Here is a 125587-nt window from a genome sequence, read left to right on the forward strand (position 1 = left end):
ACATTTATTGAATATCTTTAGTGACTTGGCACATTTTGATTAATAGTATGAAATATAATCAACACCTACATTTGACTTTAGTTGCACCTGAAGTACATTCACAATTGACCCCAAAAAGTAATTTAATACTTTATGATTTAATAGTATTTTTGTCTTTGGTACTTGGGAGTATATTTTGATGCTAATACTTTTTGACTTTTAGTTGAGCGAAATTTTAAATGCAGGACTTTTACTTGTAAGAAAGTATTCCTATACTCTGGTAGTTCTACTTTTACTAAAGTACAACATCCGAGTACTTCTCCCACATCTGCACACATCAGTTTGTATTACAGCATAGAAACATTTTCTAAGGCTTTGGACAAATACAATAAAACGCTGTGTATTCAGCTGGGTGCAGCTCATTTCTGCGCCACCGCAGACAAATCAATCTAGTACTGCTGGCCTGTTTATCTATTCCTCTTTACCCTTTTCGTCTGTTGTAGTTGGTTTGAAACTCATTAAACAAATAGAATATTAAATGAATCGACCACTACCTCGTTCCATTGCAGAAAAGAAAAAAACATTCAGGTGTTTTTAAAATATGAAAAAAAAGACATTGGATCAACGTGGTATTTGTTATTAAAAATGGCACATTTATTGCTACATTACTGTTATATACACAACAGTTCTCTATATCTACTTTATATATAAAAAATAGGAAACTGGAGGCACTTTGAGGACATAGCCTACATAGATGTTGTCCCCAAACATGAGTGAAGACAGAGAGATTTGTAGCAGGTCATCTGTTGTGGAGGACAGAAAGGGTCTGTTAACGAAGAATATCAGGTGCATGTTTTGATCCTCGGATACTGCAGACCTATCTTTCATGTAAAGAAATAAAAGTACAAGTCTTCAATAGAGATTTTTCATATCACAACAACACCACATTTTTTCTTCAGAAAGGTTAGAGTAACTGACAAAGAAAATAATGTTTGGGGCTAGTCCGTGGGGGTAAGATTTCTGATAAAATGACAGGTACAAAAAACCAAATACTGTTACATATAAGTATCAGCTTACAATGATAAAGCTGACATATCATACAGCTGTACATACATATCAATGCACATGCCAGTCAAGGACAAAATTATATTTAACAAAATCAGTACATAAAAGATGAAGCATTTTAAGTAGTTTTCAGCGTCTAATTTGAAGACCTTTCATTATTAGTCATCTTACGTTTAATAACACAGCGACACTGAGGCGGTCAGCGTCCACTAGTGTGCTTCTTCATTTAGATGTTCCGAGACACTGTCAGATGTAACTGAAGTATATATGTTTTTATACATCTGTATTATAAAAAGGTACAACCTATAAATCCTCAAATGCAACGTCGTCCACCATGTAGCAGAGAAGTATTCAGGCACTGGTGAGTAACCATTATCAAAACTCCCAAAGTCAGGAAAATGACTAAGGCCACCCTTTTGATTCATTTTATGCTTCATTTCATAATGAAACAGTGAATTATGTTGCAGATTGTGCAGACCGCCCCTACTGCCCCTTCCTCAAACTCATCAACAAGCTCTTCAGAGAGCTGGACATCAGGGAGAGGAGAGGGGGGTGTGCTGAAGAAAATATTGTTTCATTAAAGAAAAACTGTCGCAAACACCAGAACAATCCAATTACAACTGGCCTGACAGGGTTGTGTCACATGCATTTTTCTATTCTTTTTTTTTTTTTTTTTTTTAAAGAGAGCAATATCACAACATGTGATGTTACAGCCAGATAGGTTTGTCATTTCTAACGTTTCTAAGCACCTGGCACAAAAGAAAACACCTCACTTTGTTCCTGGAATCTAAATTGAGAGTCGTCTTACATTTAAACAATGTAAACAAAAAAAGAAAGAGCATTCCAAAAGGATAAAAACAAAACTCATACAACTATCTTACAAAGTAAAAAATAAAACGATAAAAAAACAATGATAAATCAGTTCTACAAAAAAGGAAGATCCTTACAACAGGCTTTGCAATTGTTCAAAAAGGGGAAAAAACAAAACACCAAATGCTCAACACACAGCAAAACAATTCCATAAATGGTGAGTAAATTCTCGACAGGGTAGCAGGAACACTCACGATCCCTCTCAATACTCAATGATCTCCGTCTTGAAGCAACATGTGATTTACCATAATAAAAGTTGCTCCTAGACTTAAGTTTAGTAAGTTCACCATGCTGGAACAGAGTCTTCAGGCATGATTGACCGGGGCAGGCAGAGAATGACTGACTTCATGATGGTTGGTGATCTGAGCCGGGAGGAGGACATCTGTACCCGCAGCGCACAATAGATTCATCCTCTTAGTCGTTCCTGGATTTGTATCTCGAGTCTTTGCTCGTGTCTGTGTCGGTGGACGGTGTCTCTCCGGCAGTCTTTCTGCTCCACTTGCATGGCAGTGACCGTAACAGATGTACAGGACTTTAAGAGATCAAACTCAGGGATCCACAGTTGAAATCAATCAAAAAATGGCTGTGGCACTCTTTTGAGCCTAAGCAAGAAAGAAAAAACATCCAGATAAAAAGGGATGAGTCAGGCTTCTGATTGCCCGGTTATTCGCTGGATGTCTTCAAACCTGCCTGTGTAGTTCAGTCATCACATGACAAGATAATTTTGATGGCCATTTTATCTTAATCATACACTACGCATTAGGACTCTCTTGGGCACGTTTCTACAGGTTTCGTTGAATCATAAGATTTAAACCCGGGTGTCCCTCTTTGCCGGTGAAGAATGTAAGACCTGCTTTTCAGATGGGAATGCCAATAATCATCCAACAATACAAACCCTAACTCTGATCACAGAAGCAGTTGATCCAAAAAGTTTCATTTGATCCAAACAAGTTTTGCTCCCAACATGTAAAGCAATATTTCAAAATGTCTTACAAAAACATGATCATAAGAAAGTCCTTATGTCCAATTTCCACTGTCTCCAAACCGGTGTCCTCGGTTCAAAGTGATGTCGTGTTAAGATTAATACATTTCCCTCCTGTAAGAGTGTGCTTGTTACTTTTGAATTCATAGTCAGGAATGTGGCCACCTGCTTTGTCAGTAATGAGGTGTGTGTGCGTGTGTGCTTTCCAAAAGTTGATTAACACACACTGAGATGCATGACAATGATAGATTAAGGCCACGTGTTCTAAGGGCTGCACAATCAACAGGAACTGGAAGAGAAAGGAGAAACACAAATTAATATATTGCAACAAAACAAAACATTTAAAATGATATTATCTTGAAGGCAATATAAATGCTACTCTAGATGCTCGGTGCACTGACCTAGGAATTACATATGTCCGTCTCCCATATGACCCCCACCAAGCTGCATGGAGGGGTCCACGCCTGAAACTTTTTCCTCCTCTCTCCTCTTGAGGCAGGCAGCCTTTGGGTTCAAATTACGCTCTTTGAAAAAAAAGGAGCAACACTTAGATTAAAAACAGGAAGCGGAAGTATGGGACTTCTAGTGAACATCTCATTATGCTTCCTCAGAAATCTTTTAAGAGATTAAAGCAGAGTTTTAAACAAACAAAAAAGGTCAAAAGTTGACACGGGGGAACAAAAAGGAGAAAAGCAAGATAGGAAAATGAAAAGTAAGATGAGAATCAGACGCAGGCATTTGGCAGAGGGCAGGGATATACTTCCTCAAAGATTCTCCCTTTCTTCTCCCTTTTTCAGAGTTAAGAGTAAAGAGAACGGCAAAGGAAATGCCACACAGTCAGTGAGAATAAACTTTAACAAAGATATTTTCCTACGGGTGAATGACTGGCAGCTAATCCAGCTACAATCAGAGATGGTTGTCGTCTGTGTGGATCAGACCTTCCTGTATCGGCTGACCTACCTCGAACCTGCTTCTCCAGGCCCATAATGACCTGCACAGCCTGCTGCAGGATGATAAGCTTGGTCTGGGCCTTGTCGGTCTGCGTGTGGACCGAAACCATCCTGCCCAGCTCTCTGAAGGCTTCGTTAATGTCGCGCACGCGCACCCTCTCCCTAGTGTTGTTAGCGTGGCGACGCTCCTTCTCCCTCGCCTCCTTCTCCTCCGCAGTCAGGTTCTCATCGTTCACCGAGACAACGCTGCAGCCAGGAGGAGAAGTGGGGATGGGAGGGGCCGGTTAACAAACCCAAATCACAGCTCTTACTAAATCAGGACTACATGTTCTCACAAAAACGACACGTATACAGTTTTCAACCTATGACGCAGCTTTAAGCTTTATATTTGTCTTCCTTTAGAATATGTATTCTGTTATTAGGAAACGTTTTATATCTTAAATGCATGTTTATATTTCAAGCTCTTCACCCAATACGTTGAGACGAGGAGTTGCTGAAGAGGATCCCAGTGGAGGGGCTGTTTTGCAGTAGAGAGAACGGAGGGTAGGTATAACTCTTCCCGTGGATCTACAGCACGCAAATGATGTCACAACCAAATGATTTCTAACGAGTAACCGATCATTTGGGAATCACGATACCAGGTGTAACTAATCTGTCCTGAAGTCTAACCAACCACAGTTTATTTAGGTCATTTGGGTCCAGGGTGGAAGTTCAGGGGATATAGTGACTGTCCAGCAGAATGACAAAGAAGTTATGAGGAGAGAGAGAGAGAGAAAGGGAGAGAGAGGAAGCAACACCCTCTGCCAACATAGAAAGAGCCACAGAGAAAAGCCAAGAGGAGAGACTGAGGGCATTAAATACATCAGCAGTAGATGTATTTATCTGAATGTGAGGAAGAGGAGGTCACTGCTGATATCTGTAAAAAGAAAATGACAGAGGACGAGGGAGTGGATGGGGAAATGGAAAGGATTGTCTCTCGAAAACAGGGTGGCAAACTAAAGAGTTAATGCTTGAAAGGCTGGACATGCAGCACAGAGACACTGCAACACAGCTGAAGGCCGGTTTAACACCACACCACAGTCCTGCTTTCATGCCAACCAAAGGGGAGCAGACGGGGGCATTATGAAAAAATGTATAAAAAGAAACACTGAAATAATTAAATTAAAGAAGATGACTGTAGTTTAGTTTAAAGCTTAATGAGGCATCAGTGAAAAAAAGCAAATAAGCATACAGAAAGATGTTAATACAGGGAGAAGCAGAGAGACACTTAAGCACTTCACAGGGGAAACAGACAGGCCATTATAAGACAACACATACTGCATCAGGACATCGAGCAGTGCTGTATGTGTTGCCAGAAAACCTTAGAGGATGAACTGGAGAATGGGCATGTCTTCAAAACAACCACACAGCTTCATTTCCTTACTTTGTTGATCCTTTCTTTTTAAGATCGAATGCAAAAAAGTGACATTGCTGATCGAGTTAACCACAACATGTGGAGTCAAATGGATTACCAGAATGAGTTTGAAAAGTATTTGAAATAACTAGCTGGGAAGTGAAGCCGTGTGGGAGTTTCAGTTTGTAAAGAGGCCCTTCCCCTCCTCTCCCTTCCTCCCTGGACACCCACTGACCTCGGACTTGCTGCTCCAGGTTGAGTATAACGTTAACGGCCTGTTGCAGTACGATCAATTTGGTCTGCGGTTTCTCGTGGCTCATATGGAGCTGACACATGCGTCCCAGCTCCTTAAAAGCCTCGTTGATGTCCCGCACACGTAGCCGCTCACGGGTGTTGTTTGCCATCCTCCTCACTTTCTCCCGCTCAGCCTTAACCTCCACTGGAAGATCTTCATCGTCTTCCTCATCATCCAAACTAGCGAAGCGCCATTGGCAGATGAGGAGGGAATAAAACAACAGTATGGGTACAGTTCATCACTTCTGATAATAACTTCCCGATTATGGTCTTAGTCATGTCCAAACCAGATGGAGCGGGATACCCTTTCAGAGCAACTCAATGACAAACACCGCTACTGTGTATAGCTGCTACAGTAGCGGTGTATAGCTGCTACAGTAGCGGTGTATAGCTGCTACAGTAGCTACAGTAGCGGTGTATAGCTGCTACAGTAGCTACAGTAGCGGTGTATAGCCGCTACAGTAGCGGTGTATAGCTGCTACAGTAGCGGTGTATAGCTGCTACAGTAGCTACATTAGCGGTGTATAGCTGCTACAGTAGCAGCGTTTTGGCTTTGAGTTGCAAGTTAAAGGTCCCATTTGTTTAAAGCCTTTCACTTCATTGAACTCCAAAAACTGACTTTTTATTTTCTTCTAATAATTGTCATGAAGGTATCCTTTGTCTCTACTTTTGCTACATAAGAATATTTAATGTTAATTTCTGGTAATTTACCTTTATATTTGATACATATGTTGACACCCCTGTAAGGTTGTCAGATTTAGAAAAGGAGATAGTTACCCAGCTATTACTGTTCATGGATGTTGATTTAGATTTGTGATCTCTTGGTAATGCAGTCCTCCAACTACTAAGGTCATCCCACTCAACATAACAGATTAGGAAACTTTTAACATATGCAGTAATGCTTTAGAACAAAAGAATTAATTACTAATCAAATCCATTAAAAAGTGAAATATAACGTGTTGTCATTTCATAGAGCCCTATAGTATACATGCATGAGAAATGATTGACTATAAACAATCATATCTCAAAGGTTATAAGACCATTTCCAGACACATATTATATACTTAAATCACAGCAGCATGTTTTGCCCTGAAATCTCATGCAGTGATAAAAGAGTATAAACTTTGTGCTAAAAAAAGGTTTTAGACACCTCGTTCCAAGCCGGGCTTTCACGTCTTTTTTCTCGTCCTCTGACCTGTCGGTAATTGAGCAGTTTTCATCGTCCTCCTTGTCCTCTCGTTTTATATCAGACCCACTGGAGCGATTGAGGCTCCCGGACAGGCCTGCACAGGCATTCAATAACAAAGATACTGAATAAGAGGAATAGAACCAGTTAATGTTAAATTACATTCAATGGTGGGAAGTATTATCCCACGCTGTGACATCAATGTGAACAAAAGATCATCAAAAGTCTCACCGGTGAAGCCTTCAGGCTGAGAGCCAGGCGGGCCTGACGCGGGGCCGTGGTGACCCCCGTGCATCAGGCCTCCACTAGAGGGCAGACCAGCAGAGTCCTCATGGAGGCTGGACATCTTCAGGACAATAATGAAACCGGGTTTAAATGATCATGTAAGACGTGTTTATAAAGGGCTCTCACTGTTACTTTTTCTTTCATTTGACATATCAAACTTCATTTAGTCACTGGCGCACAGATTTCCTTGGCTGCTATTTGTTTGTCTCACCAGTCCAGGCAGGCGGCTGGCCAATCCGAGTGCTGCGCTGGTGAAGGCAGGAGGTAACCCTAAGCCTGACGCCAGCAGACTGTGCATCTCAGCCAGGCCTGGCCCTCCTTGTCCGCTGGCGTGACGCTGAAGAACATTGAGGGCTTCGTCCAGACGGTCCTCCATTTTATTGGGCTACAGAGAATGAAGGATAAGGCAGACTGAGATGGCAGAAGGTGATGCAAGCATAACCGTATAGCATCCTGTGTTTTCCTCTGTCATTTACTTCAACCATCTTTTGTTGTATCTCTTACGTAAAAAAAAGAAAGGGGTTGTTGTGTTTGTAAATGAATGAAGGTGGGTTTTTTGCACGAACGTTCTTGCAGTAATTGTGAATCTGCACTTGTTTAGTAGTACATAACTGTATGATTTAACTTGTAAATGTTATTTAACGAGTATGAATGCAAATGCAAATAGATACATTTATAGTTTTAGGATGTACATTCATATATAGATATATTAACATTTGTTTTTTTGATTTACATTCTGCATCTATTCAGTACCTGTGGGCATAAACGCTTATGAACTCAAACGTATGCCGACTCACCATGGACTGAAGTCCACTGTCAAAGTTGGGTGAAGGTGTGGCCTGGCCAGAGGACCGAGTCCACTGGGATGCAGAGCCTAGAAGAGAGATTACAAGGTTCAGTTCAGTTGCCCTCATGTACTACATCAGCTGATCTCCTGCTTTAAACTGAGCAAGTCCACTATTTTAAAACAAGGCCTCTCTTTATTGGTTCATGATCATCATCTTCCTCCCTCTTTTGTTCTCCTTCACCGTGTGCCAGCAGCAACAGCAGCATGGTGTGATGAGCTCACTCCTGGACTCAGTGCACAGACAAATGGGGAAGTGACCCCAACCCACTTTCTACTGTATTTTCCCCATTAGTTCCCCATAGTTATATTTGGATGGCGTGCACGCGTGTGTGTGTTATAAAGATCAAGTGACGGTTAAGCTGGGTGGTGGACCATGCGTTACATGTTTAGTATAAACAGATAGATGTACTATGTCTGCTATTTTATAAATTACCCATTTAAAAAAAAAAAACACGTATTTGTGAATATTGGTACGATTTAAGTGAGGACCTTTCTTAAAAATCTGAAATGTTTTCACTTTAAATCGGTACTTAAAATATTAACTAACCGTATCATATATTTGAAGTGTGACATTATCGATGAATATTAAGATGGAAGTTTGCACATTAGAAAGTATGGATCCCTCAATACACAAAAAGAACTTGCACCGCTAACCCAATAGATGGAGCTACTTGTCACTAAGAACCATTCAGGCTTAGTCAGAGGGACAACAATGTATTTTAAAAGATTATATAATTCCATTATATGACAGGAAAGACCCCTTGTTGCACCAACAAACCTACCTAACAGCCGGCTCACTTTGAGACCTCTGGGAACAAAAGACTAGAGATATTCCCTCACCTGATACAGCCTGGGGAGAGCCAGCGGGAGTGGACGGAGACGGAGGGTAGGTGTTACTGTGTGGATCGGAGGGATAGATCTGGAAAGAGGAAGAAATTGTTTCTAATTAAATAACATGCCAACGTATTCCTTTACATGACTTTTGGTCTAGGAACACGGCTTTGCCATGAGTACATCTTTTATTATAACTTACAGATGCTAGGGCTTTTCCAATCTCATCCCCTGAACTTCCTGGTACTGTTCCTCGATTTGCTTTTGGGGAAGGAAAAAAGTATTGAAATGAGATCCTATGCTCAACAAATACTAAGCAATGTGACAATAGTGGAGGAAAACATGAAGCACTTTTCACACAAAAAGGTTTACCCATAATGGGGTCAGCCATAGGGGGGGTGTGGCTGGGGACCCCGAAGCTGCTGGGGCCTGAGTGGAAGCCCGCAGGATGAGCCCCGTTCACCTCCCCGCCATGCATGGGGTAGTTCTGGGGAGAGAGGGGCAGTGGCTGCCGTTTCTGAAAAACAAAGACACCCAATCATTTAAAAGCGTGAGCAAACAGAAGCCCTCAATGATGCATTAGTCAACACGTGTCAAAGACCTCATAATGCCTTCAAAGAAAAACTAAAAGTATGAACCAAAGTATGAAGGCACAACTTACCAGTCTGTCTTGGGGGTTGATGGCAGTGAAGGGAGCATGCTGGCTCAGATGGGGGGGGTTGCCCAGCATGGTAGTATATCCAGGCTGAACCATCGACCTGGCAGTGCCCCATGGATCAGAGGGCGGGTGAAGGCCTTCTGTCGGGGGGCATCCAGCGGAGGAAAGGGGGGGGCAAGAAGGGCGAGGGATAACCAGCCACAGGAGAGGAGAGGACAATGAAGGCCACATATGAGACATGTCACATTACTGTGATGACTTCATTCAACTGTGATGCACTATTCAGCACCCAGGCACCCCCGGTGTTCACTGGCATACGGCTACCGCACCTACGGTCACCCGAACATCCAGAAGGATATCACGGGGAGCTCATTTTACAACCATACCGGCTTTAAAAAAGGAATATTCCAGGTCAATATTGCTTTTATAGATTTTCTATACATTTCCCCACATTGACAACAAGTGTCTAGGTCAGAATTAACTTCTCAAACTACAACAATGAACAAGAGGAGGCTCTCAAAGCAAATGTTGTTTAGACTGACCTTGCATGTAGAATGGTGGTGGGTAGACATTTCCTGGCTTCGGGGCTGGGTAGCCAGCGTTGTCCCTGGTAAACTCCTCTCCTGAGGCCGATGCATAAACCTACAAAGGATAAACAATAGAGAAAAATGTAACTCTTTAGTTCAGAGCTTTGAATTGTGTCATAAATCACTTTATGCAAACAATATAATGTATATACATCTTTCGGTTCAGTAGATACTATATATGGCATATTTATTTTGAGATACTCATAACAAAGTTCAGTGGGAGCTTCCTTGTGCTTAGGATGGAGACCACGGATTAGTTTTCTCATAAAAATAGTATCTGGTGTTACATTTTCAAAATTATAAAAGAATATGTTTGCATTAAATCCCTGATCAAACAGCTCCTAAAAGTATGTGTTCCTTACTAGGCCGGAATCTATTTTTACAATCAGGTTTTACTACTTAATTAGATAAACAGGCGATTGCAACATGGCTGCAGACTGAGCATAATGTATCAAATGTGCTGTGTCAGTGATTTTATTGGGCTCTGTCTCCAATCTCTTAGGGCCTTTTTACATTTGATCCTATTAAACAGAAACACACTGAGATAATTACAGATATACAATGCACACTTTCTAACCCAGGATGATGTGATCACACAATGGGAGATGCAGTCGGATTTAGTACATGGTATAATGGATATTAAGAAGCCAATGTTCTGAACCACCATAGCATTCTTAATCAAGATTATTCTAGACGCACAGCAAGTATCAAACTGTGTCTGCAGAACTCACATCCAAAATGGACTGAAGTTTTCTTCTGTAATTTGATTAAACAGAGAAAAAGGAGAGGGAAAAGAAGGGAGAGGAGAAGAGGGAACGGAGAGATGCACTCCTAATTACTGAACCATCTGCCGAATCCTGGATGGCAGCCAACTCCACTGGCAGCTGGGATAGAGGGATGGGGGAGGGAGAGAGAGAAAGGGGAGGGAGGCGGCGGGAAGGAGAGGGAGGGAGCTGTGGGGTAAGAGAGGAGGGGGAGGGGGAAAGGAAGAAACAGAGAAGAGGAGGAAATAGGGTGCCCAGAGAGCGAGGGAGAGGGAAAAAATGAGGTGGAGTACGAGCCATCAAACCCCGGCATGAATTCCCCTCAGTGATCTAACGGGTTGGCTTGGCAGAGACCAAGAAATGTGGCCATAACGCAAAGGGCCTACAAATACAACACACTATAAATACAAGCTGCAAATGAGTGACTGGGTGAATGAGTGGCTCCTCACTCCCCCACCCCTTTTTTTCTTCTTTATTTTTTACTTCGGTGGTGCAGATACACAGCTGTAAGAGCTGGATGTCCTGTGTTGCAGCTATTCTCCTACTTTGCGAGCCAAGGAGAGGCTTAAGATGCAGAATGGAATGTGAAAAGGGGGCGTAAAACATGACAACATGAGCTCCCATGGACTGACTGCAAGGGCTGAGATATAGTTCAGGACTCCAACGTTTCTGGATGCTAGTACTCACCGAGGAGGGCAGGCCAGGGGGCACCTTCCTGATCTTTTTTGGCTGTGTGCCTGAAGGGAAGAAGACCGAGGGAAATCACATAAGCATGCACACATGCACAAAGATCTTAACTTATTGCAGCAGAGATTTTACAACCACCAATGTAGGGATTCAGTCATGCAAACAGAATCTATCCATCTGTCTTGTGACCACTCATAAAGGCCTAATCAAAAGGTATGTCGACTCTGATGTTATTCAGTGACTTTCCTCATTGAGCACTCAGGGATTTCACTTTCTTTAACCAAGCAGAAGTGAACATTTATTTTTCAAACCGCAACTAGAGAAGTGATGACAAACATGGTCTTAAATATAAATCAGAACAAAGAAAATATTTTTTGTAAGGAATGACCATGACTGTATTGTTGTAGATACTAGGCTTCACAAACTTACCAATGGGCTCCTGTGAGGGTCTCCTACGAGAGTTGCTTCCCTCATATGAGGAATAAAACTGGGAGTTGGACTTCATGCCAGACGGGGAGAGGGCATCAGGACTGGGCATGGGCATTTCACTGGGCATAAAGCCCGGCTAAAGATGGTAAAAAAAACACAAGCTCATGTAGTGTAAAAGTAATAAATGATGGCAGTAAATTCAGATGGATTTATGGTAGGAAATATGTCGCAGAGACAATTATTTCCTAAAAGAGCATCAGGAGAGAAGGGGCGATGATCCTAACTGATTTACCTGTGGTGCAAATGATGAGTAAGGTCCTCGCTCAGGCTTTCCTGTTCGGAGAAAGGAATATAAAACCAGGTCATGATTGTGAAAATTGGGCTTTTATGTCAATATTAAATCACAATCTGGACGTTCCCCTTTCTCCATTTGGGTGCCTCCCATCTGCTGTGTGAGTGTATATGATAATGTGTGGTATTTATGGCTGTGGACAGCAAAACAACAACAAATTGGCCCATTATAAATGGTTCAGGGGCAATTGTGCCAAACCTCTGTCCCCTCCCCTGACAGTTAAACAGAAGAGAGCTATAGGCTACTGGAGTCCCAAGGGAGAGCCTTGTTTGTGCATGGGTGCCCTTTACACCCCACCACCCCCTCTTGCCCTGAACACACAAACTGCAACAACAACACATGAAAACTCCCCTCCTCCACATCCTCCCTGATTACCCTGCTCCCTTCATCCATTGCCACCTAAGCATAAATATGGCTTGCCCTAAAGTGGCACATTGGTGTCTAACCTATGAGTGACTGCTCTCTCAAACAAACACCTCATTGTGTAGGTTCAGTCACACAGTTCATTTATTTAAACTTCTACATTCCAGTCAGCATGTTCTTCTATCATTAAGTCCTGATATCAAAAACACTGGCCCCAAATGTCCATGGATCTCTTTAATAAGAAAACGAAATGCAATGTAAAAGGTGTCTTTGCTTCAACTGCTTAGTTCAAGTCAAAGCTTCTTACCAACAATCCCTGATCCATACATGGGGGCGGGCGCAATGCCCTCCTGCTCACTGTAGAGGCCTTGTTCTCCATAACCCTGAGAGAAAAAGACAGTATGATAGAAAATAGGGCGATACAAAAAAATATATAAGAACGTAGCCCATTATTAGTACACCTTTCACACCAAAGCAGTTCAACTCTTGTGTGTTCATGTGAAAACTCACATTAGCAAACTTGGCTCTGAGGTGTGTTTATGGTTCTTGGATGAAAAGGTGCTTATAAGATTCTTCAGCAGCTACTATAATATCGCATATATCCATTTGTTCAACCTGTGATAACTACAGTTATACTTAATGTCTATCAAAATGTTCTAGTAATGTGCATACATGTGTACAAATAAATCATTGTATACAAGCCCAGTGGGATCCAAACCATCCATAAGTTGACAGACAATCTTTATAAAAGTTTGTAATGTGTGACTCACTGTTCTTTTATCATCAAGTCTGAGTATGTTTATGCTGATGTTCATGGATCATGAGTCCAATGTTTCCTTAAGAGTGAAATCAAACTCAAATGTAAGTAAACTTGGCAAATCTGAGCCTTTGAATCAGTCTAGTGTATAAAAGTAATGGTGTGGAACCAGGTGATATCTTAATATTTCACCACGAGGGTCTGAGGCTGCATCAGTGGGAAAATTCCATCTGAGACATTGGGTTTGTGTGTGAAAGCGGTATAGGTTACATGAGCACCCAAACTTGTGTTGTCTTCAAGACCAGATTCTATCTAGTAAGTAAGGATAAACCGTACCCTTCCTTGGTTGAAAGATGGACTGTTCTGTTCTCCGGGCCCCCAGGGACCGGATCCACTCCTCTCATCTATACCTGTAAAACAAAGAACTGGGTTAGGCCTGTTAACCACAAAAAGGCAGACACATTCGTAACAAGGACTTACACTAAAGCTTTGCATAAGAGAATGATAAAGTTGACCTGCTTTGATACAAGTTTGTTTTCAGGCTTCTCAAAGTAACCTCAATTGAAGAGCTTCAGTTCCCAGCTCACAGAGAGACCGCATAGTGACAGTGCTGTCACATAGCGTGGATATGAGCTGTAGGAAGTTTGAATAATTAACACCCAGTATGAGGCACCCAGAATCATCCTCGACATTTTTCATTCTCCCACTCCAATCCTTTACATTTTCCATGGCAACAGTCATCCATTACCCATCTATTCTCTCACATTTGGCCTACACCTTCGCCCTAACAGAGACACATGCTGAAGTGCCGAAGGTCTCAATCTTACATAGTTAACGCACATTATCCCTGACCGGTGCACTCCAGCTTTCAGAGAGGTGAATGTGTTTGAAAGGAGCGATTTTAAAGCTTGGTGAAGCAGAGATTCCTGCCCGTCCCCTTTCTCTCAATCTCCTCTCGTACGGCAACACAGCATCTCTGGGGGAAAGCTGAAGCTTAATTGCATACTGATTTGCATAATTGTGCATATTAATGAAGCTGAGCGCTATGAATATTCATATTTTTGTTTTGTTGTCTAATTAAAAAGCGGAGAGGGGAGAGGGGAGGGGGGTAGAGGCGGGCTAGAATCATGACAGGATCAGCAGTAGAACAGACTGATGGGTCCACAGCGCTGAGAGCTGCTAGATTGCCGTGACAACTGTGATCTATACGCACGACACCAGCAGAATAAGAGATGAAGGAGACAATGTCTTGTCCCCTCTCTATGGCTGACTGTCACTCTCCACGTCAATCAACGATGATAAAGAAAATATATGAACCATTTGCTTCCTTGGTAAGTCATCAGAACCATAGCCTTACACGAGGAAAAAGGCTTCAAATCATGTTTTGAGTCGAGGACTGCATTTGACTTTTCTGACAGTTTTATTATCAATACTTAAATTTAAGTAAGCCAATCGCAGTGTCAAAAAACAAATGTTTTGGGGCTGCGTTTTGTCTGCCTCTCACCTACATTATGACCAAGTATTCAGAAGCATGAAGCATATCAAACAGTCAGGGATCAAATACGAAGCTAGTTAGCCAGACACGAACATGTGTTATTTTTACCCTCTTTAGAAGAACTGAGGATTGGAAGGCTACTAGAAAAAGAAACATGAACTGTCACCTTTCATTCCACAAATAGCAGGGTGCTTTTTGCACTTTGCAGAAAAATAACACACATCCCCTCTCATATAGAAATACCTTTTTCAAGGTAATCAAAAGTGGGATTAGCAAGTATTTTGAGATTACATTTAATGCAATGAATTGTATGGAATAATGATTAATAAGTAAGTCTATTATTTCAACAAAAGGAGTAAAGCATAGAAATAACAACTGGATCTACTTGGTAGAACTATAGTGTAGGTTTACATCAGTGATGATAAATATTCTCTTGAAATAAACAATATTCTCCAGATGTAATGTGACACCACTCCTCCATTGCCGACCTAACAACTGTGTTGTTGTTTTAGTGACTTTAAAGACCCCATTGAAACCGTTATCTAAAAAAAAAGAGACAAGCAATGTAGCTGGCTGTGGCTAAGCTATATCACGTGATCAATACAGGGGACACCACCAGCTAGGTTTACACAGGTGTCTATAAAAGTACTCATGTGGGAAAATATATGAAAAGGCCATGGTTTACTGGTTTTGGTAATTTAGTATGTGTTATAAAGGTTTCCCCCAAAAAAAAGAAGCAGGGAAGGGGTTTTCTTGAGCCTTGCTTTTAAATCTGTGTGGATGGGTAAATATGTTTACATACTCTGCTTAAAGATCGAATACTATACTACCAATAGTATCAACATCTCTATCTTGGGTCTTAATCAAATCTAATCTAAGACTAGAATAAAAAAAGCTTGAACACATCTACCCTTTTTGCTTCAACGTTGACATTTGTTTTTAAAATATGATTTTTGTCACAACTGGGGTTGGATACGTTTGTTTCCTGTTCCCCACTTTCTTTAGGAAAGTTTCCTTGATTCAGAAAAATGCCGTTTCATTTATGCTTTTATATATATTTTTTACAGTTTGTAACATGTTGCTTTTTTCCCCCTGAGATTCCTGTGACATTTTATGATTTCCATTAGCGACACCATAAGTCCCTGAACAATGAGAAAACCATGAGTAGTGCACTACTCAGACAGCCTACCAGGACTGGAGAGAGAAAACCATAGAAAAGTGTGAGTAACATCAGACAAATTCTCTGGTGAACCCCAATGCACTTCTCCTCCCAGCATGCAACGCCCCTTTTAGCATGGCTAGTCTATAATTACACAGGAAGAGATACTGGAAACAGACTGCCAGCCTGAGTCATAAGCTTCATGAGCAAAACTCCGGCTCATACATTGACCAAACTTGCAGACAAGTCTTGGCTTTTTAACGAACACTGCCCCAGGCACCTATAACTGAGTGTGCCGTTTTGTCTACACCTTCTTCCTTCCCTTGGAAAAGTGAGTCACGCAGACACAAAGCATGATGTCAGGTCAAATCTCAAGAGAGTGAACAATGTTAACGAAATACTGAACAATGTACAATAACACAGGCCTAGCTGTTTTAACCTGTGAGTCACCAGAAACTTCTCAAACTGTGTGCATTAACTCACTTGAAGTTTATAAATGAAACTTATATTTCAAAGTCCTAATTCTGACACACTATGAAATGATATACATTTCAATGGTCATACGTTCAAGAAGTTCCGATTGGAAATCTACTTATGAATGAAACATCCTTCAGTTCTTGTTCTTCACCAACACATCTGTTGGAACATTTCATGCAAATTCTAAACTCTTCCCCTTCTGCATTTGAGCCCATACCTAGGTTTAAAAATACATTGAAGGATTCTCAGTTTCCAGAGAGCAAAAAATGAAAGTGCGCTGAATTTACTTTAACTTACAAGTGAAAGGGATTGAGCAGGGAGCAGTGCAGAGATATTATCACTGAGGCTCAGAAAGGGAGGTTCCTCATAGCCACACATGTTAAACCTCAACATATCCCAAACCTAAACCATACTGGTGGAAAAAGGCATCTAACAGACTCTGTAAGGAAAACACGTGGCAGCTGCTCCACAGAAAAAAACAGGGATACAGTTTGACCAAGTCAGGTTCTTTGAGACTAATGATATGATAGCACATGTTTGAGTAACCAGAAGAAACCTACTGTAATACTTATAGACAGGCATGGATTGTACACGAGATGCATTTTCCTTTCATTTATTATTTTTGCCAATTATGCGACATGAATATCCCGCAGCAGTGCGCTGACCTTTCCCTGTGCCAAAGCTCCTGTTTTGTAAAGAGCTTAAACAGGATAACACTAAATTGAATACGTCATCTATAGACATGTTGGCGTAATTTTTTACTTTTTGGGGGGGAAATCGCCAAGCTAGCCGTTAACCCTGCTTCAGACCTTTGTGATAAGCTAATTGTTTCGTGGCCCCAGCTTTTTGGCTAATATTGTAAGCTACAGAGGGTGGCTAACGTTTCCATGGTCCTTCTATAGAACTTGTTTAATGCCGTGAACTTGTCTCTATGCAAATCCTCTGTAAATTACATATATCTTAGCGGACCACAGTAGGCGCAAACTACATTTTTTTTACAAAAAACTAACAACGGTGAATGTTTGATACTAAGAAAGATATATTTTGTGTGGATTACATTTATAAGGCAGAGGGAGAATGCCACGAGCAGCCGTTTGGGTTGATAACATCACAGCTCTCTTTTGTAAGCACACACCTTGCTAAAAAACAAAAGGAACATGTAAGTGGCCCTCAAGTGAATAGAAGAAACAGAGCCCCCTTTACCCCTCCCAGCCTCTGCTTGTCTTGTCTTTCATCTCAGCTTCAATATCCGGTTTCATTTGTTTTGCCAGCCGTAAGACCTACTGCACTTCCAGAGATTCGAAGATGACAGAAAGTTTCATGTAGGGCAAGTGGATCTGCTACAGTGGGAATTAAGATGGAAAGGTAGGCCTTTTTTAAATTAATAAAACCCCTTATTGTGTATGAGAGCAATACAAAAAAGTAAAATGCTGTGAATGTCTCGAAGCTGACTTAAGGTCTAGGTTGATTATATGTATGGATAATGGCTGTAGGTAAAAATAAGTTATATGAAAAGAAAGACATAGGGTGAAAGATTGCAGGATCAGGGAAACACTTTAGGTCACGGAATTAGCAGAGGAGATTAATTGGGCTATCCCTATCAACCCCCACCCTCTGCCTTTGTCATTAAGTGATTGAATGGCAACAGCTGAGAAGGTGAGGGAAGGGACACCTGCAAGGCGAGGATGAGGCGAGGATGAGGAAGTGTTGAGGAGATGACGCCTGATCTACATAACATAAAATAACCTGGCAATCTTTCCTGTGGGTGCTGCCAATAATCCGTGATCTCAAACAGATGATTTCAACAAGTGGAGAACAGGAACTATCTCCTTTTCTATTACCATTCAAAACACCATGAATGAATGTGAGAGGGAGAAGTGAAATTACAATAGTTGTACTAGAGAAACAATAAGAAACATCTCGAGCATTTAGTGTGCAAAATTAAGAGAAAGAAAGAAAATATAATACTACATTTCAATGTGTTTAACATGAAAATACAATAAAGCATCTTGTCTTATTTCTACTTGTCTGTCATAACATTTACTGACATTTCTTTCTTTTTTAATCAAGAGGAGAAAATCCAGAAGAATAAACCATTTCATTTATTTGGGAGGAAAACAAATAAAGTAAGTCAGAAAGAAAAAATGAACAAAAACCAGGAAATAATAATTTGTTTTCTTACCTGAACCTCCAAACTGACTGCTGGCGAGAGTAGTTGGACGGTTCTTCCCGTTTGATACTGGAGGCTCAAACATCTGAAAAGAGAGACATTAAACTGTAAGCTGTAGTCCATCTATGACTTTGCTGAGTTGTTTCCTCTCCACATGTGCAAAAGGTTGATTAGGTGCTAATTCAAATGACCCTATACTTTTCATCCAGCTACAATGGTCATGAATACATCTACACATTCCAGCTTTGAGTGACTGCTAACATGTAAGTGACACAAAAACAACATGAGTAACATATACACTGCCAAGCTTCAAACAGTGACCAACCGGCCCATTCGTTGAGTTCCTGACACTCAGTCACATATCAACATTCTACATTTAAAGTAGTGTGTCTTTAAGCAGAGAATAAACTGTAAAGGATGCACATTAAAGCCAAGCAATCTTCAGATAGATCTTACCGCGCTAAAATCCAGCAAGTCGTTGAGCTCCTTGTCTGTTTCCACTGCAGCCATTCTCTGCCGCTGTTCACTTGGCCGTTTCAGTCTCAGCAAGCAACTACAAGCAGACCGAAGGAGAATATTAGTATATTTTGCCCGTCTGTAAGATGATTTATATTCCTGCAGAAGTAAAGCTAGATATTACCAAAGTCAAATATTACCACAATATTGTGACTACTGGAGCTTTCTCCAAAATATAATCTATAAAAAAGGAAGGGGGATATAGGTTTGGAAAAAAATGTGGCTGTATATCCAAGCAGTTTGATGGATTCACTGTTTTCCCACTTACCTGGAACAATCCACTAAAGGTATAAGAAACTGAAATACTTGCTGATATTTTTCAATTTGTTTTACAAATTGGGTCTTGTTTTCATTGTTTTGTTCCTGTGTTAATGATAGAGGTGGTTACATAATGCCATGGGCAACTGGACATTAGAGGTGTCATCCTTTTCACTTAAAAGTAAGTGGTTCAGAAAATATAGTTAAACTGGAGACTTGTTTTAACATGTCTGAGTGCCTGAGTTTTTGCCTTTTACATTTTAAAAAGTGTTGTATAGTGGTGCTGTTGTGTTCCCATATCTCAAAAATAGAACCCTGGTAATTAAAATGTTGTCACAACTAATCTTACTTTAGATAACATTAATTACAACTAAAAAAAAAGTCTAGACTTGCATACCAATGTCTTTGTTATATTTCCCCCACCATTACAAAGAGGATGATGATTCAGGCCGATGACTCAAAAGCATTTACTCTGGTCGAAAGGAAATATCACTTAAATGACATTATGGGAGGGCTGACATTCATAACAAAATAAATAAACATTGTTCAGCCTTCAGTAAACATGCCTACAATGTAAAATTTAGTTCATATTAGCATGTTACCCTGGACCATCAATCTACTGACAAGTCAATACTAGAATTTCCCTGCAGACCACAGATAGGTGAACATGGTTCAGCCGCACTGGATGTTAGTCAGGCCCTGGACTTCACTTACATCAAAAACCAAACTGTTCCAACACTTATTTTGAAACACAGAGTAAGCTAATACACAACCAAAGACTCACATAGGATATGTGCTGTATAAACAACCTGTATCAATAGCCAATTCTGCCCATTTGTGTAAAACATCTAAATGAGTTGCTTTCATTTCAGCATGAGGTGGGCAAACCAGCAGAGACAATTTGCAAAACAAAAGCTCTGCAGTAAATACCAGCTGTGGGAAATCATAATGTTGTGATTTTATTTGTACTTAGAGGTGTTGATTCAATTCAGAGTTCACTTTTGTGGCAGCACAGTCTCTGAAGCTGTCAAGCAAAAATACAATAAAGTTGATCTCAGTTAATGTTGGCCACTGATACTCTAAGCTAATGCAGGTTTGTTGCAATTGTTTTTGCTTTGTCATTTTACAGTGTTTATATCAAAAGATACTAAAATGTTTAAGTGACTTTAAAAAAGAAAGGGAACAAAAGCCAAAATAACAAATACACCTACAAGCAGTAATTATTGTAAAAACAAAGTGGGAGATTAAGATGTTTTGAGTCATGACCAAAAATCAGCTGTAATCTGAGACAATTTCACTTCTAACACTTGAATAACTCAGTATCGTTTTCACTGCATGACTAAAGATTCACTTTTAGTCTAAAATAGCACAACTGGAAACAGAAAAAGTGATTAGTTTTCAGTAATTTGAGCTGTTCATAGCAACTACTTACCCATCACATTAAAGTGTATCCAACTTCAATGTTGTAAGCATAGTCAGTAAAGACACAACTTTGTTTACAGAGAGTGATACCGTGACAACACCAAAAGTCAACCATTTGTTGAAACTACATCTGCATGGGATTCTGAAGGCATTAAAGGATGCAACCACCAGATTAACTGGGGGAAACATAAGAACAAAGCAATGTAATTAATGTTGCAAATAACCAATGTTTTAAAGAGTGACTACCGAAAAATATGTTTTTACACCAGATAATAAGCCAAAAAACTTCAGCACCACTTAATCTAGTCGTTTCTGCCTCTCACTGAGCTGAGGTCAAAATGGGGGATAAGTGTTTAGCCCCTCCTAACAAATGGAAGTTGCATACGCTTGTCTTGAGCACCCCCACCTCCGGCCTTCCCATTTGGAGAAAAGTTTAAGGCACAAATACCCACACAACACCTCATACCTGGCGACAAATAAAAGATGGTCTGCTATCTACAACATATTGTTGCATGGCTCAGTGTAGGGTTTAAAACCCTGCGGGACGTTTAAAAAGGGCCTTGAAAACCTGTTGCCTGCTCCTCACGTCGAGCAGGAGAATGGGGCACTAATGAACACAAAGACTCGGGCCACCAAAGTTTCAGTAAAACGGTCAAAACGCAACAAAATTTGTATAAACGTCAAAAGTGCCCTGAAATAACTGACCGAAACGTGTTTTGTATTACTCAAGATAAAATAAAAAAAGTGTAAAGCCTCATTCGGTGGTAACAAATAATAGTTATACTTTTAACAAAAATTGTATTTTAATTCTACAATCTAGTGTTGTACGTTTATGATTACAGTGCTATACTTGTGAAACAGGCACACATCTTGATACCAGGTGGAAGAGATAGCCATTTTAGCTTCAACCAGGAATGTTGTACCGTTAGCTTAAACCGATCAACGTCTACTTTTACGGCTAACGCTCGTGCGTTTGTTTCTAGAAAACCGACATACGGGTACCAAACACAGTAAAATCATAGGGGGCTAGCTAACTCGGTCAAGCAATATGCTAAAGTGCTGTAACATTATGACCCACTGAAGTGAACAAAGAAATCCATCACACACACAGGCTAATACTCGTTATAGTAATAACAGCTCACTAAGGCCGGAGGGACGAAAATCCAAGACCCCGCTCTTCCCGGCTGTGCCACTCGGTTACAACTTAAACGATGCGCTTAAAACTTGATTATTACTCCGGTAACAACGTGACACACGACTACTGTTTGACGTGCATATGTTTGTTGTGAATGTGTATGTGTCGATGTATTTACCTGGACAGTTATATGGCATCCAACAGGGAGAAATCGACGGCCGCAGTAGAGAGAAAAACAAAGTTAGGGATAGGATCCTTCCCCCCGTGGTCCGGACTGTGGGCTTGATGAAAATGAAGAAAGACAATATGAACCACTCCTCCGTCGCCTCGTCTGGTTGACGTCTTCGTCACGAAACTAAAAACACGTTTTTAACACGAACCATAACTCTTAAACGGCTCCGTTTCCTTATTGTAAGAGCAAATGTAACCATTTCATTTTCCAAGTAGACATTTTAACAGCCTCCACATTGTCGGTTCCAATGAAGTGAATATCACTCCGCAGCACAGCCTACGGGGGGACATGGACGCTGAAACATCAGCGATGTCGAATCTTGGTTAAAATGAAGCAGGTTTCGAGAACCTGTGTAAAGACGCGTTGATTTTGTTCAAAATGCAAAATGTCACTGTTGTATGGCTGTAAACACGACGCAAAAGCATCAGAGTATCAATTCGCGGGATCTATATTGACTGGCGGATGAAGACAGCGGAAAGCCAAACAGCCTAGACTAGTGGAAGATGGAATGATAATATGAGAGGGAGGGCCAATTGGATACAACGAAAAAATGATTGGCAAGTTAGAGGCCCACATATATTCCATCGTCGACCTTTAGGGCTGTCTTATTTAGCTTACGGATTTCTTTCTTTTTTTAAATTGTGTTCCCAAGCTCTGCGCTACAAATATTGTGTTCGTGAGAGATGAGTGTATACGCTGCTTCACTATACTGGATAAAATCGTAATAAAGTTTTTCATTGGGTGGATTGTAATTGGATATCTTTTCTTAATTCATGTCCAAAAACATTAGATTATGGGATGACCTTGGTATACATAAATGCCACAACTGAATATGCTATACATTATAATATGAATTATCTTGAAACATAAACCATCACGATGTAATTTAATTTCCTTTTTTTGTTAAATAGTACAAATGTAGTCCTGTGATTGAGGAGACACTCTGTGAAGTTACTTAATGTTATGAATAGACTACATTCCTGACAAGTATTTTTAGCCATCACAGTGGCCAATAATGTATTCATAACAATATTAGGAATGCTTCAATATATAATTACATAGTGAAAATGTGTCCATTATATTGAACTTTGATTAAGTTTAAAACCTAGGGGGGAAACAAAAAAATGTGCAGTCAAAAAAGGAATGCAACATGTGGGAACCCATGAGTGTGTCTTTTTGCAAGAGAGAAAGTGGCAGAAAAAAGTAATTGTCCAGCCACTTCCTTTTGTTGAGCTGTAATCAAAAGAGTTTACATGAACCAGCATCTAACTCACAAGATGGCCTGGCTGCTGTTTTTCTCATGAGTTCTACCTTTGTGGTTATGTAAACAACGCTGTAGTTAATGTCAGCGGTTGTTTTGAGACTTTCTAAAGAAAACCTCAACTGGTTTGAGGGGAAACAACCTAAATAACATCTGTGCCGGCCTTTACGAGAAAACTCAGCCATCCACTTTGTGGTCCGTCCGCACACACACACACACACACACACACACACACACACACACACACACACACACACACACACACACACACACACACACACACACACACACACACACACACACACACACACACACACACACACACACACACACACACACACACACACACACACACACACACACACACACACACACACACACACACACACACCTCAAGCACACACCTGTATGTCATTAAAAGTGGGACTAACGACTGGTTACTAACTTATTCTTTTAGCCCTGAAAAACGTTTAAAAATGTACAACAGTATATTTTACTTAGGAACAAGCACAAGCAATGCATGCTTAGAATAGCATGGTTAAAGACAGAATCAGCTAAATGCGATGAGGGCACAACTCAGCTCTATATTTGTTCAACATGGTAAGGAGTATTCAGTCTGTGTGAGCAGATCAACCTCATTATGACAAAACTGGTTCCATGTCACAGATTCACTTGAGAAGCTCCAACAGTACACCTGGGGAAAGATGGTGCATGTATTTGCCATGGAAGTGATGATATCGCAGCTCTACACCAAACATCAAACAATGTTTGGTTTGTTGCCTTTTAAAAAGTAGGCCAAACGGTGCGGAGGCAAACAGACATTAAGGTTGTACAATAGGGCGCACAACACAAAAAAAGCTATATTTAGAGTGGAACTCCATTTTCCTAACCCCCAAGTGTGTACCCTCCTCTGCACCCACTCTTTCCTGGGCTACCTCTTCTATTCAAGCACCATAGCTCTGTAAATGGGTTACCCCCATGAAGCCACCCACGCATCAGGTACAGTATGAAAACCTGGGGCATCCTGTTATGACTTTTGGTTTCCTGTTTCCTGTGTGAAAAATACAGCCCCCTCTCTGACATACACATGCAAACACACTCATTCAATTGCATATCAAACAGAAAAGGCTTGGGATAAGCTTCCAACACCCCATTTCAAATAAATCAGTTGAAGTGTTTGTTTGCATGATCCTTGCCCAAGTGTTTGAGAATTCATTTTGAAATCATAAATATCATAAATATCAAACTGATCAGTGTCTTGCTTTTCCTTTTTAGATTATTCCCAACAAGACTCAAATAGCTTAGTGTGTTTTTGACAGGGCGGTGACATTAGCACTTTGAAATATACAAGGCTGCTGCATTGTTGTGAGAAAGTTATTATGCTATAAGGTGACAAGAGCAGCTGTTTTTACCCCATTTAATTTGTTTTTATTCCTTGTACACATATTCTCATTTCACATGCCAGAGAGGAAGATGTACAAGTGTCAAGGGACTACTGAAACAGCGCTAACAGCAGTGGGTGCTCAAGTGTGAACTGTAGGCCCCTCGTTCACCAGAAATATGAAAATAACAGTGTTTTGTGAGAGACAACATGCAGCCACTGCACACCCCCTGCCAAGATACCTGAGCATCTCTCTCTATAGGGGTCAGTCACATCACTGTTAATGAGCCGATATCTCTTTCTTCCTGTGGCGGATCTATCCTGCCATGCTGAATGCTCAGTGATGGTGTACATGGATAATTGTCTTGGCACAAACTCATAGTCCCTTTTTCCCCTCTCTTTCGCCGGGGCTTCTGTTGATGCTCTGCCATTTAACCGTAGTTCCTTTTTTCATACGTACAATTCTTTTTTGTATCCGTTTTTGGTAGAAGTCATTTGAAAAAAAAAATGTGACGCATGTCTCGAATCATCAAAGTTCGGCTTTTCTTCTATTCAATAGGGTGTTTACATTCTATACACAACTCACTCACTCTTTTTCTCCTTTTTTGCAAGAAAATGTACAATAGCAATCTGTTCTTTTTCCTCATTTTTAGCTCATCATCCCCTCCCCCTTCCTTGCAGATTTGAATGCATTGGCAATCAAAGAGCCACTGACAAACGCCCAATCTTAATTACCCTCTCATTTGCATATTTGCATATTAATGACTGCAGACTTTGCTGTTTTTCTGCTGCAGTAGTCCCCCTCCCATCAACATTGCTCAGACTTAGCCACCCAACAAACACTGCAACACTACGTCTTTCTTTGAGCGCAAGGCCTCATATTTGCAGCTGAAGTTGACAGACATTTAAGGGAAGACATTTAATTATCACTATAGACATGAGCCAAACAGATGAATCATTGTGCTTGTAATTTCAATGGAGGACTAATGTTTTTTAGCAGGGCTTTGATTCACGGTCCCGCGGTCGTTTTAGTCAGCATAAGCATGAGTAATGCATACGATGTACGATACACCACACACAGTACAGCATATTTTTGATATTTCTGTTTGGAAGTGTACAGTCATTTTGTTAGTAATACCACAAGAAGTCCTCAGTGTTTTGCACCCGAGTGCTTCCCCCTTCTGGTGAAAAAAGTGTAAAACAGTGAAGCGATAGTCTGGTTTTTGAAGACATGTTACAATACATACTATTTATTGACAGTTTCCGACAAATTATAAAGACAAATCTTGTGATGATTTTACCATAAAAAACATCCATGTCTTTAGATTTAAAGGAGGAAGTACACAAATAGAACACAAAGGAGCGAAATGCCCCCAATCCTGCCACAACACAGGATGCACTTCAATGGCAAATCCATGTCCTGTTGTTAACATTACAGCAACCACAAAGAAATAATCAGTTGTTTCAGCTGAGAATGCTCAGCGAGTGGATATGCAGCTTTGTTTTTGTACTGTCCAGTGATGAATGTCTACTAATCTTAAAGCCAGTTGTTGGAAATATGTATCTAATGGTACCACAACAAGCTCATAATGCTGCTTACGTTAATAACTCTGACAGAGGAAAAAATTGAAAGTTGTACCTTTACTTGGCATCTTAGAATTTGTAGAAATCACTCACATCACGAAATGCAACAAAAAAAAAAACACCCTAGCTTCACTCATCACTTGCCCACACAGACACACCTAACCTCTTAAGTAAAATAAACAAATGATTATACAATGTGACATAAAAAAACACATTCATTTATGTATTTACCTGCCATGATTGGAAACCCTAGTGCTGTAGAGCCTGTATCTTTCTGTCTTACATTTCAGTAGAGCTCCTGTGATAGACGGAGGTCCACCTGAGAAAGGACGTGGCAAACAGTGTGTGTGTGTGTGTGTGTGTGTGTGTGTGTGTGTATAGGTGTAAGGGTATAGGCATCAGCTTCTCCATGTTCTAAATGTACATATCGTGTTCAGTCTGCAGTGCGTGTGGGAGTGCTAGGTTGGTTTAGCCCCATGGTTTTACAAAGCCAGCCCGCAAAGTCTACCTCCTCCACCTCGGATCGCTTGATAAACATATGGTTCTGCAACAAAAAAAGATGCTGTATATTAAAACCACAATCATATAAAAGGAACAAAATACTCTGATGAAGTTTGAATGAATAAAATGCTTGCCTTAACAACATGTAACAAAGCTAACTACAGTTTGTAATCTGTCAGATGTTACACATGTTCAAAGAGATAAGCAGGAACTTAAATTCAGACTTAAGCTTTAGTATAACTGAGGACACTCACCATCAGCATTTTCAAGTCAGCCCTTTCTGCTGGATTTTTGATGAGACTGAAAATGAAAGAGGAGAGAGGGATCTTTTAAACAGAACTTTCCATCGAAGAATAGAAAAAGAAGATGCGTGTGTAAAAAGAAGAACCAAACAAAGTTTACAAGCTTAAATACTTACCACTTAGTCACAAAGTCCTGGAAATCAGAGGTGAAGACGCCATGTGGTAGTTTGGGAGGAGGCTGAAATACAGAAGAAAGTCGTAAGAACATCTTTCATATCACCAACCCGATTTTGCAGGGAAGACAGTAAACCCTTATGGGCTTTTTGTTGTTTTCACAGACTTAGATTGTTACCTCATTTACTATGTAGTCCAGTAGTTCAAAGATAGCCATCGCAGGGCCATGACCTGTAAAAGAAGCCCAGGTAAACTGTGTTTTAAAGTCAACATATTAAGAAATACATTAATTTAAGACGCTAGATCACCTAGTCCATAGGCATTTTTCTTTTAAAAATGTAGCTTTTTCTACCTTATGTCCCCACCCTGACGATGTTTTAGGACAATGAAAAAGAAGATTTTGTAAAACTCCTTCCAGGGTACGAGTATATCTAAGTGTGCAATTTCACTTCAGGTTTTATTTTTTGACATGCTGCATCTTAGAGGTGCAGGAATGCAAAGTTACATTTATAGTTAAAGATTTCCATTAAACAAAATGGTCCAATAGTGTGTGCTGCTCACCGCTGACAGGTCGACCCGGTGGTCTAGGTCTGGGTGAAGTGCTGAGGGTCTCTGTTCCACCACCACCCGAGATGGGACGTCCAAACAAGGCCTCCAGTTCTTTAGCATCAGGAGGAGGGATGGGGAAGCGTCCGATTGACATCTCCACAAGGGACAGCCCCATGCTCCACACATCTGACTGCACAGAATAGTGAGTTCCCTGCAATCTCTCAGGCTAGAGAATAAACATAAAAAACAGAAGAATTGATTAAATATAAAATCAACAAATATTAGAAATGATAGCTCCCTGTTCTAGCATTAACTAATATGAAAAGATTTGGCTACGATTGGTGAAAGGAATTGGTTAATCATTTTAAATGGATTTAACTGGTCCACATAGTTCAATGAAGAATGGAAACGTTTGTGAGTAACTATAAAAAAACTATAAAAGTGAGAAACTATATAAAAAAAACTGAAAATAGTTAGAGACATATGCAACACAGTGATGTGGAGGAACTAAAGGACCAACATACCGACATGTAGGACCTTGTTCCAACGAAGGAATTGGCCATAGAGTCGATGAGCTGCCCGCTGACACCAAAGTCACACAACTTGATTTCCCCACGCGAGTTCACCAGTATGTTTGAAGGCTTCACATCTGGGGGTCAAAGGATACAGTATGTTCTAAAAACGTACTGACTGTACATATATACCCTTAAGAAGTGGAAAGGAACCATCTTTGCCAACCATTGTACACTCTAAAGCAGTAGTTTTAACATTAGGATCCAGATTTTATGCCTTAGAGATAAACAAAATAAGTATTCAACAGCATGAACAAATAAGTACCTCTATGCATGATTTGATGTTTTTCTCTCAGGTACACAAGGCCTCTCAAAACCTGTTTCAAAAAGAGGAGAAATTATACAAGTCAATAATTGCTTAAATACACAACCGGAGAAAATCTGCCACTTCCTTATAGAGCCCCTCCAACACACACGAACGCGCACATGACCAATGAGGGCACGAGATAAATGTGTGCCCCGATGGAAGGCTGACAGGCAGGTAGGCCATCCAATCCGTTTAGCCGGGCCGGCTAAACGGATTGGATGGCCTACCTGCCTGTTGTACTTTTTACAGTATTACGGCTTCTACAGATGACATTTTTTTATGGATTTTTTGTCAAAGCACTTCAGATATTCATTGCTATCGGGATGTTAAGAGCATTCCATGGAATATAACAAAAAGTGTATCTCGAGCCGGTTTCTGAAACGTACCTACCCCACCTTTAATGTAAAAACAAAAGTTATAAAATGAGCATATAACTCATGTAGGCCCATCGTGTATGTGTATTTAGACCACAACTTATTTTGAGTTCAATACATGGAAATGGTATTGCCAAATCTTTACCGGTGGACACATTTTCACTGTTGCACAGTGTCTACCGTCTTACTGCCAAACCCTATTTTCATTGATGCCAATAACGTAATTGCACGTAATATTACAAGATAACCATCAACTTACAGCAATGCTGACTTTTCCCAGAATTTCTTCAGGGATCCTCTTTGCTTCTTTCAGCACCTGGTCAAGAGATCCACCATCCTGCACAATGAAACAAAGAGAACAACAGGTCGTAATTGATATATCGCTAAAAGCACAACCCGTCTCAAATGGAGTTCAAGCATATTTTTTGCTTATTATATTGTACATTTAGTGTGTGTTGTTTTAGATCATGATAATAAAATATTTTACCATATTCCAACTACACGCAATTGAAATGACCATGTTATCATTTTGCAGTTGCTGGGGGGGGGGGTTTCTGCCGGGGAGCAGTGCTGCATTCGTGCCAGTAGCAGAGTCAGGGCAACAGAACGTGGTTAGCAATGTTAACTGGCTTTTGATGTCATTTGTTGTTCACCTTGTTTGATGTTTGACTGAAATCGGAAACTGTAGGCACTCCAAATCACATAAATTCAGATTACTAAATGTATTTTACGTTTACTTTATTCATTGTTTAATATTTTCTTAAGCATTGGACTGACAAATGTACATATCAAAACATAAGTTTATCCAAAAAAATTACTTGAATTATGAAGGAGTCATGGTATTTTAAGTAATTTTCAGCCATCTTGGACACCATCTTGAAAATGACACATTTCTAGTGGTCAGATTTTGGTAGACTTTTAGTAAGTTACTAGGGACACCTAATACTATACAAGTATAATGTTTGTTTTTTTTCATCTATGCAGCCGCCTAATAGGAGGCCATAGAGAATCTAGTTTGTTTTGGCCTTTTTTCTTCTTAATTCAATATAGAAATCCTATAAAATTAGCAAGAAATAAGCACAAATTGAAACTTGGACCCTAGTCAGTTAAAGGCTTTCTGTACCTGTCATTGGTATATAAGAAAAAAAAACGTATAACTCTCACCATGTGTTCCATGCAGATGCTGATCTCTCCATCGTTGTAAAATGATCCATAGAAGCCCACAATGTAGGGAGAGTTACACTCATGCAGCACCTGAAGCTCTCGGATGATCTGGTTTCTGATTGCCGGTTTGATTTCAAGATGTATGAGCTGAACAAAGAATAGAAAAGTTGTATAAAAAAAGTGTTTTTTAGTATGACCACCAGTAAAGTATTTACCAGGTCAAATTACCAGGTTTAATACACTAGTTTGAATAGCAACGGAAATAACAGTTGTATTATTCATATCATTGAATAGTGTCATTTGCAGCTCACCTTTCTGGCCATGATTATGCCTGAAGACTTGTGGCATTCCTTATTGACGACTCCTCCATTGCCTGCCCCCAGCTCACAGACACGTTGGAAGTCGTCATCTCTCAACTCGCCCACCTTGGCCTTCAGGGTGAGGAAAGCTTCCAACCTCTTCTTCTGTTGGTCATCTAGGTCCAACTCCTCCAATATTCTTTTCAGTGCCACTAAATTGGCCCTGCGCAAAACAATACACACCAAAAAAACATATTGACTGAGATATTTTTGTCATACACTATATGTAAGGATATTAATGTGATCAGGAGAATGACTTACTCGGGTGGAACATCAGTGTTGGGGGAGGTGGATAACCCACCGCCAGCAGGAGCAATGGTTAAGGGCAATGGTCTCTTTTTTGGAGCCATTTTCACTTGTGGATCTTTCTTAAACGGTTATAATCTTGTAGATGCTACTATCGATATTCTGTCAGTATAAAGGGACGGTTAACCTAGTCAATATGATCTTAACTAAAATAACAGATTCAACATTTTAGACGTGATTGGCTTCAATCTGTGCTTAAATTATCCCTCTCTCATTCACTTTGAGTTAACGTTAGCTGTAAAATAGCAGTTGTTTTTAATCATGTATCGGTTTTTACACTGGTTAACACGATAACTAGCATAGCCCCTGCGCTGCAATGCGTGACTTGTAAATTAGTCTATGATGAACTAGCTACAACATAAGGTTTTAAAGAGAAGACCATCACTAGCAGCAAATCACGTTAGCTAGCTTGCTAACTTCCTCTGATAGCTAGTAAGTTAGCTTGACATTTAGCGCAACTTTGTTTTACAAACGTTGTGCTAGCGTCGTGTCCACATTCAGTTGTTAAACCACCAGCCTTAATGTGGCTGTAGTGCTAGTTAATTTATCCTTGACCCTTTTTCCGTTTGCAGGTGTGTGGTCGCTGTAGAAGGGCAGACACTGTGGTATCAGCAGCAGAGATGGGGGCGCGTCGCAGTACAGGAACCCAGCAGCATCCGCACCAACCGTGGAGCAAGTCTCGCGATATTTTAGACATTTACAATCGCAGTACAAGAGCGCAGCAGCATCACCAACAACAACGACATCAACAACAACAACAACAACAACAACAACAACAACAACCACCGTGGAGTAAATCTCGCGATACTTTAGACGTTGACAATCAGCTGTGTGGTTGTTATCTCCACATTTATGTTTTTCAAACACACACAATACCAATTTGGGTTATGTTTTTCCCAAACATTTATTATAGTATTTGTGATTGTTACTGTTGGGTTCTCAGTAAAACAGTGCTGTATTGTCGACACAGGAGGACCCTCTGAAGCAGATGTAAAATGCCACATGTACACCCAATGTACAGTAGCCTATATAGGAACAGACATTTTGCAAATTCTCTAACAATTTTGAAATGTAGTATCATATTACCAAAACCTATTGACGTTCAGTAAACCAGGTGCTTTTCAGGTCTGGATCCCAGGCGAAGCTGCCTGCTTTGATTGGTTGGTAATATGGCGACGAATCCCCTGCTGTGATACCGTGAGAAGCTAGACATTTTGAACACCTTCAAGAAATCCCCCCACTTACTCTAGTCTGCAGCTGTGTCTCAGAAGAAAGCCTCAACGTCCACCCATTTGAAGGTTGATGTTTCAATGCTCAGTTAACAAGTGGCTTTTGTATTTTAACCATTTATTCATAAGCAGGTGAAATAATAATGAAAATGTCACATTGAGTACATGTGTTGGCCTATTTGGAAACATGTGAAATTAAACTGTATCAATTAAAACCAAATATGTATTTTAACAGTAGCAGTGCATCATAAAAGTAAAATGGTTCAAATGGACCATTGCACAAAGTAAGAAATATCTTAACAAAAAATGTTATCATGTGGTGTACAAAAACAATACAATAATATTGAATTTCGAAGTCTGTTTTTTTTTTATAAAGAAACCATACAGGCATTTTAATTAATGTATAAACACTGTTACACATATTTTCAAGAAGATAGTCAAATACCTAGAATTGGTTATTCTATACTTTTTATGAAAATACCTCAGAGGCTGAACATACGTTTTACTTTTGCTTGGAGTAAAACATACGTTTTACTTTTGCATGAGAAAAATACATTTGAAACTATATTTGTTTAACATTTATTTTTATTTCATCACTCGTAATATTCTGCCAGCAGAGGGCGCTCTTGCTCATTTACAGCCATCAGATCCGGCAGGGCTGTGGCTGTTTCCTATTTTTAGCAGCAGCAGTTTGAGAGAGAGAGAGAGAGAGAGAGAGAGAGAGAGAGAGAGAGAGAGAGAGAGAGAGAGAGAGATGAAACTGTTAGAAGCACAGACTAAAAGATGCAGCTCTTACTCACTTTTCTCCAAGACTCCGATACATATTTATGCGAGCACTATTTGTTCTAAATCATCAACATTTCTTACTAAATACAGCTCCAGACCTGCTCTCAACAGTAAAGGTATGCAAAAGTCACAATATTTTGATGTATATCTATCACATTGCTGTCAGGTATCTTCATTTAGGGTTAATCACTATTAATATCCTCACACACAACTACTCACCCTCTGATGTGTTTGGCCTGGCTGATGAAGTCAGGAAGTTTGCTATTTCTGGTATCTGGCAGCAACATGCTAACAGCAGCAGCCATGATGCTGATTGTGCCAAAAACTATGTATGGCAGGATCTTACTGTACACGCCTGTAAAATAATAAAAACACAGGTCATCGATATATATCGCACTGTCATGGTCTACTTGGTTATTCTAAGGACACAACGCCAGTTTTAATGTGATTAGCATTGTCTTTGTGTTTACTATTGCAGCAGGCACAATGTGTTCAAGAGAAAATGCCTGTTAAACCATTGTAAGTTAACTTTTCATACCAGTATAATGAATTACATTTATAATTGCTTCATAGCACAGGCCATGGCATGTGGGTTTGAAAGTCTCATGTACGTATGTCTGTAAACCTTGTGAACAGGGTCTGTAATTACTTTTTTTACTCATTATCTGAAGGTCACAGAGATTTTTTAATTGCCATTTGTTTATATTTCTTCAACTTCTGAAGACTATAGAGCACTTTAGGATTGTACACACTGGCCCTTTCTCATTTCTCTAACTCCCCTCCTCGACTCCTATCCTCGATACTTAGTCCCGCCCACAGGAGATGCGAGCGGAGGAGCCGAGGAGGGGAACCGAGGAGAGAGGAGGGGAAGCAGCAGGCGGTTAGAGAAATGAGAACTCCTCTCCTCTGAGCGGTCATTTTAAAGAGACGTCCATTAATGATGACAGGAGGCACAGCAGCCCTCTGTCTGATGGACAGATGTGTTCATGACCACTTATATATTTACTTTTAATTCATTCACAGTGCAGTATAATGAGACAATAACAGGCTACAGATGTGGACACACACACACACACACATATATATTTATATAAATATATACAATTTTCGAATCAAACAGAGCACTCTCATAATAACGTAACACTATCAGACACTGGATATATCCCCCCCCCTCTCCCCTCTCTGGTCGCTACAATGAGGAAAATAAATTACGGGCCAAAAGTTTTATTTACAAGTATTAAAAGTAAGCAGAGGACACCAAACCAACTGAGACCTGTCTGTCCGCTGCATCTACGCACACACTAGAGGCTTCTCAATACTCAAATTTCCCCTCCTCGACTCCTCGACTCCTCAACTCCTCGGTCCTCCGGTAGTGACCCGGAAATGAATTTCAGCGCGCCATTTTGAAGGACGTCTCATTTCTCTAAATGCACACCGAGGACCGAGGATCGAGCATCGAGGAGGCTCTCTGGAGGAGCTATAACCGAGGATACACTGATGGTTCCTCCACGGCTCCTCCGCGGATGCATTTCCGGGAACGGTGGAGGCGTGACGCACGGCCGGACTTATCTCAGCCAATGACAGCTCTGCATGCATTCCCTGGATATTATTTGAGAACCAGGGGCCTATGCTACGAAGCTGGTTCAACCTAACCTGGATATGTTTGAGTTAGCCGGTTGGCCTAATCCAAAACATACGCGCTCTCGCTAAACTGTACTACGACGCTGGTTATCAAGTGGATCGCTCAAGCCAGCCGTGTCCTATCTAGTTAGGTGCGCGTTCACATGAAATGGGTGGTATTTGGAGCATTCGACCAATCACAAACATGGAGAAGCGTACTGACAGCGCAGCGTCATACTTCCTGAATGAAAAGTGAACTTTAATACTAGTCAAAAATGAAGAAGTTAAACTTTAAACATCCATGACTTAAACACTTTATCCAGGATCAAAGCCACATAGTTGCACCTGCAAGGTGAATACAGCTGGCAAAAGAAAAAGTGTTTGAATGCGTACATTAACAGGTTTATGATATCACTGCCCCGTCTAAAACACGATCTGACTTCAATTACATTTGTCTCGAGTGTTTCGTCAACTTATGTGTTGCTTAAAATAATACTTCTGCATACAGTATGTGACACAGTGAGTGTTGCACGGCCAGATACGGCTCAGCTGACTCAGATAAGGAGATATATGATACATTATGAAGTGATATGCCGCGGACTGTACTTAATGTACTCTGATCCGGTTACTTATGTTGTGGCCGATATTTAAGTAAGCTTTCTTAACGCTAATGTTATAATAGTCAGATTGCTCTGAAGATGGAGGTGATATTCTATTAATGTTCACGTTCACACAGTCGGTGATTTTTGCCGGCCGTCTTTCATGCGACGGCAGTTTTTCTGTATTTCCTTTCTCCTGTAATATGACTTGATCGCTTTAAACTCCGCACACTGAGCTCTGATTGGTCAGCAGGCGGTGCTTTCACTGAGTTGAGCTCTTAGCCTGCAACCTAACCTGGTCCCGACCAGGTTAGCTGCTTAGCATATATTACCATGGAGATCTAGCCTGCTAAAAAGAGAACCAGCTTCGGATGACCGGAAAGCCGGAGTTTTCCCTGAATTTAGCCGGCTAAGCCCCCTGCTCTCATCGCAACGCGATGTTTACAGTGAGAACAGCTGTGAGGTCCTGCAGAAAGCAGAGCAGTGTGTAAAATATATATCACTCAGTATAACAGACCTACTCTCTTTATTTGCTTTAGTTTAGTAGATATCTACAAAGAGTCCATATTTTTCTAAAACCATTTAGTGCTTCACATAATAAAATACACAACGGCTGTAGCCTGATTATGCTTTAGCAGCTGTAGGTGTGTGTGGTACAGTATGTAGGTGTGTGTTGTACAGTGTGTAGGTGTGTGTTGTACAGTGTGTAGGTGCGTGTTGTACAGTGTGTAGGTGTGTGTTGTACAGTGCGCAGATGCCGCGGACAGACGGGTCTCAGTTGGTTTGATGTCCTTACTTTTAATACTTGCAAATACAACTTTTGGCCCGTAATTTCAATTCCCCATTTCAGCGACCAGAGAGAGAGGGGGGGGATATATCCAGTCTCTGATTGTGTTACGTTATTATGAGAGTGCTCTCATACTTTAAATTGTATATATTTATATAAATATATTTGTGTGTGTGTGTGTGTGTGCATCTGTAGCCTGTTATTGTCTCATTATACCGCACTCTCAATGAATTCAAAGTAAATATGTGGGGGAACAATGTTCAGCTGATCTAACAGAGATTATAAAATATGACAAAACACTCGACAGCTGATGCAGCTGTTGCCACATAATAATGAACGGACGTCGCTTTAATATGACCGCTCAGAGGAGAGGAGTTCTCATTTCTTTAAACGTCTGCTGCTTCCCCTCCTCTCTCCTCGGTTCCCCTCCTCGGTCCTCCGCTCACATCTCCTGTGGGCGGGTCTAAGTCTCGAGGAGGGGAGTCGAGGAGGGGATATTTGAGTATTGAGAAGCCTCTACTGTACCACACACACCTACAATGACATCCACTAAAACACAGACAGTGGCAGAACTTCAGTGTTAGTATTATTAGATCTCAGTGCTGCGTTTGACACTGTTGACCACAGCATATTACTAGACCGACTGGAAAACTGAGTGGGACTTTCGGAAACAGTTCTAAATTGGTTTGAATCCTACTTAAAGGACAGACACAACTTTGTTTCTATAGGTAAATACACATCTGAGTTGACAAATATGACATGTGGGGTTCCTCAAGGCTCCATCTTGGGGCCTCTTCTCATTAACATCTACATGCTACCACTGGCTCAGATAATGAAGAACAACAAAATAAGTTACCATAGCTATGCAGATGACACACACATTTACGTAACAATTTCACCAGGAAACTATGCTCCAATTCAAACACTGAGTAAGTGCATTGAACAAATCAATGACTGGATGTGTCAGAACTTTCTCCAATTAAACAAAGATAAAACTGAGGTAATGGTTTTTGGAGCCAAGGCAGAATGTATAAAAGTTAGCGCTGAGCTTCAGTCTGCAATGTTCAAAACAACAGATAAAGCCAGAAATCTAGGTGTAGTCATGGACTCTGACCTGAGTTTCAACAGTCACATTAAAACAGTTACTAAATCAGCCTACTATCACCTAAAGTATATATCTAGGATTAAAAGACTAATGTCACAGCAGGATTTGGAAAAACTTGTCCATGCTTTTATCTTCAGTAGACTCGACTACTGCAATGGCGTCTTTACAGGTCTCACTAAAAAATATATTAGAAAGCTGCAGCTGATTCAGAACGTCGCTGCTCGAGTCCTCACTAACACTAAGAAAGTGGATCACATCACTCCTGTTCTGAAGTCCTTACACTGGCTTCCTGTGTGTCAAAGAATATATTTCAAAATACTGCTGCTGGTTTATAAAGCACTGAATGGTTTAGGCCCAAAATACATTTCTGACCTCCTGCTAAATTATGAGCCATCCAGATCTCTCAGGTCTTCAGGGACTGGTCAGCTTTCTGTCCCCAGAGTCAGAACTAAACATGGTAAAGCAGCGTCCAGTTATTATGCTCCAAATATCTGGAACAAACTCCCAGAAACCTGCAGGTCCGCTGCAACTCTTACTACTTTTAAATCCAGGCTGAAAACGTGTCTTTTTGCCGCTGCTTTTAATTGAACTATTCATATCTTAGACTGCACTGTAACTTTTATCCATGTATTTTTTCTTTTAATGTTTATTTTATTAGCTTTTCTTTTTAATGACTGATTTTAAATGCCATTTTCTTAATGTCTTTCATTTTTTGTAAAGCACTTTGAATTGCCTTGTGTTGAAAAGTGCTATATAAATAAACTTGCCTTGCCTTGCCTTACACCACACACACGCACATACAGTTTCTAAAACAGGCTACAGCCGTTGTGTATTTTATTATGTGAAGCACTCAATGGTTTTAGAAAAATATCGACTCTTTGTTTGTAGATATCTACTAAACTAAAGCAAATAAAGAGAGTAGGCCTGTCATACTGAGTGATATATATATATTATACACACTGCTCTGCTTTCTGCACTGACCTCATAGCTGTTCTCTCTGGAAACATCGCGTCGCGATGAGAGCAGTTAATAAAATAATATCCAGGGGATGCATGCAGAGCTGTCATTGGCTGAGATAAGTCCGGCCGTGCGTCACGCCTCTTTGAAACATCTCTATTCCCGGAAATGCACCCACGAAGGAGCCGTGGAGGACCGTGGAGGACCCATCAGTGTATCCTCGGTTATAGCTCCTCCAGAGAGCCTCCTCGATGCTCGATCCTCGGTCCTCGAAGTGCATTTAGAGAAATGAGATGGCGAGCTGAAATTAATTTCCGGGTCACTACCGAAGGACCGAGGAGTCGAGGAGGGGGATTTGATGAAATGAGAAAGTGCCACTGAGCCATTGGTAGTAGACGTTGGGAAAATCATGTAGGCAGGGTTGCCAATTTGGGTACCTGGCTGGAGTGACATTTTGATATCATGGGTTTAATTACACATTATGCGCTCGAAATGACTGCTATCGTGTCAGCAGTGGGACCTTATGATATACAGTATATACAAATACAATATTGGACACAGACTATAAAGGGCACACAGTTTCATTCACTAATGAAAGTCAAACACATGTTTGTTTCCACTGTTTTATTGTGTGCCTGTCGCGATAAGCAAATAATTGACTTATCGTACGATAAATAAAAATGAACTCGATACATTTCCATTTACATGAGGATGTGACTAGCAGTTTGGAAGGATGTACTTGAATTATTATATATTATCATTATATCAGTGGTCTAAAATGGTCATACAACGGTGTCGACAATATTATCGTTTATCGCAATAATTTCCGGGAAAATGTATTCAACAAAATTAATTATCGTGAGAGGCCTATACATGAAACACACACACACAAACAAATCTACAGACTTACTCCAAACTGCCAAATATATTAATTAACACACTCTCACTCTCATATACTCTTTGACTCTATTTTGGCCTAGTAGAACAATAAGCAGCAGACTTTGGTTGTGTTCCAATAGTCCATTTAGCTTAGGAACCTTCCTAACCAAGTTAAATGACCCGGAAGTACATCAGTGGCAGCCATGTTAAGTGCCGTTCCAATTCTCCAAATGAAAGGAAAGGAGGTTTCAAACTTCCTTTATAACCTCCTTTAGCTTAGGAACCACTGGACCTCCCTTGACGAAAGGAGAGGAGAAAATGCTGCTCCACAATGCATTGCAGCCGCAGCATTTGCCGTCACTCAACAGTCGGCCGTTCACGGAAACAACCGATTATGACCGAGAAATTATATCATGAACGTTACGGTGCTTATTAAGCATTTTAAAACGTATGTGGTAAGTTGCCAAAGTGCTTTGTTCTGAACGTTCATCAGTATTATAATCAAAAAGAGAAATATGAACATTAGTTTTTACTGAAATTATCAAATAAAGTCAACATTTCACAGTCTTTACTGAGCTGTGTGGAGTTTGTTCAACTTTTAAAAGATGTTTGAATGGTGATATACACAGTGATAGATGTTAAGGACTAACGTTTATAATAAATACATTTGTATTGATTTTAAGATATTTTCATAGTTCATACAATCATACGTATTGGGATCATTTGTATTAATGTGGACTGGAGGGAGAGGGTGACGAGCATACTGTAAGTTTCACTTTCCTTTTTTATTTCAATTCCAACTTTGGTCATGAAGAATATGTTTCTCTGTTGTCCACGTTCATAAAGCATAAAACAACAGCATCAGAGCACGGTGCAGAGTCTCTAGATGAGTTTACAGTAGTCCCTCCTTCTTATTATACATCCATGTTGTAGTCCGCTGTATAGAAAACTGTAGTTTCTATAGTTTCCCAACAGCAGCAGACACACATTTATGACGTCCGCTGGCGCATCATAAACACGTCGGATAGTGAAAGTGCATTTTAATTCTCTAAAGTACCACAGTCTCTTCTCCTAAATCCTTTTGAATTCTCCTATCCACTATCCCTTAACCCCGTGACGTTTCACTCAGAGGTCAAGGAATAGGAGATAGGGTTAGAATTTAGGAGCTGATTTTTGGATTATCGGAACGCAACCTTTTACTTTTTTATCATTTCTACTGGATCTTAGATCTGCGCATGCGCAATACGGGTCGGCAGTTGCGGCTCCAGAGTATTTTTGTTGGGTAATCTATGGTAGGGCTAACTCATACAGTGGTGAGGCTCAAGTCAGTATTTGCAATGTAATTACATACACGCTCCCCTTGACAGTGAAACGCCACGCGTGAGGTTTAGATTATTTCGCTGTCTCAATCCAAATTGAACTGTATGAAATAAAAAGGCACATTTGTCTTGTAGTAAATAAAAATCCTGCAATTTCCCCACAGGTGAAAGAGTTGACATTTTTGAAATACTAACATAAAATACACATTCTGGTACTCTCTTGAGAAGAAAAATAAATAAATATATTGCTACACATTTAAAAAAATGAATGCCATTTTAGTTTTTTGTTACTTTGTTCTGAAAGCTGAACCTGCTGCTCCTCACAGAGAGAAGAGGGAAGAGGCTGTGTGAATTACTTTGCATTGTGGATAAGGGTGGATAGCCCCCATTGTTCTGTGTGTCAAAATGAAAGACAGCCCACACACCTATCAATCATCAAACCGTGGGGTCTTATTTCATTACGTATTGATTTCTATCAACACGTAATGTTGTATCGATGTATATAGAGATGTACTACAGCAAAAGTATTCTCCGTCGGGACTTCCTGCAACAACACCACGCCGTTATCTTGATTCTGATTGGCCAGAAGACATTATCAAAGATGTTTTATTGAGAAGACGATCGCTCCCTGACAAAAGTTTTCAAAACCGTTTCTAGTCTTCGGTATTCTTGTTTTTGGCGTGAGAATAGTTTGGGCAGCGTGAGAGCGTGGGATTGAGAGTGAAAGCGTGTGTCACACGCCAGATGCGTGAGAGTTGGCAACCCTGATAGGCCTAACCTTAATCCTAAAACTGTTTTTTTATTTAGGAATGACTGTAAAAATATTATTTCCTAATACAAGGTAAACCATAAGGACATGCGTTGATAATTTGTCAATAAATATAATACATGTTCTCTTTAAATGTCAATGTTACCCTTCAGATATACCTCCATTGGGATAGCGAAGTCCCTCCCCTTCCCCTTCATCCAGCCCCTTTTCTTTTAATACTGACGTAAACAAACAATATAGCGGCATTTTAAAAAAGCGGCAGAATTGGGAGGTACTAGACACTTTACCCGCGACCCAAACAACCCTGCACATCACCAACAAGCTTTGACAATAAGTAATTCCGACGGCGGAGATAGTTTCATTACAGACATCTGTAATTATCATCTCCGGAAAGAGGAGTTATACTTGTGGAAATGGCTGAACTAATTTACAAAAAACAGAGATCCTTTATTATTTTCTATGGGAAGATGTTTTACTCTTACTTTACTCGATGAGCAACATTTAACAATCAGAATGTATTTAGTTGTTTTCTCTTGATTTCTTATCGTCATTTTTAGTGTAATTCTGTTTTTATTAACTTTCATTTGACTTGCTTGTAAAGGATTTTAACTTTTGTTAGATTTGACTTTGCTTTGAATCTCCATTGAAAAAATATATTTAACCATGTTGGCCTTGTTGCTTTGAGAGGGAACATGGCTGAGATGGTGCATATCTTTGCAAATTAAATAAGGTATTGACAGAGTTCATCTTTTCAAAATTAATAAAAAATGGGTAGTGTTTGAGAATACAGTATCACAAGACATCAATCTCACCTGTCACTTTTTCATGCATACTAATGTTATTGAAACTGCATGGTTATAACTACTATCATGGTATATATTTGTTTTGCAACCTTGTGTATTTTCTTGAAGAGAGGCATACCTAAAATCATAGAACCAAATGGCGTACCAAAAAGAAACAAACCCCCCCTCAACAGATAGGCCTATTTAAGAGCACATTCACATCAATAGAAAAGGTCCACACAGGATATTTACTGCCTTTAGTAGTGTAAAGCAAAGCACACCGACAATATATTTCACAGACACTTAAACATATTGTCAGTTTTAACATACACTGCTTAAAAAGAAAAAGCGTTTATTTCAGTGGAGCAATGGGAAAGAAAGTTCAGCTTTTGTCCTCTTCTGTTCTATGGTGTGCTGATTTTGTGTTGCTTCTTGTGCTCCTACTGACTTCTCACATATTCCACTGATGCTGTATCATTGTATTTGACAAAGGACATCAAATGTTAAAATAATTAATACTTCAGTAAATGTATTAAGTTCTCCAGAGCCAAAAGCTTTAATAAAATGTGGTTTCAATTCACACGTGTTTCACTACTTTTGGTAAAAATTTCTTTGAACATTTAAAGTAAGACACATGGCTGGAATGTTAAACATGGAGGTTTGAGCTCACTAATGCACATAAAGGTCTTAACATCCTATACACAGCAAGGATCCATTCATTGGAAGAAAACTGCAACCATGAACCTAAACAGTAACCTAACAATTGTACATCTTTATAAAACCTTCTTTTTTTTAAAACTTTGATTGCAAAATGATTGGCAACCTAATCCTGGCTAACAATACAGAGCCAAGTTCCAAAGCCAATTGAAGTTTACTCAATAATAAAGTTGAATTTGCCTTTATTGAACTTTCTCAAAATCTGAACTGTACTTTAAAAGATGTTGGCACCTTAATGTTTTAAGAAATGGGTATTTTCCCAGCAAAACACTGTGGAATGATATCCACAATAAAAACGTGTCAATAACTGTTTGGGATTTTTTGAACTACAATGTATTTATTTGAGTGTGAACTTGACCTTTAAACAGAATACTGAGATGGAGGCCTGCCCATGAATTAAGCTATGCCGAAACCCTGGGTATTGCCCAGTGCAAAGACCATATTTTCCTGGAAGTCTATGTAAGAGCTGTGCAGTGGCAACTTCAAACAGTTGATGCAGGTGTTTGCAATGGGAAGTTTAGAAGTGGTTCCTGAGTCATAATTTTGGTGAAGAAATTCAACTGAAGGTGGTGGATCAAAGCCAATTGGTGGAACAGTATTGGCTCCAGTGGCAAAGGCGAGAATTGTCCTCAGCTTCTGTGTTCCCTCTTGATCTAGAGAAAAGTCAATACATCGGAAATTAGAAAGAACACAAACAAACAAACAAAACATTGCACTTAACTGATACAATGTCAAGATGCAGTGCATTGTTAATTACAAGCGAGGAGATATTTCAGTTCATACAAGAAACGCTTTAAACAAATATACCTTCTGCATCTGTAAGGTAGTCTCTCCAGAAAGGAACACCAACTTCTTCAGCAATCCTTCTATTGCTGCCAACTGTAGATAGGCAGATGGTGAAGAGGCTGTCAAGCAGGTCAGCTGTGAGGTTTGTAGGAGACCAGCATAGAAGGGGGCGAAAACTCTCCGGGTGAGCTTGGATTTTGTCCAGCACACCAAGTGTTCTCAGTCCATCCCGAAATCTGAGTAAAAATCACACTTGCTTTTTAAAGTGTTTTGATTGGCGACTTAAGTTTGAACTAAAGAAGCTTTTACATCTTCACATGTAGTCCTTTTTAAACGTCATGGTAAGGAAAAATTACTTGCTTAGATGCTGTTCAAACAGGAGAAAAATACATGTGTGTATGTACGCGTGCGGGAGGGTTTACTAGTTTCAATTCCTTATTGGAGAGGCAAAAAACTGAGGATAAAAATGTACCTCTCAAAAGGACCACGCACTCTGTGTATCACTTGGAACATCAGGATGTCATCTACAAGCAGATTCTTGTCTTCCAACCTCCGCAGCGGCCTCAGGCAGCCAGCATTGGCCAAATACTCCTCAAGTGGTTCTGTTGTTGCTAGCAGATCTTCCAATGATTTACCCTCCGTGACCTTCCAATACATACAAAAAAACAACATTTGAAAGCGCCAACATTTCAACATATTCCCCTCTGCACTAGCTACTAGTGTAGAAACAGACACACTTACAGCACAACATAGTCTAAAACTGAGGAAAATAAATTACCCTCTTAATTTGTTTGTGCAGGTCAATATCCGCAACATCTTCCAACACTGGCTTAGCCAATTCTGGGCCATCAACAAGGCAAGAGAAGAGAGTTGGGGACAGAAAGCCTGTGGGAGAACCGCCATGTGCAAGGCTTACTGCAATGGCCCTGCCTGCAATAAAGTACCGGTCCTCTCTCATGGCTAGAAGAAATGAACATTATTATATATTTGACAATGCATGCGTATAAAGACTTGAAAAATGCCTGTAAGATCATATAAAACAGTGATATACATGTAATAAATGGTTATCTGGAGTTTATCATATGAGATTACAATCAATACATACATACATACATACTGTCGAAGGCCAAGTTCAGTTTGCCTTCTTCTCCCTCAAACATCGGAGATTTGGGCAAAGCTTCCATTAGAAGTCTTAGAAACTCTCTTCTTGGTCCACCCAAGTCCACAGCCTCTTCAGGTACTCCCATATCATCAGAAAACCAGACAGAAATAGTGTGAAATGGATCGTATGTCCCTCGTTTAAAACCCCTGATGGCTCCATCCAGGACTGTGGATCGGTTGATGTTGAACTTGCATTTCTTCTGATGATTTATTTTTGTTGCAAGATCTTGCAAAATATCTCTCACCGGCACCAAACATCCCATAGCCATCCTGGAACTAGCAAGATAAATAAAAGTTAGGGCACACACACTAGTTTTGAGCAAGTGGCATTATGTGTGTGTGTTGACCAGTGTTTTTGCATGCCCTCCGAGATCTTTTTTGTACTAACCTTTCACTCTGCAGGCTTGCTAGTATAGCCTGGTTCAATTCCTCATCAGAAGATTCGTCAGACAATGCAGACATTATTGTAAGGTAGCTATCATAGATTGCTGATTGGTGGTGTGTTGAGGTAGAGTGTAACACAGGACAATGGCTTGCTGGAGTGCTGCCCGGAGCTGGATCAACAGAAGTTGTTCCTCCAAATGATGATGTAGAAGGCTGGCTGCTGGAAGGGTAGCTTTCCAGTGAGCATACTGGCAGTTGAGTAGAATAACTGCTCGCTGATGTGCTGCTGTGGTAGGGTGAGATACTGCTTTGGTAGGTCAAGGCAGGAGTTTGAGTGAATGACGCTCCGCACCCAAGTGATGAGGCAAAAGGTTGAACTGCAGAAGTACAGTTTGGTGGGGAGGCAGTCATTGGACTGTTGAAACTGTCTGAAGATGCATTTGACTGTCTGGTCGAAATGAGGAGCGCAGCTGCCTTGCTGAACCAGTGTTTTCCGCACAATTGTTGTCCTCACTGCTATAGCCTGTAACCTCATCCTTGGAAAGACATGAAAAATAATTTTCAGATATACTACATTTCAACTGTACACTGAAGAGTATCTGGAAACACTTGGATTAACAATTACTTTTACTGTCCATGCTTTAAAAGTGACATCTCCCGACGAGTACCAGTATCCCCTTCTATTATTAGCTCTGTTAGTCCAACTAGGCAGCTGCCAATTAAGTCAATTTCTGTGTTTGGATATAACATTTAAAACAGGCATTCCAACTCTGCATTAGTCTATAGAAGTAAAAACATAAATAAACGCATAGCTAGTAAACATTTTCATGACTACAAAGCTGAAATTAAAGTTCAAGAAGAACATACATTTCAAATGTCAGAGGTAACTGATAACATTTAATCTTCAGGCATGTTTATACACCGATTATGGGTTATTATTTTTACAATGTTCTGCAGGTTAATTCAAATGTGATATCACATACCAAAATTGACTTTGATGGTCTGATGTATAGGGCTTTCGATTTATACACTTTATGTATGAGATTTGCATCCAGTTCCTGTCCAGCACGCAGTTTTGGCTTGATCAATCTGTTGCCACATGCCATCAGAAGCTCTAGGCTTAAAAGCAGTGGGTAAAATGACAAAAGGTTAAAAAAACGCACAAGACACATTGAAACGGATCCTCTGACAGTCTGTTTTCCATTTCCTCTTTGATGATGGCAGTCAGAAAAATAAATGAGAACGAACGTAAGCGATGCCACAAAATAAAATGTACTAGTATGAATAACTGGCTTAATAGGTTAGGTCCTTTTTTCATTTGAATATAATCACTATATCACAGTTTGGACTGGGACTGGATGATTACATTAAAGTGCTTACCTCACATCAGCTGAGAGTTTTTCTCCAAAGGCATCCCTAATTTGATCAGTGACAGTCCTGTGGTCCCAGGATTTCTGAAATTCAAATCCATTCAATATATGTCCTTGTTCATGCAACTGTTGCTTTGTCCGATGCTTTATGACGGCAGTGCTGGATGGTCCCGGAAGAAGGATGATGTCTTTGTTGAAAGTCTCATGATAAACTGTTTTGGCCCTACAAAACAAAGCAGATATTTTATTTTATATTCATTAAAAGATAATAATAATACATTACATTTATAAAGTGCTTTTCCTGGTGCTCAAAGCAATATATCATATATCATAAATAAAGTGTTGTCTTTCTACTGAAAGACAAAACTAGACGGTGCTGGAAGTAATACATTAATTATCTTCTTAACTTACAATACAGAAGTGTGTCAGCAATGTGTCCTCACCTGCTCTGTAATGCTTTAGATATTGACCCAAACACAACATAGACTTTGATTAACCTCTTCTAGCAAGATTAAGTTCATCAATATGTATGCCTGACTAGCTGTCCGCTAGCAAAGGAAATTATTTCACATTCCCCACCTTAAACAGATTGGGGACTAATCAACAGCATAGCAAGCTAAAAACATTAGCGTGATAGTTAGAAATATGTAAACTTAAACATTCATCCAACATTTAGTAACGTTAGTTCATCAAGTTGTAGCTCAATATTACAGTAGCATACTTGTCATTGTCCATGGAATTTAAAAACGTGTGAAGAAAAAAATACTTCAATTTTCTACACATCTCGATTGACATGTCTACAAGTGTTACAGTTATATTAGTTGTCATTGTATTAATCGGAAATAAAAGCCTTTAAGGTAGTGATGTTACGTATTGCGCCGAGGCTTCGGAGCGTGTGTCGGGTAATCCCTGAAGCTTTTTGTGAAGCATGTATCGAGGCTTGTATCGTTTTGGGCCAGTGACGTCATCGATGACAAACGAAGCCTCGCTGCCTGTCGATACCACGTGACTGCTTCAGGAAGCGATTCAGATCGGTTGAACCGTTGAACCACAACGCTCATAATACCTGGATGTATAATAAGAACCATATTACCCCTCCTGTACCCGGGCCCGGTGACACGATGGAATCAAGAGAGCTCAGACCCTCACTTATAGAGGTCAGAACATGTCATAAGTATAAATAGATACAAGCATAAATAAATGTAGGAATAAAAACATGAATAAATAAATGAATAAATATGCTGCAGTGTTTTCAGTGAGATTCAGTGTGTGTGCTGCGGCTCAGCTGGAAAGCAGTTGACTCACGACCGCAGGGTCTCTGGTTCAAGGACTAGTCAATACGTATTTGTTGTTGTTTATAAAAGCTACAGCTAAATGAGATAATGTAGTTAATAAATGTATTCTTTGATATGGTTTAGCCTTTCTCAGGCTACAACATGGTTAAGTTTATGAATATTATTAAGGAATACTATACAAATCCCTCTTTGCAATGTTTACGAGCCTCCTTAGGCTTTTCAATCACAATCATTCAACTGGAATAAAAACAATATTGTTAACATGAAAATATGATTTAATGTTCGTTGTTTAGAGTTATTCTAAGGCTTTACTCAATGGGAACTCGGTATGAGATACAGCACACTGTTGAGATGTCCAATCTGCCTGTTTTACACACTTTGACCAACAGGGGGGTTTGTGTTCAAATGAAGCCCATGATGAAGCCTCATGAGATGAACCCTTTTGCGAACCAATTGGCTGGAAAGCTTCAAAGCTTCATAAGGCTTAATCTCGCCATCACTACTTTAAGGTCTATTTAAGATTCAAGGCTTTTATTGTCATGCGTACATAGCTACAGGGTAGTTCTGTCGATGAAAATCTTAGGTCACAGGTTCCTCCAACAGAGCAACACAATAACACAGATACAATAGAGCAACTAAACACAATAAAATAGTGCCATAAGAGTATACAAGCAGTGGCGGCGCCAGAGTATTTTTGTTGGGTAGTTTATGGTAGGGCTAACCCAGAGCCATATAATAGAAGAGTTACGACATCTCCGTTCACTCCAATGGACCACTTTTTTACAGCAATGGCGGATCGTGGAGCCTCTCAATCGTTCCCCGGAAGTTAGCGCCAAGGCTAGCAGAGCTGTGGAGTTGCAGCATAATAGACCGTTCGTGACGGACTTTTAAAGGTAAGAAGAAGTTTAAAGATTTATATTGCGGATATTATCAGTACATCTGATTCAAATTAACATGTGTATTAAAGGATGTCAGTGGATTATCCCTAAATTAGTAGATTTAGGGAACGTTTACAGATAACAGATCAAGCTAGGATACCGATCAAGTTAGCAACACGTTGAACAGCCTTTTAATTGTACATTCCGTTCTCTTAATGTCTATTTGGTCCAACATGTTGAATTATAGAAGAGGGTTTTCTAAACGGGATTGTATGCGGGGGTGGAGGGAGTTAAATATTAGATACATATAACTTTGGTGCGTGTAAGAGTGAGTGTTTTTAGCAGAGCCATATTGTGTCCTTGTGATTATGTTGATTATTACCTGTCTGTATAATGTTGCAGCTCAGCTGATTTTGGATTGATGGCAAAGGGAGAGGGACTTAAGTGAGAGTGAAAACACAAGGTGAGTTTAATACTACTGTTTTATATAAGTAAGCATACTAAACATGTATTCTTCTATCACTGTATTATATAAGTAATCTTGTTAGTAACCTACTGTATGGCAGGTGGAGGGGCAGTGATGTTACAGGTGGAGGAGCAAAACTGCAAGACTGCAAACTCACAAGACAGAGAAATCAAAGTTTGTTCTCCAGAGAAGGTTGATTTCACTCCAATTTTTTCATATTTTCTAAAGATGTGGAAATGGCACAAAAAAAACTTGAGAGCTGTAACCAAGACAACAGTAACAACATGAGTAGAGAGCCACCAAGGTTTTTCAAGTCCCTCTCTCACTCCATTTTGCCAACCCAAACTTCCAGGTACATGACGAGACACCTTGCTTGTTTTTGTTGTTTGCGCTCCTCTGGCTGGGTGCTGGCAGGTGGAGGGCAGTGATCCCTTCCCTTCTTCCTTCAATCTTTGAGACTAATGTAAGTAGAAGACATGGCACTGTAAATGTTCGAACATTTAAAATATTATAACACTTAAAAATAAGAAATATTACTTTTGTTACTAAGAGTTCATACTTATTATACCTGTGTCACCTTTCACACTATTACTGTGATCATGAGCTATGGGCTTTGTAGATACAGGGGCCCTTCTCTTTTTGACCACAGGGCGATGCACGAAGATGGTGGGTATAGCCTCTGCTCTCAGCCTAGTCTTGCCCTTTTTTGTCTTGACAAACGAGTGACTTGAGGTTACTTCCCACACAGAACAACTCAGTTTTGTCTGCCCACATACATATTCCATAGTGGTTGAATACACAGTATTAGGAAACACTTTATACTTACTGGACATGTTATACTCATTACATACTGTATATAAAATATGACCAAGAATGTGAGACAACTTTATAGAAATTCATATCACATCTGTTACTGATGCCATTTGTCATACTTTGTTAAACTCACAAATAATAAAGTTCCATAACTTCAGTTGGGAACAGAGACCACACCTTATCTCCCCATCCAATAGGTGTGCTATATAGGTGTGTATAATCCTTTCTCCTGTCTGTTACTCCCTCTTCCAGCACAAGAACCAGAGGGGGATTCAATGGAGCCTGAATACCTGCACTGAGACCCTCACCCTGCACCCTGAGTCTCAACTCTCAGTGTTTTTCAAGCCTTTCCCTGTTTTTTTGTATTAAACAAAACATTAAGCTTTCCCAATGGTGTGGTTTTCGTTTTGTGAAAAAGTGCAAATGCAGTGTTTGTATATAATTACATCACATATTTTGTGGCTGTTGGTCGTGAAATTGCTCCTGCTTCCACCGCTCTGTGTCAGTGGGGAAGCCGTACATTCGTACTCCTTTCTCTGAGCGATTGGAGCATCCCCTAGACCCTCCAGAAAAACGCGATTCTGCGATCGCAGAAATTACCGCATAATCAGCAAAATGGCGCATATTTTTAAAAAGCCGCATATTTATCAAAAGGCCGCATAATCCCCGCATTTTTCCACACAAAATTGAGAAAAAAAAAAGTGAACTCGTCTTGATGATGCGCGACGTCATCAGCTCGCGCATCACAGAAGGTAAACAACACCGTAGAGTGAATGTGTGGAGCTCACACGAGAGTTTCTCTTCACCAAGATGAAAAAATCGAATCCATCTCATTTACCGACGAACATTTCTGCTAAAGACCGGGCAAAGCAGTACCCCGATGTCTGGGGGGAAACTATTCTGCACCCCGTGCAACTGTGTTGGAGCATAAGAGAACATCGACGGTGACGACCCACTTTGATTCATTCAAACATTCGAAAATGCTTTCTGCTGCTGCGGACAAGAAAGCCAAACAACTCACGTTCACCGAGGCATCAACTTCCAAAACCCTTTCGAGGGCTACAAGAAACGAAGTGAGTAGCCTACAAGATTGAAGCTGGTTAGATAACGAACGAGTAAATGAACATAATGAGGCGGAGAAGTGTGTGTGTGTGTGTGTGTGTGTGTGTGTGTGTGTGTGTGTGTGTGGGTGTGTGTGTGAGAGAGAGAGAGTGTGATTAAAATAGCCCAATTGCTTTTAAAATAAATAAACATTGAATGTGTTTAATTGAATAGTAAAGGGGTTTAACGTTAGTGGCAGGTTGTGTGTGAGAGAGAATAAATAAATAAGACAGCCCAATATTTATTTTTTCCGCATATTTCGCAACTTTCCGCATATTTCGCAATTTCACCGCATAAAATCACATAAAACCCCGCATGTTTGATCGCATAATCAAGGATTTTAGCCCGCATAATCAAGGATTTTAGCCCGCGTTTTTCTGGAGGGTCTACAGCACAGCAAACCATGGTGGCGATTAGGACAATAGAGTCTGTCTGCAGACCGCAGCAAGGAGGCGTTTCCTATAGGGGCGTTTCCTATAAGGGCGTTTCCTATAGGGGCGTTTCCTATAGTGAACGACGGGAGCCGGCTCTCGCCCGCGAACGAGACGTTTTTGGTTTTGTTTTTGCGGAGGGATCTAGATCGGCATGAAGGCACATTATGCAATGTGCAATGTGGACATTATCCCGCTTATTACACATGGCCACATTCTCAACAAAGTAACGACATGACTCCCAATAATAATTGAAATGCTTTTATGGATTTAGAAAAAGATTTTATTGATTTAAAAAATAGGTTTTTGTATTGATTTAAATTGACATGCATCCGCTAAGAAAAGTAGTCCGTTGTTACTGTTTGAACTAACGTAACAACGGCAGGAACTGCTTCTATAGTGTTTTTGATTACAGATTTGAAAACATCGTTGCTTGCTTTAAAAGTAGCACAATTCATTATATCAAACCTTGAAAGATATCTCTGCCCTAATGCCCTATGTCTGGACCGCTGCGTTAAAAGGAGGGTTTCTGACCCATTACTTCTCTTCCTACTTTTTGTCCCACTCTTCTCCCCGCTGCAGCCTAGCAGTTGATCTCAAAGCACGCTCCCCTCTCCTGCAGGGAGAAAAACTATATTTATATACTTTATATAGGTTGATACAGTAGCCCCTTTTTTAAAATAGTTTTTATAGGTGTTGCCATCTGTTTTGTGTAGCGTGGTTCTACAAGCAAGTCAATGCATTAATTGGGTGGTATCAGAGAGTTACACGGGTCTGTAAATGCAATGAAAACAATTGGCCACAGCAAATAATTTATATTAAACATGTAATTTTTACTTTTGAATACTTTAGTACAAAGGATGTCTTGAATAATTTAAGTGATATATGTGTACACATATAAATCATTAGTCAAAACAGGGCTACATTTGATTTAATTAAAAGGTATAATATGTGGTAAACTGAAGAGCCCTTTGGGAGCCGAAAGAGCCGGCTCTTCTTGGTGAGCCAAATGATCCGGCTCAGCAAGAAGAGCCGGAATTCCCATCACTCGAACAATGACTTCTTCTGCGAGGATTTATAAAAGCAGCTGGATAAAAAAAGTTAGGAAACGCCCCTATAGGAAACGCCTCCTTGCTGCGGTCTGCAGAGAGACCCATCTCGACAGACCCATCTCGACTAGTGCCCCTTTCACACCAGCGCCTTTTCAGCTCCGGCTCGGAGCTAGAGCCTGAAAAGCCGGCTCTTAGCTCCGGAATCCGCTTCATTTCCAGCTCCAAAAAATTGTCGGTCCAGAGGCAAGAGCTTTGGAGCTAAGAGGTGACGTCGCTTACGTCTCTCTTACGTCGAGGCGTGCAGGAAACTAAACCCACCTCCCATGGGTCGACTGTTATGCCTGCCTACAAGCAGTAGTGCCTATACACACACTTTATAAAGTCAGGCAACACTAACCAGGCTTCGTGTGATTCTGTTTATTTGTGCCTTACTTTGACCATCCGTTCACTGTTATCGATCATTGTGGAGAGAGGCAGACGTGTTGTTTTGTATTATTGCAGCTATCGGATGCAATTAGTCAGTTTAGCTTCGGTTGCTATGCCAACATCACCCGTTTTATACCAGAGAAACTTTCATAACAGCGTTGTGATACCAAACAGTGTCAATTCAGACTGACACACATTCACTTAGGCTAAGGGGAACTGGGGATATGCATCAGCTGCTTGTGTGAGTCGGACAGTGAATACTTTAGAGCGGCCGCTGCAGTGTGAGCTAACCGGGAGCTAACGGGAGAATACACTCCCGTGGAAGAGCAGCCAATACTGCAGCGGTCGGTAAATGCTGCAGAAACACATTAATAAACAATGAACCACGGCACTCTGGAGAAAAGTATAAGGTTGGAGAAGTCGTTATTCAATTTATTCTAGCTTCGTGTGATTAAAAGCAACACGATCATCGACCCGACGCAGTTGTTGTTGTGAGCTGCCGTTGGGGGGCAAATCAGCGATGTAAACGGTGACGTCATGGCGCAGCAAGGGCAGCTCTGGGGCGCCAGTGGGCGGTGTGCACAGAGCGGGAGCTGAAAAGGGAAACCGGAGCTGAACCAGAAAAGCTCCCGCTCGGAGCTAGAAACTGAAAAGCGCTGGTGTGAAAGCCGCATAGGAGGCAGCACAGCAAACCAGGACAACACGGAGGAAAAGGCACCGACAAACTGCATGATATGCTATTCAATGTTTATTGAATTCCATGTATTTGCAATGGATGTTCCAAAAACAACACATTTAACATCATCATCATCATCATCATCATCATCATCATCATCATCATCATCATCATCATCATCATCATCATCATCATATGCTGCTGCTGCTGCTGCTGCTGCTAGTCCTTTGATAGCCACCTGTCGGTCTCCTGTCCTTTCTGAAAGCCATAAAGATGACATTAGTCATTTAGATAACTTGTGTCCTCAATTACCAGGGGATTACTGAAACTACCATGAATTCAAGAAAATGGTAGAAATGAATCTAATCTGAATTTTAAAGTATTACTTTAGATCCCCTCCCTCTAAATATATCAATAAACATTAGAAAGTGATGCTCCTGACTACCATACAAGTTTAAGAAGATAATATTGGTTTTAAAGAATTCAAAGCTATAAATAAACAACAACAGGCTCTTTAACCAAGGCACTGTTAGCCTAACATGTAAACTAGTTGTTCACACTAATCCTAATATTATCACTTAATATTAGCAAATTCTATTTTATTTTTTTAAACATATTGATGTAAATACATACACATATCGATTTGTTGTATAAATATTGCAAATCAAAACCTTTATTCACTAATAATGACCAAAAATCGTAGTTCTATCTCCTGTTATCAATGCATTCACATTGCCCGCCATGAACTTCCGGGGAACGATCCTCGTCTACAAGAACCACGTGACGATAACCGTTTTTGGACTTCCAGTGTCGTAACTCTTCTATTAAATAGCTCTGGGCTAACCCATACAGTGGTGGGGCTCGAGTCAGTATTTGTAATGTAATTACATACACGCTATATTCCACCCCTTGACACTGAAACGCCACGCGTGAGGCTTTTATTAGTCTCCTTTTATCAGCTAAATTACATCGAGAGCAACATACACGCTTTATCGCACCCCTTGACACTGAGAGAGAGAGAGAGAGAGAGAGGTAAACAGAGACAGACACAGCACACAACAGATGGCCTGTGTGCTGTGTCTCTATTGTCCTACAAATCACTTTTTCAAATGACCCATTATTAGAAAAATATATTCAAAACTCACTATTGACGTTCTCAAAGCAGCACGATCCGCCGGTTGTTGTGGTTGGAAGCGAAAATGTCAATGACACGCTGGACATCCAGTGCCTTACTCCTCTGCTTATTTATAGCCAGCAGGCCCAGGTTGCTGTTGCGTGCATCACCACTGCCCTGTCTGTCAGCCTTCCATCTCGTGCACGCACAAATGTATCTCGTGCCCTCATTGGGCGTGCAGCAGTACTTCAATGACTCGCCAGCAACAGGCGGCCACTTTCACCATGGTAGAGTTAGGTTCAACATCGTCTACTGGTGGTAAAAGAAATAATGTAACGGAGCAAATTAGGAACAAAAACAAAGTGGAAACTAGGAGAATTCAAACCAGAGTCAATATCGGAGTTGCTTTTCAACGATGGCGACTACTGATGGAACACATGGGGGTTATTCCCTATCTTTATTCAAGAGCGTGGTATTTAAATTTGAGAGCATACTTTATGTATTTATTTCCCTCAAACCCTGTCTTCGCACTCAAATAGTGCCTGCTTGCACTTAGATTTGCTCTGCTTCTGCTCAAACTGTACGCTTGCACTCAGATATATTGCTGCTTGCAGATTTTTTTCTGCTCTCAGATTTATTCTGAGCGCGCTCGAAACTTTTGTGCAACAACCCTGTACAAATCCCTCAACTAATAGGAGGCCAGGTGTCCTTGCGGGTGCGTTCGCTTTACTTATTACAGCATCCCGTAAGGGCGGTTACTCTTTGGTTTGTCTTTGGTGCGATGACAGGGTTTGAGTGAAGGAAATCAATAAAGTATGCTCTCAAATTTAAATACCACGCTCTTGAATAAAGATAGGGAATAACCCCCATACACACCGAGTTGAAATCTGACGCCGTGGTCGCTCTTTTTCTCTTGGACAGGTAATTATCTGTTTTGTATGGTTTACAATTCCCCTGAACTATATAGCCAACCTAAGTCATGTGCGCGTTCATGTGTGTTGGAGGAGGTGCTCTGTAAGGAAGTCTGAAGGAAGGGGCGGATTCTTTTCGGCTGTGTACTTTCAAATTTTAGTGCACTCGAGCCGGTTTCTGAAACGTACCTACCCCACCTTTAAAGGTCACATGTCATGGCCATTTCCACTGATCATAATTCCATTGTTGTGGTCTACTAGAATAGATTTATACTGTGCCATTTTCCAAACTCACATTGGTTTCGCATACAGCATCTCTGTAAAGTATGTGTATTCACTCTCTCCACTAAACGGCTCGTTGCAGCTCTCCCCCCCCCTCCCTGTGAGCACAGTGTGCTCTGATTGGTCGGGACGTTGTGAATCGCGCTAAGCTCCGTGGAGGTGTGATTTCCTTGTTTAGCGATACACAGCGAAACACAGCCAAACTCACCCTGAGCACACACAAAGTCACAGCCGAAGTAAAAACAATAAGTGTGGCTTGATATTGAGTAAGAAAAAGGTTGATACACGCTGTGAGAATGGGTCTGCAGAGAGAATTTCGCCACGATCCCAACTGTCTGTTATCAGCCTGCAGCCAGGGAGGAGAAATCAGCAGAGCTGCATGCACTGAGTGTGTGAGGAAGTCCGTGGATTGGTCAATTTGGACCAATCAGCGGGGGCTTAACGTAACGGCTCTGCGGACGTAATGTAACGGCTCCACGGATTGGTCCATTTCGTTCCGGGGACGATATGACATCATGATGTACCCGGAAGAATCAAATGGACAGTGACGTATCTCCAACGAGGCGTTTTGGGGAGGTATTTTCTGTTTTAGAGTTTTACTCCCTACATGGTGTACTTTGAGGGTTTTGACTCTGCAGACCGTTTACATGCATAAAAACCTTCATAACACACAAGGGGACGGGCAATAACCGGAAAAGCATGACATGTCACCTTTAAGTAACATTTTGGAAATCTGCACTTTTACTTAGTGGAGAATAATAAGACATAGTATTTCTACTTTTAGGCTACTCAAGAAAAGGGTCTGAGTAGGCCAGTCCTAATTCTTCCAACATTGCTATTTTGTCATAATTATCCGTTTTGCACATGTACCTCAGACACAATAGTGGCGGTGTATCTCTCGGTGCCGAAGACCCATCTCTGTATCATTGGGCCCCCCTGCCTCCGTGGAGCTCCGCTTCAGTGTGTATCTGGAGCAGCTGTCGGATCCGATCCAGATGCTCTGGTTGCGGAAGGAAACCTCCACATCTGTAGCGTTGCACGTATAGTTTATCGATACTTTGCAGTGGTGCTCTGGTGTATCCGAGACGAAAACCACAATCATTCCGGTGTACCCACACTCATTATTGTGCTTAAACTAAGCAGAACGATCATTCGAATTTGAAAGGAACCGTAGTTGCCTAGAAAAGCAGTAATTTCATCGAAGTCTTTCGTTTTTCTACTCGACATGACCGCAAATAGCCTGCTTGCACACCAGGATTGTGCGTGTTGGAGGTTGTGGAAGTTAAACCCCGATGCACATGCAGTAAAAAATAGCAGCACAGATACCCTAAAAGAAAATTGAAAAGCTATCCTTTATATAGGCCTACACCTTAAATATATGCTTAAAGAATATAAAACCTGTTTCAAAAACAAGTCTGCTCCGGCACAGGGGCGGATCGAGACAAATATTCATGGGGTGGCAAGAGGGTGGCAGGAGATTTTGAGGGGTGGCATCCCCTGACAGAAGTATATGCTGATTTATCAATCAATTAGGGGTGTAACGGTACAAGTACCCGTACTGAAATTATTCGGTACGGGCCCTTCGGTTCGGTACACGTGTGTACCGAACGAATATAGCGTTAAACGTAAAAATTGAGAACATGAACAACTTTCTGGAAGTAATCTCAGGTATATATCATAGAGCGACCAAGTAATTTCATTGGACGAGAGGCATACTATGAGAGCTGGTCACAGGGATGCGTTCAAATGTAGTCAGTAATTTGAGGAAATGGCGAACGCAGATAAGTTGAGCTGAAAATCCTCCAGCATCATTGAAGTCTCCGGTTTGGGAACATTTTGGTTTCGCAGTTACGAACAAGGCTGAGGGACAAAGACAGGTGGACCGAACCAAAGCTGTTTGTCGGCATTGTTCAACTAAAAGTGGTTACGCGGCTGGCAATACATCAAACTCATTTCAAAAGGCATCACCCGAATGTGAATATCACCGGTACCAAAAGAAAAAAGACTGAAGTGCAAACCCAACTCCCGCTAGCATGTAAGCCTCCACCACTTGCAGAAAGTTCAGACCAAGCCAAAGCTATTACAAACGCCAAATATCCTTATGTTGCCATGTTAGCAAAGCGCTACCTGGCTGTATCTGCTACCTCTGTCCCTAGAGAGGGTGTGTTCTCCACAGCAGGAGACATTGTTAGTGCCAGCAGATCTGCCATTTCAGCAAGCAATGTGGATAAGTTCATCTTTCTTTAAACAACATGAAAATACAATGACAAGCAAGTCCTAATGTCAAACTGACTGCTTAGGTACTAGTACAGTTCAAATACAGATTATTTCAGTTCATCGAAATGCTGCACCTTAATGTTTATTTTACTATATTTTGTATTTATTTGAATACATTAGTCACAGTTTAATAATAATTAAAAAAAATATTTAATGTTTTGTGATAATTTTTTCTGCTGTACCGAAAACGTACCGAACCGTGACCTAAAAACGAGCTACGTACCGAATCGAAATGTTTGTTAAACGTTACACCCCTACAATCAATGTTAACTTGGAAAGCCACAATATTAATATGTTAACTCAATCACATAGGTGATATTATTGTGGCACATCAGTAAAGCCATATAAGGTGGCAGACGTAATTTAATGAATTTTAACTGAACAATAACTGAATGAGTTTGTTTCACTCTAAGACCAGCAGGGGAACGAATCTATGCAGACTGTTGCAATGAGTACATTAATTAACTGTCTCATCGATGTTTGTCTGAATTAATATGATACTATTAACAATCATATTATTCCTATCAGCTGTCAATCACTGTTAATAAATAATAATAATAATAATAGATTTAATTTGTTAGCATTTTTACAGGTGCTCAAAGACACTTTACAGATATAGTGAAGAACTGTTATGATTCACATATTCATTTATTATTGAATAAACTATATTTTTTGGAGGAGTTAATGATGAATGTTCATCAAGATGCTTGCTCACCCTCCTTCAAATTTGAAAAACAAGTAATGATATCATTATTGATATACAGTTATAACCTGGACTTTACACCAGAAACAACAAACATTAAAGAAGTGACTAACTGCATCAGTTGGGGTTAGAAAACGTGTATTCAGCTAAAACATATACATCGCTGCAGTTATTATCCAGTGGAAAGCCCTTACCTGCTGGCCTAGTTAAATCAAAGTGGTTGCTTTCTTTTGGCTGGGCAGTGTAGTTTTACACACTGTCTTATTTGACTTTCTCAGGACTTAAAACTGTTTTTTGGGGGCAGACCCCCACAAATAAAAAAATATATACACGCATACAAGGTCATCATCTTAACAGTTTGTTATTCTCATCGAGTCATCCGTGAGCAGAGCATCAAGTTGGCATGCAGCTGAATGCGGCGATTACCATCTTGTTCAGCAAAACGCCTCACAAACTTATTAAGATCAACAGCTGTAGTGCGTTTTGATTCAATGCTGAGTACAGCCAAACTGACAGTCTCTTCTCTGTCAGTGTAGACCGCAACTACCTCATTCCTTCAGTGCTTGGGTCCGAAATGCTTCTCCTTTTGCGCCGTCCCCCCGTTCAAGTGAATTCGCCATCAATCATATTTCCACTCTCGCGCCAGGACCGGGGGAGGGGTTACATGACGTGCATCTTGTGCTGCATTCACTTGCACTCGGACATTAGAGACTTTCTCTCATAAATGTCCGATGAGCCACAACTTTTCTTTCAAAACAAAGATGCCAACTGGGGTGGCAGCTGGGGTGGCAAGGCTATTGTTTAGGGTGGCAGTTGCCACCCCATGCCACCCCGGTAGATCCGCCCCTGCTCCGGCAGTTTATGGAAGTCGTGTGTTGTCGAGACCTGCTTGACAGGATCATTCAAAGTGTATGCCTATAGCCAGAGCCATATAATAGAAGAGTTATGACATCTCCGTTCACTCCAATGGACCACTTTTTTACAGCAATGGCGGATCGTGGAGCCTCTCAATCGTTCCCCGGAAGTTAGCGCCAAGGCTAGTAGAGCTGTAGAGTTGCAGCATAATAGACCGTTCGTGACGGACTTTTAAAGGTAAGAAGTTTAAAGATTTATATTGCGGATATTATCAGTACATCTGATTCAAATTAACATGTGTATTAAAGGATGTCAGTGGATTATCCCTAAATTAGTAGATTTAGGGAACGTTTACAGATAACAGATCAAGCTAGGATACCGAAGCAAGTTAGCAACACACCTTGAACTGCCTTTCAATTGTAAATTCCGTTCTCTTAATGTCTATTTGGTCCAACGTTGTTGAATTATAGAAGAGGGTTTTCTAAACGGGATTGTATGCGGGGGTGGAGGGAGTTAAATATTAGATAAATATAACTTTGGTGCGTGTAAGAGTGAGTGTTTTTAGCAGAGCCATATTGTGTCCTTGTGATTATGTTGATTATTACCTGTCTGTATAATGTTGCAGCTCAGCTGATTTTGGATTGATGGCAAAGGGAGAGGGACTTAAGTGAGAGTGAAAACACAAGGTAAGTTTAATACTACTGTTTTATATAAGTAAGCATACTAAACATGTATTCTATTACTGTATTATATAAGTAATCTTGTTAGTAACCTACTGTATGGCAGGTGGAGGGGCAGTGATGTTACAGGTGGAGGAGCAAAACTGCAAGACTGCAAACTCACAAGACAGAGAAATCAAAGTTTGTTCTCCAGAGAAGAGGTTGATTACACTTCAATTTTTTCATATTTTCTAAAGATGTGGAAATGGCACAAAAAAAAACTTGAGAGCTGTAACCAAGACAACTGTAACAACATGAGTTCAATCAGGAGAGACGTGATGTATGGAATACATATTTATTATCGGTCACATTATATAAATGAAACATAATGATGACAGTTTATAACAAGTGAATGAAATGGTGTTTTGGCGATTAGGCCCAGGTTTTGTAGGATATCAATCGGGAAGGGAAGAACCGTTTCCGATGAACCCCCCTGGGTCTAGACACTGGTGGTGGTGATAAGTGGTTAGGTCCGGTTGGAAGGGAGAAGGTTAAGCTTGGCCCTGAGTTGAAAGCAGGAGGCGAAGGGGTGGAGGAGGGTTGCGCGTTGACACCTGGAAGACAGCTGATAGGAAAGGGGAGAGCATATATAGAGGGATTAACAGGTGCGATCATTAGGCTTGTAAATGGAGGGGAGTGATAGGTTAGCTGAGGAGTGGCGCTCCCTGTCATTTAGTGCAGGGAGCGAGTATTGCCATGACGAGCAATATGGAGTGATAGGTCTTCCTGTCTGAACTTGCGCTAAGCTTCATTAGAGAGCTACCAAGGGTTTTCAAGTCCCTCTCTTACTCCATTTTGCCAACCCAAACTTCCAGGTACATGACGGGACACCTTGCTTGTTTTTGTTGTTTGCGCTCCTCTGGCTGGGTGCTGGCAGGTGGAGGGCAGTGATCCCTTCCCTTCTTCCTTCAATCTTTGAGACTAATGTAAGTAGCAGACATGTAAATGTTCGAACATTTAAAATATTATACCACTTAAAAATAAGAAATATTACTTTTGTTACTAAGAGTTCATACTTAATATACCTGTGTCACCTTTCACACTATCGCTGTGATCATGAGCTATGGGCTTGCCTTTTTTTGTCTTGACAAACGAGTGACTTGAGGTTACTTCCCACACAGAACAACTCAGTTTTGTCTGCCCACATACATATTCCATAGTGGTTGAATACACAGTATTAGGAAACACTTTATACTTACTGGACATGTTATACTCATTACATACTGTATATAAAATATGACCATGAATGTGAGACAACTTTATAGAAATTCATATCAAATCTGTTACTGATGCCATTTGTTATACTTTGTTAAACTCACAAATAATAAAGTTCCATAACTTCAGTTGGGAACAGAGACCACACCTTATCTCCCCAAGGCAATTTCCCATCCAATAGGTGTGCTATATAGGTGTGTATAACCCTTTCTCCTGTCTGTTACTCCCTCTTTCAGCACAAGAACCAGAGGGGGATTCAATGGAGCCTGAATACCTGCACTGAGACCCTCACCCTGCACCCTGAGTCTCAACTCTCAGTGTTTTTCAAGCCTTTCCCTGTTTTTTTGTATTAAACAAAACATTAAGCTTTCCCAATGGTGTGGTTTTCGTTTGGTGAAAAAGTGCAAATGCAGTGTTTGTATATAATTACATCACATATTGTGTTGCTGTTGGTCGTGAAATTGCTCCTGCTTCCTCCGCTCTGTGTCAGTGGGGAAGCCGTACATTCGTACTCCTTTCTCTGAGCGATTGGAGCATCCCCAGGCAGCACAGCAAACCATGGTGGCGACTAGGAGGCAGCACAGCAAACCAGGACAACACGGAGGAAAAGGCACCGACAAACTGCATGATATGCTATTCAATGTTTATTGAATTCCATGTATTTGCAATGGATGTTCCAAAAACAACACATTTAACATCATCATCATCATCATCATCATCATCATCATCATCATCATCATCATCATCATCATCATCATCATCATCATCATCATCATCATCATCATCATCATCATATGCTGCTGCTGCTGCTGCTAGTCCTTTGATAGTCACCTGTCGGTCTCCTGTCCTTTCTGAAAGCCATAAAGACGACATTAGTCATTTAGATAACTTGTGTCCTCAATTACCAGGGGATTACTGAAACTACCATGAATTCAAGAAAATGGTAGAAATGAATCTAATCTGAATTTTAAAGCATTACTTTAGATCCCCTCCCTCTAAATATATCAATAAACATTAGAAAGTGATGCTCCTGACTACCATACAAGTTTAAGAAGATAATATTGGTTTTAAAGAATTAAAAGCTATAAATAAACAACAACAGGCTCTTTAACATATTGATGTAAATACATACACATATCGATTTGTTGTATACATATTGCAAATCAAAACCTTTATTCACTAATAATGACCAAAAATCGTAGTTATATCTCCTGTTATCAATGCATTCACATTGCCCGCCATGAACTTCCGGGGAACGATCCTCGTCTACAAGAACCACGTGACGATAACCGTTTTTGGACTTCCGTTGTCGTAACTCTTCTATTATATGGCTCTGCCTATAGCCTACACCATGGGGTTTTTTGGAGAATGTAACGAGGGCAGGAGTTTTATCTACTGCTTTAATACTTCCACGATACTTTTTTTATTCAGCTTTTTACATAAATGTAGTGGAGTAAACATACAAAAATACCTCAGTACCTCACAATTGTACTTAAGTAGGCACAGTAGCCTACTTTATGCACATAGTTACTTAACACCACTGGATAAAAGTTCTTATTATGAAGCCTATAGCCTACTAATAGATGATAAAAAATAATTACAGTTCTCCCGGGACTAGGGGAGTAGTTTGTTTGCAAGATAAAAGAGGCAGATCCGGACAAAACACTTCAAGTGGTAATATAAAAATAGATCAAGTTAATAGACCAGAAACAGCCCTAAGGTACCGACTTTAGTAATTGTACACCCACCCCTAGATGGTGCAACAAAGCATGAAATAAAAGTGCCTCTTGATGTTTTTCTCAGGAACACTGTATTTCAATAATAATATTAATAATAAGACCATTTATGTGACATGATATTTTGTTATATAACATTTTAGATGGTGTGTGTGTATATCCCAATTGTATTTATATATATATATATTCAGTGGTTATTCTCTTCCTTTGAAACTTAACTAATTAACTTATAATTCCCCCTGAAATATAAAAGTAAAACGTATACAGTAGATAGTAAATTAATGATGTAACATACTTACCTATCAACACTGACCAAAATATACATACAAAACTTTTAACTTAAACTTATCTCAAACTTTCAGTTAAAACAGGTTTGTTCCTAATGTAATTTAAAAATGTCGATGGGAATATTAGTGTTTTCCAATGATGAAATTGCAGAAATCTCTACCACTGATATTTCCCACATTTGACCCCTCACACACTTTAAAATTGTAGATTTTAGAAATAGCACTACCAATAAAAGGGTTAACATATATTAAATCTAGCGTGAACTGTCCCTCAAACTATCCGAGGAACATCCCATCTCTGCTCAGTCGGTCCACAGTGACCCCTCTCCTCCTGAACGCTACACCTTGCCATTCTTTGGCCATCCCTGTTACCATAGAAACGCCGCTCCGGCCCTCTGACCCCCGGAGAGGAGACCTTTGGCCTGCAGGTCATCAAATGGGGTCAGGGGGTCAGCTCTTGCTAGAGGACAGTAAAAGCACTTCACTGATTGGCTATCATTTTCCCTTTCCATACCCTCATCTATGTAATTGGCATATTGACCAAGCGGCCCTTTGCACATTGTTAGCATCACCTTATCCACTTTGCAAAGCCCTAAATGTAGGGTGGAGGGTGGAGATAGTTATGTACCTGGTGATGTTTTGTAAAATGTAAAAAAATGTTTTGAGTTGTTGCTTCCACCTCTAATACGAGTCATAGAAAGTAAATCACCCGATTTCTGGACTTTTGATATCCTGTAGACAACTTGGTGAACCTGACGTATGTTTGATGGACAGCCACAGAAAGTATAGGGAAGGCATGGCCAGATAATCTATACTGCACTTTTCAACACAAAGGAAGTGCTTTAAAAAAATGAAAAACATTAAGAGCATTAAAGGTCTCCTATTATGCTATTTTTAGGCATATATTATGGGTCTCCGATATATATAATATATATAAAAAACATGTCTATGATGTGTTTTTCTCAAAATACCAAACAGATCATGCATTTTAGACATCCCTCGTATCCCTCTATTTCAGCCCTGTTAGAGAACTGCTGATCTGGTCCTTAGCTTGAAAAAAAAAAGAGAGGAGGGGGAGCTAATGCCTGCTCAGAATTCTACGAGATACTCACCTAAATGCTGCCGTGATTAAACGCCATCATGTTCCAAACCACATCAAGGATTATTTCTGAAACAGTATGGAGCTCAAATGCTTTTTCTCTTGCAGGTTTACCACAAGGTGAGTTCCATTTTTTATTTCCCATGTTTACACATGCTCTGAGTGTTAGCGATGCTTGCTAATGAAGATCATATTACGTTCAAAACAGTCGGGCATTGTTTCTGATAGCGACGTTTCCGATAGTGCTGTGGGTCCGCATTTCCGACATTACGTCATATCGGACGCAAATCTGGATCAGCTCCGTTGTACCCCCGTTCTTTTAGATTTGGGTACAGAGGAAAAGAGAGAGGGTTTTGTTTTCCGACACTTTGTGAGTTCCCTGACACACCGGGGACAAATATTTATGTGTAAAATACATCGAATTATAGGTCCCCTTTAAGAAATAGTGCAACGGAATCACATTATAAAAAGGCAAGGCAAGTTTATTTATATAGCACCTTTCAGCACCAGGCAATTCAAGGTGCTTTACAAAAATGAAAGACATTCAGATAAAGGCATTTAAAAACAGTAAAAGATAATAAAAGAAACATTAAAAGAAAAACTAAAAATGAAAGACATTAAGAAAATGGCATTTAAAATCAGTCATTAAAAAGAAAAGCTAATAAAATAAACATTAAAAGATAAAAGTTACAGTGCAGTCTAAGATACGAATAGTTCAATTATTTCGGTTCTTGATTTTTAATTTATTCACAGAACCTCCCTTTGGAAATCCGAACATTTCCGTCCCGATTGTTAATTTAGACTGATTGTTTTCACCATGTTATGCTCGCATGACATCCACACTCGGACCCTCAGGAGGGTGTACTAGCCCCCTACTCTGCTTTGCGTTCCATAACAAAGTCTTTAAGTGTTACCTGAACACCCCGTGTTACCAAAACACTATTTTTCACCCGTCAGTGCTGTGATACTTGTTCCTCAGTACAACTCACCTAAAAACTGATCGTAAACCCTGGCTACGATGGATATCCCAAATATCCTACTTTCGAGCAGTCCCTCTCATAAATGTCATGGAGAAATTAATTAAATTTAAATTTAAAACATTAAAAGAAAAACTACATGGATAAAAGTTACAGTGCAGTCTAAGATATGAATAGTTCAATTAAAAGCAGCGACAAAAAGAAAAGTCTTCAGCCTGGATTTAAAAGTAGTAAGAGTTGTAGCGGACCTGCAGGTTTCTGGGAGTTTGTTCCAGATATTTGGAGCATAATAACTGAACGCTGCTTCTCCATGTTTAGTTCTGACTCTGGGGATAGAAAGCTGACCAGTCCCTGAAGACCTGAGAGATCTGGATGGTTCATAATTTAGCAGGAGGTCAGAAATGTAATTTGGGCCTAAACCATTCAGTGCTTTATAAACCAGCAGCAGTATTTTGAAATCTATTCTTTGACACACAGGAAGCCAGTGTAAATACTTCAGAACAGGAGTGATGTGATCCACTTTCTTAGTGTTAGTGAGGACTCGAGCAGCGGCGTTCTGAATCAGCTGCAGCTTCCTAATAGATTTTTTAGTGAGACCTGTGAAGACACCATCGCAGTAGTCGAGTCTACTGAAGATAAAAGCATGGACAAGTTTTTCCAAATCCTGCTGTGACATTAGTCTTTTAATCCTAGATATATTCTTTAGGTGATAGTAGGTTGATTTAGTAACTGTTAATGTGACTGTTGAAACTGCTGTGACTGTGACTGTGACTGTGACTGTTGAAACTCAGGTCAGAGTCCATGACTACACCTAGATTTCTGGCTTTATCTGTTGTTTTGAACATTGCAGACAGAAGCTCAGCGCTCTCTTTTATACGTTCTGCCTTGGCTCCAAAAACCATTACCTCAGTTTTATCTTTGTTTAATTGGAGAAAGTTCTGACACATCCAGTCATTGATTTGTTCAATGCACTTACTCAGTGTTTGAATTGGAGCATAGTCTCCTGGTGAAATTGTTACGTAGATTTGTGTGTCATCTGCATAGCTATGGTAACTTATTTTGTTGTTTTTCATTATCTGAGCCAGTGGTAGCATGTAGATGTTAAAGAGAAGAGGCCCCAAGATGGAGCCTTGAGGAACCCCACATGTCATATTTGTCAACTCAGATGTGTATTTACCTATAGAAACAAAGTTGTTTCTGTCCTTTAGGTAGGATTCAAACCAATTTAGAACTGTTTCCGAAAGTCCCACCCATTTTTCCAATCGGTCTAGTAATATGCTGTGGTCAACAGTGTCAAACGCAGCACTGAGATCTAATAATACTAACACTGAAGTTCTGCCACTGTCTGTGTTTAAGTGGATGTCATTAAAGACCTTTACAAGAGCAGTCTCAGTGCTGTGGTTTGGACGAAAGCCTGACTGGAACACATCGAAACAGTTATTTAAATGCAAGAAATTACTCAACTGTTGAAAAACCACTTTTTCAATGATCTTACCTAGAAATGGGAGGTTTGATATGGGCCTGTAATTGTTCATTACTGAAGCATCTAGATTATTCTTTTTTAAGAGCGGTTTAATGACTGCAGTTTTCAGTTTAAAAAGGCATTTAAAAACAGTCATTAGAGTTGCAGCAGACCTGGAGATTTCTGGGTTCCAGATATTTGGGGCACAATAACTGAACACTGCTTCTCCATGTTTAGTAGTACGGTGGATGTTGAAGGAAACCCCTCCGTTCTTTTGGCCCGGCAAGATCCCAGCCCTCCTCTTCTCCTTCATGATGATCTATGCCTCCCAGGCCCATCACTTGTCAATATCTCTACATTAATTTGAAAGACTGCATGGCAGCAGAGATACTGAGGCTGGGGGAAGGGCTCTCTGAGCAGGTAGAGGAAAGCATGGAGGGGGAGTAGTGGAGACAAGGACATAAGAAGGAGATAGCCAGGCAGGAGGAGGATAGCGAGAGGAAAATGAGGAAATGGAAGCTGGATGAAGGATGAGTAGAGTCGAGCGTGGGTGAGAAAGAGAGGAGGCTGTGTTTTACCCATTAACCATTCTCCTACACAGCTTAACTCACATTTCAAAAGCCCTCTCCATGTATCCAAATGAGCCCTGAAGTCAGCAGGATCCGTAATGATAATGGTTGTTTGAGAGCTGAGACCCGATGCGAGGAGAATCCATCATTCGGAATCAAATCACCAAAACTTCTGCAAAGAGAAAGCGAAGGACAGCTGCGATTCATTAGAGAAAAGGGCCTTGTTTTTATTTCCATGGAGACATATCAGGCACCTGCACTGATTTCTGACTCCACTTTGGGGACTTGAACCTGTAGTTAAAGACTTCCGGTATATGGGAGCTGAAATTATGGCTTGTTCAATAACCGTCCATTTCTCTATTCCTCTGACATACGTCCTTTGGGCCCTCTGGTATTATCAAGGACCAAAGTGACCCTTCACCTCTCACCCCACAACTCTGACCCCACCCTGTGTTCACTGGGGAGCGACAAACCTTGTAACATCATGACCTCCTCCCTGGTGACACACGTACAAAGACACCTGCTTAGAAATGAAAGCACACTGTCACGCTTTGGTGTCGACTCATTTCATTAGCTAACTGTGTTGGGGTTTAAATAAATAATATATAAATAAATAATTTCTCCCAGTATTCATTTTTCAGTCTAATACCTGCGGCTGTGAGGAGACCAGAGTGACTTAAGGTTAATGGCCATGTTTGTCATCTTCAAAAAAATGTCTATTATCTTGCTGTTTAATTTACGAACAGAGATTATTCACTGACATGTTTGAAGACATCTAACACTTGCATTTGTCCCTTAACAGCCCACAAAAGTAACCGGTGATCGGCTTTGCTTCTTTTCTGATTTTGTTTGCATTCACACTTGTCACCTGTTTCTAATAGACTTATTGCAGAACATTTAAAAAGGCTTCAGGGAGAGTATTGAGTGAGACTTGCTTCAGTGCATATTTCTGCCTGGAGGAATTCTTTGAAGTAATGGTCTGCTAAGTAACTTCACTGCAGTGAGCTCAATAGTTCCCCCACACTACTCACAGGAATGATTTTTCTTTTTGCATGCAGCAATAGATTAAAACAATCATCTGAACCATGCTTATTTTAAAGTGAGGAACGTTTGGAAAATGCACAGGCTTGTATTTGAGTATGTGTGCAGTAGGAAGGCTTTCCAGATTGTCCAGCTCTCCTGCAATCTAATGGGTTATTTGTCATCTGCAGAGTAAAGGATTTTTAAAAGTCAAGTCAGGACCGACTCCCTCCCTATCCTTTCTCTCACCCTCTCACCCTCCCTCTCTTTCCCACTACCCCCCTGACACTAGCAATGGGAGATCGATAGGTTATTGATCAACTCTCTCTATCGCCAACCCACCAGACTAATCACCTTAACACCAGCCCAACTCTCTCTCCTCCTTTCTCTCTCCTCTTCGTATTTCCTGTTGCTCTCTGCTCACGTCCCTCGCTCTGTTGCTCTGTGTCACACTCAGAGTAAACACTGCTTTATTCACGCCTTTAAAGCTCAAAGCCAGCTTGATGAGTTTCCTCCTCTGAAGTAAACACACACATCGTTTAAATTCTCCCAATTTGAAATGCTCCCTCTTGTATCTCCATTTCCACTTGCCAATAATCTGCAAACATGATCTATGTGGTGGTGCATTAGATAAAACAAGAACATTTCACATTGTGGCATGTGATCTTCATCCATCTCTCATTTCTCTGTCCTCCTCTCCTTCGCTCCCTGCCTCCATCTCTCTCCGTCTATCTTTGTTTGAGGGCTAAATCGATGTGTATGAAACCAGCATATTTCTCTGCCCCCTGCTATAGGCGGCCTTAGGTAAACAGAAATGGAGAGGCTTGTTTTACTGTGAATTACTTCTGTACTTTTTTTGGCTTTTTAGGGTTCTTTTTGTGACAATTTAAGCATTTAAAGCTTGGTTGGCAAACATTGAAGCTTGCAGTAAAGAAATCTCATATTTTCACGAAGAAGTTAGAAAGCAGAGCCGATGGCAGGCTGTTTGATTTGTCTGGATTTGCTATTTGCACTATCAACTCAAACCTTTCCGGGCATAAATCAGACTCACTTTGGTTCTCACCACTTTTATTTTACCCCTAAATAACTCATTTGTCTCGTAGGGCATTACAATCTGTACAACGATAAGGAGAAGATTTACACCGACAGGAATAACCTTTTTCTGTCTGTTCTAAGCAGAAAATATTTTAAAGTTCTCAAATTTAAATCTTGAATTTTCCCAGGTAAGATCAACAAATGATCAACATGTTAGCACGGAGAGTCTGTACAGCCAACTCCAGAGGTCATACATGTTTTTGTTGGTCTTTGTTTTTTTTCTTTCGATCAGGCAGGCAAATGATGTCCAATGCGTCCCTTTTGGGTATACGATCTTTTAGTGGTGGAGCTGACTAAAAATCTTTTGCTTTGCCTCTGTACGGTGTAGATAAGAGTCTCCCCCTTATATTAGCCTCAAACTGCACTGAGTGATGCGATGACAAGCAGATAATCCCTGGAGAAGCCAGGTGACCTTTGACCTTTGGATATAAAATGGTTGTAGATGATGTTTCTCTCAATATAAAGCAGTTAAAATGATAAGTGTGGGAAAATGTTGTGGAATTTGTCCATTTAGATCATATAGGCTCATCGACTCTCCGAGAATGAATTTCTGAAGCTACAAACAAATAATTATCAATTTTGTTTACCATCTTTTAGATAGAAATCTTTGGCCAAAGCAGTAGCACTTACAGTAATTTGGTTTATTAAAAGCTAATGTACCTTTAGGGTTCTTGCAGAGTTGAATTTGTATCTTCATGGTTACTTGTTGTAAGTTGCTTTGGATAAAAGCACCAGCTAAAATGTAATGCACGTTAGAATCATAATGCCAACTGCAGAAACAGTATGGCTGTATAAACACACACACACAAACACACACACACACACACACACACACACACACACACACACACACACACACACACACACACACACACACACACACACACACACACACACACACACACACACACACACACACACACACACACACACACACACACACACACACACACACACACACACACACACACACACACACACACACACACACACACACACACACACACACACACCTCGCAGGAGAATTGATTGACTATTCCGTCTCAATACATCTCTCCTTCTGTTACTTAGCAACCGGTGCCTGAGAGGATATGGATGCTACAGAAGTTGTACTCCTGTGCATTTTTGGTTGATAAAGAGATATGATTCATGAACATGTCAAAATCACTGTGTGGTAAAAATGCTGGTATAAATATGGTCTGTGGATCTTAGTTCCTCAAAGTGATTCTCGGGAAATACTCCCAAGCTATAATAGAGCTGCAATCAATGACAAGAATATTCTAATTTGGTATTTAAGTGCCAATTGAGCGAGGGGTTTAAGTTTATGAATTGTTTTAATCTATCAAATGTTTTCAGTGGTTGACGCCACAATAACATGTAAGATCAAACTGCTTTTATGTTGGTAGAAAACCTGTAACTTAATAATTATTCAATAAGTAGTTATTATAATAGCATACAATTTTGTATGTGCATTTTGATTCTTTTATAATGCAGACACTTTTGACACTGCTTATTTCGTTTATATACTATGAAATTGTTAATTTTCCTTTTATCTCTGACCTAATGAATTAATAATGCTGACTTGTAATTTCTTATCCTGAAAAAAAGACAATAGATCGAGTAGTTTCTCACTAGGCACACACTACTTTTCCTCACAAAATGATTTAACTCCATAGGGTTTCAGGGTCTCTCACTCCTGGATGGGGGAAATACTCAGAATACAGAAATATAAATGTCTACCACAACACTCCAATTCTGCTTCATAAATCTGTTATTTTATTATTTACAAAACACTTGAGAATTTATTGTATTTTTTAAATGATGCCCTCATTGCTTTACAAGCCTACGGTGAGTATACCTCTTATTGAAACACGTCCCATGCTGTAATTAGTCAAATAATTGCATTTCACCTGAATGCATTTAAACTTCAGATTATTACCCATATACATGAAAATAATCTCACATTGCCTGGAAGAAATGTATGCAATATTTAAGATATCTTTTTTAACTTAAATTTAAAAAAAATGTAACAGACATCACTCTGATTTTCCACAACAGATGATTCGGATCTACAGAGAAAAATACCAAATATTGTTGACATGGCCAAAGGTATAGATATTTGAATACATTATTTTTACCAACTATTTTTCAGATTTACTATTCAAAGCTCTTTCATCAGTGTGCAGATTGTGTCTGTGGAAGGTCCAGGACTTTCTTTTTCCAGCCTACATGTTTAGTTACTTTTTTGGATCAATATCCCCTTTTAGATGTATCTTTGTCACCTTACAGCAAACTCGATATGTTTTGTTAGTCTTTTGCAAAACATGTAATCAATGCCATTATGTTATGTGACCAAAGGAGTCGTTTTGTAATTTACTGTATTTGCACATAAATAAACTGCGATGTGCTACGATGCATTCAGTGCCCAACAGCATATGTTGACGACCAAAAGCTAATTTGTCTCCATAAAATAAACACGTGGTAAATGTTGCTGTCAGGGTAAAAAAAACTATAGTTAGGCTACGTTAGAAATCCGAAACTTGGTGAATAGTGAATTATAGGGAAGATGCACACAAAACATTTCTTGTCACCCAACCAATATGTTGACCTTTTTAAACCAAACTAAATTAATAAATTACTATTTTAACTCTTATATTGAATTATGTAATGCTCCTCAAAAGTAAAATCTTACTTTTCACATTTACACATGACAAGATCTCCTCCTCAGAAAACAATGATAGGCCGATAGCTACGATGGAAGATGTTCAGCTCGGTGCTAAACCAAAATAACACACTCATATTGATGTTACAAATACAGGTGACAAATAAATGAACAAATAAGAGGAATATTTAGTTTTATTTGTCTTCATCGAAATAACCTCTCGCCTGCACGAAGGTAAATTACAGGCCCACACGGACATCATTATTAACCGTATTGAAAGGAGGAGGAAGCACACGTTTTGCTCAATAAGATAATAAAACAACACAGCTGACATTTATTTTTTCCCAACATATTCCTGATACCAGTCATTCATGTGCTACAGGTCAACAACGCCTCACCGCTGAAACGATCTCACACAAATGCCTCTGTGTTTAGGAAACAACGCCGAGCGAGATGGAAGTGATCGATGATCTATTTATCGAATGAGGCGATCCATTTCTGAACTTTAGGGGAAACAGCTTAACCACACGGAGCTTTATGATATCCAGCAATAACAGTTAGTGTGGGTGGACGTTCCCGGATTCATTTAAACACTTTTCTTGTTTGGAATTATTTGTGAAACCGTACTCTTCTAGGCCATATTTCCCGAAGATCTGGCAATAACAATTAGAAAAGGTGAATTTAGAAGCTTCGGCAAAAAAATAAATATTTTACGTTTATTTTTGGTTGCAGGAAAAGATTCCTGTAGCTCACACGTTTGCTCACCAAAGTGTGTGCGCGTGTGTCCGAGTGCCGTGAGTGCGTTTACGCTGTTATTTAATTATCTTGTAAAAATGAGCCTTAATCCTTTAGATTTAGACCAAGGTTTATTTTTTTAAGAACACATTTTAGAATGTAGTTAACCAAGCCAATATTATTTTAATAAACTTGTTCAAGCAATACATTCATTCTTAAGCATTGTTTATAAGTTGTAAAACAACTACAATACATGCTTTATTTAACATTATTTTGGAAGCTCACATACCTGAACACTAACATTGTCTTGCTGTGAATATATGCAATAGGGAAAAAATATATATACATGTTCATGTGAAATTTCTTATTTTTTAAATTATTAGGAACAATAATACATGAAATGCTTAAAAAGAAGCAAATGTCCTTTCTAAATTGTTTCACGGCTTACACACGCACACACGCGCGCGCACACACACACACACACACACACACACACACACACACACACACACACACACACACACACACACACACACACACACACACACACACACACACACACACACACACACACACACACACACACACACACACACACACACACACACACACACACACACACACACACACACACAGTCAGATGAAACGGACAGCAGCAGCATATCGGCAGCACATGGGTGAAGAAGCGGAAGCTCCTCGCATCAATCCGCGGCACCGAGCCCGGTTACTGCTCCTCCAGCTCACCGAGGGACGAGGGTTCATTCATTTATTTTAGTGAGCAGAGAGATTAGACACCTAACACACTGAAGATCCGACTATCTGCAAAATAAATACAATTAATTGTGTATTAAACAATACACCATGACATTAAACAAATATATAACCTCAGGTTCTATTATTATTAAATAGCATTGTTAAAAAGTTATTTAGGCCTACATTTCATTCCACTACCATATAAAGAAGCATATTGATTTAACATAAAATCACAAGTGACCCATCTGCCTCTCAAGTCAAGGGGATATTAGCTTTTTATTTGCTTCTTTATTTAGGCCAATGTTAAAGTAGCCCGTTTACTGTTATAAATCATATATTCTAAACCTAAACCTTTGTTCTTAAGCTAAAGTTCCCTTTCCTTTGGGTTCTGGCTATTTGTAATGTGTCAAAGGACAAATATGATTACCATAATATTATTTATTATGGAGGTTATTGTTGTAAGCAGACGACACTGAAGTTGGTCTCTGGACTTGGTGAACTTCGCACAAACCAAAGGGCTGTCCTGTCATTGGTCTGCAGCGCTGGGATCCTAACTCGCTTTGTGACCTCCTTCACCCCCCCACCCTCCCCCCACCGGCCTGCGCCACGTCATTAATCTCTGTCAATCAATACTTCGATCAGGTTTATCACTAAGCGCATAAATGCAAAACCATACAGTCCGTGGGAAAACAAATTGTATCTGTAAAGAACTCCTGTATCCGGAAACTGATACTGACTGTATTTTATACATATTTCACATCTTGCCATCACATGTCTTTCTGCATATCACTTTGTACAATTGATATAATCCACTGTCAAAATGTTTCTGTAGCCTATACTTCTAAATATTTATGTTGCCTAGTGAAACTGTATATTGTAGGGTAGTCTATTATATTTATTCAGTATTCTTCTTTATATTGTGTATGATTTAGATACTTTAGTGATGTCTTTTCTATTGTCATTAATTTGTTGTTAACCTTTTTTTTTCTTTTTTTTACAACATTTGTATCTTATTCTATCTTTTATATTTTTAACTCACTTGTTATGTTAGACAACAATGCTGCTGGGACAAAAATAATTTCCCAATTTAGATTGAAAATCTATCAGTGTGTGAACAGGTAGGCTATGTACGCGTGCACACGCCCACACACAGTCAGATGCACTATTTCTAATACTTAAGCTTCTACATATTTAATTATAGCGCTATCATGTGAACGTGTAGGATAACCAGTGTGAGGCATTCGGATTTCACTGGATGCTTTTTAATCCCAGTTAGTTTTATCCCAGAATATAGGAAACTCCTACCCGCCCCATATTTTAAATCTACAGAGGCGCGCTCCCTGACGCGCAGCTCAGCCTCTCATAGTGGCCGCGCTGTTGGACCAGAGATGAGATACAGCCCGAGAGAGCCCCAGATGAAGGCATAGAGCACCACGGAGAGACTCGGTTCTGCAGCTTCTTCTGAACACCAGAATTTATCTGCACCGCGCTGGATTGATAGTACAGTCTTCATCGATGGATTGGCGTTCCAACGGTGTACTCAGTTTATCGCTCCAGGAGGGCTAAGGGCTAAGAAAGAGCGTGAGAGGCAGGAGCGAGAGACAGGGGAGAGGGTGGGGAGGGTGGGACATATCCTTTCAGATATGGAGCTCACCATGGAGAACCTCCACAGCCTCTCATCGCACTCCCAGGCGGGAGACCTCATGAGCTCACCGCACGCTCGGCCGTCGCCGTCCCCGAGCTCCAATCCCCGGAACCTGGTCGCCCACGGTCCCGGCTCGCGGTCAGCCATGGTGTCCGGCATGGCCTCGCTCCTGGAGGGCTCCGGCGGGGACTACCGGACAGACCCATCATCCGGACACCTGCACCCGTCCATCAGCATGTGCGAGACCGGGATGAGCTTCAGTAACACGTACACCACCCTCACCCCCCTGCAGCATCTACCTTCCATATCCACCGTCTCGGATAAGTTTCACCCCACGCACTCACACCACCACGCTGCCGCCCATCAGCGACTCTCTGCCGGGAACGTAAGCGGAAGTTTCACGCTGATGCGGGACGACCACCGGGGGCTCGCCTCCATGGGAAATCTTTACAGCCACTACCCCAAAGAGATGTCCGTGCCCGGCATGGGTCACGGCTCGCTCTCCCCTCTGTCCAGCGGGCTGGGCTCTTTGCACAACTCCCAGCAGCCTCTGTCAGCCTACGGGCCGAGCGCGCACCTCTCCAATGAAACAAAGATGCTCTCTCCGGTGTCCGGGTTTGAGTCCCACGCGTCCATGCTGTCCCGGAGTGACCAGGAGCACCTGGCGAGGAGTTTAGGGGGCCACGGCCATGGTATGATCTCCAACCTCAACGGCATGCACCATCACCCGCACAGTCACCTGCATTCCCAGGCGAATGGCGCGGTAATGCTTGGGGACCGGGAGATGCACGGCCACGGAGCCGGGCAGGGAGTATCAGGATCCGGCATGCAGGGGGAGGAAATTAACACGAAGGAAGTGGCTCAGCGGATAACGGCCGAGTTAAAGCGATACTCCATCCCGCAGGCCATATTCGCGCAGAGGATCTTGAGCCGGTCGCAGGGAACCCTCTCAGACCTGCTGAGGAACCCCAAACCCTGGGGCAAGCTCAAGTCAGGCCGGGAGACCTTCAGGAGGATGTGGAAGTGGCTGCAGGAGCCCGAGTTTCAAAGGATGTCTGCTCTCCGGCTGGCCGGTAAGACACTCTGCTTTCAGTATTATTATTTCACATGAAAACATATTATTCTGAAGAAACAGCCCAGTCACCTTCCACCTTTATTTACCAAAGTTAACATACACACTGAACGAACTTGCACTGGCCTAAAACATTCAGCACCACGGTTCACCCGGCTAAAACAAAGCGCGCAGTCACAGCGGTTTAAGATCAACACTGTCTTTACGCTAAAATCATAAGCAAATATAGCCTATAGTTTTCTTATTTTATAGTATTCGAGAAATCACAGCTCTTTTAAATGATTGTTTTGGGTGTGGGTATTTCGTTTACGCAGGCTGTTGTAGACCACATTTGCAGGTCTATATTTTTGATCGGCACACAACAAATCGCCATTGATTCACAATAAACCTCGAAATAGTTGCCCTCCCCCGACGCATTTCCCCCTCCCTCTCTCTGCCCGACTATAAACACACAGCGGTGGTGGTGCTGGGGTTACTGGGACAACTAGTTGCGCGGGAGAAGCGGGGTGACCCCAGGCTGCCTGATCAATAGCCAGTTCCCACTCTCCCTTTTAAATGTGGCACAAGGATCAATACTCGTATCAGAGCTGAAAGTCGCAATAACCACACGGTCTCTCCGGCTTTAGCACGCTGTAGTAAAAGCTCTAAATGTAGATCATAGACAGGTATGATGGCTGGTGTGAGACAAGCAGAGGAGTCAGATGAGAAGGAACTTCAAAATGATTTCAATGGATTTAAAAAGTCAAATGTAAAACACTCATTATACTTTGCCCTTAGCAGAACACGTAGGCTACATATGTAAAAAACCTTACATCAGAAATGTATCTCCAACACTGCCTACATGTGACCCCAATATATATTTCAAAACAACCATATCAAAATATTCTGATGAAATATTGATTGCAGCTGAGATGTGGATTGCTAACAGCAGGGACCAGTAGGCCTAAAGATAAGAACCTATGGAGCATCTAGAGTTCTTAGGACAGAAAAACAACAACAGGCAAAACATTAATAGTAATTCTGCCACATTTTCCATTTGTATAGCACCGGATGTGACTATGATTATCAGAATCAATACATTAGAGATAATCGAGCACCATATACAAAGTATACACTTGTCGTTTTTAATGTTAAATAGTTTTAAAATGTTGAATTAGATGAGTTGTTTTGTTTTTTGACACTGGTTATTTTTCTGATAACAGAAGATAGATAGATAGATAGATAGATAGATAGATAGATAGATAGATAGATAGATAGATAGATAGATAGATAGATAGATAGATAGATAGATAGATAGATAGATAGATAGATAGATAGATAGGTAGATAGATAGATAGATAGATAGATAGATAGATAGATAGATAGATAGATGGATTGATAGATAGATAGATAGATATATAGATAGATGGATACACACTGTAGATGGATAGAGAAAGATGGGTAGATAAATAGCTGAGGATTAGTGGCTGAGGCTGTGAGTGTCATTAATAGTGTAGTTCTGTCCTTTCAGTGTTTGCCTGGCTTTGCACATAGGAGATCAATAAGGCCGTTTCCCCTTCCCAACCCCCTTCTCTCCCACTTCCTGGTGCTCTCCCTCTCTGTTTTTCTTTCTCTGTCTCTCCCTCTCTGCAGCTTATGACAATAATATCGCTTATCTTCCCCTGGTTAACCTGGCAACAGGCAGGCAGGTTGTTTGGCTTCAGTAGATGCGCCACAGAACAAAACAAAAAATCATGACTGGACTGGAGGATGAACGAGAGCTGTTTCATAAAGTCAAACAATGCACACAGCCATTTTCCACTCTCCCTGCTCGCCCATCTTTTCATGCCCATCAAACTTGCCTGTGGCATGAAAGAGTTATAGCAGTCTGCTGTTTCTCATATTTTCTGAAGACTCTGAATGGACTAATTTGGGATGTACAAAACTTCATTCGGCCCATGTTAAGTGCAAAAGCGAGAAAACCAAACTGACATATGGAAAAAGAGCCTGGAGATGCCATTGATTGAGAGAGGGCAGGCAGGTTTTGGCTTTGTGTGAACAGCCAGATAGAGGCAGGGTAGTGAAAGGATCAATACCGACCTTAATAATTGATAAGTATAAGGGAGACGGAGGGGAGAGGGGAAGAAAGAGAGAGGCAGAGAGCGGTGGTGTAAGCGCTTGTAACAGCATCTTCTAGGTAAGCAAAGTCAAATCTGTGGTTAACAGCTAAGGACCACACACCTAAACACCACGGCAGGGAGTGTGTTAGTGGTTTTCAAGAACGCTGTTTACATCCCAAAACATCCTGTATGGAATATCAACAGCTCAGATCTGACACCAAGGATGATGTGGACTCCTAGTGCTAAAAAAACACATATTTATGAGGCTGGAAAAGGAAGCCTCTGAGCATTTATAACAAAAGAACCGCAATATTTGCAGTGAAATCAGGAAGGCTGCTGTTTGACCACTAACATAAAAGATCAGAGCTTAAGAGCCTCTTACAGTAGACAAAGAGCATCAGAGCATCCAGTTGCCTATCGAGTCGTAGTAATGAGTGCTTTCTGCTCATGTCAGCGAATCCTCAAAGCAATCCAAGGTTGTGATGTCATTTGATTTTAAAGGTTGCAATGCTTTATGGGGTTTGTAATGCGCCTTTATGGAGGCATGCAAGCACATTTCACCCGGCGTGTGCGTCTGTGAGCGTGTGTTTCTGTGTGAGTGCTTCCACATATGTGTGTGTGACTGGGTTATAGAGTGTGTCTGCACTATACATTGTTCAGGCTTATCTGACTCACTCTGAATCGGTATTGATTTCCTCTCCTCTGCTCTCTTCGGCTCTCTCTCTCCCTCCCTGCCTTCCTCCTTCCTCCCCCTTCTCTCTCTTCTGGCTCTGTACTAGCATCAGCAAAGCAGATCCTTTGACTTTCACCCTTATTTCATTTCTGCTCTCTGGTCATCTCTCTCTGTCAGAGACAGGACTCATTTTGGAACACCGGAGTGAAATATTTTGACACTCAGTATGAATGATAATGAATGTGTCCAGACTTAGGAAGACTCTGCAATATTAATAACACAGTCACAAACACTTTATACAACACAAATCCAAAGCCACATGTTGAATTACCTGATGAACTGATGAGATTAGATGTTTGTGGTTATTATGATCTATCCTCCCATTATTTCAACCCCATCAAACTAGAATAGAAGAATAGAATATAATGTGTGTTGTCATCAACGACATTTCTTTGGCATGATGCAGATCAGCAGCACAACGTTTGATAGTGGTCGTCTATAATGAGACTATGTGACACAAATATAAACAACCCTCCACCTTTTTTTGAGTAGTTCTTGCATTATTTTCTTCTGATACATTTTAACACATGTCAACAGGGCGAGAATACTGTTTTTTGGATCACGCAACTCTCTCTGTGTGTGTGTGTGTGTGTGTGTGTGTGTGTGTGTGTGTGTGTGTGTGTGTGTGTGTGTGTGTGTGTGTGTGTGTGTGTGTTTGAGAAAGAAAGAAAGAGGGAGAGAGAGTGAGAGGGAAAGTGTGTGGATGAGTGTTTATAATGAGGATTACATCCGAGCAGAGAATTATTTTAGCAAAACATGATCAGTTACTTAAATTCCCATTTAGCGAATTGTTGTTGTATTAATTGTTTTGATTTGCCCGGCAGGACAGGCTTTCTTATATTAAGTGAATTCTCAATAGCCTACATTTCCAGCTAACTGATAACCGGTATCTCAAATAGTGTTACAGTAGCTTTATATTCTACAATATTACACTATCATAATTTAAATCAATATATCGATATAGCAGGCCGCACACATGTTAGTATTTTAGAGCAAAGCACTCCTTCTTATCAAATTAAAAAATGAACTGTTGAAACGCTTGCGATAATAAAAAGGAAAATAAACATCCGGGCAATTCAAAGCGTGTTTGAGGCTTCAATCAAACACATTCTCCCCTCAAAAAACAATTGAATTTGAATCGGTCAAACTGTTATTTGCCTTCTTTTTATGTCTTTTTTTGGAAATATCATACGTTTCTAAGATAATAATAATAAAGGTGTCTACGTTTTTCGGAATGCTGAAGATATTTATTTTCTCTTCCTTCTCGGAAGTTCGTTTTTAGTTTCGTGGCACCGAGAACTCGTTTTGTATTAAGCAGCAAATGTTTAAAGCTGTGATTCAATTGGCCCATTTATTCTGAGCTGTTTTGGAGTAAATAAAGTGACCGTTTAGTTGTAGGGGAAGAGGAGAGGCATTAAACACGGTTTATAGACTAAAAGCCGATAGCTGATAGGCTTTAAAGCTGCCGATCACTCGTCTCAACAGGACAACACAGGCTTTACATTGACAAATAAACGGAAGCTTTCAAATAATCCAATCCTAATCAATTGGGAGTCTTTTTTTAAAGACGGTTTGGTTTTGTTTAACCGCTGCTGTGTGTTAATGCGGGTGGGGTTAATGGCGTTTTCCTTTTCCCAGCAATGAATAGGCCTATAATATGATCAATATAATCAATAAGCGTACATCTGAGAGGTGTGACAGAGAGTGATTGACGCCAAACTGTTTCTCGCTTGCAGTAGTCCGTCCAGGACGGGAGAGGGCCCGTCTCTCCGGACACAAAGCCCGGTCTCATCCGTCCGTCCAGGCGCCGAGTAGCAGCAGCACGGTGCGGTTAGTTCACCGTCTGCCCCCTCATGCCCCATCTACACTTACACTTACACACTTACACACTTACACACTTACACACTTACACATTTACACACTTACACACACACTTACACACACACACACACACACACACACACACACACACACACACACACACACACACACACACACACACACACACACACACACACACACACACACACACACACACACACACACGCACACACACGCACGCACGCACACGCACACGCACACACACACACACACTGTTAAACTTGCCGTTTTCATCTCATCACAGCACAGGATTTAGATAAATAGATGGATATGGCCTTTTAAATATGACTCACATTCATTTATTGGCTTGCAACAACAAAGCTGTCATCTGAGAATATCATGTCACTCCTGCATATTTAACATTTCAGGCAGTGTCTTTAGTCCAAATGTTAGCCTGGATGCATGATCACTTCTCTTTGCTGTTTGAGGGTCACTAGGCGCATTAGGCGCATTCACACCGCAGTAGTTTTCCCACAAAGGTTCATGAGAATTTAGTTCTAAATACAGATCGCGTTCACACCGGAAAAAGTCCCTGGGGGTGGATTAGGCAAATGAAGCCGCTGACGTTACTTCTTCTTCTTCTGCTTTGGGTTTACTGGCAGGCCGCAGACCACTTCACGGCGTATACTGCCGCCCAAAGTCCCCGGCCGGAAGTCCTCCGAGTAAATCGCCAGAACGCCGACAACCTCATCTCCACCGCTCCCATGTTTTATTTTGTGTTGCCATAAGTTAGTCTCTCTGCGTTTCTGCGCTGGGCTAATGCTAATAATGCTAATGCGAGGATAATAAAATGGCGGCTTCACAAAACTTTTTGGGAGTTTTACGGGGCGTGGTTTGCATTCCGCCCAGCCAATCAGACAGAGGAACCTTTTTCTCCCACGAAAGTCCGGACTGAAAAGGGGGTAAAAAGGTGACTAAAGGGGGTAAAATGAACTAATTTTAGTACCGGCTCTTTTTGGTGTGAACGCGACAAAAGAGTTCTCATGAACTAAGTTCTCATGAACCTTTGTGGGAAAAGTACTGCGGTGTGGATGCGCCTATTGTGCAGAATGATGCATGCACAGCGTTTAACACAGGTTTGTCTGTGTTCACCTGAGCCAATTGCTGGTCAAAATGCAATTTATTCCATTGTGGTCTTGACTTTTAAAGCCTCCTGTCCACCTAAAGTTAAATAGATTGTTAGTGATGTATGGGAGAAAGCTTGTGTCTTGTGCCGATTCAAATATTGTGTGTGAAGGAGAACTATGACATTTCCAGAGTTTTAAATGGGAAGTGGTACTTGTTTGATGGAAAACACATCTGCCACTTTGTATTTTTGCATGTCTTATCAAGAAGGGAAAGTTTAAAGAAATTGACTGAATATCACAGATTGTTGTCCAATACAGTCGTTTTTGTCAGCCAGCTCCCTCTTAGCTGTACTGTAGCTTCATGGCTGTCACATCCTGCAATATAACACACCATCATCCAAACTGCTCTTCCCATCTTCATGTATAAGTGCAGTCTTATGGCAAACAGCAACCACTTAAGTGAGAGCAGCTCTTACTGTAAAGGAGGCACGAGGACAGCTTAACATGCTGCACATCCAGCATTTTGATATTGAGATCAGGAAGAGTTTGGCATTAAGCAAATGACCTTATAGCATCATTGACACCAGGAAAAATGAAATAGACGACACAAGCAAGTGCCACTTGAGACTGCTGAGCCTTGTCTCTTCAGAAAAGCCCATTTGGTAAAGAGGCAACTGAAGATAGCCTAACACTGAGGTTCTGGTCTCAAGAGAGGCCGTTTTAATGAGCAGCTCCCTCTCTACTTTCCCTGTGGTGCTATTCATTGCTTGGGAAAGGATGTGCAGGGGTCTTATTTGAGATGGATCTATTGATTATCTGAAATATGTATTGAGCAGGCCTGGTGCTAACTCCTCGGCTCCACTTGTTTGCTCTGCAGGCCTCGGAGCTGCAGAGAGGAGCTGATGGAGGAGAACCGAGTGGTGTTGGCATTGTAAAATGGGCGGTAGCACAAGTTGTTCGAAAACAGGCATTACATATTAAATTATCACTATATTAGCACTAGCATTCAGTCATTACATTAGGGAGTATTGAGTTTGGTTTGAGACAGCACTTAGAGAGCCGCGAGGAGATTCTGGCATGGCTGGGCCTGAACCAATTGAATAAACGTTCCGTGAAATGCTTCTGAAGTGAGGATCAATCAATATGGGGGCTATCAATCTGAGGGCAAATTAAAACAATTGAGAAAAAACAACAAGAGGGAAACAGTTGAAGAAGTCCAGGAGGGTTCTGTGTTGCAGGGACAAACATATAACCTCCTCTGCTCAGGGAAATATCTTAATTATGCTTTGCTTGCAATAAAAGCAAGAACAATGGCAATTCAAACACATGCACGCTCACACACAGCCATGCATACACATGTGCACATTCATATTGATCCCCCCCCCCCACCCCACAGTCAAATCAGTTTACTGCTGTTGTCTAAAACCTGCTGTAAAGTCATCAATCATTTGCATACTACACCTCCACACTGCAGCCAGCTCTCCCTCCTTTCCTCCCCCTCCCCCTCACCCTCTCTTCTTTTCTCCCCATCCTCTCCCATTTGCACAAAACCAGAATGGATATCATCCTCACTTTTGTTTATTTGCTTCACTTACACCACCACATCTCATGCACACCTCACACTATGTATAAAATAATAATAATGACGTATTATGATCGGAGACATTCCTTTGTCCTCAGCTCTCACACTGGATGACTGCCACCCTTTTTCTGCAACATCTCCTTTGTTCTTCCTCAGATAAACAATTTATTCTCCATCTGTCTGTCACTATGCGCGCTCCCGGGTATACTCCCCAATGCGAGGCAGTGCACGCACCACACACACGCACACACACACCTCGGTCTCGCGGATCGATGGGGATCGATCGGGTGGGGAAGGGAGCCCTGATTACTGGACCACGTGTTCAGGAGAAAACCGCGGAAAATCGATCATTGCAGCTTTTTAGGGCAGCAGAACAGAACAGACTCCCTTCAGTCTCCACAGCTACAGCAGGCACGGAGCACTGCTTCTTTGTCAGCATTTCACATCCCGCTCCTCCAGTTTCAACATCACACAATGAAAACTATTTATCCTCCATAATCTTTTTTCTTTTTATTAACCCTTTTGTCGTGTTCGTTTCTTCCCTCCTTATCGTTGGTGTTCCAGTTCAGAATGTCTAACATTAACAAAAAAACATGAAACATGACCACATTTTATTTATCACCATTTTAAACAGTAAACAATGTCTAGTAGAAAATACAATGAATAGACATTAAGATTTGACGATTTGTGGGTGTGTGCTATTTGATGGATGAACATACCCATTCATTTCCTATATATAGTGGTCATTTTGAACCATGGAACACAATAGATTTCACAAAGTTGTCTTAACAACTCTCAAAATGTAATTAAAGTGGTGATTAGCAGTTTGGCTTGTTCACATTTAAAACACAATATTTATGATTGATGAAAGTACATCGTTCAGATTTGACAGGAGGGTTATCCGAACTGTACAATTAGACCAGGAGAATAAAGTAATGATCATGTTCCCACAGAAGACTAACTCGTCATCAACCAACATGAAGCAAATTCACTTTAAAGGTCAATCCTAGTGTTTTTTTATGCATGTTTTATCTCATTATCCACAAACTCACTGCTCAGCCCACTTTGCATTACTGATGACCGTTTTCAAAGCTTCTGTGAGTTTTTAGATTGATTTCCTATCCTCCCGGCGGCCACTGGTTTCACTTCATTTCACTGCACTTTGATAATCAACTTGTAGAGATTAGAAACTTGCTTGAAACAGGGAATCCATCCCGATAAACAATTATTCGCATTGATGTTTTTTTTTGTTATTGTCACGTTTTATACTGCAGATGCAAGCAGGGGTCGTTAAACCATTGGTCCTTCTTATGTTTATTTACGCATAAAGAAAAAGATTTATCATTTATAATTTGCAAGGGACTGTAAAATAAATGTGCCTGAAAACACTCTAATGGCTGGAAAAGTGCTATTGTAATTACAGTTATGTAACATAATCTTATTCTAAACACATTATAGAGACAGGGTTTAGCACTGTTCAAGTACTGTTTCAGAAATATATTAAAGAATAGTTGGACATCTGAGTGTCGATAGCTTTTGGAAAGAAGACTATGGATTTGTATCAACAAACTATGTTTATAGCCTAAATAAGTACATGATCGACGTTTGTATCTTAACTTTTGAACACACCAACAGGAAGAGTTTCAGAAAGAAGAAATTATAATTAAATTTGACTAAAACACAAGGATACTGTAAGCTTTCAAACAAGTTTCAGATCTTCTCAAGTTGATTGTCATAAAAGTATGAAATAAATGGAAAACAAAGGAAGCATAGAAGGTTAGAAATCAATGTGAAAACGTTTAGAGTACTTTGGAAAATAAGAAAAATATAATATATACACAATTGTTAAGGCTGGAACTTACATAAGTCAGGGTAATGGCCATTAAAAGATCCCAAGGGGAGGTCTGGTACTCGCAGCAGATGTCTCCTTTTTTACTTGGAGAATCTGAAAGTCTGAGAGAATTTTTGTTTAGTTTGACTGACCACGGACGACTCACTTTCTCATCATTATTATACTTTCTGACTTTGTATCATCCTGCATGTCATTTGGGAGGGGGCAATGTTTTAACTCAAAATGTGATACTGTTTATAGGCCGACCATATTCACGAGTACATTTTAGGGAGACACAGATTCAAATATCACATTACAACACACAGGCCCCACTGAAACATGCATGCACAAAACAATTGCATTTTACCATTTATAACCCTTTTTCACCATCTACTTTTTCCATAGGCCATTTTATTTGTCTGTCTTAAACCATTTTGCATTTCCCTTTATGTCCTCAATTCTTGTCTCATGAATCCCAATCTTGTTGCACATTTTTGAAATATTTTGCATTCAAGTCTGAACTTTGTATAACATTAAAGGATCATAGACTATTTTTAATACTAAAAGTCCTTCATGTGTTCTCTTCACCCCTTCCTCTCTCCAGCATGTAAACGTAAGGAGGAGGACCGAGGACGAGAGCGCAACCAGGTGCCAAAGAAGCAGCGACTGGTCTTCACAGACCTGCAGCGTCGCACCTTGGTAGCCATCTTCAGAGAGAACCGCCGCCCCTCCAAAGAGATGCAGATCACCATCTCACAGCAGCTCGGCTTGGAGCTCACCACCGTCTCCAACTTCTTCATGAATGCCCGCCGCCGCTCCACGGACCGCTGGGACTCGGAGGAGCTCGGTCACGGGGTGCGCGGCCACGTCCACACTCCTCACGGAAACAACAACAACAACAACAACAACAACAACAACAACTCCTCACCGATCCAACCCGGCACCTCCTCTGCGGGGACTTTCTCCAAGGCCTGACGGTGGCGGGACGTGTGGTTGGACAGATGCATGGAGGATGGAGGGGAGGATGTTTTTAAGCACTGTAATCCTGCAGAGCTACAGGGTGTGTAGCTTCAGACCACTCATCTGATTCATCTGCTCACAGTGCTGATGACTTGTGCCGATGAATCAGAACCTTTCTAAGTGTTTTCTTTTTAATCAGAATGTTACTCTGAGGGGTTAACATGCATTTTTTTTAATTGTGGCTCTACAAACCAAAGATCCAGTAGCTTTAAAAGACTCAACCACATGTGGCTCTCCGTAAACTCTCCACTTCAACACCAAAGATAATCCATCTACATACACTAAAACCACCGTGTGGTAACCTATAGCTAAAGCCTGATTTAGAAAACTCTGTTGATTATCAAGATGTAAACATACCAAAGAATCACTCATGACAGATAGCTTTAAGAGAGGGAACATTGAGCAGACACACGTTGATCTTTACAAATCAGGCAGCAATCAGACAGAGGTGTCTGCTGGGCCGTGATGAACCACTCCTCATTTCAGTAGCAGACACTGAGGCTGAGAGAGAGGTGCGTTTTTGTGTCAAGTGTCTGTGAAATGCTCTCGACAGATCCTTTGACCCGCTAACCACACACCACCTCTGCATCACTGCAGGCGTGCGTGTGCATGTGCGTAATGTTCACATGCTGGGTCGCTGCTGGGGTCTAATTCCTCTGCAGTGATTCAACCTGCTGCACCTCAGTGTAACAGTGCCCCCTGCTGTCCATTCAACCCACATCTGAACATCCAGCAACAGAGTAGCCTGCAGCGTATATTTCTCTTAGGATAAAGACAAGCAGAAGTGTAGCCCTGCAATCACCCAACAAACTGAGACAAAATGATTACCCACAAACCCTTTGATACACATTTGAATGTTTGTTTCTTAAGACTCGTAAGGCGACTTGCTGTGTGGCCACGTGAGAGGTTATTTTCAGGTTACAAAAGGAGAACAATCAAACAGGGACGATACTCCCAGCGTTTAACAAAATTCTTATGCCCAAAGGTAGGGAGTGAGGGGGTGGTCTGCTCTGTTCTAGTGGCCAAACGCAGAGGTCAAATGTCACAATATAGGATTCTGAGTGCCAATGATGTTTGCCTCTTTATGATAATCAGAGAACAGGTGCAGGCCGCCCGTGTCAGGCCTGTGTTGTTACAACCGTCAAACTGCGAGCACCACTCGGGCACGCTGCCTATTCCATACCTCAGAAACACATTGATGTGATCGACATGAAACACAATGAAAATGAATGTAAATAGTATTTAATTTCATCTCTCTTTCTCTCTCTGTCTCTCTATCTATTCTCTATTTATCTACTCTCTTGCTACTCCCCCTGTTGTGTCTTTTATTTCTCCTTTCCTTAACTATTGATGCGGGTAATAATAGTACCATAGTCACATGGTTTCTCTCTTGTGACTACTGTGCTATGTTGTGCTGAATATGTAAAGAAGCACCTTGTTGACAAAATGAAAAAAACTTAAAGATGAAAAAAAAGAAGAATCAACAGACTGATCCTATGCACAGGCGGAGAAGGATTACCACAAATGACAAACTGTGCATATTTGTGAATGTATGTGTAGGAAGGACCTGATCTCTGAAGCCCTTTGACTGTCACTGCATTCCTCTGCTGATGGATGTTTTTTGGTTACCATGAGAACCACCACATTACTTTGTGTCTTTTTTAATTTTATCTTTGTGGGCAAAGCCACTTGTTGTGTAGCATCTTCTAGCGGGAGATAATCATATTAGAGAGGAGGCGCAGACAGGAGGAGGAAGGGTGACGCAGGAACATCAGAGGCCCGCCATCTTCGGACTGGAAGGAAGCATTTTACTGACTTTCTTCCACAGTTTGGGTTCTGCCATGCACTATAACAGATTCCCTGGTGGAGGTGTCACTTTAAAGACGTCCTCTAGAGTCCAGAGGGAAAAACTGTAGCTTTCAGTGCAGATATTAGAAGCTCAGACCCAGAGCGTTAGTGATGGAAACAATTGTGTGTGTGGCTACCTCACAGAATAGAGTGGACTGTGACACAGCCATCGATACCAAAGATAATTCTAGCCTGCCGTGTTCAAACTGGACCTGGGACGTGCACACACACACACACACACACACACACACACACACACACACACACACACACACACACACACACACACACACACACACACACACACACACACACACACACACACACACACACACACACACACACACACACACACACACACACACACACACACACACACACACGCACAGAAATGCTTCTTATTGCACATACATCCACAGAGCAGTCGTGCTGCATGGCGAACACATTGAGGTGTTTGTTATGTGGGAAGTGTTGAGTGCCTTTTTCCTTCAACAAAGGGATGGACTGCTCTGCACACACCCACACATGAACACACACAGTGTTCCAAGTGAAGGGGGGCACACACTGGGTGAAGGGGGAGCACCACAGGAGGAGGTCCTCATTACATCAAACAAGCAACTTTGATTTGAGTTTAAAACGCACTTTTTTTAACCCAATGAGGGGATACGATTGTTTACCGCCACCCTTTTGTTTTTAAATGTTGTTAACATGCTTGTGAGACAATGCCCTCTCACATCTTCAGGATACACACACCCACACACACTCCCACCAGAGATATTTTTGTGTAATTTGTAACCGGGTGTAGGTGTGTGTGTGTATCTGAATGTTTACAAAGATCCCGCGCTCTCATTGGCTCACATCTAAAACTTAAACCTTTGTAACAACCTACCCATGATCAATAAGTGCAGAAGTGATGAGACCTTTCAGCTCCAAAAAGATACTAGATGCCCCCCGCCGGTGACCCCCGCCCATCCAGACCCTCTTCGCTGGTCCCTCCGTCCAGTAGCATCACATCGAGGCAGGCATGTGTAGACAATTCATCTTGATATACCTCAAATCTTTATTGTAAAGGTTAATGTAGTGAAACAATAATGACAATGTTTAGCAATGAGAGTGACATTAAGGTCACAGCAAAATGATTGTTCGTTTTTTTTAATTTCTTTAAAGGAATGTGTGGAGTAAGCCGTCTTATGCTTTCACAACTTCTGATTAACATTAAATTATTGTTTGTAAGTTTGCACGTTGTCCTTTTTGGAGTAAAGAGAAAGAATAAAAAGGAGGATTTGGAATAATTAAACAAGCAGGAAAGGACCATATATGATGATGTATGGGAGGACTTAATCAGTGACAAAAGATTGAGTACAATTTAAGAAGCATATTGTTAAATTGAAGGGTAAAATGACTCATCAAGGACGCACTAATTCCTGTTTTGCATCAGTTTTTGGCTTATTTTGTGTTTGAAGATTGTCTTCTTTGTGTGTTAAAGTGATTCCCATATTAAAAAAAGAGAACCAACCGAAGCACCTCTGTCATTAGGGTTGGGACAATTCTTTTATGCATGGATACTATATAGGTGTATATAAACTGCAGGATAAACTGTACCTCTACAGGTGGAGGAGAGGGGGAGAAACAAGGAAAAACAACTGGGTTTTGGTTTACAAATACATTCTTTTTTTAGCCCTGTGTTGTATGTGCTGTTTGTGTATTTGTATAAAATGTGTGTATTTGTACGTGTTTCAGCTTCATCGCTGTGTGTCTTTCCTCCTGTTGTATGTAACCCTTTCCTTTGTGTGGACGTAGTCTCCACACGTTCATGTCTGTATCTACCCTTTGTCTCATCACACAGGTGTGATTTTCTCTTGTTTTGTTCCTGTATTTCAGCTCGTCCTGTTTGAATCTGAATTCGACCGGCCTGGTGTTTGTATAGGAGCCGGCTGAATCATAAACAAACAGACAGCCTGGCAGCTGAAATACGGGTTAATTCCAGTGCATCAAAATGGCGTCATTTCGTTATTTTTTTACAGAGCTCAGAGCTCTGTAAGCCCAGTGTTGATGTTCTCTCCCTCTTCCGTTACCAACCAATCAATCAATCAGAACCAAGTGTCTTTGTGATGGTAGAAGACAATCAATTTCAAATAGAGCAAAGACAAAAAAAAAGGAGGGCAAGGGAAAAAGAGCGATGGATGAGGGCAGAGAAAATGACTGGACAGGAGAGATGGGAGGAGGAAGAATGGCTCAGAGAAATCAGTGTGTGTGTGTGTGTGTGTGTGTGTGTGTGTGTGTGTGTGTGTATGTGTGTGTGTGTGTGTGTGTGTGTGTGTGTGTGTGTGTGTGTGCGTGTGGTCACCTTTAACCTCTGCAGTGACCTTTATGGTGGGGGCTGAGGCACCCTGGACCCTCCCCAGGCCACGATGGAGGTGGTGGTGGAGGGGGTCTGACTTGTTAAGTGGACACCTAATCGAAGATGTTGATCAAATGCACACACACACACACACACACACACACACACACACACACACACACACACACACACACACACACACACACACACACACACACACACACACACACACACACACACACACACACACACACACACACACACACACACACACACACACACACACACACACACACACACACACACACACACACACACACACACACACTTTTCTTCTGATCCTTATCTCCCAATACCAAAGTGACTCTGTTCGTCACGTTGATCTGCCTTCGGGGGAAGAGTCGAGTACTAAATGAAACAAATAATACACTAAGTGAAAACCAGTATGGTTAAATTGTGTGTTTTGACTAAAATGAATAAAGAAACAAGCAATTGGCTGACTGACTTCATTTTCTGTGTGATGGTTTCTTACTGTGGTGCATTGTTGACATCTGCTGGTGTAGATGAAAAATGTGTGGTAACCCCAGTGAAGAAAACACAGCATCGCCATAGCCACGGTTACGAAAAAACTGTTCGCTTAAATGCTAGAATAACTTCCCCAGGATTATAAATGTTTCCTTATTTAATATAGAAAAATAGCTAAATGAAAACAAGGTTATAGTGGCTGTCATTTCATTTCTGAAAGCTTAATTCAAATCCATGAGTTCAAAACTTGTAATCTCAATCAGATCCGATCAGATTTTTAAATCCCATTTTCTGTGATCCAGGATCAGACAAATCGGCCAGATTTTGTCCCTGTAGTTCAAAGCAATTCAGGATAGGATCACCCTGATCCAGATTACAATTTTTCAAGATTACTAGACCCTGGGCCCAGGAGTTCAACACTTTTAATCCCTATCTGATCAGATTTGGATTTTGGGGAGTTCAAAACCAAAAAACAGGATTAAGATCACTTTGATATCCGATCAGATCAGGAAATCCAATCCAAGCTTTAATCTGGATCAAATCTTCAAAACGGGTAGTTCAAACCGACAACACAGGATTGGGATCAATTTGATCCCAAATCACTGGATTATCCTGATCCCACCAGAGGGGTGGATTTCCAGTGGATTACCAGAGCAAAATGTACTGCACCATTTATTTTAAAATATGTTTCAATTTAAATTAGATGGCAAAGTTTGTTAACTGAAATAATACACCATTTAAATGTTTATGCTCATGAAAGTATCACAACAAAGATCGTCAATCACAAATGCAATTTAGATTAAATAAAAAATATCTTCAACAAAAAAAAAGTCCATCATCTGTCATCACCTTTCAAAAGTAATTGCGGACAATATATGTCTGCAATGTGGTCTCTTGTCTTCCTTGTATTATTATTATTATTATTATCCAAATCTGATCTGATCAGATAGGGATACAAAGTTTTGAACTCCTGGGCCCAGGAGTTCAAAACTTTTAATCTCAATCAGATCTGATCAGATTTTGAAATCCCATTTTTTGTGATCCAGGATCAGACAAGTCGGCCAAATTTTGTCCCTGGAGTTCAAAGCAATTCAGGATAGGATCACCCTGATCCAGATTACGACTTTTCAAGATGACTAGATCCTGAATATCAGTGCTTTAATGAGACATATATAATGTCTATTATATATTTTTATTTGAAAGGTGATGACAGATGATGGACTTTTTTTTTGTTGAAGATATTTTTACTTTAATCTAAATTACATTTGTGATTGACAATCTTTGTTGTGATACTTTTATGAGCATAAACATTTATGTCATCAACATTTGGTTGAAAACAAAATAGGCCACCACAAACGTGAACAAAAATGGAAAACATATAATGTATTTCCCATGAAGGCTAAAAATTGTGTATTATTTCAGTTAACAAACGTTGCCATCTAATTTAAATTGAAACATATTTTAAAATAAATTGTACAGTACATTTTGCTCTGGTAATCCACTGGAAATCCACCCCTCTGGTGGGATCAGGATAATCCAGTGATTTGGGATCAAACTGATCCCAATCCTGTGTTGTCGGTTTGAACTACCCGTTTTGAAGATTTGATCCAGATTAAAGCTTGGATTGGATTTCCTGATCTGATCGGATATCAAAGTGATCCTAATCCTGTTTTTTGGTTTTGAACTCCCCAAAATCCAAATCTGATCTGATCAGATAGGGATTAAAAGTGTTGAACTCCTGGGCCCAGGGCCCTGGTGAGGAATACTAATTCCTGTATGCCTTTAATGTTTGTGTGTTGACCTAAAATAAGTAAAATACAACACTGCAAAGATCCAGTGTTTTTCTCACTTATATTTCTTAATTTTGAACACCCCAAGGGTTTCTTAAACCTCTCAGAAATAAATAAAATGAAATGACCTCAGTGGAAGGCCATGTTCAGTATACGATAGTGTGCTTCAAATGTAGCAGTAAAAGCACAGATGGAATGATATCAACGTCATGGTAGCCTACTATTCTTACATTTTAGTTTTCCCAAGATGTTTTTGGACTGTTTTCCAATTTCTATGATATGGTAAACCATCATATTTCTCATGTAGTGTAGCTTGCGTGAGAGTTTCTATGTTTTTTACGACACAAATGCCAGGAAACAAAAGCAGGAAACAAGAAGAGACACAGGACACTTTTGACAGAGTCACATCATGCTTTTATGACGAAAAGGAGTTAATTTACAAGACGGACAGTATATAAAACAAACATTAAAATAAAAAAAGGACTTATATGTTGTTTGTTTATTTATAGACAAGTACATTATTGTCTCATCCTTCCCTTTGAGACCAAGCAGCCATGGGACTGAGCAAAACATGGAGGATCCCTGGAGAAAAGAAGCAGCAATTAAATCTTATATTACTATTCCTACACTATTTACAGTTCAACAGTCATTGTCCTCTGTCAGACATGGCAAAGAGGTCTACAGATTTGATGACATGATATGGCTAAAAGATCTAATATGTACAGTTTCTGTTCTTCCCATCCAAGGATCCACTCATCGCAGGGCAACATCTAAATGTTATGAATCAGTACAGTCACACGCTCTTGCAACAAGAGTCCACATTTGAGTTACAGCTTCTATTATGAGGCCGTCATATGCTTTAATGATTGATCAGTTGACACCGTTCAATGTGACACGCTGAACAACTTGTAGGCCTACTTATGTTAGCTCTGCATTTAATTGGAGCGCTCAGCACCCATTCCTAGGTTTCAGGAGTCAGTAACGACCGTGTCAACAGGGAACAAATATGCATTAGCTTAAAAACTAGGAGTGATCGATGAAAAGTGTTCTGAAATGTTTAACGAGGTCGGTGCCAAGTAAGTTGATAGAGAGAGAAAAGACAGAGTGAGACAGAAGAGAGAAAAGAGAGAGGGAAGAGAAAACGTTTTACCGTGCCAAATTGAGAAAGAGACTATATATTTTATTAGAGGGTTCCGACAAATGCAGAGCTATACGTTAGTGACAGATTCCTCTGAAGAGTGGAAGAGGTAATACAGCGTTACATCAGCTAAGACCTGGGAGGAAAAGTTGAAATCTAGCACCATCTCGTTCTTTAAAGAGGGAAATCATCTTAAAAGGTAATGAGGAAACCTAGGAATGGGTGCCAACCAGGTCTGTAAGAGCTGTGAACGCCTCTTCCTTCTCCAGAGGGATTCTGGGAGAGTGGCAAGGTTCAAGATAGATCAATGAAAGTATGCCATTAATAATCCTATCCCCATACAGCATTGATTAGTCCCACCATCCTGCTTGGAATATCAATCGTTTTATCTACAGCTTACACATCCCCTGTGTGGATAGATATGTGTAAAAGTACAATCATCCCGAGTAAACAAATGCTTATTCTGTAAGACGCACACTTCTTTAATGTGTCTCTGAATGCAGGTGCAGGTTATCATTAGCCCCTTTGCTTTGTTGTACCAGATTAAAAACACTAATGGTCCCACCTGCTCTTGCAGTAAGTCGGTTTCAACCAGTCCCATGGCCAGCAACATGGCACCCATAGCTCTCCGTACAGGTGTAGGTGAGAGTTTGGCAAGAGCAATCACTGTATACAAAAGGCATGCATAGATTAAACCTGCTAAGACCACAAGAAAGAACGCTTTTTTTTTTCTCTAGACAGGAATCGACCATTTTTCTGATTGGTCATATACAGAGCAAAATTGGTGATGTCTTATCTTTGTTTGTTACTGATCTCTGTGAAGGGGGTGAGACTGGCGGGGTCTGAAAGTACTCTTCTAATCTACAGACTGAGTGCCAGCTAACCAGGTCAGAACAATTGCTTCTGATTTCAGGTGGAGGCCTCTCCTCATAACCCAGCATACATCGCCCGCAAAGGGGGTCACACTATGGCTATAATAAAAAATATCAGTAAAGTACTGACTTTTGAATCTAACAGTCATTTGCACTCGTTAGTTTTTCACTGCATGAGACGCATAGCTGTTTTTTTTTTTCCCCACTACATACAATGACGCTGGTACATCAGCAGGATAATGGTCCCATTAGGTGCTCTTACTCACATTGACCACGTGGGGTCAGTATTTCCACATAGAAAATGGGGGAGGGGGCAGTTGCAATTGTTTGGTCAAGGTTATGATGAAGCAGTTGTGCTGTTCAAGGTGCTTTTAGACAATCCTTCAGTAATGCTCTACCACACGTCTAATTAAACCTGAATCTGTTTACGATGACTGCTCTGTAAAACCATATTTTTTGTCCAATTAAAGGAAAGTACCATTTTAATATTTCTATCTCACAAATTTGTAAAAAAGAAGAAGATGCAATTACACCATGAATTGAGCCTCCAGGCTTTAAGTGGCACACTGCTCTGAGAGGTCTGTTATGGAAATGGGACTAATAAACCAAGTAATGACCCAATCAGCCGAGCTCACTTCTTCGTCATCCCATTACTGCTCCTCTCAGCTCCGATAATTCAACTCAAGTCTAATCCAATCAAAACAGCAGCTGTAAGATCTGGAGGATGAGATGGATTTATTTAGAGCTAATATGGAGTAAGAAGTAACAGGAGAATCAAAGGAATGGAATGCAGTCTCCTCGGATAATAGTGATAGCAAAGCTAAGACTGCTCTTTCAGTTGAGAAATATAGGAATTTCTTCATTAGATTGTCAAAAATGGAATATTGGAAATATTGCATTGGAAACTGTTACATAAATAAAAAACTGAATAACTAATCTGGTAATGACAGCATGACTTTTGACGTTAGGTTATTTTAGTCTGCGTCTTTGACAAGTTCCCCGGTGAAAGGTATCCTAAAAGTGAGGTTGCTGCTGCTTTAAATGGGGGTGTCTAGACTAAAGTACACCCCAGGAAAGGGTGAGGTGGGGGAGGAAACGGGGGATTGCTCAGCCCACTTTCTCAAGTATCACGGCAGAGGAGATGAATCAAGCTCAAGCTTCACTACAAACACTGAGAGTCTGTCAACCAGAGAGAGGCGATGACTTGGCTAAGGGTCCATCAATTAAAATGTTAAATGTGTTTCTGAAGCCTGTGGTACTAGATCTAATTGAAGCTAGTTTTCAAGGACTTGTGCGGCTTGAATAGTTACAAGCACTTACTGTATTTTCAACTCTGACCAACATGAACATGTCTATTTTAGACAGTGAATGAGCTGTGTCCTTGACAACAAGTGAACCACAGTTGGCAGAAAGTGAGTGTAGGCCGAGAGTCACTGTATTAAAACAACACATACCCCCTTTCAACATTTGTAAGTGTGGCGAGATATCAGAGAAAATACATACAGTACAGTCCGTTTGGTTCATATCCGGACAAAGATCCCAGAACGGGAAAGTTCCAGAAGTGTTTTTTCACGAATGAGTAGGGCGTGAAATGAGAACCAATGGCTATTTTTCTTATTTTTAGGGAACCTGGGTCACCCCTTTCATCTTTTGCCTCCACTGATCCAATCAATGCTGCTCCGTGCTTGATGATATCATGAGGAGCAACTAATCATAACACGACAACACTGAGTCACCGACCACATGTACGTGTCTACTACCACACAACCATAATCCAGCCTAATACTGTGAACAGGGACAACGAGGGGTGGACATGTTAAGAAGAAAGGGAGGAGCACAGTAAAGGGTAGGAGTAGGAAGATAATAAAACGAAACACACCCTCATCTACGCTTACAGTTGTGATTGATGATTGTACAATAACATCATCAACGATCACTACAGACATTCTCACTGTCATCTAAACCCTATGTTCTACTAAGAAATACCGGGACATGGAAACAAAAAAGCGTTGGCTGGGGGAGAGGAAAGGTCCATGATGAAACGTCCTGTTCTCAACACTCAAATGGGCTGCGACTGTAAAATAAAAAATAAAACAGGCTGAGACAATTTGTTTCTTCTATTCTCGTTCGGAATCATGAATCTTTAACAGCTGCTGAGTTATTCATCCTGACACAGAAACTGTGGTTTCATCACCCCTCACAAGGGACAAAAATGGAGTTTCAGAATTTATTTTGCAAAAGTTTGAAGAGTTTATGGTTCTCTCTACCTGGGGCAAACTACACATTTGTCTAAATTGGTTCTACATTTGCTGTAGGTATAGTTTGGATTAGTTATTCCAGTAACTATAACAAAAGGACTCCTAAAACTGAAGGAATTTGTTCCACACACGTCAATCATTTGTTAGCAACAGCTTTTCATAAATCAGTCCCTACATTTGTGTGCAGTGTCCTTCATAAACTCTTATTCACAACCAGCTAGTTTCAAAAGAGTGATTTGAAGTAAATAGTGTCCAATGAATAGTGTATACAGAGTGTAGGATACAGTTTACATCACCAGTAAAACGGCTTTAAAATGACATCATAAAAAAGAAAAAAATGTTTGGTCCAAATTATATCAAGTTCAACTGCTGGTCCTTTGTAAATGCATGTTAAGTTCAACATACACAGACATTAGTTAATTTACATTAGGTGAGTAACATTTACGAAGTTTTAAATGATGCGTAATATCTTGTAATGCTAGCGTTATGTCTCAGCTTTGAGTATTTCAGTCACCTCTTTTACTCTTCACTGTGAGTAAGTCATATATAAGCGAGCTAGCATTAGTGTTCTGTCTGTAGTAATACATACCTTTAACTATAGGTTAGGTTATAAAGAGGCTAAGTTAAAAAGAAAACCAGAAGATGTAAAACTTAGTATTTTAACCATTTCAATTATTCCCTAGATAATCAGAAAAATAGACCATCTTGATTTTTCTTCTTTCTTTTTTTGTCGACCATCTGGTGACTCACCAATGTACCCTGTAAACTAGTCTTGGTTAGTGTACGACGCTTTAGATCCTGTCTCATTTCTTGATGTCTGCTTCCCAATATGCACTCTGAGATGCAAACAGACACAAGCACTGTCCAGTGTGTGGAGACTTCATTAGGTGTTGAGAACAGAACAGTCCCACATGGAGGACGGGGAACATTCAAATGGTAAACAGCCAAAAGGTCACGGAGAACAACAACTGAGTAAAATAAAAATGGAGGACAAAAAGAACACTTCAAATTAAGTTTTTTGTTGTTTTTTGTTTTTAAAACCACAGTACTACTCTCCACTATACGACGCACATGGCGTGGGTAGGGTTAACACGACTTCATTTACATTTTATAATCCTTGGTCTCCAGCCAGGGACCCCTCCCAAAGGAGGACCCAGTGGGGGTGTTAGGGGTGAGTAGGGGGGATGCACTGGGCTAGGGGGGCAGAGACATTCGCACACTGACCGTCTCAGAGGCAAACAGAGAGCAGACGCGTCACACTTTGCTGTGGCACTTCATCAATCTGTATGTTTATGCATGTGTAAGTAAATGCACATGATTGTGTGATTGTTCTTCCTATCAATCCAAGGACCCTTGATGAGGTTTCAGCACTCCTGTGTGTGGTGTGGTGTGATGTGTGTGTGTGTTATGGGCTTGCAGGGTGTAACTTTTTGCAAGCCCAGCGACAGCAGATGGTCTTGTTATCATCACACTAACTTGTAAAATGGTAGTAGCAATAATTATTATCATTTAACAGAATCATGCACAAGCTACCGTATAGAAAAACCACCTAAACGTACTATGGCTTTGTTTCTTCACTCAAACATTGACATTAATGTTGACTTTATGGCTCTACTTACAGTATTGCTGGAATGTAATATTTAAAAAGAGCATGTGTGTCACTCTGTAGGATAGTTATTTCACTTTTCCTGAGAAAAGGTGCTATGAAAGTGTTGCTATGTATGTTTTCGATGTGAAGACCACAACAGTGTTCCTGTGTGTCCTCTGTTTGCCTCTGAGTTTGACCTGACGCTCCGGGCTGCTCCCCCGGGCAGCGCTGGGAAGGTCAGGCGTCCACCAACGCAGCAGAGGGCGGGACAAAGGGCGGAGGCCGGCAGGTTGACCCTCTCCTGTTGATGAAAGAGCATGATCGGGGCTTGTGATTTACCCAGCTAGCCTCCTGCGGTCATCAGCTCCAGTCCCAATTGCTCTCTACCGTGTTGGTTGCTGTGGTTACAGTGGCTGCCCGCGTCCGATGGTTTTGACTTCCTAACCAAACCCTCCGGGCCGCGGGCAGCCACGGCAACCCTTGGTCAGAGCGCTCGTCCCAAACTCACACAGCTTATGTTGTTGCAAAATCTCACAAAGAAGAGAAGGCCAAGTGTTTTTGTAATTTATGTGAATGGTCCAAATCTAGAGCTTGTTAAGAATAAAGGAATCTGTCTTTATAGAAAAACATATTCAATTTAAAACAATTTGTTTTATTCTGTGAATTTACAACTTAACTTCTAATTGCATTTGAACATGCGTGATTCTTATCCAGGCACACTTTAGAAGAGCATAAATACAGGTTCTATAAATGGATGGTAGCCAGGTCTCTCTTCATCACATTTATTTTAAAATCCCTGACTGCACAAAATACAGTAAAGGGACATTTTAATTAAAGAGGAATTATTTTTCATTATCTCATAATTGTAAGAGAGAGAGAGAGAGAGAGAGAGAGAGAGAGAGAGAGAGAGAGAGAGAGAGAGAGAGAGAGAGAGAGAGAGAGAGGGCTACCGGTGTCCCACAGCTCAGTTTACATGCCAATTCACAAAACTAGCTTTAAAACAAATTGTACAGTATTATTCAGACATGATTTTCACAATAAGCTGAATAAAACCACTGACAGTGAGATCAGGGTCATTTTATTTTCATTCACAAACCAAATTGAGTAATAGCTTCAGTTTTGAAGTGGGCGCTTAATTTGTAATAGAGCCATAGACAGAAACGTATTGTGCTTTCAACCTTCTTTGCGAGTCAGTAGCTGTGTGTGTTTGCGTGTGTCAAACACGTTTTTGGGACGTGCTCATGCCTCCCCCAAGGGACCCCTGGCTGCGTTGTTTCATATCATTTTCATGTTGAACTTCCTGGTCCCTCCTGAGGAGCTACCAGTGACAGGTTCAGATTTCCGGAAGGAGTACTCCACTGTGAAGTTGTTCTTGCGTTGGCCGCGTCCCCGGCTCCACACGAACAACAGCAGGAAACAGAAGAGCACCACCCCCAGGAAGGTGATGCAGCCCATGGCCGTGGAGACCAAGATGGTCGTCAGGTCCAACGTGAACTTGAGGAAAACACGCGTGCTGTTCAGATTTGTGTCGTTGAAGAACTCGCCGCCGTACAGTGAGCGGTTGAGAAAGAAGGCTGAGGCAGCATCTAGCGGGTGGCCGCGCACTGTGAGTGTGGCAAAGTAGGTGTCATTGCCTCCGGCGTTACTGGCGATGCAGATGTATGTACCGCTGTCAGTGAGCTGGGCGTAGCGGATCTCTAAGGTGCCACTCGGGAGGACAGTAATGCGCCCTGAATTCTTAGCTGTGATCCGCCGGCGCTGTGGGGAAATCCAGATAATAGCAGGTGCAGGTTCTCCTTCAGCTCGACACAGAAAGCTCACAGGTTGGCCTTCACGAGCAACGACCTGGGGGAGTGGGAGGAAAGGAATGTACAGACCAATGAAAATACAGAAGAATAGATGGACAATAAATCTGTCAGTAAAACATGTTGTGCTTGTAGAATAAATTACAGTTACCCTAGTTATCAATACATCGGCATTTATACATTTTTGCTAGTGTATCATCTTCTTTACCTGCTGCATCTTACGGTTGCGAATCTTAGGTTTCTGGCATGTAAAGTGATCGAAGAGTGCAGAATCGGTGAAGGTGTTCAGGCTGACCCCTTGCACCTCTACCGGCCCCGCACACACCGGCACTCTGCCGTCAAAGTTGAGGGTCTTGCGTCTTTGCAGGATCCACAACAGACGGCAGTCACACATCAGGGGGTTCCCGTCCACTCTGAGGGTCTCCAGACTGTTCACAGAGTGGAAGGAGCCCTCTTCCAAAGTCTGCAGGTCGTTGGAGGAGAAGTTGAGGACCCGGATCTGTCGAAGACCTCCGAAGGCATGGAGCTCCACTGTCACCAACCCTGTGCTTACCATGATGAGGTCCTTCAGCCTCAGCAGGTCCTTGAAGGCCCAGGGCTCCAGTGTGGTGATGGGATTGTAGGACAGGTTGAGGTGGGTGAGGTGCACCTGGTTCTTGAAGGAAGCGGAGGGGACGGAGGTGATGTTGGTATTGGTGATGGAGAGCCAGCGGAGGTCCAGGCCCTGGAAACTAAAAGGGGAGATGTACTCCAGGTACTGCCAGTGATCGATGTCCAGGCCCCGCAGGTTGGACAGCTTGCGGAAGTTCTGGTCCTCCAGGGCAATGATGCTGAGGTGACGGAGGCGAAGAGTAACCAGGCTGCGCAGGTACGACAGCGTCTGGCCAGATATGGATGTCAGGTTGCAGCGCTCTATTATGAGATCTTCCAGACCCAGCAGCCCTGAGAATGCCTAGGAATCAGGAAAATAAAAGGTTAAATAACATAACATTTGTATTTATTTTACATATATGCATGATGACTAGCAGTGGGTGTTTGATTATGATGTTAAACAAAACACACTGATGCTGTCGTAAGTACTGGGAAAAGTGCTCAACATATATTTTAAGTGTATACAAAATAATATATTTCTGAAGTTTAAGCTTAATTTATTTCATGATAAACATTATCTTCATTTGTTAAAGGAATAATTCAACATCCAAATATCCCGTTCTTCATTAGTAACACAGTCATGATACAGACAAGCTGCTGGAGAGCTTACCTTGTGGGAGATATAAACCAGGTCGTTGTCTCCCACCTCCAAATGTTTCAGACTCCTCAGATCTTGGAAGGTGTAGTCCAATAAAATCACCATCTTGTTCTCGCTCAGGTCCAAGCTGGTCAGATTGCCCAGTTTGGCGAAAGCCCCCATGGGAACTAGCTTCAGCTGGTTCCCCCTCAACTTCAGCACTTTAAGACTCGGGAGGCTGGCGAAGGCATTGGGCTCTAATGTGGCGATGAGGTTCTCGCTGAGGTCCACTTCCTCAAGCCGTGGGTACGGTGCCAGGTCGCCTGCTTGCACCCAGCGGAGCCGGTTCTTGCTGAGGTCCAGGAGTTGTGTCTCTGTGGGGATGCCTTCTGGGATGTTGGTGAGCCGCCGCCGCTGACACGACACCGACCTCAGCTGAGCCGAACACTCGCACCGTGGCGGACAGGCCTGGCTACTTCCTGGAAGTGTCAAGGTTATTATGGCAACCAGAGAAGAAGCCAGGACCCATCCCCACACCCTCGGCACTAAGGCACGCACACCAGGGCCAGGGGAGCCAATCATGGCCCTGGTCCTCCGACTCCTCGCCTGTCACAGGCAGGGTCAGTGCACCATACACCTAAAAGAGAGTGGAGAAATAGAAAAAAAAATATGCGGAGATTGATTAGAGACATCATACTAGAGAAAGGGGATGTGAAGAAGATCATCTCTCTGGCTCATAAACATCCACATGGCTGTAAATGATCTGTTCCTGTTGTTTAAGTAATATTATACCAAAAGAGAATTGAGGAATACCATGACAGGGCACTAAAATACAGCTGATGACACCCCATTACAGGAGCACGGGTCTGTGTAATATATTTAAGATAATTTATTTTTGCTCATTCATTTATAGTTTCCAGTTAGGAAACTGCCACCCTGGGAGCTGTTTCTACAGCAAGGGAACTTCAGCTGAATTCATGCATGTTGCATCTCCTCGGCTCTCTTTGCAGCTCTGAGACCGTCTGCTCCATTTTGACAAACACAATGAATTTATTATCACCACGCATAAATACAGACTGAGCTACTCAGCAATCACATTCTGCCTGGAAGCCACACACGCTACTGCTATAAATCGTGAGGCAAAATGGGCGTTTGAATCACTGTGTGCTTAAGTCATATTATATGTTTGATCTACTATGTGTTGATGTATGTATGCGTAGGACTTGGCATTTTGGTGGGTATGAATTAAAAATCGTTTTGGTCCTCCTTGCGCCGAGATGAATCACTCATGCTCGAACATTGCTTCAGGCAACCTGTCATCTCTCCCACACACAGTTTTCAACTTAGAGACAGTCAAAGAGCACCTGGCATTAGATCTGAAACACAGCTCAGTGTCCATCTAGTTAGCAGTAAGTGGTACTACTTTAATACATTTATACTCTAAACTTGAGCAGAGTCTTTTGCTCTCATGCTATAAATGCTCACCAAAACCCCCAGAATTTGAACTCTTCACAGTTGTTTGTTTTCAGATGAAGTGGAAAAAGAGTGAATATGTCATCAGCACCACCAGGGAGAATAATGTGTAAATGCACTCTGATGGTGGAGACAAAAATATGTATTATATATGGGCTGGTTTGTGTTTAATAGGCAGTGATCAGAGGGCGAGTCTCCCTTTGCTACGGGCTTTGCCTCGAGTCTCTTAGTTTCTAGTAAGATGGATTTGGGAAAACAGCCTCTTGAACGGCTAATAATATCTGACTGTTTCAATGCTTTGGCATCAATAGGATCAAACAGGATGAAATGGGATTTAAAGCTACATTTAAATGATGGCAGACATAAGATCTTCGCACAACACTCATATTTTCATACATGGTCACACACACACAAACAAACTGCAGCAAAACCCCCGGAGATTGTGTCTCATCTACTAAGCCTCGGGTGGATAAGTCCCACATGTTTTTTAAAACCCTCTTTTTACAGATCTCATATCTGAAAAATCTGGTTAAAACCTGGCACAATTTTTATATTCGCCAAGAGTGACAAACCCAGGCAGATAGAGGCTGCTGACCCACTTCTCAGCAGCAACTAAGCCTTGCACTATCAACCAGCAGCAACTTACCATGACCACAACAACAGAGCGGCTAACCACAGCTTCTCAGAGGAGAAAAGCCCAGGAGAGACGCTAAAAACAAACACAGCAAGTGGACAGATGTTCCCAAATAACTAGCTATTTATTTGACCAAATCAAACAAATGAGTTCCCCTGCAAGAGAATGCCTGTAACTGACATGATATTTGCTATTCTTGCACCTTTTACTTCTTTACTCCCCAAAGGATGAATCCTCTGTCTTTGGTGAGCCCCTGATTCTGCATCATATCTCAATGTCTACTGTTTAGTTTGGCACAAAATATTATGCACATTCATGATACAAAGATGATGAATCATACTGGCTTTGGGGACAACCTGGCAATTTCTCTAGTGCAGGGATCACCTGGGGCCTATGCTACGAAGCTGGTTCAACCTAACCTGGATATGTTTGAGTTAGCCGGTTGGCCTAATCCAAAACATACGCGCTCTAAACGGTACTACGACCGTCGACGCTGGTTATCAAGTGGATCGCTCAAGCCAGCCGTGTCCTATCTAGTTAGGTGCGCGTTCACATGAAAGGGGTGGTATCTGGAGCATTCGACCAATCACAAACATGGAGAAGCGCACTGACAGCGCAGCGTCATACTTCCTGAATGAAAAGTGAACTTTAATACTAGTCAAAAATGAAGAAGTTAAACTTTAAACATCCATGACTTAAACACTTTATCCAGGATAAAAGCCTCAGAGCTGCACCTGCAAGGTGAATACAGCTGGCAAAAGAAAATGCGTGTTTGAATGCGTACATTAACAGGTTTATGATATCACTGCCCCGTCTAAAAGACGATCTGACTTCAATTGCATTTGTCTCGAGTGTTTCGTCAACTTAATGTGTTGCTTAAAATAATACTTCTGCATACAGTATGTGACACTGTGAGTGTTGCACGGCCAGATACGGCTCAGCTGACTCAGATAAGGAGATATATGATACATTATGAAGTGATATGCCGCGGACTGTAGGTTAATGTACTCTGATCCGGTTACTTATGTTGTGGCCGATATTTAAGTAAGCTTTCTTAACGCTAATGTTATAATAGTCAGATTGCTCTGAAGATGGGAGGTGATATTCTATTAATGTTCACGTTCACACGCACAGTCGGTGCGACGGCAGTTTTTCTGTATTTCCTTTCTCCTGTAATATGACTTGATCGCTTTAAACTCCGCACACTGAGCTCTGATTGGTCAGCAGGCGGTGCTTTCACTGAGTTGAGCTCTTAGCCTGCAACCTAACCTGGTCCCGACCAGGTTAGCCGCTAAGCATAAGTTACCATGGAGATCTAGCCTGCTAAAAGGAGAACCAGCTTCGGATGACCGGAAAGCCGGAGTTTCCCCTGAATTTAGCCGGCTAAGCGAAAATCCTGCTTCGTAGTATACCCCCCTGGTGAACAGCAGACACGTATTTTGCTGTTTTAATGGCTTATCAAGAGCACAAACACAACATCTTGGTGTCATTCTGGACAGCTCTCTCATCTGCACCACACATAAAAAACATCACCCGGACTGCATTCTTTGTACCGTCTTAAAACCTTTCCTTGGAATATGTTATGAATTGTAAGGTGTCCTTGGGTGCTTTGAAAGGCGCCCCTAAATAGAATGAATTATCATTATTATTTATTATTATTATTCTGAAACGATAATAACTTTTACAACTTTTTCCAGTCACTTGCCCCATGCATTCAGCAGCAGCAGGCCACTCACTTTGATTCCGTTATAAATGTCATCATTTCGACAATAAAGAAATGCTACATAAACGTTATCTTTCACATTTTATCTAACCATCTCCGTTTCTAACTTTCAATATATTTTAAAAGAGATCTCTCTCTCTCATCTGCGTGCGGGGGCGGGGCCTCACAGACACGCTGCATCTCTCTCTAGCTCACAGACATGCTGCAGCGCTGTGCAGTGTGCACACAGTTCTGCCGGTAATGAATATTACATTTTGTGAGGAAACTTTCCCACCAATAATTCCAATAAGTATTCCCAAATGTATTCACTTCAGGTTTACGAAAGTAACTGTAATCAGATTACTCGTTTTTCGAATGTAACGCCAGCTGAATACAGTTAGCCTACTTGATTTTTGTATTCTGATTACTTAACGCCGTTACATGTATTCCGTTACAACCCAACCCTGCTTCGAGGCTACTGTCCCGCAGCTCCTGCCTCTCTGTTGGACTCTGTCGCAGTGGGGCTACTGCTGTGTTGCGGAGCGCACAAAGCAGACTCTTCACTACGAAGGATCACTTCTTCTTCAAGGCAGGGAAGGTTTCGCAGTACGCAGTCTACTGACCCGCAGCTGCTGCCTCTCTGTTGGACTCCGGTACTGCACCTTAGTCACGAGAACGCAGTAACCACTCCGCCAACGCCACAGTCACCCCCGTCGTGCGGGCCGGATGAGAATGTCTGGCGGGCCGGATGTGGCCCGCGGGCCGCCAGTTGGTGGTCACTAGTGCAACCATGAGGAATTATATATACTGTATATCCTTTTATTAAGACATTAGGGAGTTAAATATCTCTTTACAGACATCCAAGGGCCTCCTGAGGATCTACATTAAGCCCCTGACCTTTCATCCAGCACTATCTTTAGGTCAATATTCTTCAGGAGTATTTTCTAAATTCCAAGGGTCAGAATTGTTTCCCACATAGGACCAACCAGGTTTATTAATGGCTGCAAAAGTATAATTGCCGTTAATTATTTGAACCATCTGCCCTCTCTTTTATTGGACAGTCAAGAGGGATGCCATTAATTTCAAGCTCATAACTCATACTGTATAATTTAATATATTTCCGAACATTTCTTGTGTGAACACATCATCCACATCTTACATATATATATAATCTCTACTCAGTTTACCGTCATACTAAATGTGAAAAATACATTATGTGATTACAAACAGTGGCTGTGTCTTATATTCGGAGTGTATGTCGTTTCTGTGTGTGTGTCAGTGCACATGTGCCCAGCTCTTAGGCAGTGTGATTGATGCAGCCTGTCTCAACCCCCCCCCCCCCCACCCCGAGAGTCATCCTACGGATCAGTGGCAGAGTCGCAGCATGAATCAGTGAGCTGACATTGTGGAGACACACAAGGTCCACACTGCTGGACTCAAGGGCAGGCAGGAATCTTTAAAACACACACACACTTCATCAAACACACAGACCCTGAGGAGTCTGGTGTGCAGCAGACAAATAAATACACACCTTTCTCTCACTCACATGGCATGGTGGTTGTTATATTGTTGCAGCAGGTGGTTTTATCTGCAGCCTGTCTCTTCATACGGTTTCAGAAGAGTTCAGAGTTGTCTTACATCTTGTTCCTGCATCTGGACATCCAACACACATGAAATCACACCATAGTCCCCAAATCTACTCCACAAAATGTAAATTAATATTTGCCAGATGTTAAGTCTCCACAAGTGGCAAATCCAAGTATCCACACAGATTTTTCTGCAACCGGACAGCTGTCCAGGGAGAAAGGCAAATAAAAAAGGCCCTAAAAATAACTAATTTTAGGGACCTGACCTAGTGAACAGTTGTTGGGGAAAAACATCCCCGTGCAATCACACATGCATTATCACATTCACAGGCACAACACTGAAGACCATAGCCAAATGTTTCAAACATAGGTGCTTTTCACACACAGGATTGTCAAGATCTGTCTGTGTTGTATTTTGTCTTGTCTTTTTCTGTCTTTTGTTTCATGTTTTATTTTGAAAGGTCTTCACCTCCTGTCTTGCCTGTTTCTGTCTGTGTTGTGTTTTGTCTGGTCTAGATCTGTTTTTGGTTTTCTGTCTGCGTTGTGTTTTGTCTTTAGAGCTGTCTGTGGTTCCCTGTCGTTAGTTTCCCTGGTGTGTCTTATTACCCGATTGTGTGCACCTGGTGTCCCTGTGTTTTCTCCTCCCTCCTCACCTGTGTCTTGTTTGTATAATTAGTCTTGTGTGTATTTAAGTTCTGGTTTTTCTGTCTGTCTTTGTCGGTTCGTCTTGTGTTTTGAGTTGGTCTTCGTTGAGTGTTCTGTGCTGTCTTTGTTTCTAGTATAGCCTTGAAATAAAGGAGATATTTTTGACACTTTAATCTGCATTTGGGTCCTGCTTCCTAGTGATGGCAAAATGAAGCTTTGAATGAAGCATCGAACCACTTGGACAATTGTGTCGGAAATAGGTTCATTTCTCGAAGCTTCAGTTACAGCGACCTCTCCTGGCGAAGTGCAAGGCTGCAGTGGGTTTAACGTATCTTTGCCTTGAAAAATATTCGATGCACACACACACTAAGACTGAATATCATGTTCTATTTGCAATTAAAGATTAATAATTGTGTGTATTGGGTTATTGAGAAGAGACTAGAGAGTGCTGGACATTTCTTTTGGCGGAGAGGGCCTTTTATCAGTCATTAAAGTATTAAAGTTGAAAAGCAATGATTAAAAGTTCATCCATACCAGGCTTTGAACCAGCTGCGCGGAGGACACGCCGCATTCGGGCCGCCGGCTGTACCCACTGGGCTATCTATTCCTTAAAATATTGAACTGTTTTTATATTACTGATAATTGTCTTTTTGTTCACAACTTCTCCACATTTCGAAGTGTTTCCCGAGCCAGAACGACCTATCTTTCTTCCTGGCTTGCTCTATAATGATACTACAATTCAAATGCAATACCAACAACAACTCAACAGCAACAACGCAAACTACGACAACAACCCACACATTGCGCATTGTTTAGAGCGGTCATAAAGTGTTGAAGCGCTCAAATTTGAAACTGTTTCAACCAGTCAGAATCTAGACGAGGCAGTGCATTGAATCGCGTGAATGGACCGCGAACCAGTCAAATGATTCATTCAGGAAATGAAGCAGTTGCTGCTTCGGACGTCATATGTCACGTGATTTGAAGCAAGCTTCGAAGCACTGCTTCTATGGAATAGGAAGTCCAGGGTTGAAGCTCCGTTCGAAGCTTCAGTGTCAAACTGCCATCACTACTGCTTCCTGCACACACCGTAACAAGGATAGCATAATTCAAACACTAAGTTGCCAGTAGAATTTCATTATCACTGGCCCCACCATTGTAACGACTGGCCCAAGAGCATTCGTCCAAAGAATCGACTAATAATGAAGAAAATGAACACATTTGTTGCAATAGTAATTTAAGCACAAACTACATTACTACTTGTACTACAACATTTGAATCATCAGTTCTTCCTCATTTTCCTCAATTGTTCATATTTGGTTTATTAACATTACATTGCATTTAGCTGCATTTATTAAAATTATTATATTGTGGTCATTGTTGAAAGAAAAAAAGGAGGGTGACATTTCTGCTATGAGTATTTTTATTTGTATAATACACTTTCTGCCTTCCTGTCATTATCAGGAGTTAGAAATGTAATGGCTATGTAATAGAGTAGAACCTTCATTATCCTAAACTGCTGGGACATTTCCCTGTAGCGAATATACCTTTATATTTTCTACTCTTCACTTACTTATCAGCATAGGTCGGCATTGATGTACAGAGCTGACAAAAGACCTTGTTTATATCATCATATTGAAGCCAACTCCATCGATCAAGCCGGTGTGGCTGAAACTTTCTCTCCCTCTACTTCTCATACATTGTCACTCTCCTTTAACTCCTCTGGTGACTTTCTTTTATTTGAGCCAGGCGCTTGGCCGGTTATCGCTGGTATTAAAAACATTTTCGCGAATGGTTAGGTGGCTCGAAAGTCTGTAGTGAAGGAGCGCGCTCCCGCGAAATAATTTAACAATACCACAGGACAATGTAATTGTATGTCTTACTATTTTTATTATTTTTTTTAAGCAATATTTTGAATGGCCCGAGCGGGCAAGTGGAAAGTACGTTATGCTGGCCCGGGGTGTCTAAATAGTGCTTCCGGGCCAGCGGGCCATTTATAATGTCTAGAACTTTCTCCAATTAAACAAAGACAAAACTGAGGTAATGGTTTTTGGAGCCAAGGCAGAACGTATAAAAGTTAGCGCTGAGCTCCAGCCTGCAATGTTCAAAACAACAGATAAAGCTAGAAATCTAGGTGTAGTCATGGACTCTGACCTGAGTTTCAACAGTCACATTAAAACAGTTACTAAATCAGCCTACTATCACCTAAAGAATATATCTAGGATTAAAAGACTAATGTCACAGCAGGATTTGGAAAAACTTCTCCATGCTTTTATCTTCAGTAGACTGGACTACTGTAATGGTGTCTTCACAGGTCTCACTAAAATATCTATTAGAAAGCTGCAGCTGATTCAGAACGCCGCTGCTCGAGTCCTCACTAACACTAAGAAAGTGGATCACATCACTCCAGTTCTGAAGTCTTTACACTGGCTTCCTGTGTGTCAAAGAATAGATTTCAAAATACTGCTGCTGGTTTATAAAGCACTGAATGGTTTAGGCCCAAAATACATTTCTGATCTTCTGCTAAACTATGAACCATCCAGATCTCTCAGGTCTTCAGGGACTGGTCAGCTTGCTGTCCCCAGAGTCAGAACTAAACATGGAGAAGCAGCGTTCAGTTATTATGCTCCAAATATCTGGAACAAGCTCCCAGAAACCTGCAGGTCCGCTGCAACTCTGACTACTTTTAAATCCAGGCTGAAGACCATCAGTATATGGAACTTCTGTGTGAACTATTCATATCTTAAACTGCACTGTAACTTTTTATTCATGTACTTTTTATTCATGTATTTTTTCTTTTAATGTTTCTTTTATTATCTTTTACTGTTTTTAAATGCCTTTGTCTGAATGTCTTTCATTTTTGTAAAGCACCTTGAATTGCCTTGTGTTGAAAGGTACTATATAAATAAACTTGCCTTGCCTTGCCTAGCCCTGAGATGCTTCCCAAATAACTTTGTATTAACATAAGGCTGTGGTCTTTGTCTGGTGTGTCTTTGTGTGGCAGTGTGTCTGACTGTAAATAGGTCATCCATGTTGACTGAGCCTTTATATTCAGTCAGCAGAGCGTAGATTTCCCCAACCCCGGTATCTCTTTTTCTTATGATTTGTCATCTAGCAGTCAGCAGGTTATTAGAGACAGCTTTTACATTTTAATGTCGCAAACCAACCTGGGTGCAAACTTGACAAGATTTCACTTGTCAGAGAAAAGCTGACAGTGTATGCTCGTCGTTGCTAAGTAGCTATAAGTCCAATATTAAATTTGTGCTTAGTCACTCCATTATAAGCCCAAGTGAACTGTGAATAGCAGCTTCTTAACACAGTCACACTGAATGGGAAAAAGAAGGAACATTTGAACACTATGAGGAAAGACAACTGTGGTTGATTTCTTAAAAGCTCATAAAGGTTTTCATTCAAGTCTGGAATTTTCTGTTTGGTCATATTAATCAACAATCAATATCAACTTGAGCAGGTTAAATGAAATAACCTTTTTTATTCTGCACATTGAAATCAAGTTAGTTTGTCCCCTGTTTTCTCCAAAAGTTTTCAGAATGCCTGCATTATAATGAAGTCAGTAAAAACAGAAAGAAAACAACAACGCCCAAACTTAGACCCTCGATGAAAACAAAGAAAATGTTTTATCACTACATAATTAGGCAGGAAAAATAGAAGCCTTTGGTAGTCGCTCACAGAGCAGGATGCCCTCATTGACGAAGCGTACAATACCTGGGGTGGGAACATCAAGATAAAATATGAATAAAAAACTAGAACAGAAAGAACAACAAAGAATCAACAGAATACAAACACACAGTCAACATTCACAAAGTATTGGTCGCTTGTTTACATCATCTACATCAAGGACAATAAACCACAGCTCCCAGTGCTTCCAAAGAAAACTGAGCATTTTTCATCAATCTGAGTTCAGTGGGCTGCAGTGTGCTATAGTTTTTTTTTTTTTGCAATGAGGGGCGATGATGACGATGGCGCTCTGTGCCATGCAATCAAACCGTAGCAGCTTCTTCTTCCAGTAAGAACTCTGAGTCACTGGGGCAGCAAGTGTGAACTAAATGACACTGACATGATGTCTACTTTGACCTTAAGCTGATAGAGCCAAAACAGGAACAAGCCTTGCCTTGACTGCTGCAGTTTCATTGGACAGGATAATCTAGTATTTAAACAATCATTTATAGAACAATCTCCTGAACTCTCAACTCTGGCTCTCAACCAACTCTAAAGTATATCTACTTGTTCACAGCAATATTAGACGCTCAGAGAAACTGCTTGTGGAAGTGAGTTAGTATAAAGTGCGACAAACGGCATGTAGGAGTATGGGTTGGATGGATGGGTCAAACAAAAGCATGACTTTCACCCACATACGCAACATAACTTACATAACAAACGTATTCTAACCTAAAACAGGATGTTTTCTTTGACCCAACTTAGTAGTTCATTGAACTTACAACGTTAAACATGGGTTTAAAACTGCGACCGTAGTGAAGAGTCGTGGTTTGACAGGCAGGGCTTCCCAGTCTGTTGAAAAAGTGATGCCAAGAGGTCCTAACCAATCATCTGAGAACGGGTTGGTGTACACTGAGTAGACGGGCTGCTGAGCGGAGGATGCTAGGTTACATATCCACAATGTCAGTCCCAATCCTCTCATTCACTCCTGAGAACATGAGTCTGCCACAAGAGGCTTACCACACACACACACACACACACACACACACACACACACACACACACACACACACACACACACACACACACACACACACACACACACACACACACACACACACACACACACACACACACACACACACACACACACACACACACACACACACACACACACACACACACACACACACACACACACACACACACACACACACACACACACACACACACACACACACACACACACCTTTAGGGAAGCATCACCCCTCTGCAGCTGACTGTATCCTCGTACAGGGGATGATGTTTCACAAAACCAGAGATGCTTTCTGACTCATCCTACTGTACTGTTTCCCCTCCAACCAGGTGGTCCCAAAATACTTCACAGGTCTGTGATTTCTCTGAGCTGATGTTAGCATGTCTGCATTTTTCTTGAGAAGCACAGAAAAGTGACAAGCCACCAATGCCGAGAGTTAGTTAGTGAGAAGGAGCACTTGCTGAGGAAGCCAAAGTCCAGATCCATCCAACTTCAAAGTCAGCCAAAAACTGCACTGAAACTGAACATTAGCAGAGGATCACAGTGCATCAACAACAACGCCTGACAGCCACAGAGGAACAACAACACAAACAAAAGCTAAAACAAGCTTAGATAAAACCCCAGAAGACAAAAAATAAAAGTCTATGTGCTGCTTGTTCATTAAGGGGAAAGAGTCTCTCCCAGTCCTCAAATAACTTCTGCAAAAACCTCACACACTCCCAGAACTATTTACTTTCCTCTTGCTAAAAGTAAAATGTTTCCACCAGGGTGTCTTCAATGTTTTCTGTACAAAGATAAAAAAAACTTGCAAGACCTTTTTTTCTTATATCTCCAAAAATAAAGACTAATACCATGACTGGGACAAAACAAATTGACCATCTACACTTATGTATAAACCGTACACACAATGCATGCAGCACACAATTCTGGAAAACAGAGGTGATTACGTCTCCACTATGAAACGGGTCTTAGAAACCGCGTGTTGCTGAGACAGAAATACCTTTCCATAACTGCCGTGTTCTTTCATTTGATTTTTAAACAAACAACACGTTCATGCAGCACAGCGGCACCTGTGTTGGAATCACGTGCCATAGTCGTGTCCCGCTTCATCTCTGAATCATCATCACCTTTATTCCAGAGCTAAATGTCACTGGTGAAAAAATGTATTTACCACAACACACACTATACATGTTGATTGCATTCAGACAGAAGCCGTCTGTGTGGGCTAAAGGTAGACAACACTAAGTTGAATATAAGGGAGATGAGCCCAAAAGGTTGATTTCCTGTGTGTGTGTGTGTGTGTGTGTGTGTCACATATTTCATTTTGAACTTTACCAACACCTAGACCTCAGTGAGGGGTGGCTGGCACAGCAGGGAGTCTGAATGGTAAATCAGACTAGATCAGATTTCTGATCCCTTTGGTGCGTATCAGTTTCACTTCAGGAGCAAACATACTCAAAGTGATTAGTCACGTGGACTAAATCATATAAAGCATGCCTTTCTGTACTCATATACTTCTCATCCAATCCAGATACCTACTTACCAGGTCCCCCGACCGTGTTCAAAATGTACAAGAGAAGACCATGTACCGAAGAACCATTAAGATTTAGTGCAATTAGGATCTATTTACAGATTTGTATCATTGGGGGACAGGACCTTTGAAATCTATCAAATTATCCATCTACCTATCCATCCCAGTTTACTTATTAAAGGGTCATGACTTTAATGTAAATGTATGTAAATATGAACCGTGCATTAGTAGCCTTTCCTGAGTTAGATTGCTATGTACATGTACACATAAACAAAGTGCTTATCTTGCTGTAAAATGGAGGTTTTTGTGCTAAGAGATGTAATAAAATAAATGTAATAAGCTGACAGCAATGGATTATAAAATTCACAAATGCAAAGTTGATACTTTGGAGAGAACAACCTTTACAATGAATGAACTATAAGACAGTATAACAACTTCCTCATTGGTTTTGAATGTCTCGGTGCGGATGACTCTTTCACTCTTTGTTTCTTAAACTAGACTTGTTTTTTCTTGCGGTATATATATCTTACTTGAGCAGATAGGGTGTTGTATAAATTGTGTCACATTGAGAAATATTTTTGCTTAACTTCTTTGATGTTGTGTGACTTTGTTCCTTGCTAGATTTTGCTCCCACTCAAAACTGGCTTTGCATTGTCCTCTGCCATAATGAGCAACAGTACTGTGCAGCCCAGAGCATCCAATCCATGACAGATGAAGTGTGCGTGTGTGTTTTTGTGTAGGCATGTTTCAATCCTCTGAAGTGATTGTATCTTCATATTCATTTTTCCACGCTTTAATTATTTTCTCCGTGTTCACAGCAACTGAGCCATTAAAGAGAAATGATGTGAACAATTTTCTAAACCATCCACCCGGCAGAACGCCTGACCATCTATTCTGTTACAGTTGAGCCCATCTAGTGGGTCAGATTACAGTAATAACTGAAACATTTAAATTGGTCGAAAGTATTCCCATCACGAACCACGCGCTAGATAGTTTTCAGTGTCTCAGATTTCACAGCATTGGTATTTAAACCTTTACGTGGAATCCCCTGGACAACCAAAATAGAAGAAACTGTAACCCTACAAGTAAAGCTTCACACACACACACAATCTCTCTCTCTCTTTCTCTTTCTTTGTTAATGTGTTTCTTCTGGGTGTAATCTGACAGCTGAAGAGAGTCCTGTGTTTGACAGTTGTGATGAATAGAGGGATGGTGGGATTAAAGGGAAGAACAAAAACAGAACACGGCAGCATCCAATGAATCACTTCAAACGACGTTTGCTCTCTTCAAAACTAGAACAAACATGTATGGTTTTATCCATAGTCCCGTGTGTACCATCTGTTGCATTTCTATGGCAAACTTGCATTACTGACCGTTATGGAACAAACATGTATTTACATACATTAAAATGTATATTATTTGACACGTAATAAATTCAATATTTAGACCTTAATATTGTAATTTTCCAAGTCATTCATACATCAAGATATATAATCAAATAGTATTTGATATAATACTAACACACACACATTATTTGCATTGAAAACTGTAATATAAATTCAAAAAGCTTTATACTAACGGCTCTGTAAGGCTATACAGTGGTGTTTTTAGATAAGAGCTAACATTCACATATGTGACACATTAACAAGATGAAGTTTAGCAGGTATAATGTTTACCATGCAATTGTTTACCATGTTAGTTCATCACTAAACATGAAGTTCAGTGGATGCTGAAGGACATATTCATTTTTGGCAGATAAACATTTTGTGCTGTTTATACATTTCACTAAGTTTTACAAATGTGAACCTCATGGTGGCACTAAAAAAAGGTCAGAGGGACACCAAGGTCATGGCATTTTTCCTCAGGGGATCATGTAGGTCTGTAAAAAAATGTGTCTGCAATTAATCTGAGAAGGGGTAAATAGTTTCTCTGGCCATCTTAGGTAAAATGTTGAAAACAAACCAGGCAGCCCTCACATTTAGGGGATCACAACAAGGATCCTTTTGTTTTACTCGATAACTGGCACATTTAATTAGCAGTAGCTATTTTGATGATTCTGACACCCTGCAGGGTTTTGACCTGCTTTTCTCTGGCTCAAACCTGAGCACATGGCTACACATACTGGGAAAACAGACACACAAATACACACACACACACACACACACACACACACACACACACACACACACACACACACACACACACACACACACACACACACACACACACACACACACACACACACACACCACACACACACACACACACACACCACACACACACACACACACACACACACACACACACACACACACACACACACACACACACACACACACACACACACACACACACACACACACACACACACACACACACACACACACACACACACACACACACACACACACACACACACACACACACACACAGGCAGATTCAGGCAGAGAAATTCTGCATTAAGAATCGAGCTTATTAGATGGATAACCTTGCCTGCAACCACATGGTGTCTGCTCAGGTGTTACGTCTATTGGTTTCCTTCTTAGGGCACCTGCAAACACTATTTCTACCACCCGACATCACTTTTCCCCTCCAACTCTTCATTAAGTCATGTAATCTGGAGGTTCAGGGGTTACGGCGTAATCATACAACTCCATTTCAACTAAGTCAGCAGATATTGGTGAAATGCCAGGGCTAAAAGGGGAACATATTGGTTTACAACTCAACACAAGTCCCCCACACATTATCACTACATTTAGGTCTGTTAAAGCTCCAAACATATACTGCCTTATGTCACAGGTAGCTATGACTCGTATGAACAAACACACGCACAGCATGGACAAGCTTTGGGCAGGCAGGTCAAAGTTAGAGAGAATACGTAATTGTCCATCACAAATAGATGAACATTTGTCTGTGATGTGGCTTGAAAGTAAAGTAAAGAATGTTTTACATATTTTAACATTCATCTGCAATCAGTAGTTACAGCATGGCAGTTGATACACATCCTGTTATCCATCATGGGACTTTGCCTCATTAGTGAGCAGGTTGGAGCCACTCCAGAGCCCATTTCCTTTTGCTGAACAATGCATAAATAAGAAAAATATGTTTTCAGTTCAGATTCAAGCAGAGTGGCTGTGATGTGTTAAAATGGCACATGTTTCAGTTTGTGTGAAACGTTACAATATGAGCACCATAATGTTGTATCATGAACAATGAAGAGCTTGCTTCAGATCAGAGGGTTGGACCCCAGCCAGATGGTATACAGATAGAAGCCATACAAGTCATTATGTTGTGTACGTTCACTGCTGAAGCTACTCACATTGTGCACACACGCGTTTAAGCCTGTGTTTACATGGCTTTCTTAAAAGTGTATTCAGGAAATGCATTTAGTGTGCCAATTGTTTATCCTGGGATGTAATTAACCGGCAAGTCAGAGATTATTACAGTATTAACAAGAGGGCAAGTTAGAGATAAAGATAAGAATAGCAGGGAGATGAAATCATTTAATTAAACCTGACCCTTTTCTAGGGGAAAAACATTCACACATGCAGACAGCAATCATTTTGAGTGACACACAGTCTGACAAGTGACTGGAGAGCCTAGAATTAGTCTTCCCTTTGGGGATCTGTGGCCTTAATACTGGTGTGGATGGAAATGACTCATTAATTATCTCAAACAAGATTCCAAAAAGCTTGGTCATCGCCTTGAGCTTTATTTGATGTTATTTTCTCAAGTTTATTCAATACTCACAGAATATTCATTCATCTTATTTGTCCATGGCAGTGCAGAATTGTGTGGGTCATGCTGATTAACAAGGTCTCATATTGTTGCCAAAGAAGAATATCCTCCAGCCAAAGCCAGCCATCACAGTTCTGATTACGGGGCTCCAGACAAAACACGAAGGGAGTTCATTTCTAGTGTCATTTCCTTTCTAAAGGCTAATGACTTTCCAGATAACAAATATGGTGGGGTTATCCCAAGGGCTGGTCATTGAGAAGTTAAATCACGTCTTCATTTCAGCGCCAACAGAGGATCCGCAGATTGTAATGATAGCAGGCGATTGCTGCTAAGTAAACACATTTCCCTGGAGACACCTCACCTGAAATGCAACAGCCCCTTTTTCACCCTGAACAGCTCAGTGTGTGTGTGTGTGTGTGTGTGTGTGTGTGTGTGTGTGTGTGTGTGTGTGTGTGTGTGTGTGTGTGTGTGTGTGTGTGTGTGTGTGTGTGTGTGTGTGTGTGTGTGTGTGTGTGTGTGTGTGTGTGTGTGTGTGTGTGTGTGTGTGTGTGTGTGTGTATAAGTTGGAAGTGTGTTTTTATATCCCTTTGGTTTGGAGAAGAAGAGAAATTGATTAAATTCTCTGAACTGTTAGGTAGGTGAAAGCCAAACAGTGAATTTAAAACAAAGACAGTTGACGCCCCTAAATATACCACCATGTATAAGAAGACCACAAGAAGAAGTGTGATGAAAAGAAATTGAATGGAGGAGATTGAAATAGATAAGCGCAGAGCTGCATAATATTCCCACAGTGTGAGCAACTGATATGAGATGGAGGAGATGGACATTGAGAAAAGGAAATAAGTGATGGAAAGAGGAGTGAACACAGCGGAGGGAGGGGATAAGAGGGACACTGTCACTAATCATGGAGGAAGGTCAAAGCTATTCCACAGTTGAGAGAATCTCATGATGCAAATCAGGTCCGACTCTCAGTCAGATGCCAGAAGAGACGCCCAGAAATCCTGATGTTGCTTGATAACATATAGAGAGAAATTCTGCATTTAAAATATTCTCAGTCTGTTACAAGCAAGATGTCAGCGCCATTTTACTGAGTGAAAAGGCCACATCTGTCCAAAGAAGAAAGAAGGGGAATCTTGTGTAATTTGCACAGCTGAATGCATTCTGGCTGACTGACTGGTACAAATATATAACCGTCGATGTGGCAAGTAAACAGCGGGAAAAGAAATGAGTTGGAGAATAAAGGGGGAGGGGGAGAGTGTGACAGCTTTCCATCCCCAGTCTTTGAAGAGCAGCATGGTGCCGGAATGACATGGGGGAGAACAGTTCAAATGAATATGAACATAGCTTTGACCTGAATGCATGAACTGACTGCAAATTTACCATAAATCGCATACATTTCTAATTCTAAAATTGCATTTGGTCTAAAAATGCACAAAATAAAATATGGAATACATTGACAAATATTCCCACAGCATGTAAGATGACTCTGTCGAGCTGCTGTTAATAAACCATATCTCCAAGAAGGATGTTCATGTAAAGGGAAGTGCAGTATAGGTACAAGGACGGCGAATACATTACATATGCATACATGGCAGGGATGTAGATGGCAGAGTAATTGCAGTGCTTCATGGATAATGATGACCCGGTTAGCCCGAAAGCGTATTGGCTGCCCGTTTCTCTGATTCCGTCAGCGCAACCAATGGGAGCCGTCGCTACCGTTTCAGATGTGGGGATGAAGGGGCAGAAAGAGGGGGGTGTGAAACACAGAAAAATAGAGGTGAAGGCAGAACAAAAAATGGGAATGTATGACGTGGGGAGAGAAATGGATGTAGATGCAGAATAAAAGAAAGCAGGAGAGAGCTGAATCCTTTGTACTAATAAACAAAGGTGACAATCCCTGAGCACTGATAAAACCGTTCAGCTTGTGGATGTTCAACACCAACAGAGCGTGTGTGTGTGTGTGTGTGTGTGTGTGTGTGTGTGTGTGTGTGTGTGTGTGTGTGTGTGTGTGTGTGTGTGTGTGTGTGTGTGTGTGTGTGTGTGTGTGCTGTTCAGCTCTGTGTATGTAAGAAGATGGTGCTTCACACGACATACTGTAGGGCGATCATCACATTTCCAGGATGCTCTTCTCACCAGAAACCCCAGAGGAGGATACAAAAACCCCCATATACACATACACACGTATGTATACACACATACATGTGGCTCTGTAAACACTGTAGAGCAAGGTCATGATAAGAAACATATCATTGTGAGGAGGAAGAGGAGGAGCGTGATCACACGGTAGGACGTTTCTAGAAAGGTCATGTAGGCAGCTGAAAAAGAAGTGTGTGTGAAAAAGCTAGAAATTATGAAAACAGGCAAATTCACAATAGCTGGCTGCAATTGATTATGCGCATGTACAACAAAGTAATGCATTCCACAACAGTCCTTCACAATCACTTGACCTCCATGCCAATTGTTACTAGGGGAAAACAGTGGTCGTCTAAGGGTGGGGAGGGTTTTAAGACCAACCAATAGACCAAGCTTAAGAGCAGCTAAAAAACAGCACTATGGGAACATTTAATGTCAAGAATTAATGTATCATACAATCGAAATTATGTGAACAGCTACCAATGAAATTGCTTTGTCAACTGCTGCTTCCAAGGTCAATAATTATCTCTCAATCTCAATATCTGTGTCTTGTATAAGGGAATATTGGAAAACTCAAAATATAGTGAGTGTTTGCTCCATTCCCTAAAGTTACTGGAGCTCCCACTACACAGCTATTGTCAAGTAATGCGTCTGGAGAAGAGTTTAACTTACTGGGGCTCAGACAAGGCCCACCGGACGCCTTGATACTGTATATGTTAAAGCACTGGTGAAGCCCCAAGCCTCAATTTGTTAATTTATTTACAACCTTTCTTCAACATAGCAATGTTGCTGTCTTCTCTGACCTCATTAAGTCCCCTGTTTATGCCAAGGACAGCTAGAACTACAAAAATAAAATTGCAAAAATATCCCTTTAAAAAACCCACACACTACCATAGGGATAATGTAGTTGAAACAGTGATCGCATTACTGATAACCAATAGTGAAATGTCTCCTCTGGTACCTCCTCTGCTCTGAAAGAATTGGCTAACGCAGGACAAATGTCATTATCCAGTGCTAGAACCGGATAAGAGAAACACTTTTCCACTGATTCATCAAAGGTTTTTTGTCCCGAAAAGCAGCTCAAAAGTAGCGAAAGCAGACGAGTTCCCCTGAAAGAATATCAGAGCAGTCAGGGTGCTTGAGCTACTGAAAAGAAAGCTGTGGGACTCTGGCATTGAAGACACACAGAGATGATTGGAGTTCTCCCCAGGGAGCATCCGGTTAAAATTCAAGGACTCTCTGTCGCTAATTTTTGCCCCCTCTAATGCTCATCTCGCTCCCTCTCTCCCTCTTAGCGAGGTCACGGCTGAAAAGTTTCAATGATGCCCCAGGAGGCCGAGAATAATCATCCAAGTGTGCATCTGCATCCGTGTGTATATCCAAGCGCATGATTGACCTTATGTGTGCACAATGTGCTTTTATCCATGTGAATAGCATGTATGGATGTGTAGGTGGTTGACCGCTCAGTGGCCTCTGTTCCAGCCTTGCAGGGTCATCAGATATCTGGCAGCACCATTTTGCTTCCCATACAGACCCTCTGATGTAAGGCAATAAGCACTTAAGCCTTTCACCTGTGATTTCCTCTTCGTCAAGCATCATGCAAACTGAGGGCTTGTGGAACTCCTTTTGGGGCATTCAATAAGTGTCACTCCACTTCTTTAACCGCAAACATCGAATGCGAGTCAAAGAAAAGCAAGCGCTCCGTAATGAGATCAATGGCTGTCTTTGAGGGAAAAGGCTGATGAAATAAACTGTCTGGTGCATGTTATGCCATCAAAGCTATTCAGCAGAAATCTGGAGAAAACAGCATCCATAATCACCACTTGACGTACTGACAAACATCCTTTGGGATTGGTACTGGAAGATGCACAAACCTATCAAGCAACACATTGTGGTGACAGCCAAGAACACACACACACACACACACACACACACACACACACACACACACACACACACACACACACACACACACACACACACACACACACACACACACACACACACACACACACACACACACACACACACACACACACACACACACACACACACACACACACACACACACACACACACACACACACACACACACACACACACACACACACACACACACACACACACACACACACACACACACACACACAGCTAGGCTGACTTGTGCAATGCCAATCCCATCCTATCTGCTTAGTACGCAGTCCTTCCCAAGGACAGAGGAGACAGAGAAGAATCTGTTCTATCTTCATGTGATAGCGCCCTAACTGGTGGGAGGAATGATAGAGAGCGAGAAGAAAAAGAGTGAGCACTGCAGGAAAGACGCTGACAGCTCGCCGTTCGAAAATAGCCCGAATGGTGCGGCTCCAAAATAATTCCCTTTTTTCCCCCCCGATCCTAACTTCAACCACGGTGGCTGAATTATTCATTCTAGACCAATGACATGCAGAGATGGGGACAAAGAGTCATTGCTCTATTTTGATTCATATAATAAATTCATGACTCCATTTTTAAAAGGAAGGAGGAATAGCAGGGGGGTGGGGGTGAGGTGGGGTTCAGTTGAGGGCCCAGGTCAGAAAAGTGTGAAACAAGGATGATACAAGAGTGAGAGAGAGAGAGGGGAAACAAGAGATCCAGGAATAAAGACTTACAAATGTAAAAGAAAGTGGAGGTGGAGATGAATGCCTTCAAGTAGCTGCTCAGTAAAACCCCACACCCACAGGTGCTGCTGACACAGCATACTGTATCAACTGAGAATAAAGCTGACAGAAAACCAAGAAGAAGAGGAATGAATCAAAAGTTTATAAATACTTTATTGGGATAAATACTGTACGTGAAAGTATTTCGAGTCATATCTGAATACTAGACATTGAAGTATTCACAAAATCAGATATATATATATGATGGTGACACTGGCCCTACAAGTGTTGAGGTGGTCCACTTTAACATGCATGAGATTCCTCAGCTCTCAAAAAAAATCAATACCTAACAAGTTCAACAAAGTCAATTGCATCTATTACAGAAATCTTTACAAAGAGCTCAAAACAAAACAGTCTAACAAATGCCAACACCAGAGACAATTATTGTATTGCTTCAAAAGTCTGACGGGAGTGTGCCGGAACAAATTATACTATGATGGAAGTATTGCAAGTTTCCCTTTTACAGGTAAAAGGTTTATAAGAATTAGGATTATCTTCTCCCCTAGCATTATATTATTCTGGGGAAACTTTCCAAACAGGACTGAAATAAACTGTTTCTTATCTTGAACAACTTTTTACCAAAAACAGCTGTTGGACAAAACGTGTCATCTTATGATCAGACTATTACAGTTAGTTAGAGGAACTAAGGTAGCAGAAGGAGAACCAATAAGAGAAAGAAGAAGATAAGTAACTCACCACAGGCTTTTGTCCTCTCTAAACAAACAAGTCACTTTAACAAGCAGCTGAAACACACGAGTCAGGGGACACAGGACTCCACACAGTCAGTCACGCAAGTCCATCCAAGCTCTTTACTTCAGTAAACAAAACAAAAATCTAAAAATAATTCAGTCCTCTTTTCTCCGCTTGTTTTCTTTTTTGTTTTAAACAAAATAGGAAGTTCTCTTGAATTTGCTTTCAAATGCTGCTTTGCTAAAACTAGTGAACACACAGAGGGCGCCACGCAGTGAAGCACATGATGTTAGTAAGTTTGCTGTATACACGAGAAAGAGGCGACTAACCTTTAGCAGATACTGTATACATTCACACAGTTACTCAACTACTGGCCTCTTTATTATACATGACACTTATAAAGGACAAAGCGACACATATGTGCTGGCATCCCCAAGTGACTTCCACATGCCTCAAGTCCTGAAGGGAGGCTGGCGCACATGTGTGCCTGCCTGAATGAGTGTGTGTCTATGTGTGTGCGTACACACACCATTGGTTAACAGTCCCCGGGCTTCTCCAAGCCTGTTTGTGTAGCAGTGACGCAGAAATAATGTCTGAATCTGTGCTCCCTCAGAGCCAAATGTATGTGTGTGTGAGTCTGTGTGTGTGAGTAGAGTGGAGGGTCAGTGCTGAAGGACATAACAGAACATCTGTGCATCTACATATTCACCCAAACAAATAATTCCCACAGCAGGGTGAAGGAAGATTAATGTGGTGAAAATGAACAGCCACATTAAATGGACAGAAATAGAACCCTTAGATGCACTGCATTTGAGCAATTCCACCAGTAAGGGAATACAAATTATAATAAACGTTTACATGGCTTAGTTGAATACTCAAATCTGATAGGCTAATGTGGATATTCCAGGATATTTTTACTAACAGATCGCTATTAAGGAGAACAGACCGTTAGCAAGGATAATCCAGGGACTATGTGCAGTTATATCAATCCGCAGAAATAAATCTAGTAAAATTAACGTCAGCTGTGGACAACAAAGTTTAGTTTCCTCCATCAGAGAACAATATGGAATACTTTTTGAATATTCTTTTTTATATTTGTGGAGAGCACAAAACTTTGGATTTATGATTGCTAAACTGTCTCAGTAAAGATAATAAAAAAAACAGGTCAAAAGACAGAGCACTGGAAGTCAAAGAAATCACCCCTGAAAAAGGGTTAGGGTCACGAAGAAAACACCAACGGGAACACGGTTTGGGCTCTGGAAGTGTTTAAAGACTGGTAAATGGAAAATAAAATGTCAGAGGACTTGGATATTTACAGAAAACCTTGATCAGTGCTGCCATCGCTTTAAGTAACGTTGCTCTCACCGTGGTTCCAGCCCTTGGTAAAACGTTAAACATACTATTTATTTTCTTAGCAGAGGCAATGCAATTATTTAAAAATGTAAAGTGTATTGTGTATTTAATATAAAAAATGAACACCGACAGTGATCGGTATCCAGATGCCTTGCTGCACATTATCCCTTACTTATAACATATATTTCTGGAAATATTAGTAAAAAATCACTCCTCTGGGTGCAGTGATACCCAGTAGTAATTGAAAAAGATCACATTATTTATAGGGCTGTCAAGTTAACGCGTTAATAGCTAATTATTTTAACGTGCGATTAACGCATGTGTATTTGTCCTCGGCCCGCCCCGTAGTTTCAGAGCCCAAAGGCTTGACGTTGTTTTTGTTAGTTAGTTGGATGGTGGGAGATTCTAGCGAGAGATATGGATACAAAAAAATATGTTTTAAACAGCAAGCCAAGCACACAGCTGATGCTGACAGCTCGCATGCGGCAGACCACCCTTGAAAGTTTGCCAGGGAGACGCCTAGCTAAATGGGTGGCTACAGCTTAACATTGAGGACGAGGGGCTGCGTTAGATCATTCGGATTGCATCCAACGTGTCGA

At 41.0% G+C, this 125587-nt stretch overlaps 4 protein-coding genes and 2 long non-coding RNA genes across 9 annotated transcripts in view; 2 read left to right on the forward strand and 4 right to left on the reverse strand.

The window, feature by feature from the left end:
- Positions 1–609: 609 nt before the first annotated feature.
- tcf3a (transcription factor 3a) lies at positions 610–22572 on the reverse strand. Of its 3 annotated transcripts, none has more exons than XM_034103872.2 (20): positions 22090–22572; positions 19037–19133; positions 18593–18665; positions 13616–13689; positions 12830–12905; positions 12100–12140; positions 11808–11943; positions 11379–11428; positions 9883–9982; positions 9344–9480; positions 9055–9199; positions 8885–8943; positions 8692–8770; positions 7802–7878; positions 7216–7389; positions 6951–7065; positions 6729–6816; positions 5475–5713; positions 3298–3420; positions 610–3185 (listed from the first exon to the last, which is right to left on the reverse strand). In XM_034103872.2, the coding sequence occupies exons 2-19, from the start codon at positions 19088–19090 to the stop codon at positions 3305–3307; spliced, it is 1833 nt and encodes a 610-aa protein (XP_033959763.1). In that variant the 5' UTR covers positions 19091–19133; positions 22090–22572; the 3' UTR covers positions 610–3185; positions 3298–3304. The 3 variants fall into 3 exon arrangements, with proteins under 3 accessions (XP_033959763.1, XP_033959761.1, XP_033959762.1); XM_034103870.2 differs by having other exon boundaries at positions 6729–6843; XM_034103871.2 differs by lacking the exon at positions 5475–5713 and adding an exon at positions 3857–4092 and having other exon boundaries at positions 6729–6843; positions 22090–22567.
- A 3117-nt stretch (positions 22573–25689) lies between these two features.
- map2k2b (mitogen-activated protein kinase kinase 2b) lies at positions 25690–31582 on the reverse strand. The gene is made up of 11 exons (XM_034104679.1): positions 30873–31582; positions 30564–30774; positions 30253–30399; positions 29348–29425; positions 28673–28724; positions 28360–28484; positions 27848–28061; positions 27465–27517; positions 27289–27350; positions 27125–27170; positions 25690–26913 (listed from the first exon to the last, which is right to left on the reverse strand). Exons 1-11 carry the CDS (start codon positions 30959–30961, stop codon positions 26803–26805), a joined length of 1188 nt encoding a protein of 395 aa, XP_033960570.1. The 5' UTR covers positions 30962–31582; the 3' UTR covers positions 25690–26802.
- A 16643-nt stretch (positions 31583–48225) lies between these two features.
- On the forward strand, positions 48226–48992 carry LOC139435665 (uncharacterized). The gene is made up of 3 exons (XR_011644875.1): positions 48226–48355; positions 48743–48803; positions 48907–48992. It is a non-coding gene; the product is annotated as an uncharacterized lncRNA (long non-coding RNA).
- A 4367-nt stretch (positions 48993–53359) lies between these two features.
- Positions 53360–54613, reverse strand: LOC139435642 (uncharacterized). Its single transcript, XR_011644860.1, has 2 exons — positions 54451–54613; positions 53360–53563 (listed from the first exon to the last, which is right to left on the reverse strand). It is a non-coding gene; the product is annotated as an uncharacterized lncRNA (long non-coding RNA).
- A 20806-nt stretch (positions 54614–75419) lies between these two features.
- onecut3b (one cut homeobox 3b) lies at positions 75420–86661 on the forward strand. The gene is made up of 2 exons (XM_034105289.1): positions 75420–76494; positions 86291–86661. Exons 1-2 carry the CDS (start codon positions 75420–75422, stop codon positions 86659–86661), a joined length of 1446 nt encoding a protein of 481 aa, XP_033961180.1.
- A 6966-nt stretch (positions 86662–93627) lies between these two features.
- The window catches only part of LOC117462714 (leucine-rich repeat and immunoglobulin-like domain-containing nogo receptor-interacting protein 3), a 40046-nt gene continuing 8086 nt past the window's right edge, over positions 93628–125587 (reverse strand). For both annotated transcript variants that reach the window (XM_034105005.2, XM_071206336.1), the window contains exons 2-4: positions 102133–102736; positions 101080–101823; positions 93628–100911 (exon numbers count right to left, since the gene is read on the reverse strand). In XM_034105005.2, coding sequence (XP_033960896.1) covers positions 100342–100911; positions 101080–101823; positions 102133–102681 — 1863 coding nt within the window. In that variant the 5' untranslated portion in view covers positions 102682–102736 and the 3' untranslated portion in view covers positions 93628–100341. The remainder of the gene's footprint in view (positions 100912–101079; positions 101824–102132; positions 102737–125587) is intronic.

The sequence above is a fragment of the Pseudochaenichthys georgianus genome, chromosome 17 (assembly GCF_902827115.2).
Source record: "Pseudochaenichthys georgianus chromosome 17, fPseGeo1.2, whole genome shotgun sequence".
NCBI lineage: Eukaryota > Metazoa > Chordata > Actinopteri > Perciformes > Channichthyidae > Pseudochaenichthys > Pseudochaenichthys georgianus.

Bases quoted from the DNA above. Each gene is read 5' to 3' on its own strand.
- onecut3b (XM_034105289.1), top strand. From the start codon at position 75,420: ATGGAGCTCACCATGGAGAACCTCCACAGCCTCTCATCGCACTCCCAG. The intron at 76,495-86,290 runs GTAAGACACTCT...TCCTCTCTCCAG, and splicing joins GTCTGCTCTCCGGCTGGCCG to CATGTAAACGTAAGGAGGAG.
- tcf3a (XM_034103870.2), bottom strand. From the start codon at position 19,090: ATGGCTGCAGTGGAAACAGACAAGGAGCTCAACGACTTGCTGGATTTT. The intron at 9,200-9,343 runs GTAAGTTGTGCC...TTTGTTTTTCAG, and splicing joins TCAACCCCCAAGACAGACTG to AAACGGCAGCCACTGCCCCT. The intron at 6,844-6,950 runs GTGAGACTTTTG...CCTCTTATTCAG, and splicing joins TCAGCCTGAAGGCTTCACCG to TATCTTTGTTATTGAATGCC.
- map2k2b (XM_034104679.1), bottom strand. From the start codon at position 30,961: ATGGCTCCAAAAAAGAGACCATTGCCCTTAACCATTGCTCCTGCTGGC. The intron at 27,518-27,847 runs GTGAGCAGCACA...CTTCTTTTACAG, and splicing joins ACCGGGTCGACCTGTCAGCG to GTCATGGCCCTGCGATGGCT. The intron at 26,914-27,124 runs GTGAGTGTCCTC...TTTTTGTTGCAG, and splicing joins CTGACTTGAAAATGCTGATG to AACCATATGTTTATCAAGCG.